We start from the raw sequence: 133341 nt of genomic DNA on the forward strand, positions 1-133341 counted from the left end.
TCCGTAGGTCTTCATGTCTATGTTTCTGTAGAACTGGTAGTAACATTCCTGCTTTAATTTCTGATTTTAATAATTTGAGTCTTTTTCTCTTAATCCAACTAGCTGGAGGTATGTCAATATTGTTGATCTTTTTGAAGAAACAACTTTTGGTTTCATTGATTTTTCTATATTGTTTTTATATTCTCTATTTCATTTTCTCTGATCTTTATCTTTCTCTTCCTTTTGCCAGCTCTGAGTTTACAGTTTGTTCTTTTTCCAGTTCCTTAAGTTGTAAAGTTAGGTTATTGGCTTTTCTTGTTTTTTAAAGTACATTTATTTATTTATAGCTATGAAGTTCCCCTTAGCATACCTTCACTGTGTCCTACAAGTCTTACTGTGTTGTTTTGTTCTCATTTCCTCTGCATGTTTTCTTATTTCCCCTGTGATTTGTTCTTTGATCCATTGGTCTGTCAAACATGTGCTGTTTAATTTGCACATTTTTCCAGTTTTCCTTGTTATTGATTTCTAACTTCACCAGTTGTCAGCGAAGATACTTTATAGGATATCATTCTTCTGAAATCTGTTGAGACTTAATATGACACTTAACATCAGACTGGAAAATGCCCTATGTATACCGGAGAAGCAAGTGTGTTCTGTATATGTCCTAGATCTAGTTGGTTTATTGCATTGTGAAGTCTTGTATTTCTTTTCTTGTGTCTGGTTGTTCTGTCCATCATTGTGAGCAGGGTATTGAAGTTTCTATCATTGCAAAACTGCCTATTTCTTTCTTCAAAATTGCCAGTTTTTTTGCTTCATATACTTTGATGGTCTGTCATTAGGTGTGGCAATATTCTATTTTCTTGCTTTCTTAATATGTGGTATCCTTTGTCTCTTGTAGTATTTTTTGAATTGAAGTCTGACGTTAATACAGCCACTCGCACTCTCTTGTGGTTATTATTTGCTTAGAATATCCTTTTCCACCCTGTCACTTTTAGCCTGCTTTTGTATTGGGACGCAAGTCAGTCTCTTGTCAATGACATATTGTTCTGTCATGTATTATTATCTATTCTGCCAATCTCTGTCTTTTGATTGGAGAGTTTCATCTATTTCCATTTAAAGTACTTACTGGTGGCTTCCTTCTGACACTGTGCTGTTTCCTGTATGCCTCTTTACCTTTTATTGTCCTTTATTGCCCGCATTACTGTTTTCTTTGGTGTTTAATTGACTTTTTATAGGGAAAATTTTTTTAACTCCATTCTCATTTATTTTCACAAATATATATGCTGCAGCTATTTTCTATATGGTGACCAAGGGATTACACTTAACCTCCTAAAGTTGTAACTTTCCACTTTGAATTTCTATCAGTTTAACTTCAATAACATATGAAACAGGTCCTTTGCCGCTCCTGCCCACGGCTTTCCGTTGTTGATGTCATAGATTGTATGTTAGTATGGTTTGACCCCAAACGCAAGCTAATAATTGCCTTTAAAATGCATTAGTCTCCTAAATTACGTAGAAAACAAGATTTGAAGTTAAAAACCAGAGTTATAGTGACAATAGCTTTTACATTTATGTGTTTTTCTTTAAATATATTAATCTCCTAAATCACGTAGAAGACGCACAGCCACCTTGGCCTGGAGTACAGTCACCATCCGCCATTGCTCCTCCAGGTGGCTCTGATGATGGCCACGTTCCCTTACTGTGAGCTTGGTCTCTCCAGCCTCGGGCTGCTGCTGAGGGCCCTTTACTCCATCTGCAGGACCCCCTGGGTGTCCTCGCAGGCCAGGTCCAGTGGTTACACCTCCCTTAGCTTTTATTTATTGGGGAATATCTCAATCTGATAGTAAGTAGCAAACTGAAAGTTTAATCACATCATTTTATTTTTTTTTTAGCGATTTTATTTATGCATATAAGAACTGGGGTGTAAGCCAGAGGTGTGTGGGGGGGGGGCGGTGAGAGGATTCACCAGACAGTGGGGAGCAGAGCAGGCGAAACTACTGAAATACACTGCTGCGAGGAACAGCGGGTGAGACAGGAGAGGTCTGCTGCGCCCTGTGGGTCAGCTCCCTGACCTGGATCGAACTCAGGCCCCAGAGGTGATAGTGCAGAGACTTTAACCCCTGCACCACCAGGGAGGCCCTAATCACATCATTTTAGACTCATCTCTCCTTTTTGTCAATATGCCGGAGCATTTTATTTATTTCATACATAGTAGTAACCCAAGCATGCACATTACCAGGCCGGTGTGCCCAACAATTCTGGCTGGTTGTGTGCCTGCCCGATGGGGTATCAGCTCACCAAGATTCACACAGTTGTAGAACATTCTACTTCCTGCCCTGTGCCAGGCGCTTGGGAAGCACTCCATAAATGTTGACTGGAGACCTGTGCTTACTATCCCCGTTCATGGGTGGCCGGCTAGGGGTAATTCCCTGTTGTTCCAGGCTGTTTCAAAAAGGCAGTGTCTCTTAATTATGTGCCTTTCAGTAAGAGCCCTACATTTCACACTTGTAGACTGTGTATATATATTTTTCCATATAGAAAATAGTTTGCTTGCCTTTTCTGATCACAAAGGTAGTAGCTGCTAATTGTGACAGATTCTGCAAAGAACCCCCCCTCCCCCCAGCTCTGTCTGTCCTCAAATTCTTTTCAGTATCTTGCCTGCATTTTGGGCTTGCCTGGCTTTCATTTCTTTCCCGATTGCTTCTTAGACTCCTTCTCTGAGCTAGGAGCTGATACGACTCTCCTCTTGTCCAAAGATCACATCTGTCTTGTCTGTAAGTAGGAAGGAACAATAGTGTTTGCCATTGGCTTTGCGAAGTCAACGGCCATCATTCCTGACGTCTCTCTCTCTGACTTGTGATTTTCTGACATCCCAGCTGTGTGCTCTTCCGTGCCCCACTTAAAACCTTCGTCTACGACATAGCTTTTCTGAGGAAAGGAAGCAGTGGACTTCTGAGGCCTCTCCTTGTCCCTTTGTTGTCTGGCAGAGACATTCACCAGCTGCCTCCTGCTGCTGGGGTGCCGGGTCCCCTTTTCCTGCTGCACTTAACTGCTTAGCAGCCTGGAGGTGAGAGGCCACAGCGAGAGAAAGGCCCCTGTTCATGAAGCCAAGGGCTGGCTGCTGCCTTGCTCTGCTTTGTCTCCCACCCACCCCTCTACCTGGCTGCAATGACAAGGGATGGGGCCAGAGACAGGAAATGACAAGGCACAGAGAGGAAGACCAGGCCCGTCTCCCTGCCTCGCAGGTGTGCATCCGGCAGCGCTGGCGGCGTCACTCTTCCTGACCCGTGCCAGTGGCAGAGTTTGTAGAACAAAAGTACATCTGTTTCTAGCTACCGTTCATCCTTCCTTTTTTTTTTTTTTTTTTTTGTGGGGCCCTCGCCGGGGATCGAACCGGCGCTGCAGAGGCTTCGAGCAGCCTCACAACCCAGCGCTCACCCGCTGCGCCACCAGGGGAGGCCCCCGTTCATCCTTCTTGTCATTACTTTATTTAGCTTTTAAGCTCCAAAGCCTCTCCCTCTTTCTTTGGAACAAAGTCAAGACTCTGATCCCTTCGCTTCAACAAGTCTGCGTTGAGGTGGTGGGTCCCCGGGGGGCTCTGTGTCGGCAATGGGGCCTGAATCTCCTTCACGAGCACAGGAGGTTGCGACCAGGAAGGTGGGGGGGGGTCTCTTTTTCCTGGTTTAACTGAACTGGGGGTGAGGGGAGGCAGTCCCTTGAGTGATGGCAGGGCAGCTTCCCCTGAGAGCCTTGTCGGGCGACAGTCCCGGGAGAGTTCCGGCATGCGAGGGGAAGGGAGACACAGTTCTTGGGTGGTTGTGTCTCTGCTGGCTGATTTCCCCTCGTTCAGAACTGCACTGATAAAGGAATACAGCAGTGACACAGTGACGTGAGCTGGAACAAGAGGGTGGTCACGTCCAACCCCTGCTGTGGTGTCTACGTGGGGTCTCTGCTCCCTGCAGTAATCCTTGAGGTCAGGGCGCACCCCCTGCAGCTCCAGGGGGTGAGCTGCTTGCTCAGCCATCCACCTTCAGAGCGGCAGTGCTCAGGTCCAGACTCACCCTGTGCCTCCGCCCCCGGGCCCCCACGCTGTCAGCAGAACAGGCCTACGGGGCACACCGGCAGTGGGTGTCTGTTTCCCAAGCGACTCCAGTTTGCGCCTGTCATTTCCGTGCTCCTTTTAGCTCTCCTGCCTCGGTTGTGTCGTCATGTTGCCCGGGGTCTAGAGCAAGGTTCTTTGCTCAGAAAATCTTGGTTCTTACCTGTTTTACGTAATTGTGCTTGGCCTCTTGTTTTTTTCCTTCTATTTCTTCTCTGCAACAATTCTGCTTTAAAGCTGTTGAGAAGATAAAGAAAACCCTGCCCCAGGACTAGGAAAAGTGAAGGCCAGGTGTTTCAGCAGGCCCGAGTATTGGGCAAGGCTGTCTCCACACGAGCTTGTCCCAGCGGAAGCGTGTTTCTTAAGGTGCGGAGGAGACGTGGAAACGCAGGGGACTCATGGGCCGAGTCAGGCATGTGTGTTTCTCTGAATTGCACAGATTCAGTTGGAGTCCAGGCCCAGTGCTGTTCCCTGAGGTCAGAGCTCTGACCCCAGAGAAGGACGGAGGAAGGGGAGGAGGGTGTGGTGCAGACAGGGGTGGTTCTGGGACACCATGCCTTAGAGTTGGCCTTTCTGAAGCAGCGCGCAGGTGCCCGGGAGACAGGCCTTCTGGTGACTGCCACTTTATGACTTGGCTCTAGGTCCGCGCCGCTTCTCCTGTCCCCACACCTGACCCAGCCTCATATTCCACGACCGGGGCTGGCAGTTTTGCCGATGAATAGCCTGGCACCTTCCTGCAGGTGTCTTCTGGTGAGCCACCTGGGTGCGCCTCGTGGGCATGCGGTGTCTGAGAACACGACCCCCATCTCTCCCCCACCTCCCTCCCTCTGTGCCCCAGCCAGAGGCAGGGCATATTCTGGGTCCATGTTAAAGCAAGCTCAGTTGCCTGCATCACTTACAGACACCTTCTCCCGATCTCTGCTCATCTGATTACTGCAAATGGAACTTCATTCTGATCCATTCAAGCATCTTGTGCCAGGCACTGTGGTAACCTACATTCTCAAGGTGGCCTCTGATGGTATCAAACCTGTATCTTCAAAGTGTGGGTCACTGTTGTGACCCAGATGGGCCTTTGACCTGAGGCCTGTTTCATAAACTCGGATACTCCTCTTGAGTAATAGTGACTTTTCCCCAAAGAGCTGAGGCCTAGATTTCAATTCTGACCTCATTCATTCACAGGGGGAGCCTGGAGCAGGCCCTCACTGCCTGGCGCCATTCTTCTCTCAGCAGGCGAGGTAGCACCCCCACCCCAGACCCCCCCACTCTGTTTGCTATTCCTAGCACAGATCCTCAGGATCGCCTTCACTGCCTCTGGCCTGGAGCCTGTTCCTCCTTCCCTAGTCACTATCCTGCCCCCACCCTAGCCCCCCTGCCCCCAGGCAATGGCTTCTCTTTCCTGCCCCAGCCCCAGGAGATCTCAGGAGAGTCTCTAACACAGTGGCAGTGAGAGAGAAAGAAGGGAGCAGGACCCAGTCTGGGCCTCAGAAGACCGGACGCCTGCCCCCTCTCTGACCGTGCCGTGAAGGCCTCCTCCTCCCCCCTCCCTCAGCGCCCACTGAAGGAGGGCCCGGCACAGGCTGGCTGAATCACTGTGGCCCCTTGATCTCTGCATGATCCGGAGGCAAGCTGGTCTGCAGCCTCAGGGGCTGTGTCAGCTGCTGTGAGCTGAGGGCGACTTGCCTTTGCTCCCCAAGGATTTGAGTGCTCACTTGTGTTTTAGGCTTCTCACTACAAGGTGGGGACACAGCAGGGAACCAGAATGATCTAGCTGGTCTCCTGTCATGGGGGAGCCGGCAGAAGGCCAGTTTCTGTTTAATTACCACTGTGATAAGTGCCGCAGAGGAGCCCAGTGGTGGGGAGGTGCCTCAGCAGGCGGGTACCCCTTCCCACCCACCCTTATCTGCCTCCTACAGGGGCAGCACACTGGGCGGGCCTGGCAGAACCCAGGAACCTCTTGTGCGCTGGAGCACAGTGGGGGAGCCACAGCTGGGCTGGGTTTTGGAGTTGTCTGCTGACCTGGTGAGCCCCTCCCTCCGGCACACTTCCCCCTGATGAGCCCCTGTGCGGCATCTGGGTGCTGGCCGAAATGCTCGAGGGAGCAGGGCTCAGCTGAAGCTGTATGAGATGCTTCTTGCCTGGCGGCAGATTATCAATCCTTAGATTTTCTGCCCTTGCTCTCCCCACCTTCCGCCCCTGTGTTGAGCCTTTGCTTTGGGTCAGACTCAGCCCTTTCCGCCAAGGTCCCGGCAGAGTTTTCTTGGTGTCTCTCCCGCCTCTCACCTGTTGACCTTCCCGAGAGACCTGCGGGGCTGAGGGGTGAAATCCAAAATCAGCCACCTGGGTACCCCTAGGGGTGCAGCGGGAGGAGTCCAGCGTGTGGGTTGCCTGAGAGCGACTGCCCAGACTGCCCAGGTGCCCGTGACCCGGAAGCCAGAAGCCTGGGGGCCTAGACCCCTATGGAAGGCAGCAGTTGTCTTCTTGAAGGTCACTTCGAACGCATGACTGTGGTGGTGCTCATACCCTGGGACCACCCTTCAGGAGCCTGGGCACCTGTGGTTGGCCCAGGACGCCACACCTCTGGTGACCCCAGAGGACTCTGCAGCTCCAGGACTCTGGGAGGCCCTCCCTCAAATCTTGGAGGTTCCCTTCAGTGCTTTTCCAGACCCAGACTGGGATCCACATCAGTCATGTTGGGGTGCTCCCTATCGCTCTATGGGCACAGGACAACCAGATGTCCTCCAGGCTGCCAGAATCCGTGTCTGGGCCGGCTCTGGATGTGCAGCCCCCACTGGTGGCTGTGTCGTTTCATTCACAGGACACGTGAGGCTGGGCCACCAAAATGGTGCTGACTCGCTAATCTGAGTGACTCAACTTTTTAATAGTTTTATACTCTCCTCACACAGCTAACACCCCTTCTGGTTGCCACACGCGTCCCAGGAGCCGTCCTGCCTGGGGCCTACCCATTGTGCCTTCCACTTCACTTAGAGCTCTTGGCCTGGACGGGAGCAGAGGATAAGGGCCTATTGTGTGTCCCAGGACCTGAATGGCACTTTGTTTTCTGCGCTGCACTCCCGGGCCGGGCCTCCTGGCCTACCGCTGCAGTTGTCACTGTGTCATCCCCAGGGAGACAGCGTTCCCAGCCTCACTCCCATCGCTTTCCTGGGAGGACAGGGCTGAGAGCCAGCTTGGGGTCTGTTGGTGGCTGCGTGCAGGGAGCTAATAACTCAGGGCCTGAGGGAAGGGGTCTTCCCTACCAAGAGCCCTCCGCTGTGGGAGGAGAGGGGTGAGCCCTTGTTCACAATGAACTAAGGAGCTAGTTGGCAAGAATGTGGCCCCGCTCTGAATTGGCAGGAAGGGAAAGCGTGGGAAAGCCCCCGCCCATGTGAGCAGAGGCCGGGAGGCCGGGCACGGGCAGAGGGTATGCTCCCGTTTGCTGCCTCATCCTCTTCTTTGCCTTCTTGCTCTCCTTCCCTGACCCCTCAACTTTGCCTCTCTACCGGGGAAGCAGGAAAACGGTCCCAAGAATCAAAGGTGCCTCTTCAGCGTTGAGGTCAAAGGAATAGGAAGGCAGTGTGAAGCAGAGAGAAAACAAACAGACGGCTTTTTTGTTGACCTGGAAGCCACAGGACACCATGGGGTCAGCCAAAATGGCCTGTAAGGCTGTCAGTTCTAGGGTGCTGCTGTCGCCCACCTGCCCCTTACGTTTTGTCCACTCATCCCAATACGTTTTGTCCCAGAGTGAAAGAGCCTGCTTGATTTTAAAGCTGCCGCTCCCATCTCGCCACCCAGCAGCGAGTGGCCTCCTAGACTAGTGCTACTTAAAGAGGGGGTCCCCAGGCTCCCGCAGGCCTTGAGGCTATTTTAGGTGGGCCCGAGTCCAAATGACTTTCATAAGAGGTCACTTGCCTTTTCCACTGTGTTTTTATCATTGGTGCGAAAATTGGTGGCAAACCCGTGGGAGCCTTTGCAGAATTGGGGCTGTGCTCACCTCCATGCCCATGCAGTCCTGGAGGGCCAGCCTCGTTTAACACTGGCCTGGTGAAGCGCCAGAGATGATCCATTTTACCAGCTCTATGCTTATGCGCATGCCTTAATAGTCTGGGTGATGGAAAGGGGAGGAAGCCTTCTTGGGTCACGTTAGCTGGTGGCAGATACAGTCCTGGATTATTTACCCGGGATCCCTAGGTGTTTGTTGCTTCAGAGGCCAACACCCCTGCACCTGTTGGAGTGGTAGGAGCATTAGTGCTGGCATGGGGAGGAGACAGGAGCAGGAGAGCAGGTAATGGGGGGCTGGGGGGAGGTTGCTGCTGACCAGTTGCATGAGTTCAAGTCTCCAGAGGAGTGGCGGATAACTGAGCTGGGTGAGGAGGTTCTTCAGGGACTTCTTATCCTAGGTTAGTTCCTCAGTTAAAGCACCCCAAATAATCTCATGCTAGCTTCAATCTCTCAGCACTGGTCCAACTCTAGCACACAGGTTCTGTGACCAGGTCAGATCCAGTACCAGAGGCGACCGTGGTTGGGATAGAGCCAGGCTCTGGGACGCTTGCTCCTGTGCTAGGGTGCAGGTACTTTTAGTGGCAGGTACCACTTAGTTGTTATCTGGGCTTTGACCCTTAGTGGGTGAGCAGAGCATAGCCGCCAGGTGCACTGAGGAGCCGCTTCTGTAAGAGATACAGGCGAGCCCATCTAGTCCCAGCAGCTCAGCTCCAGCCATTCACATCCAGGTGCCCAACCTCAGGCTGACACTCACCACCCTGCACAGACTCTAGGCCAGCAGTCATCAAGACTGTCCACTGCCCTCAAGCTCCCTCTTTAGCTCTGGGTGTCTCATTGCTATCCAGCAGGTTAGCATCTGCATTTGCTGGTGTCGATCTACTGAGGGCCTCTGCGCCCCACCTGCTGTCAGTCTCTGAGACCCTCCATCTTGACTCAGTGCACCCCGCTTTCCTGTGCCATCTCTGGTTCCAGAGTCTTCTGTAGATAGGCTTGAGCCCTTCAGCCCACAGCAGCAGAGAGGCTCTGGGTAGCAGTTGCCCCTCTCTCTACTGGGCTGCACTGCCCAGTTATGCCCAAAAGACAACTGCATTTTTTCCTGCCCCTTCTGCCGTGCCATCCCACTTGATGGCACAGTAGTCACCTGTTCTACATTTGGAAAGATTGCTTATATCTGATTTGGTTGTAAATATGTGGAGAAGGCGAGTCTGGTATCTTCACTCTCTCCCCACTCAGAGGGACTCCAGAAAGAGAACCTCTGCAGGCTGTAGTGGCTGGCCGAGAAAAGCTGCCAGGGTTGTTTGAGTTGCCAGCTGAACTAGCCATGTTTTTCAAGGAATGCTATTTTTATTTGAAAGAACAACTGCCAGACAGCTACGCTTATTCAGAGTTGGGTGTCTGACACACTTCTCAGAAATGAATGTAGTGAACCTGTTGTTTCGAAATAACAACAAAAAGCAGCAGTTTGTTGCTTTTGGGGCCAAAAGTAGGCAGCCCCAAGAGATGCTGACATGGCATGCCGACTATTTTGAATTTCGAGAAACTGAGACAAGTTCCAAGAATGATTTTTTTGCCTCATTATTTGTCTCCCTAAAAAACAGGAAATAAATCTTCTCTCTGGTGGTTCCTGAAGTAAGAGACAGTCTTATCCCAGAGTAGGGCTTGCAAGGTCTGTTTTCCATGCATATGAAGATAAGTCCTGCAAAATTCCTTTTTCTTTAAATCGTGGTTATTTGTTCTGTTTTGTTTTGTTTTTTTAAAGACTTTTTAAAAGTTATGCATACAAGAACTGGGGTGCAGGCCAGAGGTGTGGGGGATGAAAGGATTCACCAGAGAGAGTGGGGAACAGAACACGCAGATTGACCAAAGTACACTGCTGAGGGGAGCAGCGGGCAAGTCAGGAGTGGTCCGCTGCACCATGTGGGTTGCTCCTTGGCTGGCTGGGGATTGAACTCGCGCTGCAGAGGCTGCGGACAGCTTCATAGGTTGTGTCTTAACCTTTTGCACCACCAGGGAGGCCCCTTTGTTCTGTTTTTCTTGCCTAAGTTTATTACCCCCTTTCGAGAGACAATACACCCTCCCTGGAATGGCCACAGGGCAGTCGTGTGTACTTGTAAAGTTGTCTTTCCTCTTGCTAATTCCCTGGCATCAACTTAATGATTATCCAGCTGCATGGATCCAGAAGGGTAGAGGAAGATAATTTCCCTCCCAACATAGTAAAATTAGAGCTTTCAAGCAAAAATTAGAATTTTGTGTGCATCATCATGAGCTTGCAGCTTCTCAATACTTAAGGACTTTTCTGATTTGATTGTGATATTATACATGTGCTATTTTGGCATTTAGTTGTAAAGTATCAACATCTCAAAGATTAGCATTACTCAAGAATCGATATTTTCCAAATGACCAGTGTGTGGCTACTAAATCATGTGGGATAAAAGACCCACTAACAATTCAAGAAAAGCCAATGGATTTTTAATGTAACAGAGCGGGAAAACTTCACTGGGTTTTAAATTCCACTTTATAATGAACTACTGGCGGTTGAATTCTGGTGTTGTATCAAATAAGGGTATCTACAGTTGTCTGAAAAGGCTATTAAAATATTCCTCCTGTGCCTCCCTCGTGGTACAAAAGGTTAGGTCTCAGCACTATAAAGCTATCTGCAGCCACTGAGGCCTGAGTTCAATCCCCAGCCAGGGAGCTAACCCACATGGCGCAGCAGACCTCTCCTGTCTCCCCACTGCTCCCCTAGCAGTGGATTTCAGTAGATCCGATTGTTCTGCTCCCCACTCTGTCTCTGGTGGGTTTTCTCACCGCCCCCCACCCTCCCGCACCTCTGGCCTGTACCGCAATTCTTGTATGTATAAATAAGTAAGTCTTTAAAAAAATTCCTTTTTTCGCAACTAGAAGACAGGGAGATTCCCATTTTTCTCCATAAACAACATTACTTATAATTGTATGCAGAAATGCAGATAAGAGAAGCCAGTGTCTTCTCTTATTAAATCTCTATTAAAGAGATTTGCAAAAATGTAAGCAAATGATCATTCTCACTTTTAAAGTATAGTTATGCTTTCTTAAAAATATGTGTGCCATTGTGTAATGTGCTTATTTTTTAAAAAATGAATTAATACATATAAAAAAGGGCCCTACATCCCAGAGTAATCCAGAGCCGAATTTGTCACAGAAGCGCCTCCACCCCACTGGAGTCTCCCTGAGGTCAAGGAGCATACAGATTTCTGATTTTGTTTATAAGCAAAAGCAAAAAGCCATTATTTGTATAGGAGTTTAACTCTTTAGAAGACTTTGATATGTGTTACTTTTTTTTTTTAAATAGTGAACTATTTTTTTTAAAGGTTTTTTTTTTATTCAAACAATAGCTGGGGTACAGGCCAGAGGCGGGGAGGGTGAGAGGATTCACCAGAGACAGAGCGGGGAACAAAACAGGCAGACTGACGAAATGCACTGCTAAGGGGAGGAGCGGGCGAGGCAGGAGAGGTCTGCTGCCATGTGGGAATCTCCCTGGTTGGCCAGGAATCGAATCCGCGCTGCACAGGCTGTGGACAGCTTCACAGCACTGCACTCAACCCGCTGCGCCGCCATAAAGGCCCGACATGTGTTACTTTTTAAAATGTATTTTTATAGCAGCTCTACTAAGATATTCATAGACTATAAAATTCACCCCTTGAAAGTGTATAATGCAGTGGTTTTTTTATTTTTTAAGATTTGTTTATTTGTGCAAAGAAGAAATGGGGTGTAGGCCAGAGGTGCGGGGGGTGCGGTGAGAGGATTCACCAGAGACAGAGTGGGGAGCAGAACAGGCAGATCCACTGAAATACACTGCTGAGGGGAGCAGTGGGGAGACAGGAGAGGTCTGCGGCGCCCTGTGAGTCACCTTCCTGGCCGGGGATTGAACTTAGGCCGCAGAGGTGATAGCGCTGATACTTAACTCCTATGCCACCAGGGAGGCCGGGCAGTGGTTTTTAGTATATTCACTATGTTATACAAACATCACCACAATCTAATTCTAGAACATTCTCATCACTGCAGAGGAAATTCTGTGGTCACTGGCAGTCACTGCCTAATACTTCACCTCCCTAGCCATAGCAAACACAAATGTACATTCTGCCTCTATGGGCTTGCCTATTCTAGACATTTTGTATGAATGTGGTCATATGATATTAGTCCTTTTGTGTTCAGCTTTTTTCACTTAGCATGTTTTTAAGGTTCATCCACTTTGCAGCAAGTAACATTCTTCATTCTTTTAATGGCCGGATAATAATCTGGTGTAGAACTCACCACGTGTGTCCATTCATCTGTTGGACATTTGGGCTGTTTCCACTTCTGTTATGAAAAATGCTATGATCACTTACATACAGGGTTTTGTTTACATCAGGATTCCCCTCTCGGTGCACGCATTCAGGAATGGAGATTCTGGGTCACATGGCAGTGCTCTATTTAGTCGTTCGAGGAACTGCTAGACAGTTTTCCAGAGTGGCTGCTCTATTTTATGTGTGAGGGTTCATGTCACCACATCTGCACGAACACTTGTGACTCCTCAAAAATAGCAGTTAAAACTAATAAATGAATTTGTGTATCGTAAGACGTTCACAGAGAGAAAAGGCAGCCCACAAGACAGGAGAAAAGATTTCTTGGTCAAATATCTGATAAGGGAGTCAGACCCAGGCTATGCCGAGGACCCCCAAACTCAAGGCCAGAACTCCAAACCACACGCTTCAATGGGCAAAGGCCTTGAGTGCGCCTTCTCCAAGGACACAGGAATGGCCAGTAGGCACAGGGAAGACACGCAGTGTCTAGTCCTTAGGGACGTGCAAGTCCAAACTGCAGTGAGAAGCTGCGCCACGGCCTCTAGGGTGACGACCATTTAAAAAAAAACAAAACAAGCTTTGGCAAAGATGGAGAGAAGTCGGAACCCTGCACACAGCTGGGAATGTGAGGTGGTGCTGTCCACAGCACGGAGATTCCTAAAAGATTAAAAACAGAATTACCGCGTGACCCAGCAATTCTGCTGGTGGGTGTATGCCCAAAGAATTGAAAGCCGGGGAGCGGGTCAGATTGAACACCCCCATTCATATAGCATTAGCCACAGTATCTAAAACGTAACGGAAGCAACCCAGCCCATTGCCCCATGAAGGGGCAAAGTATGACACATACATACCATGAAATGTGGTTTTGCCCTAAAAATGAAGGAAATTCTGCTATATTCTGCCACATGGATGAACCTTGAAGACTTTATTTATTTATTTATTTATTTAAATAGAGGCATGTTTTATTTATTTATTTATTTGTTTGTTTGTTTATACAAGCACTGGGTACAGTCAGAAGCGCGGGAGGGTGAGAGAATTCACCAGAGCCAGAGCGGGGAGCAGAGCAGGCAGAAGGACCGAAGTACACTGCTGAGGGGAGCAGCGGGTGGCAGGAGAGGTCTGCGCGCCATGTGGGACCCTCCTCTGGTGGCCGGGGAGCAGCCGGGGATCGAACTGGCGCGGCAGAGGCCGCGGGCAGCTTCGCAACCCAGCGCTCAACCGCTGCGCCACCGGGGAAGCCCGAACCTTGAAGACTTTAAGCACAGTGAAGTAAGCTAGTCACAGACACTAGATGATCCCGCTTACGTGAGGTACTCAAGAGCTGTCCAAGTCACACAGAGAGGAGAGTGGGCTGGGGGACAGGAAGGGGAGAGGGGGTTGAGAGTCTCAGGTTTCCTAGGTGAAAAGTGCTGTGCAGGTCACTGCTTCCTGGCCTGCTCTGCTCAGGGCTGAAGGCCTGTCTTTCTGGATCCTCCTGGGTGCCGTGGGAGGATGCTGCTGGGTTGGTTAGTGGTCAGTGCCCCTCAGCGGGCTGGAAGAGAAGAGAAGGCTGCTCTCTGTCCACCCTGGCCTGAATGAGGGCAGGAAGAGGCTGGGACTCTGCGAGGAGCAAACAAGTTCCCTGCCACGTGGAATTTTTTTTTTTAAAGATTTATTTATTCGTGCATACAAGAACCAGGGTATAGGCCAGATGTGCGGGAGGGTGACAGAGAGGGGAACAGAACAGGCAGACTGACAAATACATTGCTAAGGGGAGCAGCGGGCGAGAGAGGAGAGGTCTGCCGCACCATGTGGGTATTTCCGTGGCTGGCCAGGATCAAACCCGTGCTGCAGAGGCTGCGGACAGCTTCATAGCACTGCACTCAACCACCTGCGCCCCCAGGGAATCCCTGCCACATGGAATTTTCATTGAACTCAGATGCTTGTGCCCTTGGGGAATCTCCTCACCTTTGGGCCCCTGCTTTGTGCCCGGGCCAGCACACCCATGTTTCACTTGCACCAGCAAGCTCAGCCCCCGACTTCCTGATGTCACCTAGCAGGGGTTGAACACTCTGAGCTGGCGGGACTTGAGAGTATGTTCGAGCATTTGAAAACCTCCCCCAGCTAATGTGCGCCCATGTGGGGAGTCAAGCCTCCTGGTCCATAGGGAGAAAGGACCACGCTGTCACCATTTCCAGGGACAGACAATCTGGGTACAGCAAAGCCTCAGCAGGAGGAAGAAGACATGAGACACCTCATTTTTTCCTCCTTCCATCCGATGATTTGCTCCTTGTCTTCCGTCAGAAGCGCTCTCTCCCGCTCCCCCAATGCCGGTCCTCCTTCCTTGTGAAACCCCAATCCACTGCCCTTTAACCTCCCACCAGAAACACAGGCGGTGGCTTTTGAATAGGAATTTATTTTTACTAGTTTCTTTTTTTTTTTTTTTAAGATTATTTATTTATTTATACAAGCACTGGGCACAGTCAGAAGCGCGGGAGGGTGAGAGAATTCACCAGAGCCAGAGCGGGGAGCAGAGCAGGCAGAAGGACCGAAGGACACTGCTGAGGGGAGCAGCGGGCGGCAGGAGAGGTCTGCGCGCCATGTGGGACCCTCCTCTGGTGGCTGGGGAGCAGCCAGGGATCGAACCAGCGCTGCAGAGGCTGCGGGCAGCTTCGCAACCCAGCGCTCAACCGCTGCGCCACCGGGGAGGCCCAGGCGGTGGCTTTTGACCACCCCCTCCCAGCTCACCCCTGACCTGCTTGTGTTTTTCCTTAGCCTGTTCAAGGTCTACCCCTGAGCCAGGGATTGGCTCCCAACAGCCTGTCTCCTCTGAACTGTAGGGAAGGGGCTGTTCTGGAAAGCCCGTGACAGGCTTAACCCAGAACCCCGGGGGATAAATAGGCAGCAGCCAGAGGGCCCAGATTTGGCTCTTGCGGCACCAGGAACAGCGAGGTCTGCAGCTCTGGGCCACTGCACAGTAAGGTCCTGCCCTCCAGACGCTTGGGCCCCTGTGCCAGGTGGGAGGGTGCCCTGCGGCCACGGTTTCTCTTCCCTCTGGAATTTGGGGACCTTCCAGTTCTCGGAAAGGACAGGGATTCTGGACACAGGCCCTTAGAGATGAGGGATCAGGGCCAGGTGGTGTGGGCGCAGGGCTGTGTCGCTGCCCACGGGCCATGGGGACAAGTCTGACGAGGGATGGGCCAGATGAAGGTGCAAGAAGTAGCAAGACCTGCCTGCTGGCAGAGATGGGCTGTGCCCAAGACCTCGGGTCGGGGCCTCGGGGCTCTGGGCCAGAATGCCTTTGCGCAGTGGTGACAGTGGGGGAGGTCACATTGGCCCCCCGAGTGGCCCTCCTTGTGGAAATGCCCGCGCTGCCAGGGTTGGGGGAAGGGCCTGCTCTGAGAGTGGCATCAGCCAAGGCCCAGAGCCCCCAGCGTTGGACTCCTTGGCCACCTTGACGAAATGCTCTGAAACGGCAGAACTGGACCCTGGCTTCACTTTAGGAATCTGGGAAGTCGAAGGGCCAAAAGCAGCTCACCTCAAGATGTGTTTGTGACTGCCTCCTAGACAGTGTCCACCTCAGGCGAAAAGCAGCTAGTTCTCACCACACAATGGTCTATCCAGAAAGGACAACCAAAGGGCAGTTTGGAAAGTGCCGTCTGGTGGCGAGTTATTCTGCTCCCGGTGCCCCACACTCCCTCCTGAAGCTTTTGAAGGGGGTCCTGCGGGCAGAGGGGCTTCTCCCTTGTATAGAGCGGATGCTAGGCTTGTTGGGGCCTGTCGTCTCCCCACTGTGCCTGTGTGGGTGCTCTCCTCCCCCGCAAGGAGGGCTTCTGCGTACACATGGCCCTGGAACAGCACAGTTTTCCCTTCATGGGCGGGTCCCCACATGCCGAGATTTTTCTGTCCCCCATTCCACATTCACAGATTCGGCCTGAAACAATATAGGTCGGCTGAACCCACGGAGGGGGGAGTCCACCTGTCCCGAGGGCTGGTGTAAACTATACCCAGGCTCTGACTAGGTGGGGCCGGTGCTCCTCATGCCACCACCGTTATTCAAGGGTCAGGTGTGTCCTCACAACAGCGATGAAGGGGGAGCGCACCCACCCCCTGCTGGGGAGACCTTGCTCTTGCCCACTGCGCCAGATTCGCTGTAAAGGGGCCCTGGGGGAGAGCGCTTCTCCCGTTCGGGGGGAGGAGAAACCGATAAGGTCTCCAAATGACTTCCGGTTCTTATCTTCAACTGCAAACAGCAGACTCCTTGGTTCATCCTCTGTGGGGTCCGCAGCAGACTCCTCTCCCGATCAGCATCCACCTGGCGCCACCTGACCCTGGCCCTAAGCTGGTCAGGCTGGAACACACTTGCAGGGAGAGGCCATGGCTCCCCGAGCAGGGGCAGACCCCCATGTGCCAGGCGGGGCTGCCTGCGGGGGCCTCTCTAGAAGATCCCTCCTTAGCCCAGCTCTAGTGCCTCTCCCAGGACCCTTGACCTGGGCTCCTCACGGCTGGGCCCCAACTCCCTGGCACCATTGGGGTTTCTAGTGCGCTGGTCTTGTCTCCTCACAAGACAGAAAGTGTCTTGAAGGCAGAGGCCGGTTGTGTGTCCTGGGCAGCAGGAGCTCAGCCAACCCCTGAGGCCCGTGGGGTGACGTCTGAGCGCAGTGCTTGAGTGTAGACCGTTTGGCTCAGGAAGCGGGGGGCCAGTTTGCAGTGTCACGTGCACTCAGTCCCCGGGTTGTCAGTCTCTGTGCTGGGGGATGAGCTTATTTTCTAACTGAACTAACAGATGGGCTGTTTTGCACTCATAACACTTCTCTTTCCAAATACGTGACTTTTTCCTCACACCAGCCAATTCTCCAGTTCTCTGCAGACGCCACTGGGTGTCCTCAGCTCTGTTCAGTTGACATTCCCCTGTGCAGCCCCAGCAGGCTGAGGGCTCAGTCCATGAGACCCGAGACACAAGTCTGGCCTCCTCTACTCTGCCAGCGGCAGCCCTGATCCCAGCTCAGCCGCAGCTGTGGTGACTTGCTAGAACTGCGCGCAGAGCCAGGAGAGCGCCCTCCCCGCCCTGGCTGGTGTGTGCCAAGGACACGGATGCGCCCCAGGTGAAGAGGTGCATGGGGCAAAGTCTGGAGGGCCTGAGTGCAGAAGCGTCTGTCCCTCAGAGTTGGGGTGCCCCTGCCCGGCCAGCACAGGGAGCATCCATCAACCTGGAAGCCTCTGAACCCCATTTTTAGAGTCTTTACGGCAGCCTCACTATGCAGCTACTAGTGATTAATTCCTTGCCATTTCCAGACCTCCACTTGGAAAAGTGAGTGCTCCGACCCTCTAATCACGGAGCTGTTTCCTTTGGTGGTGGCAGTGTCCCCATCCTGAAGCTGTCTAGGGCCTCACTAGCAAACATGCAAATAAGTCACAAAAGGTGCTCTTGTCTCCCCAACCATGTGCAAACTCCAGGGGTTTCAGAGCTCTATGCCAGGGGCTGGCAACAAAACCAACATTTTCTATTTCTTACATATCACAGTATCACACAGGTTCAGAGAAGTCGAGTGATTCCCCTAGATTGTCAGACCAGGTGGTGGCAAAGTGGGAATTTGAACCCGTTTTCTGACTCCTTAGCTTTCCATAGAGCACAGTGGAGTAGGCCCACAGCAGCAGGTGTGGGCAGACGGCCCTAGGATGCTTCGTTGAGCCTCCTGCCACCCAGGGAGACCTCTCCTGTCTGTCACCATCATCCCTGTGCCCTGCGCCCTGACTGCTCTCTCTGCACCCTCCCAAAGCTCCAGTTGCAGGGAAGTTGGCCTGATGAGTTGCCTCCTCCAGAGCCAGAACAGCCTGGTGAGGAAGGAGGCTGCAGGGAGTGGCAAGGAGCTCGGAAGCCACCAGGCTGCAGAAGGGGCCGAAAGGCCTGCTGCCCTTATCTCAAGATGGGGGAGAGTGCCTGCCTGCCTGCTCATCAGGGTGGGCCTGCTGCTCGTAGCGAGTGTCGGTGACATTGCCTTAGAGCACAGAGAGCTGGAAGAACACTGTTGTGAAATAGAATTACAGTGTGCAAGCTCGAGCTCAATAAAGCTGTCAAAACTGGAATAAAAAAGCATTGGGGGGATGACCTGGTCAGTACCTCATCCAGGGCCTGGCACTTAAGGACACTTAGAGCTGTTATTAATCATTGCTCTAGAATTACTACGAGCCATGACCTGTTCCCTCAGAAAGGGGGCAGGGGGCACTGAGAAGGCATCTTGGGGTAATGCCCTTGGGGTTGGACTGAAAAGACGGGCAGGCTCTGTTGCTGGGGCTTTCTTAATTCACTCACCAGCTCAGGTGCCCAACCTTTCCTCATAGCCTACAGCTCTCAGACTCCTCCCCTTCCAATTTTCAGCTTTCTTAACTTCTCACCACTGAGGAGAAACTGTTCTATTCAGCTGAGCACACCCCCTGCCGCTGGTTAGAGAAGGAAGTCTTGGCAAGTCAGAACCTGCTTGGTAGGTGAAGGGCCTGCATGGCAGTGGCCAGGGCTGCTGGAGGGCCACCTGCTCACTCTCCTCGGCATGCACTTCAGGGTAAAGGCCAATGGAGTCAGGGAGCCTCTGGGCGCTCCTGCAAAATAAGCCAGGAAGAAAGGTCTGCTCCATCTGACCGGGTGCTCAGTCAGGCCCCCAGCACCCGCAGTGTGACCTGAGGAGGCACAGCAAGCCTGCAGGGGAGGGCGGGTGTGAACTGGGAGCAAGAGCTGGGCAGGTCGGATCAGCCGAGAGATCAGCTCAGGGCAAGGCCTCTCCACACAGGGTTGGAGGCTCGGGAACGGCTAGGGTGAGCCGAAGGTCGGGGGCAGTAGCTGGAGACTTGGCAGGCAGTGGGGCCAGGATGTTAACTAGTCACCTATACAGGATGGCAGAACTTAAATCTGCCCACACGCAGCTCCAGGGAAGCAGGGCCGGGCCTGCTCAGGCTGGCCAGGGCCTGTGCCTTTGAGCTTCGAGGCCATGGCCCAGGGATCTATCCCAAGTTTCTCTCTCCTTGCTTGCAAAGCTGGGCCTAACGCCTAATGCTGCTGCACAAGGTCTCGGCGAGTGGCTGAGAGAAGCTGAGCGGCCCACACAGCCAGTGCCCGCGGGAGTGGGGCGGGCGGCAGCAGGGGTACCAAGCAATCGGTCTCTGGGAAGCCTCTGGCCCAGTTTTTGTCCTCAAATTCCAAAGCAGAAGGTAAAAGTTCAGGTTAAGGGCTGCCCAGTCAGTTTTCCTGGGAGCTGTAAGTAGGGAGAAAGCACAGCCGCAGGGTCAGGTCGCTGTTTGCTTGCCTCTTTCCAGAAACGAAAGCTCTTGGCCACTGAGTCCCTTCACCATCTTCGGGCCTCGTGGACTTTGCTGGTCAGTTGACCCAGAGGACCCAGTTTTCACAGGGAATGGGGTCCCCCACAGTGCCCTTCTTGCGAGACCTTGGGGGTGTGCCTACAGAACAGCAGTAAAGACGGGTCAGGAATGCTGATCCTGAGAAACTGAGCAGCCAAGGGGAGTCAGGCACCCAACAAGGGACATTGGGGCACCCAGGAGGGCTGTGACAAGGTGTGAGGGATTGTCCCTCCTGGCCACTGGGAGGGGTAGCAGCACACAGCCCCAGGTGAGCAGAAGATACACCCCTCCTCCTCTCTGCACCCCCGTCCTGCCTGTGCCTCCCAATGGCTGGAACCTATGGACTCGGAAACCAGCCAGCCAGGGAGACTGGGTGCCTCCGTCCACAGGACTCAGCTTCCCTGGACACAGAGCAGAGAAGGGGGTGCAGGGAGGTGAGCAGAGTAACAGGCAGGAAGTCGCCTGCAGGCTGAGTCCTGGGGAAGCAAGCACGGAGCCAGCAGGGACGGGCGCCCCGGCCTAGGCCCCGGCTCCTGGAAAGGGCAGCCTACAAATCTCAGTTGCCACTTTCAAATGCAGTCATCAAAGGCCATTAGGAAAGATAAGGAAAGGCGAGGCACACAGCTGGTACAGGAGGAAGCAACAGTCTGCAGCTGACATCACCTTGCTTAGGACAATCTGAGGAAGGCACCACAGAGCTGCGAGCGCGAGCAGGCGAGTCAGCGAGAGGGAGGACACAGGATCAAAGACAGAACAGGTGCGTTTCTGTCAAGTGGCGTGAGCCACCTGGGGACAGCCCAGGCCATCTGCAACTGCATCGAAAAGAATAAAAAACTTAGGAACGAATTTTAAAAAGTGTAAAACTTACATTCTGAAAATGATAAAAATTGTTGGGGGGAGAAAACCTAAATGAATGGATCACCCGTATCCCTTGACCAGAAGACTTACTGTGGCAAACGTGGCACTATTTCCCAGGGTGACCTACAGCCAGCACCACCCCTTGCACAGCCCCGCCCTTTATTTGCAGGAATTGAGGCAGTGGCTCTAAAGTTCACATGGAAGTGAAAGGAATGACCGAAAGAATCTTGAGAAAGAGCAAGGCTGAGCGCTTGCTCCTCCCGATCTCAGAACGTGCCACACAATTACGGTCATCAAGACTACGTGGTCCTGGCACCGAGACCTATAGGTCAGTGGAATCGGATGGAGAGCCCAGAAATAATTGCTTACGTGTATAGTCAATGGATTTTTGACACAGTGCAGGCACTTTAAGTTCAGAGATGAGTTAGATCTGCCCCCAAAGAGCCAAGGCCGGCCACTCCGCCAGCACTCCTAACTGGGGTCCAGCGAGAAGCCCACAGAAAGGGACAGCAGGTGCCATGGGCTCTGGGACTCAGCTGGGGGTCCCGGGAAGACTGCCTGAGGGAGGGGCCTGGAAGCGTGGGAGGACCCCGGCATCCTCCACAGGGTCTTGGCAACACTGTACAGTGAAAGCAGGTCCTCAGCTCACATTTTGCTCAAATTAGGCTGGATTCCCTTTTCTCATTACAGGGCGAGGGCGAGGGCTGCTGTATTGTATTTTCATCGTTGTTTTTTTTTTAAAGATGTATTTATGCACACAAGAACTGGGGGTACAGGCCAGAGGTGTAGGGATGAGAGGATTCACCAGAGACAGAGCGGGGAGCAGAACAGGCGGATCTACTGAAATCTACTGCTGAGGGGAGCAGCAGGCGAGCCAGGAGAGATCTGGTGTGCCTTGTGGGTTGCTCCCTGGCCGGGGATGGAACTTGTGCTGCAGAGGCTGGATGGCTTCTGGATAGCTTCACAGTGCTGTGCTTAACCCCTTGCGCCACCAGGGAGGCCCCGTATTTTCATTGTTTTTGAACAGTCAAGTATAGGATGCAAGTTCAAAAGAGGGGGAACAGTGAGAGAAAAGCCTTTCCCCCATGCTCTCCCCCCTATTACCAGCACCTTGAGTCTCATGCTAGAAATATTCCGCATGCACCCGCATGCGTGCCCGTGGAGGGCCCTCTCTGTGGGCAAGCTGTGACATCTTCCAGCTGGGGGCCCACAGGGACAGAGGCTCAGTAAGATGTGGATTCGAAGTGAGGCCCGGGCTGCAGTCCTGGGTCTCAGGGTCAGCCAGCAGCCTGGCCATGGGCCCCTCAGTAGCAATTTGGCTCCGCTTTCCTCTAAGGGCCCTAGAGGGATGGGCTTTGGGTCTCCCGGCTCTCAGCGGGGTGCTCGGCGGGGTGCTCTCCGCTCTGGAGACTCGTTCTTTCTCTTGCTCAGTCCCGTCGCCTTTCCGGCCTGTTGGCGTTCTCGTTCTGGTGACTCGCGTCCCCGCTGCTTCCTGGCAGGAGCCCTGGGAGGAGCAGGTGTCCTCTCCGTCTTACCTTCATGCCTAACCCACAGCTGAGTTGAGAGCTTCGGGCTGGAAATCACTTTTCCTTAGCTATTTCGAAGGATTGCGTTGTACTAGACTAGCTCCCCGACTAGGTGTTGAGACACCCAAATCCTTGCCGATTCTGAGTCTTTCTGTCCTTTTACTCCCTTCCCTGGAAGCTTCTCCATCTGCCGTCCACGACGTGCCGCGGGGTCTGGGCCCAGCCTGCGGGCCTCGGGGTTCTTCCCATTTTCCCAGGCGGAGCCATTTCCTCTAGTCCTGGGTTTCTTGGATGCTTTCATTTCCGCCCTTGGTCTGCTCATTCTCTCCCAGGTCTTTGGAGACTCCTGGTCTCCTAGATCTTTGGACCCGCCCTCCCGCTGGCTGCCTTTTTGGTTTATTTTCCATTTCTTCGTCTTTTGGTTTTGAGGTTTTCTTTACCTTATCTTCCAGGCCTTCTGTTGACTTTTGTTTGTTTATTTCTCCTATCACAGCTTTCATCTCCCAAGGCTCTTTTTTTTTTTCTTAAGATATATTTATTTATACAAGAGCTGGGGTACAGGCCAGAGGTGCAGGGGGGTGAGAGGACCCACCAGAGACAGAGTGGGGAGCAGAACAGGTGGATCCACGGAAACACACTGCTGAGGGGAGCAGCGGGTGAGTCAGGAGAGGTCTGCTGCACTATGTGGGTTGCTCCCTGGCCGGGGGATCGAACTCGTGCTGCAGAGGCTGCGGATTGCCTCATAGTGCTGTGCTCAACCCCTTGCGCCACCAGGGAGGCCCTCCCAGGGCTCTTTTTGCTGTGAATGTTCTTTAGAAACCCGTAAGCACTCCTGCGGCCACCATCTCCCCTCCTTCCTTGGGATGTTGGGACCGTGATGTTTTGAGTTTCTTCTCCTGCATAGGCTACTGCCTCCAAACTGCTCTTTTCTGCTGCTTTTCCTTGGGCTCTATCTTTAAATGACTCTTTCCTCCTCCCAATGACCTTTGATGCCTGCCGTGGGACTAAAATGCCTGAAGTCTAGTTCCTGAGTCCACTGTGCCTGGGCGTGCCTCTGTGGGCCGCCTCAAGGCCAACCCCCAAACGTCTCCGCTCCTGGGAGGAGGGAAAGGGCTGGGTGCCAGCGGTGGGCTCCAGCCGCGAAGGGCCCAGGAGACAGCATTTGTTTTGGTTTTGGCGCGTGGGTCAGTGGGGGGGGGGGGTTCGGTTACAGAGGGGACATCATATGTTCATCCAACAACTGTTCTTTTAAATCCTCATACTTCAACCTGCAGATGGTTGGTTAAGAAAGCCAGGGAGACAGAAGGTGTGGAGGGCAGGAACAAGAAAATCGGTCTCTTGAGAAATGAATAACTTTCACGTTGAATGAAATGATCTCAAGAATCTTTATTTTGATACCCTCACTGGTTAAGCAGCGCTGAAGCAAGGTGCTGAAGCTCCTCGGGCTGGGAGTGCCTGCTCCTCTCCTCTGCTCATTCCCATGTCTGGGCCCAGGCGAGCACTCCACGCCAGGCCTTAAAAAAGAAACGGAGGCCTGTTACTTGGCTTCTATAGACAAAGGGAAAACAGAGAAGGGGCGCTATGTCCCCACCACCCTATTGCCCGTCTTGGTCTGGGTGGGAGTCTCGGCCATGGGTGTTCTCTCAGCAGCACCTCAGGGAGGTGGGGCAGGGTTGTGGCCGCAGCCTGGTCACGCTTGTGGTGTACGCTGGGATGCTCTGTGGCCACCAGCACTGGTCACTGTGCATGGAAGTGAAAGGGGTCGGGGAGCCAGATGTGCTCCGTGTGTGCATGCGTCCGTCCATGCGTACGAGCGACTCACATTGGTCCTTCCTTGCTGATGGGGTGCTGGGCAGTAGAAGCCCTTTCTTAGTCTGACTCGTTATGATTTAGGTGACGCTCAGGCTCAACTTGTGCTTAGAAGCATCATCTCAACAAACAAAGCGCTTTGCGGCCCGGCCCAACCCGCCTGGGCCTCTGTGGGCCTCTGGGTCCTCATAGCACCCCCTCCCCTGCCACCCTGTCCATGAGAAAACAGTCCAGTCCCCACTGTCCTGCTCACATTTATCAAGAAGGCCAATTCTCTGCCAGGCACTGTTCTAAGCTCTTCACACACACACAACCCTTTGCTACAGTCAGTTGTCACCCCTGAGTTCACACACAAAGGGGTGTGTAGCGGCAGGAAGGCACAGAGCAGGAGCTCTATGACCTGAGCAGACGGGGTAAAGGAGGAGTCCTGGAGACCTCGGTGGCTTTTCAGGCTTTTATTGGGTTTACCAGGTACACAGCAGGCAGGGGTGCCAGAGGGCCGGGAGACTGGCAGGCCTCCCAGCCCCCAGCGAATCTGCACTCTTTCCGGGCTCTCTGGCGTTCTCTTCTGGTGTTTCTGCTCTTTCGCTCTGCTGGCGTCTCGTGATGCTGCCCTTATAAGCCCAGTCTCAACCCAGGTGTACCCACCTATGCAGGCTCACGCCCTACTCCAGGCGTTCCCCATCAGGCATGCATTTAATCTAATGGCGGGAGGGTGGAAAAGCCTGATACTTTTTACTTACCCTACAGGGTGGAAGCTCAGGGGGTAAGTAATTTGCCAGAGTCAGTGGACCTGGGAGCCCTGGGGTCTTAACCACTGTGGCCATGTAACAGCGTCCTGTCAACAACTGGGAATTGCTTCTTTCCTCGCCAGGCGCAGCCAGACCGCAGCACTGCAGGCTCGCTGGGGTTGCCAGCTAAAATTTAAATTTCCAAGGAGCAACAAATAATTTTGAAGTAGAATTATATCCCCAAATACTGCTTGGGATAGGTTTGTACTTTAAAACATGGCTGTTTCTCTTCAGCTGTTACAGAGTGACTTGCATTTTAATTAGCTACATCTGGTGGCCACAAAGCCTTATCTTGGTGGAGAGCTGGGACGGGGGTGAGGGAGGCGGCAGCCTCTCTGCTCCTGTTCCTCTGCCCGGGTTGTTGCGCGTTGCTGCAGGGCTCCTCTTTTTTTTTTTTTGTGGGACCCTCACCTGCGGCCTGTGCTGCAGAGGCTGCGGGCAGCCTCGCAGCCCAGCGCTCAACCGCTGCGCCCCCAGGGGAGGCCCAGAGCTCCTAACTCTTGATTCTTTATTTCAAAGTAAAACATAACGATGGTGTAAACTCCAGACATGTCTGGCTTTTGCTGTCTTCCACTAAAGAAAGAGTATTAAGACAGCATTTGAGACATGCCCAAATCCAGGCGGCAAAAAACCTCCACTTCCCATTCTCCAAGGACAAAGATCCACACGAAGAATTACGAAATCTTTTACACAATCAGCCTCACATTTAGCTGTTCTTAAAGAATCACCTGACCGAAGCCAACTCATGCAGAAAACTGTAAATTGCTTTAAAACTCCCTCAAAGGGAAATACCTCTGCTGCTCTACTTCTGTCTTTGCTGATCTGACTGCCCAGGCGTCTTCTCAAAGCCCGCCCTGGGAGCACCAGCGCTGGGGCTGACCCAGTTTCTTTCCTGAGCTGCGTCTCTTTGGTTGTGCTTCCGGGACTGTGAGGTCTGGGATTCTCCACCTGGAGAGCAGAGGGCTTTCAGCCCTGGGCCCAGTGGGTGCATCCAGGACGCTGTTACATGGCCACAGTGGTTAAGACCCCAGGGCGCCCAGGTGCACTGAGCTTCCTGTCCTGCCATGGCCCGATATGGGATACCCAAGAAACTCTAGGGGTTCTTGGGGGGGGGGTGCACTTCAGCTCTTCATCCAGTTCAAGGCCTTGTCTGTCACCTGAGTCCCCTCTGGTAATCAGCCCCAGGGCTTTGAGGAGATGCCGGACCAGGCAGATCAGCAAAGACAGAGGTGGAGAAGCAGAGGCATTTCCCTTTGAGAGGGTTTTAAAGGAATTTAGACAGCTTTCTGCATGAGGTGTCCCTCCCTCCCAGGCTTGCTCCTTATTCTCCTCACTTTCTCTCCTGCGGGAGATGTCTGTGGCAGGGAGGCGGGCCCCTACCTGGCTTCATAAACACGCTGAGGAGAAGACAACAGCAAAACAAGGAGCAAATGACATGAGCAGGGAGCTCATACAAGGGAAAAGCTAAAATGTGTCCACCATTGTGACAAAACATCCAACTATCAGGAAAGTGGAAATTAAAGTAAGAGCCCATCCTGTACTCACAAGAGTGTCAAAAACCAGGGCCTAGCCACATGAGAGTTGGCGAGGGCCTGGGAGGGGAATTCTGCGCGCTTCTGGTGGCCGCTGACTGCTCAGGAGCCTTGTGGGGGAGCTTGGCGGGTGGACCTTTAAAGTGTGCTGGCCTCTGTCTAGCAGCCCGGTGCTGGTCTGGGCCCTAGAGAAAGCCCGGCGTTACGTGTATTCACTTTTAACGCCTTCATTATGGCCATTTTCAAACACATAAAAATGGAGCAAATAGTACAATGGGCCCGCACGCCAGTCACAGACTGGCTCTCCTGGTTGCGGCTCTGGCACCTTGCGGTTCTTAGCAGCTGACATCTCCGAACAGCCTGGGTACGAAGAGCTGTGAGTTTTCTATACGTGTATATGTTCCTAGATGCAGCCGCTAAAGGTAATGAACTAAAATCTACTTGTACCGACGTGGATAGGTTCCAAACCCACTGTGTGAAAAAACGAGGTTAAAAAAACAACAGTAGATTATGAATGAAAATGTTAAAATGGAAATAAATGGTTCTGGGTGTGTGTCTCTCTAATCAGTGCAAAATTAACAAGGGGGGGACACAGCCCCCCAACTCTGGGGAGGGGAGGAGGGAAGGCTGGGATATGAAATTAGGAAGATCCACAAGGGAAATTCTAAGTGTGGCATTTGCTCTGCCTTTGGTTAAGTTGAATTGTGATTTACCAAGAGAAGTGGCGCTTCAGAAAGTCAGATCGTGCCTCACAGCTTAGGAGAGCCTGGGCCCACCCCGACCCCCACCCCCCACTCCCCACCCCCCACCCCCACGGCCCTGACCCTGACCCTGGCGCTTGCCCTCCCTTTCCAAATCCCTACCGACTGACCTTGCTGCGGGAGATTTATCTTGCTTTCACTCCCTCTGCTATGTCTCCGCTTTCCGGCCTCCCGCCCACCCAGCATGGTTACGTAACCATTTTGCTTAAGCACACTTGTTTGCACGTTCTTAAAATCGTGCAAATATTGACACTTGCGAACGAACATGGAGTGTGCACAGGTAGCGCTGTCTTGGGTGGCTTCTGTTTCCTGGAACTTCCGCTTCTTCATTCCTTCAGTCCCCAGATTGTCAGCTCTCCTCTCTTTCAGAGATGAGGATACTTTTGTGTCTGAGCTCCAGCCCCCGGCCCCACCCACCCCTGTTTTCTGCTCCCTGTTGTTGTCTGGGCCACCGTTCTCCGGGCTCTAGGGCCTCCCTCGCCCTCTCCCTGAGGATTCCCTTGCTCCTGGGCCTGGCTCCCCAGGGTCCTGGGTCCCCAGCCTCTCTCAGTCCTGCTTTACCTGCTCCCTGGGTTGGTGAGTGGTCACCCCCAGGAACCGCCTGGGCCAGAGTGCCGGGTGGCAAACTTTCCACAGCCGCGCATGTCTCAAGTGTCTTCATCTGCCCTCACTGGCGCGGGCCTGTGACCGAAGGGAATTCTCGGCTGGAGGGGAGGAGCAGCCTGGCTCGGTGTCAGCAGCGCCGAAGCTTGTCTGTGGCCATCTTCTACTCCTCTTCAGGGTGTGCTAGGCTGAGTGAAGGCCCCCAAGAGACCCAGGTCTTCCTCCCCGGGGCCTGTGACGCCCCATAAGGAAAAAGGGTCTTTGCAGACGGCATGAAGCTACTGCTCTGGATGAGGGAGATGACCCTGGATGCCGGGAGTGCCCTCGGGGGAGAGAGGCAGGGCACAGGACACCCCGGAGAGAGAGGGCCCAGCCATGGCAGAGGCTGAGCCCGGAGGGAGGCGGCCACAGCCGAGGCCTGGCCACTGGAACGACAGCGTTCCCCTGGGGCCTCCGGAGGGTGGGCTGGGTGGGCTGGTGATGGACTTCCGGCCAACACGAAGAGAGGACACGCTCTGTTGTTTTCAGCCAGCGAGCCTGTGCTCCTTGTCAGGGCAGCCCTGGAAGCTAAAGGGGTCCCGTGTGATGCTATTTCCAGGTGACACCTCAGGCGTCGTGCTGGGACCTCAGAGCCCCTCGGCTCAGGCTGCTCCCCCACCCCCGGGCCCCCTCGCCAGGGTGCTGCTCCCCGGACATAGTCTCTTGGCTTCTTCCCCTTTTCCCTTTGCCACACGTCAGCCTTCTCGTCATGCTTGGGTGCTGTCCCCGGCCGTCTTCTAATTCTTCTATTTATCATGTTTAAAATGTCTGCAACTCTATTTTTAATTTCCTAGAGCTCCTTCGCATTGCCTTTTTAAAATAGCTGCCACCTCTCCACGCAACAGCTTCTCTTATTTCTCTGAGGAGATTAATTATAGTTTTTTTCTAAGTATCTGCTCTCTATATTACTTCCCTCCTCAGAGTCCCTGCTTTTTTCATTCCCAACTTGTTTTGGCGAGTTCCTTGGCATTTCCTCAAATACCTGGCCCTTTGGGGCTGTCCGTTCCCAGTGGCCCCAGGCCCCTGGCAAGGCCCGGGGGGGGGGGGGGAGGGGGGAGCGGCGTGTGGCCCCGACACCCTTTGGGGGAGAAGAGGCTCCAGGCAGCCCTTCCTTCAGGCGCCCGTTCAATGCCCGCAGCCACGGGTGTCCGCGTCTCCCCGGCTGTGTGGGGGCAGGAGCCCCGTTCCCGCTCCTGCTCACACTCTTCCTAGCAGCGTCTGGGGCCCTGCTCACGGCTCTGCACAGGCCGCACAGGGGACCCCAGGGCAGGGGTGTTGAAAGGACTCAGCAAAGGACCCTGAAGGACCTGCAGGGCGCGAGCTGGGGCTGGGTGCCCTGGGAGTGTGGCAGGGGGCGGGTCGACTTTACCCGCCAGGATTGCGGGGGACCGCAGCAGGGTCCCCCCTCCCCGGCGCTCTCTGCCCCTCCCCACACCGGCCCCTGCCCCTGGCCAGCTGCTGCCTGAGTGGGATTTCAGGAGCGGGGAGCCTGGGCTCCAGCCCCGCGGAGGGAGGCACAGCCCTCCCTGCGGTAACCCGGGAAGCAGGTCGAAATCTGCCAGCCAGCGGCATCTGTTTATCCCGCCATCTGGGCCGCGCGGGGCCAGCGGCTTGTCTTGTCCGTAGTTTTCAAAGTTTTCATTTAAAAAAAAAAAAAAAGCGCCCCTGATCCCAGAACCTGCCTTTGTCCTTCTACCACCTAAATTTGCTGAAAGTCCTTGTCCAGTCCAAACTGCAGAGCTCCGGTAGAGACTGCCTCACCCTCACTTTCTCCTCCCCCACTGCACCCCAAATCAGTGGTGGTTTTCTTCCTTACGGAGCTCTGCTCCCCGAGACTGGTCATTCCTGGGACCTGCCTGGGCGGCCCCTGGGCACCCCAGTGCTCCCGCTGTGGGTGGCTGTCCTGCCCAGGCCTCTCCCCCCGGGCCAGGCCTCTCCCTCGCCCACAGACGCGCAGCCCAGCTGCCCCTCGGCCGCCCCGGCCGACAGCCCCCTCCGGCCCAGCTCGCCAGGGTCAGAAGTCGGCTCGCCGGTCTCCGCCTGCCCGTGCGCCCGTGTTCTTGCACTTGGCGTCCCCCTGGCCACCCTTTCCCTGCAAGGGCCAGCACCTCCCCTCCCTCCTGCTCCTGCCCTGCTCAGGTCCTCCTGTCTCCTGCCTGCGGTGGGACGTCTTCCTCCTGCTCCTCAGCTTCAAGATCCGCTTCCCCAGGAGCACCAGGTGCTCCCGAAGCTGTGCTCCCTCCTGCCTCCCCCACCCCCCGACCCTGAGGCTGCGGTCTGTGCCCCTGGCTGTGCCGCACTAGGTGTCCTGGGCACCGTCCCTCCCGGGCACACTCCGCTTCTGCCAGGCTGTTTGCGCCTTGGCCCCTGCTGTCCCCACACCTGAACCGCCCCTTCCCTCCCCCTTGGCCCCTACGGCCTGCCCTGGTGTCTTTCTGCAGCTCATCCTGCCACGTGCTGGGCACATGCTGTCCCCGTGCTGTCCCCCACTCAGCCCTCTCTGCCTGGGACAAGATAGATCACAGCCCTAAACGGCCCTGGGCCTGCCTCAGAGTGAGCAGGTGAGAGAAGGGGGCAATTTTACCATCCTGTGCTTCCCAGCCCTCACCTTTAGGGTCTCTGTAGTTTCTGGTGATTTGGGGGAAACCCGGGTATAGTCCGTTCCCAGGGTTACCATAGCAAAGACTCAGTCCTGGGGGGCTGACAACAGCAGATGTCCGCCTCAGTTCGGGAGCCAGACACGCAGAGCCCCATGTCGCAGACTTGTGCACGCGTCTCCTGGGCCACGTCCTCCGTGTGTGGGGCCGTCCCTAGCCCAGATTTCCTCTTTGCCGGGGTACCAGGCGTGGGCCGTTGCGGCCCCCTCGTGACCTCTTGTGCCCCGATCGCCTCTGCACACCGTTTCCAGTTGAGATCACATTCCGAGGTCAGGGTGGGGCATCTTGGGGGACCACAGTTCAGCCCCCACACTGGGCAGGGGCATTCGTCCTGAGCATAAGGTCCAGAAGTCCCTGAACCATCTGGGAGCCCTCTCCGAGCTAGCCAGCACCCACTTCCTGCCACCTGGGAACTGGGTCGGCCTGAGGAGCGAGTAGGGGGACAAGACAGACCGAGGCCCTCCTCCCCAAGGTCTTCACGGGGTCTGGTGACTGTCAACAGTCCTTGTAACATCAGTGCTCCATCTGGAGGACTCGGACACAGCCTCACAGAGTGACCCCCGGGCAGGACCGTGGGGTGACAGAGCTGTGCTCAACACATGGCTGCCCCCGCTGGGGCCTTCCCGAGTGAGCCCTCAAGGGCCATGCTGTGCCCCTGCCGCGGGTCCGGGGCCTCCTGCGAGGGCCGGCAGTGGCACACCTTCTGCACCAGGGGGCAGTGTTCTCCCTGCAAGTCTCACTCCCTGGAAGGAGGGGGCTGACCCCTCAACCTCGTGCTTCCCAGCCATTGCCCCGCAGCTGTCCCCTCGTTGCCTCTTTCCCGGAGCCTCCTTGGTCTCCAGTCACAAATACCCATGGCAGTGCCACTTGTCACCGCTCCATCCTGTCCCCTCTTTCTGCTGCCTTAAATCGAGGGTTGCCAGGGGCGATGTGGCGCCAGGCTGGCGGGAGCAGCGTAGAGCCCCAAGCTGTTCCCACTCTGCTTCCTGTCTGGGGGGCCCGCACTCCTTTTTCCTTACCGTGCCACCTTCACTGATCCTTGTGTCCCCCCCGCCATGACCCTACCCAGAAACACAGCCATAGCCTGTGGGAGCCTTGATGGCTGGGGCTGCGGCCCTGAAAGTCAGGGGGTCTCTCTGGTCACTTGGGCCCATGGGCTGCGGGTCTAGGGCCTGCGACAGGGTTAGGGCAGCGCAGTCCCGCTGGGGTGGAGCTCCGGAGCGAGCCCACCCCAGGCTGGTCTGCCAAGGCAGGGCCCTCTGCCAAGCGCTCTCTTTCTGGCTCTGACCTGCTTTTGCTGGCAGCTGCCGAGGCTGGCTGGGGGCAGCAGTGGAGCCTGGTGGGGGGGCTGGGACTGGGGGTGCTGTGGGCAGCAACGGTTCTGACCCTTCACCCTTCTCCTCAGCCCCTCTGGCTGCTCTCCCACACCTCCCAGATCCATGTGCCGAGGACTCAGGGCCTCAGGCTTCCCCACAGATGCACTGCCACCCCCCGGGTCGCCTTCCCTTCCCCTGTGCCTCTGCCCACCGCCCCCTCTGTGGGGGCTGTGGAGATGCTGTGTGGACGATGGGGTATTTAGGGTGGATGGGCACAACCCTCGAAGGAACGTTGGGGCCTGACCCTGCTCCCAGCAAGGTGCTCTGGCCGAGGGCATGTCTTCCTGAGACAGTGGCCCTCTTGTCTGGACCCAAACGCAGACATGGAGGTCTGAAGTAGTGGGGTTTCGACCGACAAGAGCTTAGCAGGAAAATGGAAACTGCCCTCGCCCAGCCGGGTGTGCCCTGCCGACACCCTGCGCGCGTAGCGGGTGGCCACTTGGGCCCGTGACATGGTTTTTAGCAGGAGTTTGTTTGGCTTGGGGTCTCCAAGTGCCTGTCACACTGGGCTTCTGCTGAAACCAGAACTTGTTCTCAGTTGGCGCGATGTGGCAGCCCTCGTGGGCCTGAGCTCCTGCTCTCGGGGAGGCACGGACTCCAGGGCACCTCTGGCCCTGCCGGGCGACCCTGGTAGTCACCTTCCCAGCACACCTGCTTCCTTCTCTGAAAATGGAGCCACAGGAGCTGTGAGGCCTCCCCAGAGAGCGGGAAACACGCCCTGGCACCAGCAGGCACTGGCCTGACACCAGACAGGCGGCGAGTGTCGGATGCCATCGAGCAGCCGGGTTGCGTCACCGGGACTGAGGCAGATGCTCGCCCCCTGCCTACCACAGGCCACTGTGGGCTCCTTCCAGGCTCAGTTGCCATCCCTCCCTTCCAAAAGGAGCACGCGAGCTCACGGAGCCTGTGACAGAGGGGGCGGAGAAACCGAAAGTGGAAGGGAAGCCAAACCGTATGTGGCGTTGCGCTGCGAGGCCTGAGTAGAGAGCCGTGCCCAGAGGCTTGGGCCTTCTTCCTGCTGGGAGGCCTTGCATGGCGGCCGAGTGCGAATCATCCCGCGTCTGCTGCACACTCCAGGCCAAGGAAAGGATCTGTCATCTGGCGTTTGCAAAAAATAGCAGGCGGGCCTGTCAGTCTCTGGAGAGGACCAGGGTGAGGGAGCGGGCGGCGGCTGCTTCTTCCTGTCACTTCCACCATCTTTGAAGTCAGAAAAGGAGGTTTTTGCTGGCAGGAGTCCCCAGCCAGGCAGTGGTGTCCCTAGGCGGTCACCAGAGGCTCACAGGCACTGGCCATGTCTGATGGGGCCTTTTCTGTTGGGCAGCCGCAGCCTGTAGGGCCCCTCCCCCCAGAACAGTCTCCCTGGCAGAGGGAGGGGCAGGAGCACTTCCAAGTTGGCTGCATCACAGAAATGACTGGTCAAGGAACCGGTGTGTCACAGAGGCCCTTTGAGTTTCTCAGGAAGATTCTTAGCAAAACTGTCAATGACCTTGAGGACTTCTGGGTTACTGTCTACCAACCCCAACCCCAAAGCAGGGCACAGCGTGAGGCTGTGGTGGGAACTATCTCCAGGACAGCACCACAGCCCGCCTGGGTGTGGGGGGAACAGGGAGCCCCTGGAGTGGAGCCCGAGGGCAGGCCAGTCCTCCAAAGGCTTTGGGGAGAGAGCCACAATGAGGAGAGAGGTTGGCAGTCATGTCACCCCAAAGCCAGGCTCGACCTCTGGCAGGGGGTCCTGTGCAAGGCCTGAGGCTACATCTCCACCCCAAGGGGCTGTGGGTTTGGTGCCCTGAGGCCTCCCACGCTCTCTGTTCCCACCTCAGGGGCAGCTTCTCCGAGGGGCTCCCTGTGCCTCCAGCTGCTCACTTCCTGCCCCTGCTGCCCCCAGTGACACGGTGCATGGGCCCCCCAGCTCGGGGGTGGGGTGAGACTAGGGGAACCCGCCCACTCGGCCCCCCCTTGCCCATCTCCGACCCTCCAGCGCCCCACACTGAGAGCGACTCCTCACACGCGCCCGCGGGGCCCCTGCGGCCCTCCTTCCGGGAAGGGCATCTCCCCGCTGCAGTTTCTCCCCCCTGCCGAGCTCCGGGGGGCACTCCGGCCGCACCCCTGGTGTCCCATCTGAAGAGGAGGGACTCGGCGGGAAAGGCTGGGGACTGGGCTGAGCAGGTTCGGAGAAGGGACGCTCTAGAATGAGCTGCCTCCTCTTGGGGTCCTCGGCCCCTAGTGGCGGTCGCTGGGGCATGGGGTCCCCACAGGACTGCAGCTGTGAGCCGAGCTGCAGGGCTGCGTCTGGGCTCTGAGGGGCAGGAGAGCCCCCAAAGCCCCCTGGCCCTGGGGATGCTCCTGTACCTTTCACCAAGCCAGTTCCCGAGCCGGCTGGCCCGGCCCTGCCGTGCCGTCCCGCTGGGGTAGTCAGGGGAGCTCTCTGGCTGGAATCACCTGCTTTCTGTGGGACCCAGCCACCCCTGACTCTCAGCCCCGCTTTGGGCCCCAGTCGGAGCAGGTAGGGAAGCCCTTCCACGTGCCCCTGCCCCTGATTTCAGCCTTGGCTGCCACGCAGGCCTCCAGCGGCCTGCGCCCGAGAACTTTGTATCCCGGGGCCGATGACCTCCGGGGGGCAGCTGGCTGCCCACAGCTCCCACGGCAGAGGCAGCGCTGGGCCCGGCCGGGGCAGGGTCAGTGCTCTGGCTGGTGTCTGGCTCGGGCCTTCTTGCCAGGGCTGTGGCTCTGCTGTGTGTGTGCAGGCCCAGCCCCTGGCCTGGGGGAGGAAGGGCGGCGGGTGCCGCCGGCAGGAGAGCTGGGCCAGGCGCGGGGTCCAGTCAGCGTGCTTGTGGAGGCTTCCATCCAGACGTCCCCTTGTTCTGGGAGGCGAGGCCTCGGGAAGATGGTCTGAGGCAGGACAGCAGCCAGCAGGGCCAGGCCAGTGGCTTCGGGGGCTGACTTGGTGAAAGGTACAGAAGCATCCCCAGGGCCAGGGGGCTTTGGGGGCTCCTGGATGATAGGGGCACAGGTCACATTGCCCCTCAGAGCCCAGACATGTGAAGCTCAGTCATGTGGGGACCCCCAACGACAGCCACCAGGGACCTGAGGACCCCAGGGTGATGCAGCATCAACAGGGAGGCCCCGGGCTGTGCTCAGGGGCATCAGCTCAGGACTACGGGGGCTGGGTGTTACCCAATTTCCCAGATGGGGAAATGGCAGCTCGGGTGCCAGACCTCACGGGGAGGAAGACGAGCGCGCGGGCAGCCCCAGGCCTGCTGACGCCCGCGCTGGGCTGTGGGCCGCCGTGGCGCTGCCCTCTGCCCCGCTTTCCCCACCTCGCCGGCTGGGGCCCTGACCTTTCCCCTTCTCAAAACATCAGCCTGGCGCTCCTGCACCCCCCGGGGCCTGGCCCGCTCGGGTCTCAAGTCCAAACCTGCTGTCACTTCCCTCTGGTGACGCGTGGCTCTGGGGCATCCGGAACCCTCCCTCCCTCCCACCCCAGAGCCTCAGGTGCTTGGCTCTTTCGGCGAGACCGCCAGCCCCGCACCCTGGAGCGCTGGTAAGACCAAGGCCTGATGTCTGTGAAAGGGTCTCTGGGGCAGGAAGGCCTGGGACACCCTGGGTATCTGGCTTTGAGCTAGGGTGGCGCTCGGTGTCCACCCTGGGGGCTCAGGAGGGAGCCTGCCGGGTGGGGAGGACCTCCCTGCAGGTAGGTGACACTTCCCTGGTGGTACGTGCATCTTGGTGCAGTGGGGCTGCCCACCTGTGGGACAAGAGGTGGCCCTACTCTGTGGGGCCAAGGCGGGGTGCCAGCCTTCGGGAGGCCAAGCCTGGCCCACTGGCAGCAGATATAGCCCCTCACCTGGTCCCCACCAGGAGATTCAGGGACTCCCGTTAGCCTTCGTTCTGCAAAGACCTTCCTCTGCTCTCGAGTTCACAAAGAATGCATTCCCAGTGGAGAAGATACAGAACACGCAGAGAAGCCTCCAGAGGAAGGAACAGAGCAGCGCAGCCGAGTCTAGCAGAGGGCCGGTGAGGGCCACCTGCCGATTTCGCTCTTTCCAGGGGGTTCCTTGCTCAGCGAAGCCACGAGGCCACATTATTTATTCCTGGGACGTCTGACCTCCACACTAGGGCATGAGCATGTCCCGAGTCACCAGCCTGGACAGACAGCCCTCCGGAGGCCACGTCCTGTGCCTCTGTGTGGACGCCCAGTGCTGCCTGAGCGGGCTCCGATGGTCCGCGTGGACAGCGGCTTGCATCCATCTTGGTTTCCATTTTAGAGCAGCCGGGTTGGCTTCTTAGAGTGGCAATAACTGGCCCAGGGGCATGTTGTAAAGGCTCTTGATAGGTGTTGCAAATGGTTTTCCCCGGAGCTGCCTGCTGCGGGGTCCTCCCTCGGTCTGCCTCCTGCAGGCCTCGCCGGCACCAGGTCCCACGGCCGCTCACAGGGCGGGCGGCGGCTCCCCATGCTCTTCTCCATGTGCTTCCGGGGCGGCGCTGCCGAGGGCTCTGGCACCTGCATCACCATCGGGACTGCCCAGAGTGGGGTGGGGGTGCGGTGGGGGGGTGTTGGTACCCCCACCTCCCCCTGCTGGCTGGAGAACCAACCTGCTCCCAGCCACTCCCCAGGAAAGATGCTCTCCTGGGGGCGGGGTCCCCCAAGCAGAGCCAGAGGATCTGCGCAGGGAGATAAGAGGAGCAGCTGAGGGTCACTGCACTCGGCGGAGCGTGAAAGCCAGTGCTCTCCAGCGGCGCTCCACCGTGGCCTGCGGGGGGCTAGCGGCCCCGGCGCGCTTCACTTGTTTTGAAATAATGTCAGGCTGACAGGAAAGTCAGAAAGCAGCACAGACACCCTCTCGCACCCCTTACCCAAATTCCCCAAATATTGATACTGATCGCATCCGCTCGTCAGTCTCACACCCCCACCCCAAACATCTGAGTGTTGCAGAGAGAGGACCCTAAACCCCTAAACTAAGAACGAGGCTGCACCCCCGGCACAGAGATCCGGCGGGGAGCAAGCGGAAGCGTGTGCCCTGGGGAGCGCCTCTCCCAGTGCTGCCCGCCCCGCCGTCCCAGCCACCCCCTCAGGTCCCTCTAGCCTCCGTTCACCTGGAAGTTCTTCCGTCCTGTCCTTGTCTTTCGTGACCTTTGACACACTGGAAGAATAGGGCCATTTATGCGGCCTACCCCGCGGGGGTGGCCCCTCGTCACTGGCAGGAATGCCCCAGAAGCGCCCTGTCCTTCTTGGCCCCGTACAGGGCCCGGTGGCGCCCAACTCCCTCAAGGAATGATAAGCTGCCCGCCCGCTGCCACGGCGCCTGCCAGGCCTGTCCACGGGCGGTGACTCAGTGGGGACAGTGCCCTCTGTGGCAGCGGAGGAGCCGCAGTCCATGCAGACACCTGCGTCACGACGGGAGCTGGCCTGGCAGTGTCCCTGTTCCTGCGCCTCTTCCTCGCGCCTCACCCCAGGCTCCTCCTCGCTCAGACTCTGCGTACAGGCGGCAACCTCTCTCCTCGCTCTCTCCTGGCTTCACACACCCTCCCTCTGCCAACAGCACCCAGTTTGGGCTCTGGTTCCCTGGGGGTCCTGTCCTGACGTCCTGCAGTGCTCCCTGTCTCCTCTGCAGCGGGAACGGCTCCTCCCCGCCTCATCTCCACATGGATCTCTCAGCAGGTCTTGCTGGACCCCACAGTGTCTCCCCAACACCCCATCCCACTGCCCCCATCACGGCAAGCAGCACTGTCTCATCACAGCCCCCTCAGTATACGTGGGTCCCCTGCCAGTCCCCACTGCCTCCCCGCTCAGGGTGGGTCATGCCCCCCATCCCATCCCATGATGCCCAGAGGGAGACCCCAAAGGGGCCACCAGAGTCCCACCCTGTCCACACCCACGGCCCCCCTCATGCCGCAGGGTCTCTGGCCCCCCGGTTGTTGATCCTGGGTCTTTCCAGTGAGGTCTTTGCATTGTGTTTTATTCATTGAACATCCTGTCATATGCCTTGCTTGAAACAAATGGCTGGTCAAGCGTTTTCAACTTTTCCAAGAACCACAGCGGCTGTTGGGGGGGGGGGGCGGACTGGAGGGGCCGCGGGACCAGGCCCGGAGCGCAGCTGTGGCCACAGACTCAGGTGTGCTGGGCTGGGCTGGGCTCTCATCACCCCAGACGTGAGGGGGTGGCCGCCGGAGCGTCTGCACAGGGAGTTGCCTGCAATTGATTTATTTTTAATTCTTTTTATGGAGGCAAAATACATGCAACGAATTTCTCGGTCCACCGCCTGTCAGCGACCCACTAGCGCGTCCACACTGTGCGCGCCGTCCCCCCCGCTGTCTCCGGAGCGCTTCCTCTCGCGGGGCTGAAACTCTGCCCCAGTAAACACAGGCTCCCCCTGCCCGACTGCCCTGTTCTGTGGCGGGGAGGCCTCTGGGGCCGGGCGGCGCAGCCGTGGGGATGTGGGGATGTGTGTCTGCGCGCGCCCCGCTGGCCTGCCCCATTCCCCCTGCAGCGGCTGAGTTTTGCTGCTCGCTTCCTTTGCAGCCCCAGTGCTCTCTGCACCTCGACTAGCCCTGAGCAGTGGCTTTGCCTGGGTCAGCTCCCTGCCCCCGCAAAATGCACCGGCACCCACCCTGCCCAGCCAGACTGGAGGCAGGGGCGGGCTGGCTCGGTGGGTGGGGTCCCGAACCGGGGCTGCCGGGCTGTGCGGGGCTGTCCGAGCCCTGTGTGTGAGACTGACCGCGGGCCACGGGGTGGGCCACCGCGGCTTCTGTCCCGGCTGGAACTTGCCCCCCAGGGAGTCTGGGCCTTGGCCAGGAGCGAGGAGGAAGGTGGTGCTGGATTTCGGAGGAGCTGCCGTGGGCCCGGGCTCTTCGTGGGCCTCTGGCCATGCTGTGCTGACCTGGCATTACTTTCCCCACAGATGCTGAAGTTCCGAACCATCCGCGGGGGCCTGAGGCTCCTGGGCGTGCGCCGCACCTCCACCGCCCCGGCTGCCTCCCCCAGTGTCCGGCGCCTGGAGTACAAGCCCATCAAGAAGGTCATGGTGGCCAACAGAGGTGGGTGCGCCTGCCCCGCCCCTGCCCCCTGCTCGAGGGAGCCAGGCGCTGACTTCTGCCCCCCCAGGTGAGATCGCCATCCGCGTGTTCCGGGCCTGCACGGAGCTGGGCATCCGCACCGTGGCCGTGTACTCGGAGCAGGACACCGGCCAGATGCACCGGCAGAAGGCAGACGAGGCCTACCTGATCGGCCGCGGCCTGGCCCCTGTGCAGGCCTACCTGCACATCCCAGACATCATCAAGGTGGCCAAGGTGAGTGGGCGGGCGGAGGCCTGAGGTGGGTCTCGCCTGCGTCTTCTCTGGGCACTGGTGTCAGTTGGCAGTGAGTGGCTGTGAGCGCAGAGTGGGGGCAGGGGGGAGAAGGCTGAGGAGGTGAGTGGGGGCAGCGCCAGGCTTTGGTCAGGACATGCGTGAGGGAATCTGAGGGGGCCCCACCCTTCCTCCCCCCAGGAAAACAATGTGGACGCTGTGCACCCCGGCTACGGGTTCCTGTCAGAGCGCGCAGACTTTGCCCAAGCCTGCCAGGACGCGGGGGTCCGCTTCATCGGGCCCAGCCCGGAGGTGGTCCGCAAGATGGGGGACAAGGTGGAGGCCCGGGCCATCGCCATCGCCGCAGGTGAGTCGTTGGGCCAAGCCTCGGGGTTGGGCCTGGGACTCCGCCTGTCACAGAGCCCCCCACGTGGCTCCTAACAGGCGTCCCGGTGGTGCCCGGCACGGACGCCCCCATCACTTCCCTGCACGAGGCCCAGGAGTTTTCCAACACCTACGGCTTCCCGGTCATCTTCAAGGCCGCCTATGGCGGCGGGGGGCGCGGCATGAGGGTGGTGCACAGCTACGAGGTGAGTGGCGGGGCCGGCCGGTGGGCCGGGTGTGGGGGTCGTGACTGGGCGCCCGCGCCGCAGGCCCAGCGTCCACGCGGCCCCCACCTGCCTCGCAGGAGCTGGAGGAGAACTACACCCGGGCCTACTCGGAGGCTCTGGCCGCCTTTGGGAACGGGGCGCTGTTCGTGGAGAAGTTCATTGAGAAGCCGCGTCACATCGAGGTGCAGATCTTGGGTGAGTGAGGGTCCCACCTCCTGGGCTGGCAGCTGGCCTTCGGGAAGGCCCCCGGCCGCTGCGATGTCAGGGCCCAGTCACTGTCCCCGCGGCTGGGCTGGCTGGCGGGTGCGGGAATGTCTGGGCTCCAGGAGGGCTGAGCGCGCTGCCCCCACCCCAGGGGACCAGTACGGAAACATCCTGCACCTGTACGAGAGAGACTGCTCCATCCAGCGGCGCCACCAGAAGGTGGTGGAGATTGCCCCCGCGGCCCACCTGGACCCCCAGCTTCGGACCCGGCTCACCAGCGACTCTGTCAAACTGGCCAAGCAGGTGAAGGGCAGGGCTCTAGGGAGACTTCTGGAAGCCAGGGGCAGGGGCACCTCCTCCTAGGGCAGGTGGGCACCCCACAGCCTGCTGGGAAGGGGTGTCCAGGTGCCAGGCCCTGGGGACCCTCCCTGTGAAGGGCCAGAGACCCAGCCTGGAGCCCAGAAAGGCTGGCAGGGTGGGGAGCAGGGGCGTTAGCCACGCCTAGCCCTCGCACGGCTGAGCCTCCGTGCCACCAGCCAGCCAGAGTGAGGAGTGAGGCCCCGGCTGTGGGTTGGGGGACTCCTCATGGTGTTCCCTTCTCACTCCTTCTCAGCCGTGCCCTCCCCCACAGCACTGGTCCCCCGGCCTCTCCCAGAGGTAGGTGGGGGCCACCACCGTGTGAGAGAGCGCCCCCGAGGGTCAGGCCTGTCACAGGGCCTTGCTCTCTGTTCTCCTGGGCCCTGCGGGCTCCGCCCCGACTCCGTGCAGGCGCAGCCCCACTTTTACCTCCCCTCCTGGAGCCCAGCCCAGGGCGTGGCCATGCCTCCGGCCTGCAGGGCCCTGAGGAGACACAGAGGTGGTGCCTGGCGGCCTCTGCAGGGGGCTTTGGTGCCTCGTCTGAGGAGCCTCCCTGGGGGGCGGGCAGGAGCCCAGGCAGAGCCCTGGGTGGCGGCCAGGCCATGATAGAGCAGAGGAGAGGGCGCTTTCTGAAGACTCGGGGTGAGGGCCCAGGAGGTGTGGATGGCAGGGCGTGAGGCAGTGGCCCAGGAAGGGCGCCCGGGAGATGTCCTGGCCTCCGGGGCAGGGCTGGGGTGGGCCCTGCCGCTCCCCTGGGCGGTGGGCTAAGCTGCTGACGGCACCTCCTGCAGGTGGGCTACGAGAACGCGGGCACAGTGGAGTTCCTGGTGGACAAGCACGGCAAGCACTACTTCATCGAGGTCAACTCGCGCCTGCAGGTGGAGCACACGGTCACCGAGGAGATCACCGAGTGAGTGGGCGGCCGGAGCCTGTCGTGTCCACCTGGGAGGGCGGTTAGTTGACAGCGGCCAGTCCTGAAGCTTTGCTGGCGGCTGTGAGAATCCGTAGGAAGGGGCACAGGAGCCTGCCCAGGCCCTGCCCTCAGTCTGGGGCGAGAGGGGCCACCCCACGGCTGCCGTCGGTGCCTCATGAGGAAGCACCCGTTGCCCGGCTTTTCAGATGAGGAAACTGAGGCTCCCAGCGGTTGAGAGAGTTGCCCCGGGGCGCACAGCGGGGGCTGGGAAGGGGCTCGCTCAGCTGTGTCTGCAGCTCTGCCCACTCCGTGTCGTCCTTTGTTTTCTTTTCCACCTTTGTTTACTCTACCGTAGCAGTAGCTTGACACGTTCAGGTGTTTGGTAGAGAGCTTCTGCCCTACTTTTTAAGTTAGTATTTCTTGAAGGCGTTCCCCACAGCCTCGTTCCTCTGAAGAACTTCTGACGTTCGCTGTCATGTCTGCACAGCCCCCGTCAGCACTCGGTGCCCTCGTCCTCTCTTCTGAGACACCCGTTGTGTCTGGCCTTGTGATTAGTGGGGTGTCGACATCTCTGCGCCTAAGCATCGGCCGCCTCTCTGACGGTGGGCGTCTTCGGCGGGATTAGCTGATCAAAGGATCTGCAGCGTCTTGCTAATTAGCTTTCTATTTTGCTTATACCAGCTTGTTCTCCCGCAGGCACTGAGTGTAGACTTTTATTTTTTCAAGGTTTTTTTTTAAAAGATTTATTTGTTTGTGCATACGAGAACTGGGGTGTAGGCCAGAGGTGCCGGGGGGTGAGGGGATCCACCAGAGAGTGGAGAGCAGAACAGGTGGATCCACTGAAATCCACTGCTGAGGGGAGCAGCGGGGAGCCAGGAGAGGTCTGCTGCGCCCTGTGGGTCAGCTCCCTGGCCAGGGATCGAACTCGTGCCGCAGTGGCTGCGGACAGCTTGATAGCCCAAGACTTTAACCCCTGCACCACCAGGGAGGCCCCTCAGTGTAGACTTTCCTAAAAAAATCTTCCCATTTTAAGGTAATAGCCTCACATGGCCTCAGTGTGCACACCTTGAGCCATGGCGGCCTTAAGTCCCCTGGCTGTGGCCAGTCCATCTCCCCCTGACTTCCTGGCAGTTCTTCCCCTACCCCTGGGCCCATCTGAGGTCAAGGGTGCCGTGGGGACGCGGCTGCCTTTGCCCGCCGGCGCATGGAGACCCCAGACCCAGCTGTCTGGAAGCCAGGGCTGGGTCTAGGTGGATGCCCGCGAGCCCTTCTCCAGATGCAAAATCCTCGTGGCCTCTGAGCTGCAGGGTGGGCATCCCACGGCTCCGGAGGGGTTGGTGTCAGCCAGCCACCCACAGGTGCAGGCTCCGCCAGGTCTGGGTCCGGGCGGGGGCGTGGTGAGCCCGCCCCTCCTGGCGGGCCGACCCCGGTCCTGTACACAAAGCTGGGGTGGTGGGGGCGGGGGGCGTGCAGCAGGGCCTGCGGCGGGAAAGACAGAGAACGCAGTGACCCCAGGCCGCCTCGCCACAAGCCCGGCGGAGGCACCCTGAAGACCTGGAGTGTGGGTGACGCGTGCCCTGGGGCAGCACGGCCGGCGCGAGGCTCTGCTGTGTGGCCCGTCGCTGGGAACCTTGAGCTCCGCCATCTCAGATGGCGTCTCCATGCCTGCCTGCAGCCCAGGGCCCAGGGGTACAGCGTGCTGACCACCACCCCTCCCGGGAGGCCCTCCTCCTGCAGTGGTCTCCGTTTCCATGAGTCCAGGGCGCCCCCCGACTTGAGGGCTCAGATCCAGGCTTTAGTAGGGCTGGGTTGGGGGAGGTAGGGGGGAGGGGGGAACAGAGCCGCCTCAGGGAGGCCGGAGGGCAGAGCAGGGGGCCATCTGGGACCAACCGGAGCGGGGAGAGGCAGACATGGCTTCCCCCTCATCACATCCTTATTCAGAGCCGGCAGGTTCTCCGCCCTGGTGGTGGGGGCAGGACCGCTGAGGCGTCAGGGCTGGGCAAGTGTGGCCAGCCTCCTCCTGCAGCCCCTGCTCACACTCCCCCACCCTGGCCCCCGCAGCGTGGACCTGGTCCATGCCCAGATCCACGTGGCCGAGGGCCGCAGCCTGCCGGACCTGGGCCTGCGGCAGGAAAACATCAGCATCAACGGCTGCGCCATCCAGTGCCGCGTCACCACCGAGGACCCCGCGCGCAGCTTCCAGCCAGACACCGGCCGCATCGAGGTAGGCGGGGCGTGCGCCGCAGCCCGGGCCCGTGTCCTCCAGCCCCTCCGGGGGCCTCGCTGGGCTGGGCTCAAGCCAGGAGCAGGCCCCGTCCACGGTGAGGGCAGCACACGGGCGCGGTGGCGCCTGGTGCCGGGGGTCGGCCAGTGGCCGCGCGGCAGGGGAGCACGCGCGAGGGAAGCCAAAGGGGGTCCCCAGAAAGGAAGCCCAGGCCCTTCCTCCCAGGGCAGCCCAAGCCTCGGTGCTCAATGGGCGGTGCTGGCCTGGGTGCCGCCTCGGGTCAGAGGGAGGGTGCTGGCAGGCGGGACCCAAGGGTGTCACAGAGGATTGAGCCAGCAGCCCAGTGATAGGGGCCAGCTGAGTGCAGGGGCCGTCCAGGACTGAGGGAGTTGGGGAGACCTGAAGGAGACCCAGAGGCCACTCAGGGCTGCCAGAGGCTGAGGGTGGCGTAGAGGAAGGTTGGGGGCAACCAGGGCAGGCCCCCCACAGGGTCCTGTGCCTCCCCAGGGTGTTTACCGTCTGCCTCTTCTCTCAGCCAGCGATACCCCAAAGCCATTGCTCGCCCCCTCACCCCCCCAGGCCTAGGGCCCAGTTCCCTGGCCCTCTGTCCCACGCCAGCTAAGAATACCTCGGCCCTGCTGGTCTGCCGCCCCCCATCTGTCTGCACCTCTAGGAAGCAGGGCGGGAGCTGAGCTCGGCTTCTGGGGGGGGGGGGACCGTGTGAGACACTCTCGGGGCTCCTGGGCGGTGGGGGAGGAGCTTGAAGGGCGAAGGGAGCTGGTCTGCGGAGCAGAGACTCTCTGGATCCTGTTTCTGGAACAATCCCAGTCTAGGTGGGGGAGCCCCAAGCCGAGAGCTGGCCTGCGGCTCCCCGCCCCCACCCCCCCACCCCACGCCCCCCCCCGCCCGTCTCCGCCCTGCGACCTGCCTGCCTCGGCCTCCTCTCCCGAGGCCCGGCGCCTCGGAGCCCGGCTCACCGCGCAGTATTTTCAGCCGGCAGTTCCTGCTCACGGCTGAGTGTTCACCCTTAAATATTTTATTAAGTTCCTTTTATCGAACGCGGGTCTGTGTCCCTTTGAAGCAGAACGTAGCCGGGGGGTCCAAGCCCCGGCTGCCCCTCCTGCTCCCCAACTCCTTGCCTGTGCCCCTGTCCTGGGCGCGGTGCTCCCTGCTGGGGCCTTCCCGTGTTAGTGCTGGTCACTCCCAGGACACCCCAGAGCTCAGCCCGTGGCTGTCTCCCCCGTCTGTCCCCAGGAGTCGCCCCTGCACTTGGGTCCACACTCGACGCTGCTCCTCCCTGAGCCTCTCCTGCCCACCTGCCCGCTCCTCCCTCCGCCTCCCTTCACCCCTCTGGAGGCTCCCGACCCTGCGGGGCACCGGGGCCTTCCCAGCCACGAATATGCCGGACGGCTCCCAGCTCGCCGGCCCCTGCCCCGCTGCTGCCCGGCCTCCCCGCCCGCGTGTGTCCCTGTCCGCCAGCCGCGGGTGGGCAGGACGGCCGCGGGCACACCGGCCTGCAGGGTGGGTGATGAGCAGATGAACGAGCCTGGGGCGGGAGAGCTGGCAGGGCAGACGTCGGGAGGTCGCTGTGAGCAGGTCCTGCCGGCCCTGGACCCCATCAGCCCCAAGCGTTGGACACAGAGCCCTGGGGCTGGTGGCATCTCCCCGGGCGCTGCCCCTGCGGCTCCTCTGGGGAGGCAGAGGCCGCGAAGGGACGGCACTTACAAGGCTGCGCCCCTGGGTCTCAGACACACACCGAGCGGAGCTTCGCCAGCCAGAGCGGGGCCGTGCCCTCGAGGGCGTCCGCGCCCGCCAGCCCGGGCCACCTGGCCTGACCCCTCGCCCCTCCCGCAGGTGTTCCGGAGCGGGGAGGGCATGGGCATCCGCCTGGACAACGCCTCTGCCTTCCAAGGAGCCGTCATCTCGCCCCACTACGACTCTCTGCTCGTCAAAGTCATCGCGCACGGCAAGGACCACCCCACGGCCGCCACCAAGATGAGCAGGGCCCTGGCCGAGTTCCGCGTGCGGGGCGTGAAGGTGAGCGCGTGGGCCGGTGCCCCTGGCCCTCCCCGCCCCGCTCACGGGGCCCTCCGGTGCTCCCCGCTCTGCTGGACCCGAGCACCTCGGACGCTGGGGGCAGGCGCCTGCCAATGGCCTCCTGTCGGGTCCGGCGGGGAGCCCCAGCCTCCTTCCTGCCCCCCTAGACCACGCGGCGTTGTGCTAAGTCCACGTCCACCCGGCCTCCTTCCGGGTTCCCCGATCCCACAGGTTGGGTGGGGGCCCCGGAGCCGGTTTTGGACGAGCTCTTAATTTCAGGAGTGTGGTCACCTCGGGGGAGGGCCCCTGCCAGGATGAGGTCACTTGGCACAAAGTCAGACGCTCCCTGGCCTGGACTTGCAACTAGGGGCAGCTGGGCCAGCTGGGGCAGCTGGGGAGGGCCAGGAGCAGGAGGTGCCGGGACAGAGGGAAGCAGAGGCCCTGCCTGACCAGGACCTGAAATGCCTGCTGGCCCGGGGGGCCTGGGCCCGCGTCCGGAGCTGGAGAGGAACGCACAGCCGCATGCTGTCGTGTCTCCGACCCGCACCGCCCCTGCCGTGGGCATCGCCGGGCAGACGCCGCCCGGCTGTCTCTGGGCCGCCGCAGCCCTGCCTGTGGTCCGGCTGGGGTGGGGCATGCGCCATACCCCCTCCTGGCGGCCTGTGGCCAGTCCCCACCTGTCGACCTGCTGCGTGGCCCAGCAGCCTGCGGTGCAGCAGCCTTTAGAAAAGCGTGCAGGCGGGGGGTGGGCACCGTTCCCCAGTGTGAGGCCCGGAGGGGGGTCTCTGTTCTTCCCCGGCACGCCTGCCCTCACCTACCCCACACAGTGCCCAGGCCAGCGTGTGCCCCAGTGGGCAGCCTGGCTACCCACACCGCCCGCCCATCCTGTCGTTCCGCGTTGTCCTGGTTGGTGACCCCGCGGGCCCCTGTGGTGGTGCCCAGTTCCTCTGCTCCCCCAGCACCCAGTTCCCACCTGTGTGTCCCACTGGTGCCCAAGGGCACAGGCCCCTGCACCTGTCTTGCACCCACACCCGCTGTCCTCTGGCCCTGCAGCTTAGTGAGACTAGGGCTATGGGGGCCGCGAGGAGGATGGGTCCCCCCCAAAACGTGCACCCAGACCAGCACTTGCTCAGCACCGCCCTTGCTGCCCTCTGCTCCTCGCCCCTTCCCACCCTGCACAACCCTGCCCTCCCTGCACCGCCCATCTGGTGCTCCTTCTTGCGCCGCTATGAAGACCTTGTTTCACTCACACGCCTCAGCCACACCCAGGGGTGTGGTCCGGGGTCGGGATGCTGTGCAAACCCACAAGTGTGTGTGTGCAACCTGCACATGTATGCACACGCACCTCCCCACACCACCTCTCAGCAGGATGTCCGTACACGGGCCCTCAGCAGGTGTTCTGTGGCACCACTGCCCAGGCACCCCGGGCGGGTCCAGGCGCCAGCACCCCACTCCATGGGGGCCCAGGCAACTGCATGCTGGGGCACCCCAGGTGCCCGGTGCAGGGTGGAGGCCCACCGTGCCTGCGAGTATGTCTGGGGCTCTGGCTCCTCCCCACCGCTGCCTGGGAGCAGCGACTCTTCAGAGCCTGGCGAGGCCACGCCTGGGCCGGAGGCCGGAGGGAACCCGGCCTGGGGCGGTGGAGCTGGGGTGTTGGCGGCCACCCCAGTGTCCAGCGAGGGGGCTTGACGCAGCCTTCCCAGACGAGCCTGAACAAAGCCATGGGTGTGCTGGTGGAGCAGCTGGGCCCAAGACCCTGTTCAGGCCTGCAGGCCTGCAGGAGGCTTCCAGAAGGTCTTCAAGGACAGCAGTGCAGGGGCACTCCCCACCCCCGTGCCTGGGAATGGCGTTTACCAACCCAGACCCCCGGCGGGTGGTGAGCAAGGGTGTTGCCAGCGGCAGCCCTGGCTCCCCTTGCCGAGCTGGGTCCTGCAGGTGCTGGCCTGGGTCCCTCTGCCAGGGGCTGCGCCACCGCCGCCCACGCCATGAGGACGCGGCATCCTGGCCATGGCCTGCCAGGCAGTGAGGACACAGGCAGTGCTCTCAGGCCGGGGTCACAGGTCAGGGGGCGCCGGGCTGCCAGACAGGTGAGGGGGCCAAGGGCTCCAGGCTGCTCCCCTGCCTCCACGTGGTGGGCAGCTTGGGCAGCTCCAGGCAGGACACCGCCCCAGGCCTCAGCCAGGTCCCACCCTCCCCTCGGGCCCAGCAGCAGGAGACCAGAGGCCAGCGTGGAGGCAGCCCCCCAGCTTTTATTATAAAGAAAAACAAGACTCCCGCTCGGTGGCTGCAGCCCCCCATCAGTAGCCGGAAGCACCTGTCGGAGGGCGACCCCGCACACCCCGAGGCCAGACTGGGGAAGGGCCCCTGTCCTGCCCGGCACGGAGGGGCCTGAGGTACCGGGGGTAAAGCCCGGAGAGGCTCCCAGGCAGTCCTGGCGCACGGGCCGAGGCCCCCCCACCCCACCCCGGGCCGGCTCGTCCCTTCACACCACACTCTCCTCCAGCCGCTCCGCGCTGCCCCCCACCCCCCGGCACGCTGCCCCGAGCAGCCCCCCGTGCACAGAGTGGCTCCGCCGGGCCCAGACCCCTCCGATGCGCCTGGCGTAACCGTAGCACCCGCCGGCGTCGCCCAGGTCCAAGGAGCAGCTGCGCTGGGGGCGCGGTGGGGGGCTCCGCGGCGGGTGGGTCTTGGGGGTGGGGCTGGGGCCGCCGTTGGTCTGAGACTGGACGTGGCTGAGCTTGAGGGGGAGGCGGCCGTTCCCAGCCCCCCGGCCCCGAACCAGCAAGGCCACGGTGAAGACCAGTAAGGCAGCCACCAGCACGCCCCCCACGGCCACCGTCAGGGTCCCGCCCAGCACGTGGGCCTGCAGGGCGTGGCACAGCGGCGTGGCCGGCAGCGTGGAGAAGTGGGCACAGCCCAGCAGCCGCGTGGCCGTGAGGTCGGAAGGCCCCGCGGCGGGCGACAAGGCCAGCAGGCAGAGGTCGTAGTCGGCCCCCGGGACCAGGTGCTTCAGCAGGAAGTGGTGGCTGGAGGCCGGGACGATCCTGCAGGCAAGGGTGGGCGGTCAGAACCGGACCGAAGCCCACCCGAGGGCGCAGACAGGTGCGCCGCTGCCGCCGGCCCCCCGCACACCTGCGGCCTCCTCCCCGCGCCCCGCCCCGGGCGGCACATGCAGAGGAGCCGGGGGAGCGCGGGAGGGCGCGCGGCGCCAGGGCGGGCGGGCAGCGGCGCGGCCTCACCTGTAGATGAGGGTCTCGTCCTCGCTGCTGTTGTACTGGATTTGGAACATCCACACCGGCTCCGCCGGCCGCCCCGGGCCCCAGCTCACCAGCCCTGAGGTGGCGGTGACCTCCGTCACCTGCACGGCCGGCTCCGACTCCAGCGTCCCCTCGCCCTCGGCGGCGGTGCGGGCCGAGGCTGCAATGTCCGAGGGCCCGGGGCGGCCGCCCTCGGCGCTGCCGTTCCCGCCGTGGGGCAGGGCCAGGACCCGCAGCTCCACTCGGGCGGTGGCCTCGCCGGCTGGGTTGGTGGCAATGCAGGTGTAGCCCCCCGCGTCCCCGGATCCCGTCACCCCAATCTCAAGGGTCCCGTTGGGGAAAGCCCGGGCACGGGAGGAGTTGCCCACTAGCCGGTCGTCGGGGCCGACCCAGTGCATGGTGGGCGCAGGGTCGCCCAGGGCCCGGCACCGCAGCGTGGCCCGCTGGCCCTCCAGCACCCAGAGGCGCTGCGTGTGGCGGGCGATGAGGGGCGGCTCGCAGGAGAACTCGCCCTCGGGCACGGCCCAGAAGTAGCGGCCGGCCAGGCCGGGCGGGGAGGCGCAGGTCTCCAGGTCGTCGGGCCGTGCCAGCCGCCGCAGCCACAGCAGCTCGCAGTTGCAGTGCAGGGGGTTCCCGCTGAAGCTCAGCACCAGGGGGGCGGGCGAGGCCTCTGCGTCGCGCCCCCGAGAGAAGAGCGGCTCGGGGGCCAGCGTGGCCAGGCGGTTGGAGGTGAGGTCGAGGCGGGAGAGCTGGCCGAGCTGGGCGAAGGCGCCCGGGGGCAGCGCGTCGATGAGGTTGTGGTCGAGGTTGAGGGTGTGCAGCACGGGCATGGCCCCGATGCCCGCCCAGGGCACCTGCCGCAGGTTGTTGTAGGACAGGTCCAGGTCCTCCAGGCTGTCCAGGAAGTCGTCGAAGGCGCCAGGCGCGATGCGACCCAGCTGGTTGCCGCTGAGGATGAGGTGCTGCAGGTTGACGGGGCCGCGCAGGCTGCCGGGGCCCAGCTCCGCCAGCCGGTTGCCGTCCAGGTGCAGGGAGCGCAGGCTCTCCAGGTCCCCGAAGGCGCGGGCGCCAATGCGGGTGATGGCGTTGCGGGACAGCGTCAGGTCCACCAGCCCCGTCATGTTGCGGAAGTCGGGCGGCCCCAGGGCCTGGATGAAGTTGTCCGCCAGCCGCAGCTCCACCGTGCGCCGGTCCACGTTGGGCGGCACGAACAGCAGGCCCCGGTGCGCGCAGAGCGTGCTGAGCGACTCGGACAGGTTCTGGCAGACGCAGGGCAGCGGGCAGGCGGCCGCTCCACTGGCCAGCAGCAGCAGCAGGAGCGGCGGGGCCATGGTGAGCGGCCTGGGGGGGCAGCACAGGGCAGGGGGGGCTGCTGCCCTGCACGCCGTGCCCGGGGCCCGCGCGGCCCCACTTCCCCGGCCCGGCAGGGGCGGGGTGGGGGGCAGGGCCGGAGGCCTCGACGGCCCGAGGGCAGGCGGGGCCCGCGGGGCCGGGCACCCCGAGTGGAGGTCACATTCCCGGCAGTTCGGGGGAGGCCAGGCTTGGGGGCCAAGGTGAGGCGGGAGGCAGGAAGCGGAGGTGGGCACGGGAGCTGGGAGGGTCCCGGAACTTCCTTTCTCCGCGGCCCTGGCACCGGAGCCCGCCCGCCGCCCCCTCCCCCGCGCCCCCCCGCGGGCCGGCGCCCCGGCCCCTCCCGCCAGCGCCGCCCCCCGCGCCGCCCCTCCCGGCCGACCCCCCCCCCGCCCCGGCCGCCCCGCGCGCCCCCCGCGGCCTCCTCACCTGGCGTCCGCAGCTCACGGGGCGCGGGCCGGCCTCCCCGCGGGCCCGGCCGGCCCCCGCCGAGTCCAGGCGGCTCCCCCGCGGGGGCGAGGCCGGGGGCTGACGGGCCGCCCGCCGCGTGCCCTCCGGCCCATGGCGCTCGGGCCCGCGGCCCCGGCTCGCTCGGCTCCGGCGCCCTTTCCGGCGGCGGCGCAGGAGGCGGCGGGCGGGCGGGCGGGGGCGCGCCGGGCGGGCGCGCGCGCCGCGGACACGCACGTGGGGCGCGGGCGGGGAGGGGCGCGGGGGCCCCGCGGGCCCGGGCCGGCTCCGAGGTCACGGGGACGCGCGGCCCCTGCCGCCCCCGGCGGCCCCGTCACGCCCGCGGCCCGGGCCGGCGCAGGCCCGAGGCGCAGCCCCCCGGCGCCGCCGCAGCGCCCCGCGCGCGCCCCCGGCCGCCCCGGCGCCCCGGCATCCCGCGCCGCCGCCCCTCCCGGGGACGGGCGTCTTTGTCCTGCGCCGCGGGCGCCCCCCGCCCCCCGCCGGCCCCGCGCCCCCGCCGCGCCGCGCGCGGACCCGCCCGGCCGCCGGGCCCCTCGCCGTCCGAGCCGCCTGCTGAAGGTCACGCCCGCTCCGCATCGCGAGTCACGTGCGGGGGCCCCGGCCCGCCCGGGCCCGTGGGAGCGGGGGCGACGCCCCCGGCCGGCGGCTGCGGGGTGGGGCCCGGGAGGGCTCGGCAGGCGCCGCCCCGCCCCCCGCGCGCCCCGCCCGCCCCCGCCCCGGCTCGGCCCGCGCCCCGGCAGCTGGCGGCGCACGCGGTGGAGGCTGCGCCTCGGCGGCCCTCGCGCGCCCGCGCCCGCCCCCCGGGACCGGCCCGGCGCGGCAGAGCGAGGGCTCCCCGCGGGCCGCCCCCGAGAGCCGGGCAGAGGGGGCCCCTGAGGGCCGCAACCGGGCGGGCGCCTCGCCCTTCCCCACGGTCCCCGGGCGCCTTCTGGTTCCCGGGTTCCCTGGACAGCCCCTCCGCCACCCCATTCTTCGGGGCTGGGCGGGGCGGGAACTGGGGAGCCGGAGGGGGGCGCTAGCCCGGCCGCAGGGCACCCTGCCTGCCACCGCCGCCCGGGCCGCCCTGGCCTAGAGGGGGTGACGGCACCGCCGCCCGGGGCGCGGCCCGGCCGCCGAGGCCCTCCTCCCGCCGCCCCGCTCGGGCCAGCCGCTGGCCTGCAAGGTGGAGGCGGCCGCTCCGGGCGCGGGTTGGCTCTGGCTCCTGCCCCCGCGAGGCCCGTCCCCGCGACGGGCTCTGCCGCCGGCGTCCATCCTCCGCCCCCGCGCGGCGGCCCGGGAGGTCAGGACCGCGGCTGCCCGCCCGCCCGCCGGACTTTTCCGCAAAGGGAGCGGCAGGCGCGGCCGCGCGGAGGGCCCTTCTCGCCCCGGGCCGCGAGGGTGCTGGCCGGTCCGCTGCCCCGCCTTGCCCGGCGGGACGTCCCCGTCTCTCTAGGAGGAGCCCGCCCTGGTCTCGGGCAGGCCGTGGCCCCTCGGGCCGCCGGGACCCCCGGCCTCTGGGCACAGGTAGACTCGGTCGGCAGCAACAGGGCCGGCCGGCGCCAGGCCGGGAGCCCCGAGCAGGCGCGCCGGATGCCGGCCCTGAAGTGACAGCTCACGGGGGAGGGGGGGACCAGGCGGCCCGGCGCGCTGGACTCAGCCCTGCGGCCTGTCAGAGCATTTCTCATGGGGCAGCCGCCCGGCCCCAGGGCGTCTGGCCCCGCCCCAGCCTCATGCTTCACCCCGCTGCCCAATGAGCGGAACTGAGGGCGCGAGAGCGGAAAGGAGTGGAAGGAGTGGACGGTGACCTCAGCCAGCACCCGCCCGCCCGCTCCCAGGCGCGAGGAACGCGAGGTCAAGGGCTGAGGAACCTGCCCGCAGAAACTGCTAGAAAGGGGAGTAGCTGGCCCTGCAGAAGCGTGGGGGGGTTCGCGCGGCCAGGGGGGCCGAGGCAGAGCCAGCCCATGGTCCAAAGGTGCCGACACACAATGGCCGCGCGTGAGGGGACCCGAGAAAAGGTCGGTGCGGGCGCGTGGGTTCACTCGCCGGGTCGCCAGTGAGGAGTCCCCAGAAGGGGGAGAGGGACGGCGGGCAGGAGGGGAGCTGCTGTGGGCTGGGTGAGCCGCCGAGGGACACACGGGGCGGAGGCCCGGGGGTGCGGGCAGTTCTGGGCGCTGACTGGAGCCGGAGGCCCAGGATGAGCCCAGCGGGGCGATGGGCTGGGAGGAGCGGCCGAGTGAGGCCCTGGATCCGCCCGCGGGGTCCTGCGGGGTCGAGGTGCGCTTGGCCGGGGCTGGGAGGTGCTGGTGGAGGCCCTGGGAGAGATGCGGGTGGGGGCTGGGGGCAGAGGGAGGCCGGGAAGGTGCCCTGGATCCAGCCTGGGGGGGCCGCGCGAGAACGCGGGGTGGCCCTGGGGTGTGCGCGTCGAGGGTAGGGGGCTGTGGAGAAGCAGGGCTGCGGGGTGAGGGTGGCTGCTCCACTCCTGCCCTGTGGGGAGGTGCTGGTTCTGGAAGCGCCAGGAAGGCAGGAGGGAGGAGCGGAGTCCCACCCGCGGTGGGGCGAGGGGCGGGCAAGAGTGTGCGATCCTGGGGGGCTGTGCCGGCCCCGGTGCTGCCTCAGCCTCTCCCGGCCCGAGCCGCGCGGTGATGCCCGCGCCTGCCCCTGTCTTGCAGACCAACATCCCCTTCCTGCAGAACGTGCTCAACAACCAGCAGTTCCTGGCCGGCACCGTGGACACCCAGTTCATCGACGAGAACCCAGAGCTGTTCCAGCTGCGGCCTGCGCAGAACCGGGCCCAGAAGCTGCTGCACTACCTCGGTCTGGCTCCACGTGGCACTGCCCCCCCCACGGGCCTTGCTCCTGGCCCCGCCCCTCAGGGTGCAGCGGGACACACACACACACACACACACACACACACACCCCGGTTTGGTCCATGTGGCCTTCGTGGGCCTCCTTGGGCTGTGGGAGCACAGGGGCCACCGGGAGGACCGGGTGTCCTGGAGGCAGCCCCCACCCCGAGCCCACCCACTCTCCCCGCTGCCCTCGCTCTGACCGCCCAGCCCGCCCTGACCCGCGCCCACTTTCTCCCCAGGACACGTTATGGTGAATGGCCCGACCACCCCGATTCCCGTCAAGGCCAGCCCCAGCCCCACAGACCCGATTGTCCCGGCGGTGCCCATAGGTAGGCGAGAGTCATCCTGCTAACTTGGGGGGACGCGCGGCCGCCACCCCCAGGTTGGGGGGTGCTCACGGTCCGTCGCCCTAGGCCCGCCCCCGGCTGGCTTCAGAGACATCCTCCTGCGCGAGGGCCCCGAGGGCTTCGCCAGAGCCGTGCGCCGCCACCCGGGGCTGCTGCTGATGGACACGACCTTCCGGGACGCTCACCAGTCGCTGCTGGCCACGCGCGTGCGAACCCACGACCTCAAGAAGATCGCCCCCTACGCGGCCCACAACTTCAGCAGACTCTTCAGCATGGAGAACTGGGGAGGTAGGACGCCCTGTGGGGCCCCCAGTGCAGCAGGCCCCCGGGGACCCGCCCGAGAAGCTGGAGGTGTGGACGCGAGGGCAACCAGGCGCCTGGAGCCCACGCTGGCCGGGAGGGGGCGGCCCCAGGGCCGGGACCGGGGTGGACTGTGGTGGGGGGGCGACGCCAGCCTGCTGGTTATAGCGCGGGATTGGGGGGGTCACAAGAGGGGTGCCGGGAGGGCACGAGCCTGAACTGCCCCGAGACCCGCCGCGGGAAAAGCCCGCGGGACGGCGGAGGCGGAGGGCGCGCGAGACGGGCAGAGCCCGGTGCTCGGGCCAGAGGCTCAGCCTGACCCCCCTCCCCTGTCCCCGCCAGGAGCCACCTTCGACGTGGCCATGCGCTTCCTGTACGAGTGCCCCTGGCGGCGGCTCCAGGAGCTCCGGGAGCTCATCCCCAACATCCCCTTCCAGATGCTGCTCCGCGGGGCCAACGCCGTGGGCTACACCAACTACCCCGACAACGTGGTCTTCAAGTGAGCCGCGTGGGGGGGGGGGCACCGCTCGGAGGGGGCCGGGCCCCACGCAGCAGCCCGCGCCCCCGCGGGCTCGAGACCCAGTCTCAGCAGCCGCGCTCAGCGAGCCGGGCCCGGGCAGCGGCGGCCCCGCGAGGGCAGGGGAGGGCAGGCGCCGGGCCGGGCCTGAGGTGTGGCGCTGGGGCCGCGACGGGGCCGGCCCCCGGGCTCTCTCCCGCCAGGTTCTGCGAGGTGGCCAAGGAGAACGGCATGGACGTCTTCCGGGTCTTCGACTCCCTCAACTACCTGCCCAACCTGCTGCTGGGCATGGAGGCCGTGGGCAGCGCGGGCGGCGTGGTGGAGGCCGCCATCTCCTACACGGGCGACGTGGCCGACCCCAGCCGCACCAAGTACTCCCTGCGGTACTACATGGAGCTGGCCGAGGAGCTGGTGCGCGCGGGCACCCACATCCTGTGCATCAAGGTGCGTGGGCCCGCCAGGCCCCGGAGCCCCCGCCCGGCTGCCCTCCCTGCCGCGCGCCCTCACCGGCGCCCTCCTGCTCCCCCAGGACATGGCGGGGCTGCTGAAGCCCGCGGCCTGCACCATGCTGGTCAGCGCCCTGCGGGACCGCTTCCCGGACCTGCCGCTGCACATCCACACCCATGACACCTCGGGGGCGGGCGTGGCCGCCATGCTGGCCTGCGCCCAGGCCGGGGCGGATGTCGTGGACGTGGCAGCGGACGCCATGTCTGGGATGACGTCGCAGCCCAGCATGGGGGCCCTGGTGGCCTGTACCCGAGGGACGCCCCTGGACACAGGTAGGCCCGCCGGCGGCCCACGGCGCTTCCCCCGCAGCCCGGGCGCGTCGGGCACAGCCGCGCACCCAGCGATCCCGCCCCGTTCCCCCCCCCCCCCCCCCCGGCCTGAGGGGCCCCACGCCCGCAGCGGGGGGGCCCCCGGGAGCTCGGCCCCTGTCCCAGCCTCTGGCCTCCCGCAGGGGTGCCTCTGGAGCGCGTGTTTGACTACAGCGAGTACTGGGAGGGGGCCCGGGGGCTGTACTCGGCCTTCGACTGCACGGCCACCATGAAGGCGGGCAACTCGGACGTGTACGAGAACGAGATCCCCGGGGGCCAGTACACCAACCTGCACTTCCAGGCTCACAGCATGGGGCTGGGCGCCAAGTTCAAGGAGGTCAAGAAAGCCTACGTGGAAGCCAACCAGATGCTGGGCGACCTCATCAAGGTGAGCCGGCCCGGGGCGCCCACGCCGCCCCCGGGGCCCCCACGCGGCGCGGGCGCCCCCACCCACGCGTCCTTCTCCTCAGGTGACGCCCTCCTCCAAGATCGTGGGCGACCTGGCCCAGTTCATGGTGCAGAACGGGCTGAGCCGGGCGGAGGCCGAGGCGCAGGCGGAGGAGCTGTCCTTCCCGCGCTCCGTGGTGGAGTTCCTGCAGGGCTACATCGGCACCCCGCACGGGGGCTTCCCGGAGCCCTTCCGCTCCAAGGTGGGCGCCGCCGGCCCGGAGGGAGGGAGGGAGGGAGGCAGGGAGGGTGGGCCGGGCGCGTCGGGCTGACCCTCGGCTTCCCCGCCAGGTGCTGAAGGACCTGCCGCGAGTGGAGGGCCGGCCGGGCGCGTCCCTGCCGCCCCTGGACCTGCAGGCGCTGGAGAAGGAGCTGACCCACAGGCACGGGGACGAGGTGACCCCGGAGGACGTGCTCTCGGCGGCCATGTACCCCGACGTCTTCACCCACTTCAAGGACTTCACCGCTACCTTCGGGCCCCTGGACAGCCTCAACACCCGCCTCTTCCTGCAGGGCCCCAAGATTGCGGAGGAGTTTGAGGTGAGTGGCGCGGGCACCTCTGCCCCCTGCACGGGCTCGGCCCGCAGAGCACCAGCGCTCACGCCTGCCTGGGGCCGCCGGGTGCTGGGAGGCTTGGGGCGCATAAAGCGCCTCCAGAGAGCGGGGAACTCGGCCTTCCCGAGCGAGCTGCAACCCAGGGTGGGAGACTCGCCGGGGCGGGGGCGGGGAGCTGCTCTGCTCCCGCCCCCACCCCAGCCCCCTCGGCCTCCCCGCAGGTGGAGCTGGAGCGGGGCAAGACGCTGCACATCAAGGCCTTGGCCATAAGTGACCTGAACCGCGCCGGCCAGAGGCAGGTCTTCTTCGAGCTCAACGGACAGCTGCGGTCGATTCTGGTCAAGGACACGCAGGCCATGAAGGTACAGCGCCCCCCGGCCCGGCGGGGGGAGGGCTGGGGGTCAGGGAGCCTGGTCTCATGCCCCTCGCTCCCCCCCAGGAGATGCACTTCCACCCCAAGGCCCTCAAGGACGTGAAGGGCCAGATCGGGGCGCCCATGCCCGGGAAGGTGATCGACATCAAGGTGGCCACGGGGGCCAAGGTGGCCAAGGGCCAGCCCCTGTGCGTGCTCAGCGCCATGAAGATGGAGACCGTGGTCACCTCGCCCATGGACGGCACCATCCGCAAGATTCACGTGACCAAGGACATGACGCTGGAGGGCGACGACCTCATCCTGGAGATCGAGTGATGTGGCCGCGGACCGGCCGCCTGGCCGTCCCCACCCCAGGCCTTCAACAGACACTGCGCTGCCAGGCGGGCCCAGGCCAGCCGGTGCCTGAGGCAGGAAGGCCTGGCCCCGGAGCAACTGCCCTCGCTGCTGGGGCGGGGGAGGCTCCCGGGGCGGCCCGCCCTCCCCCCAGCCCGCTGTCCCCCCTACGGAGCACGGCCGTCCCGCGTCTTCATCTCTTGCCAAATCAGGGGCCTCCCCTCGCCGGAGACGGCAGGTGGGGGTGCGGGCGGGGCCCGACCTCTGGACGGGGGAGCCCTAAGGCCCGGGGCCCGAGAACACGGCTCAATAAAGCTGCTTTCCCCGCCCTCAGCGGTGCGTCCCGTGACGCCCGCCCCAGCGCCACTCCGCGGAGGCCGCCGCCGGGACACGCGTGGGGGAAGGGCGGCCCCGCCTCGAGGGTAGCGAGTGACGGCGGCGGCCCTGGCTCGAAGCGCTGCTCAGTGCCCGCGGTACCCACACGGCACCAGCTGGTCTCGGGGAGGCGGCTACTCGAAGCACTGACTGTCCGTTAACACAAGACACCGACCTTCGCGACGCCGCGAGGGCCCCGCGGCTAGCGACGGGCAAAGTTCACCCCCAGGCTGCGACGGCCTCGCTTGCCAGTGACGCCGCTCTGCCTTCCTAACCCAGGGCCAGTCGCCCACCCAGTCAGGCGGGCCTGGGTGTGAACAGGAGCCACCCGGGAGGCAGGCCCGGCCTCAGGTGGGAAGCTCCGCAGTGAGGAAAGTGTGGCAAGTTCGGGGCCGGGATCGAGAGTCCCAGGGTGCAATCCTGCCCCTCCCCCGCAGCAGGGAGGCCCGGGTGGGACAGCAGCCCCCCCCCAGCACTGCACTGCTGCCCTCTCCAGCCCCCCGTGCAGGAAGGTGGGGCTGGGCATGAGCGCAAGGCGGGGGATGCACAGCTCCAGAAGGGGCGAGGCAGCGCCCAGGTTTCTTAGACACCGGCCCTCCCAACCCCCCCCTCCAGGGGCCAGGCAGCAAGTACCTCAACACCCTGGGGCGGGCCTGCGCCTCTTCTTTGGACTGGAAAGGCCCAACTGCCCCCTCCGAAAGGCCCACGCCCAGCCTCTGCCTCCTGCACGGCTGCGGCGCCCGCGGGGGAGGACGGTGCCCGCGAGGTGGGGGTGACGCGGGACGCCCTCAGCGGCAGAGAGTAGCCCGCAGCGCCGCGGGGAACGTCTGTGCGTCCATTTCCTTCAGACGTCAGCTTCGGGGTGGGGGGGCCGGGTGTACCTTGTCCGAGGGGCCGTGGGAATCACCAAGAAAAAAGAATCGCCGAGAGAAAACCGAGAACCATTCTGAAAACAAAAGGAAGAGCAGCTGGAACTCGCGCGGAGTCCAACACGTGCCGAGGCCCTGCAGGCCGGAGACAGCTCTGGGGGGGGCCGGGGCCGGGGAGCCTCGGCTCCAGGCGCCTCCTGACCCACGGCCCGTTGGGCGCCAGAAGAGCCGCTCCTGAGTGACTCTAAGCTGGTTCCACTTCCACTTTAGACATAGCTTCCCGTGATTTAGGGGGACTCGGGGGTGACCCCGCGAGACCCTCAGTGACCCTCCCACCCTCTCAAGGAACACAGGCTGGAGGCTCCCTCCCCGGGGTCAGGGCCCAGGGTGGGGCCCAAGACAGCCTGAGGGCGCCACCCTGTTTCCTACGCCAGGGCCAAGCAGGCCGACGCACCAGAGGTCAGGGTCCGGGCGGCCAGCACACCCCCAAGGCCCAGAGAGACCGATCCTCACAGGTCCAGGCCGTGTTACCCAAGTTAAATCTCTTTAATATCCCGGTACAAAGTCCTAATGCAAAAAGACAGTGACAAAACCCTGGGAGGCCGGGGGAGGGCCTTTCGTCAGTTCCGTCCCCGAGCAGCTTGTCAGAGCAGAGGCGGCACGGGGGCTGGAGAGGCAGCAGTCCCACGAGTGCACAGGCGTGCGCGGCTCCTGGGGCCTGCCCGTCCCCTCACCTCCAGCTGCGCCTCAACCCTCCTTCCAAGAGGGGCTGCGCCCTTCGGGTGTCTGCTCCTCTCTCTTGGTCCCTGCGAGTCCACTAGCTCTGGCTTCAATCCCCTAAAAAAATCCCTGAGAGCTCGGGGGCCCCGGCCAGCTCCTCCCCGGCAGTGGCCCTTGCCGGGGCGGGGGCGGGGGAGCCCATGAGAGTTCGTGGAAGCGCGCAGGCGCGCGGGTCAGGAGCAGAGAGGGGCCTCGGAGCCTCCTGCCCGCCCCAAGAGCACGCAGAGGGGGAGGCTGCCGTACAGCTTGGGGTCCGTGAGCGGCCGGAGCAGCAGCAGGAAGAGCCCCACGCCCAGGGCATAGCCGGCCAGCAGAGGCCGCCTCTGCGGGTGCTCCAGGGCCGCACAGACGGCGGGGAAGCCCATGTAATTGCAGAAGGAGTGACAGAGAACCGGCCCGATCAGGTGTCCTGGGAAGGGGAGACAGAGCAGCTCAAAGAGCAGTCCCACGACTGCCAGGGCCCTTCCGGGGCCAATAACCCTCAGCCCCGAGACCAGAGCCCAGCGCCCCGGCAGCCATGCTCGTCCACCCACGCGCCACAGCCTCTGCCTCCAGCCACTCAGGCGGCACCAGGCCGAGGGCCCGGCTCCGCCTTCCACAGGGATGGCGGGAAAAGAACCTGTCGCCCCTAGAACACACACAGTCTCCCCATTCTCCCGCCCTTGCCTGTGGGCCCGAGCCCCCAGGAACCCGTGAGAGACTGAGGACCAACCTGTGCGGATGAAGAGGAAAGCAGTGTAGGCACCGAAGACGGCTGTGTAGGAGAACTGGAACGCTGGGGACGGGGAGGCCGCGAGTGACCACACCTGCATGCCCTTCCTACCCCAGCGCTGCTCCCGTCAGCCAGGGACACCCCCTTCCCTGGGGGCGGCGCGAACTGCCCTGGCACCTATGGTTGTCCTCTGCACCCCAATTCCCATGGTTAGAGGCCCCCCTAATACTGCAAGCCTCTGTTCCCAATGCTTCCTCCAGAGTAGCTACGAAAGACACCCCCCCACGCCCCAACCCACGACTGCCCCAGGCAAGCGCTTCAGGACTCACCTGCAGACAAGAAGATACTCCCTACGCTGTTCTGGCGGAAACGAAGCTGCTCAAAAATGTGGTGGAAATGGGCTAGGAGGAAGGGGAGGCCCACGTTACCATCCTCCTGACTTGCCCTATGGGCCCTACCCTAGCCCCACCCCCTCTTTGGCTGTCATGCAGAAAACACCTCAACAGGATCAGATTGGAAAGACTCACCAACTCCAAAGAAGAGCGGGCAGGTGAACACGGCAGGGCCCAGGCCCGTGCACGGCGCTAACATGGGCAGCATGCAGGCCCGGAACACCAGCTCCTCTGTCAGGGGTGCGATCACTTGGTTCCGCAGCCAACGCATGTCTGTGAGGCAGCGAGCCCAGGAGCGAGGGGCTAGTGAGGGGATTCAGGACAAGCAATGAGTGACTAGCTACCTAGCGGGGGGACCCCCTTCCACAACCTTCTCTCGGCCAAACTCAGCTTGGGCATCCATGTTCCTGAGAACAAATAAGGGTGGAGTTCCGTTTATCAACCCTGCCTGAGACGTCTCAAAGGGACCGAAAGAAAAGGCGTTCGTAGCTGAGGCAGGGTATCTTAGTGGCAAACTGCAAAAATCAAGATCTCCCCAAGATCAGCTCTAGCATGGAGAAGTCAAAGATCCGAAGAAGCAAGCGACGATGCTCTACCAGTCTACACGGAGACTAGGGACTGCTAGGGTGCTCGGGGGCCCCCTGGGACACCAGGAACCAACTCTCAGGACCGACCTCCATGTGTTCCTATTTTACTGGTGAGGACACAGAACGTCTCACATCCAGGTCCCACCGTGACTCGCTCTCCCGGGTATCCCAGACTGCCTGCACCCACTTTCTACCTCAGCCCTGAAGACTCACCTAAAACCACCTTCAACCCATCCGTCAGGTCACAGGGGCAATCCATAGAGAGCTGCATCAGTGGGCCCAGGAAAAGGATCTGGGAGGGAGGGCAGGCAGAAAAGCAAGAATGATCACAGGAAAGACCACTCGAGTCCCATGCCTTTGCCCAAGCAAGGCCCCCTTAGACCTCAGACTTCCTGGTCTTGACCAGCCTTCCCTACCCACACACACCCCAGGGGGCCCTGGCCGCCTCACAATGCCTGCCTCCCATCAGCCAAAACCTGGTCACAACCAGGATACGGAAAAGGTGAGGGAAAGGCCATCACGCCAGGAACAAAGAGCAGCAGGCGAAGCGGCAGCACTCACCATGGTCAGCAGCAGGGGCAGCAGTGCTGCCGGGAAAAAGCCCTCCAGCCTGAAGCCCATCAGGGAAAGTAGGGATGTGCCTGGCTGAGCCACAGGAAAAGGGGCATCAGTCTAGCTCCCTACCCCCGAAGAGCCCCAAGACCTCTCCCGGTGCCCTCTGCCCCGCCTCCTCCGCACCTGGATGCCTGTGAGCTCCCTCCAGAGCAGCACGCAGAGGGGCGAGAGGCTGGACACCACCAGGACACTGGTGAAGCGCCGCTTGATGACGGCAGGGTGGTCCCTACGGAGGGGGCAGTTAGTTTGGGGCCCCCGCCGCGCCGGACAGCACGACCCCGCCCCCAGCCCCGCCTCGCGGAGCCGCGGTCCGGGCCGCGCGCCGTCCCCGCACCTGGGCAGCTCGCTCTTCCAGACGTAGAGGCTGCCCACGTAGGAGCAGGCGAGGCTGAGGCAGGAGAACACGGACACCCAGCAGCACAGCCCGGGGCCCGGGCCGCCCAGCGCCGTCGACTCGGGCTGCCGCTCCGGCCGCGACACCGACAGCAGGCGCAGCGCATCCCCGCCCAGCGCCGCCATCGCGCCCGGATCCCCGGCGCGCGTCAGTGACGCGACCCCGCCGCTCGGCCGGCGCCGACCGGAAGCCCGGTGACGTCACCCGGCGGCGCGGGCGACCGCCCCGCCCCGCCCCCAACACCCAAACAAACGAGGCGCGCGCTGAGCAGGTTTATTGAGCCGCGGTGGACTCGGCGGGGGCAACTCAGAGCGCGGGGCCGGGGCGCAGCCACTCGGACAGGTTGGAGACCTCCTGCAGCCACAGCGCGTCCTGCGAGCGGAGAGAGGGCCGGGTGAGGCCAGCCCCCGCTTCCCGCCGCGCCCTCCCCGCGCCGCCCGCGCCCGGTTACCTCCAGGCCGCGCCCGGGCCCCGCGCCGCTGCCGCCGGGGCTCCGGGGGCCCGCGGGGAACCCCGCGCCGCTCGGGACGGCCGGGGGCGGGCCCGAGGCCCCGGCGGCGGGGGACGCCGGAGTCTCCGCCACGCGCCGGCGGACGCGGTTCCTCTTGAGCCTCCTCTTTCCTACTGGCCGGCGGATCCCTAGAGAAAACAAGCCCCCTTATCCGACTCCCCAGACCTGTGCGAGGACCACCCCCCGCACCCCCAACGGTCACGCCAGGGCCTTAGTGAAAGCTACGGGCCGCGCCACCCACCCCGAGTGGATGATGGGCCCTGAGCCCGCCGCTCAGCCGGCAGAGACGACGACACGCTGCCAGCGAGCACCGCTGAGAACTTTGTCAAGAAGGAATTCCCCGGCGGCCCCCGCATGCTCTCCAAGGCAGGCAACGCTGTCGCCAACCGCGCTGATAACCCGCAGTTTGCCAAGGGGCTTGTGACCTTGCCGGGGGTCGCGCAGGCCTTGCAGAACAGGTGGTCACCCATGAGGAGAAACGGGTCATCTCATCCCGTGTTTGCGGAGGCCCAGCTAGGCCCGCTAATACTGGGCCCCACTTCGCCCTGCGCAAGGCACTTGCTGTTCGCGTTTGCCCGACGCAACGCCGTGGGTCTCCAGGCTGAGCGACCCAGCTAGCGGCGGGGGCCAGAAGACGATGCCCGACTTGCCCAATAGTTGCCCGCGTGGGCTGGAAGGTTTCTCCCAAGGGCCCTTACAATGAACAAAATCCAGAGGCGCGCCAAAGGCTTCTGAACCCTTTCAATAAGCTCCGGAGGGTGACTTGACTTTCAGCCTCCCCCACAGGGCGCCACAAGACCATCCACCTCTGCGCCTGCTTTGGGAAAATGCCCCCGCCTCATCGAGAGGTGAGTTCCGAAGAAGGGGATACTGGGGACATGATCAGCCTGTCCCCGGTGCCCGCTCCAGATGCGGCCCGGCAAATTTTAAGCCTAAACCGAAGACAAACGGTTTTTGTCCAACCGCGCATGCCACGTGGTGCACCAGTAAGGTAGAGGAAGGCCTTTTCCTTGACAGCAGCATGGAGTTGAGGTGCCTGATGGCGCTGGGGGGGCGGGGGGGAGGGTAACCAAGTGTGAGACCCCCATCAGGGATTTGTCTGGGATTTATAGTCAAATATCTCAGAACCCCCCCTCCAAAAAAAAATAGGCCCCAGGGCAGGGGGAAACCTAGAGGGAGGAGCTGGGGCCAGGCTCGTAGCCCACCCTCTCCCCCACTTCAGCGCCCTTTCATCTGGTCCAGATCAAAATTGGCATCTTCCAGCCTTGGTATCAGGCTGAGGCTGCAGAGTGGTTTCAGATCTTCCTAACCCCCATCCCTGGCCAGACTGCCCAGAAGGGGCATCTGAAATCATACCAAGCCAGCCCTCGCAACGGCACCACTGGTCACTTTCTGCAGAGTCCTTGGGAGTCAGCACTAGCCTGCTCTTTCGTCCATGCCTGAGTTGCTCACAGGCATGGTCCATGCCCCCAGGCAGCCTTGCTATATGAGCTAAGTTTGGCACTAAAAATAAGACAGGTTACCAGAAGGGGAGGCAGGGGAAGGATGAGAACAAGGGGGGAAGCGGGCTAGGGTAAAGGACTGTGGGTGCTTTGTGGTGGGTGGGTGTGGTGACATCCGATACATCTGAGGTGTAAACCTATACCCCTAGTCAGCTGTAAATTAATGTTAATGAAAAAAAAATATTTCCTTAAAAATAAAGCAAGTTTGGATGATAGATTCTTGTTGAGCAGGTCCTGGGAGGGTAAGTCAGGGAGCTAGTCCTGGATGAAGCTCATAGATGCTCAGAGAGAAACATGTGCAAAGCCCAGGGGTAGAACAGAGACCCCGTAAACCATGTCTGGAGGCTAAGAAAGGTTTCCCTGAGTCGTCCGAGCTGGGTTATGAATGATGAAGAGAAATATGCCGGGCCAACAAGGGGACATGGAAGGAATTCCAGGCTGAAAGAGTCGTGCAAATACCGAAAGGCATGACAGGTGTCCAATGTAAAAGGAAAGCGAAGGGGGTCCTACTGGAAACGAAGCTAAAGGGGTTAGGTTTTCATCTGTAAAACTGGAAGGCAGATAATTGCTCATTTTGTATTAGAAAGATCATTTGTCAAAGGTGTAGCTGAGAGTCAGTCAAGTTAGAGGCAGGAAGGCCTCAAGAGCCAGAAGTCAGGTTGCAGGATACAGGCACCACCAGGAGTCAAGAGGCCTCAGTGACAGGCCTTTGTGGTCGATCCTTTGCAGGACACAAGAGTGAGTGGCATCTGCAATTTCAGGTGTGAAATCTGCATAGTGCAGTTACCGAGAGCGACTGAAATGCGAAGAGCTGACTAAGTGTGCGCAGAGGGCACTGCATTAGGAGCAGGAAATGGAGGTCCTGGTAGGACTTCTACATGGAGCTGCCTAGAGAGTGAATCCGTCTCCCATCTTGTGCTCAGGAGAGCCCTGGGCTAGTAACACCAACGGGGGTGTCTTCGACCCAGTGGCAGGGGCCAGGGCCTGGGACAGAAGACTGCAGCTCAGGGGGGCGTGTAGTGTGAGCACTGTTTAGGGGTAGCCAGAGAAGTGGAAGAGAACAAGTCAGAGGAGAGTCACAGCTTTAACGGTGCTAATTCTGCAAATAACTAGTTCAGGCACAATCAGTTTGGCATCGAAGAGGCCCTCCCCAAGGAGAGCCCTCACAGTTTAGAGGCCACAGGGGAAGCAAGTGCCTGGGTCAGGGAGAGAATGAGGGAAGGGGGGTGGGTAGCAGAACTCACTTTTTTGAGAATCTTGGCTGGAATGGGATGGAGAAAAATAGTTGAAAGAAGTTTGAGATCATGGGAGATTTCATTTGGAAGAAAATGGAAGTCGACTGGCTGAAGGAAAAGAATTGAAGAGAGGTTACAGGTGCAGAAGTGACAACTGCTGGAAATAGGTCCTGAGAAAGTGGAGGCGTAACGCCACCCCTGAGCCTGGCAGGGAGAGGTGTCCATGCTGGTGTGCTCTGGCAGTGGGAGAAGTGCAAGCTGGGTGAATTTACTAAAAAGAGACTGATAAGTGTGAAGTAGAAGGCTAAGTTAGAGGGAGACAGTGTATAAATCTCTGAAAGAATGACACAGCCACTGAGGAGAAGGCCAGGAAGACAGGAGCAAGCATCGCCAACTGAAGGCTCCTCAGCGAATGGGCCACAGGAGTCTGTAGTGGCATTACGTTGGGTGGTTTCCTTCAGCAGAGCTGCCCACGTTGGGCTGACTCATGGCCACAAGAGCTGTATGCAGTTGCATCTCTGTAAGGCAGAGCAGCACAAGCAGTTTTCCAGAGTGGTCTGCCAGATCATACATTCACACCTAGATTTTAAGGCCTGTTGCCAGGTGGGGAAAGCGTAGCAGTGGAGGCGGCAGGCTGAAATGCAGATCTGCGAAGCTCTTCACCCAGCGTCTGAGCCTGGGTTGGCTCTTTTGTGACAGGGGCCAGTGCTGCCCACCGCAGAGCGTCTTCCTCGCTGTGGAAGAGGCTGGCATCTCCCTGGATCACAGAAGGTGCTGAGTTCAATGTGAATTCCTTTAAGGAAAGTACTACTTCTTTTATCTCCACTGAACAGATGCTGAGTGGCGTGTGTGATGTGGTGTGCTTCCATTCTTTCAGATCTTCAAATGTGCATTTATAGATTCTTCGCCTTCTACAAGCCTTCACTGCAGGGTTCTTTACTCTAGCAGCGGCCCCCCCCCCAATGTCGGAAGCACAGTTCAGCTGAAGAGTGATTCAGGAGTGATTCACATCCAGAGCGGCGCGTGGACAACACGCAGCATGCTTAGCTGTGACCCTGGAAAGAGGAATCTTACCTACAAAGCATGGGGGCGCTAAAGGCAGCCCCCAATTCCCTCAATCCCAGCTGCTCTTTGTCTAAAGGAGACAAAGGAGCTGACCCTTGTGGAAATAGACTGGAGCTGGGCTGCCTGGGGTGGAATTCTAGCTCTGCTGTGTGACCTGACATTTCTGGGTCTCAATTTCCACAGCTATAAACTGAAAATAATAAGAGTGCCTGTATCCCAGGATCACTTTGGGAATTAAGAGCAGTCATCTTTTGAAGACTCAGAAGTGCTTACACCTGACTATACAGGTTCGGGCCCTAGTAGCTATGGTTATTTCCAACCCTAAAGGCGGTTTAAATGTTGGAGGGAAGAGCGCGTGTGTGGGGAGAAAGAATTCAATACAATCACCATCACCTCACATACACTGACACTGCCCCGTAACTTATATCAAGGTTGAGTTAGTGTCTGTGCCCAGGAGCAGCCTCCAGAACTCCGTACAAAAGTTGGGCAGAGCCACTATATCAACACTAGTCATTAAGAAAAATGTGAAGGGCCTCCCTGGTATCGCAGTGGTTGAGCGCTGTGAAGTTGCCCGCAGCCTCTGCAGCGCCGGTTCAATCCCTGGATGCAGGCGAGGGTCCCACATGGCGCGCAGACCTCTCCTGCCACCCGCTGCTCCCCTCAGCAGTGTAATTCGTCAGTCTGCTTGTTCTGCTCCCTGCTCTGGCTCTGGTGAATTCTCTCACCCTCCCGTGCTTCTGACTGTACCCTGCACTTGTGTAAATAAATAAATAAATCTTTTAAAAAAAAAAAATAAAGAAAAATGTGAAGGAACCACCTGGGTTCAGGGCCCTGAGTCTGCTCTGGCCAGCCCCCGAAGGCCATCACATGCTGCTATCTGTAACCGCACAGATTGAGAAGGCTCTAGTTCCCGCAGCACCGCTTTGGGGAAGAACTGCCTCCTGGCTGCCCCCAGAAGACTCAGAAAAACCCAGAAGACCCCTGATGTGGTTAAAGGTGCAGCCTGAAGGTTTAGAGTTGGTTTTAGTCGCAGCTTTGGTCCAGGACTCACCTGAAGTGCCGAGATCCGGGCAGCTGTTGTCACGTGCGTCCTCCGCGCTCTGTGCTGCATTCTCTGGGGGCAGATGCTTAAAAAATTGCAAGTCCTAAGTGAGATGAGTGTGCCTTGTGGCTGGATGTCATAGGGCTGTCCTCCCTCACCCAAACTCCCCCTTCATTTCTCCTGGCTCAAATGATTTATCCAGTCCCCAAGCTTCAAAGTTCCTTCCGCTGGGCCTTTAGATGCTTGCTCCAGGGCCCCAGGCATGTCCTTCCTTAGCCCCACCACCCCCACAGTGCCCCACTGCTTAGACTCTGAGGTATATACTACACACTCCTGTCCATCCTTTTAATGTATATGTCCATTTCTACCTCTTAAATTCCTGAAAGGTGAAGTCCATCATGTCTGTCTGTAACTGTAGCTGGCATAGTAGTGCCTTATACGGGTAAGTGCTCAACAAGTGACTTGACAGACCTGGAAGGCCACAGGGCACACTTTGTCATCCTCAGTGGTCTTTCAGAACCCGGCTGCACTTGCTGATTCAGTGTGAACAGAGAAACACAGCTACTAAGATCAGAACCCAATCCTCTTAGCTCCTTGGTTCTCAAGAATACAAGTGTATAAAAATAGATGTTGTCTACCAAATGAAAAACTTGTGCTTCAAAGGTCACTCTAAAGTCAACACAAGAAGGGGAGAAAATCTATCTGATCTAAAATAAAAAACTCTTATAATTCAACAGTAAATGACTGAATAAAAAACTCAATTTGACAGAAGATTTGAATGGACATTTCTCCAAAGACAATAAGCAAATGACCAGGAAGTACATGACAGCATCATTATTCATCAAGGAAATGCAAATCCAAACCACTTCATCGTGCAACCTCACACCTACTAGGATGGCAGTATTACTAATAATAATGATGGATAATAATCACTGTAGGTGAGGAAGCAGACAGGTTGGAACAATTGTACACTGCTATCAGAAAAGTAAAGTGATAAAGCAACTTTGGAAAATAGTTTGGACATTTCTTAAAAAGTTCAAACATAGAGTTACCATATGACCCAGCAATTCCACTCCTAACTAACTATATATCCAAGAAAATTACAACATGTCCCCACAAAAAAATGTTCATAACAGCACTATATAATAGCAAAAAGTAGAAATAAAACAAATGTCTATCAACTGATGAATGATAAGAAAAAGTGGTCCATTTATACAATAGAATACTACTTGGCCATAAAAAGGAATTAAGAACTGTTAGATGTTACGACATGGATGAACTTTGCAAACATTAATGCTAAGTGAAAGGAGCCAGACAAAAGACCACTTATTGTATGGAAAAATCCACTTACATGAAAAAATCCAGTATGGGCGAATTTATACTGAGGGAAAGTTTATTAGTGGTTCCTGGGGGGTGGGGAAATTGGGACTGACAGCAGGTAGGTACTGCTTTTTGTCTCCACTCTACAGGCGGGGATGTTCTGGCAGTGGTGATGGTTGTAAAAACACAGTGAATACACTTAAAACCACTGAATTGTATACTTTAAAATGGTAGACTTCATGGTATGTTAATTATATCTCAATTAAAAATAGATGTTCTATCATTGTTTATTAAAGTAAGTTTCAATTTCTAAGTAATTACATACCAAGGAACACAGAAATGGTAAAAATGGTCTTAAGGGTGTGAAAGAGAAACGGCATGAGGGAATTCCTGAGCATTGTTTTCTTCTTTGAGAGAAGCTTGTTCTATTCACTCTAACCTGGAATGGACAGACCTTCCGCTTACCTTGAAATTGGTTTCCCAAGGATATACCCACATTCAGATACAAGACTCAGCCCTAGGCAAGCATTCGCTCATGACCAGGTTCCCCAGACGAGACAGCCTATTCTGCGGTTTAACACTGTAGGACATTAACTCTGGTCTCACTCATCACCACCCCCAAACAGGAAATAGCGACTTTCCTTAGGAAGCAGACTCCTTTTTCCACTCCTGCTTATCCTGCACTTACATTCTCAGTCCCTACACACATCTGTGACACTACGTGCTTTAGTACTACCCTGTCTGCTCCTTCATAGCCCACTGTCCTCTGTTCCCACAGGCAGGCTTAAAATTTTCTTCCTGACACCTTTTCTGAAATACACATCCTCTCATTTCTTCCTTTTCTCCATAAACTCTACAATAGCAATATATGGTTTTATTCTTTGTTACCCAACAGGATAGCTATTCTTGACTGGTAAAAGATGGTAAAAGAGGTAAAAGACCTTGACCTGTCATCCTTGATCTTGTTGTTTTTACCTGACGCCACTAGATGCCACTCTTGTGCCATTTATACATTACTCGTCGCTAAATGTCCATGATGAGCACGGAAACAGTTATGATATTAGAGTGGAGACTCATGGGTTCTGCTCAGAGCTCTGGTCACTCATCCTGTGATCCCGGCCTATTTGGTACAATGCCATTTACTGAATGATTCTGGGCAAATTACAGAAAGTCACAAACCAGTTTTTTTCATCTATAAAACGGGAAAACTACCTCACGAGATCTTTGTAGAGACTAAAGTGGAAATACTGACACAGATTAAGGATTTCATGTTTCTTCCAAGACCTGTGACTGCCGGATAAGACCTTAAGTTCACCAGTCATCTGCCAGGTAAACTGGGCCACGAACATCCCCCAGGCTACAGCAACAGAATGGAGCAAAAGAGGTCAGATGATTCCTGTTTGAGATCTCACTGGGATAACAGAGGCCCAAGCAAAAGAACTTCAGAGGCTGAAACAGATCCTGCCCATAAGTTCCAGGTCCTATGATATAGGCACATGTCTTACCCTCAGCCTACTCCTAGAAATGCGAAGGTGCCAATGGCTGCAGTGAACTGAATAGGGCCCCCCTCAAAGATATGTCCAAATCTCAACTCTCCAGAGTCTGTGAATGTGATGTTATTTGGAAGAAGGGTCTTTTCAGGTGTAACTGAGTATCTCAAGATCACCATGGATGCACAGTGGGCCTTAATCCAATGATAGTGTCCTTATAAAAGAGGGAGATTTGAGAGACAAAGGGAAAAGACCACATGAAGATGAGGCTGAGATTGGAGCATCCGCAAGTCAAGGAGTATCTGTAGCCAACAGAAGCTGGAAGGGTACAGAGGATTTGCTCTTGAAGCCTTTGGAGGGAACAAGGCATGCCAACACTTTGATTTTGAATTTCTGGAGTCTAGAACTGTGTGGTCATAATTTTCTGTTGCTTTTAAGTCACCAAGTTTGTGGTCATTTGTTACAGCATCCACAAAACACTGATGTTACCAAATGCATGCCCAGAAAATGGGGCTAAGCGCCATTTTCCCCACCCCCACTGACATGCAGTCACCATGGACTACAACTAGCAGCTGTCCATCAATGGGAATCCTTGGATGGGGTTTGGAGACGGAGGAAGAGGACAGGGATTGTCATGGAACTGCAGGCCTCCCCCAGGTGAATATGGCTTTTAATTTTTTTCATTTTCAGTGAACTGCTCAGCTGACACTGGTGAGAAGGACAGTGCTGCCTTGTGGGCCAGTGGCTTCTGTGGGCCAAGAAGCGCTGCAAGCGGCAGAGAAGGTGCCTGGAGTCAATGAGGGCTCATCCATCACCCCTGAGGCATCTGTCCCCTCCCAGTTCTCTCAGCACTCTCTCTGTAAATACTTTCTACTTCTGCGTTTTTTGGGTCTGTTCTTTTGTTCTGGAGCATGTAGGTGGGACTCATGAACCGAGCACTGCAGCATTGCCCACTTACACTGACAAAATGGGCATTAACTTTTATTTGCTCAGGTTGTGCGCATCAACTCTCCAAGGTAGAGATAGCAAGAACGCAGTGAACGCAGAAAGGAACAGCAGCTGCATGCCTAGGAAAGTGCTTTCCAGAAGATACACGGCTGTGAAAAAAGGTGTGGTGAAGGGCGCTTTCACAGCGCTTCATTGCCCCCACCATGCTGTCTAGCCACAAAGCAGAGGGGATGGGCATATCCATGAGAGTGTTCTTGGGTGCCTGGGCACTTCCCCATCCAATTAATTAAGCAACAAGCGAGAGGGGGGAGAAGCAGAGGAGGGGTAAGCGGCCGTTACTCACTCAGAAACTGTGTATATGGAAGATTTCCACCAAAATACTTATCACTTTACACTTACCTGCCTCGCTTCATATGAGCAGTGGTGAAGAAACTGGTGCCGGGTGACCTCATGAAATGCTTCGTGCAGTTTGGTCCCAAAGTCCTGTGTGTCGGCTGCCTAAAACAGGCCAGAGACAGAACATGTGGGTTCCCAGTACCAGCAACTAGAGGGAAACTGGGCTGACTTTAGGATGGCCAAGAGAGTGTTCTCACTACCTTGTGCAGTCCATGTGACCACAGAAAGTTCATATGGGAGGAGAATGAGACAGATCTGAAGGCAAACCACTCACATCCCTCACATTGTCTGAGGCATAGCCTTCGTTCCTATGCACATGGAGGAGAAAGGTCTGGGACACTTGGAACAAGACAGGTAGCTGTGGCTCCTATGCGTCTTCCTATTTTTGTTGCCTAAGCGAGATCATTCAAAGTATTTGCTCTACCTACAGGAGATAATTATCCCAGAAATCCATTTGTGCAGATGTCATGTAAACCATTCTTCCCTAAAACAAGCTTCAAGAGAGTAGAGGTTCCACTGAACAACTAAGGCCAATATGACAAATTTTCCTCAGACAAGTCTTTCAGGGGAGAGAAGAACAAAATAATATGGTTTACACCTATAAGAAATGCATTATCAGTCTTATGCTTTTAAATGTAGAATTATAGGATATTAAAGGGGACCAGAGTAATCACCTAATACAACACACTAGTTGTATTAGGTAAGAAAACTGAAATTCAAAAAGAAGTGACCCACCCAGGACCTCACAGAATAAAAGTTAGGGCTGACTTTAGGATCACCAATAGAGAGTTCTCACCACCCTGTGCAGTCCATGTGACCCAGAAAGTTGAAGTGATGAAAAATGCACTAGACTATAAAGGTGTTACACTCTTTGACCCTAGAACTTCACTTATAGAAATTTATCCTAGGCAATAATTCAAAAGAAGCAAGACATCATATAAAGGTATTAACTGGAGTACCATTTATATTGCCAGACGTAATGTAAAATAAGTGTCTAACATTAGGAGAATGCTGTTAAGTTGGATTAAACCAATACAGAAAAATATTGGGTAACCAATACATATTCTAAGATTATGAAAAGAAGGGAAAGTCAATTACATGCGAAAATAAAATAGTAAATATATGAGCTAATATGCCAGAAATGCCAGTTTATAATGATAAACTTTGTTAGTTATTTTAAATTATGTGTGTATTTTCAAGAAAAAGTTAGAAAAGAGAAAACACCACACGGAATAAATGTGTTATCCACTGATAATGCCCATCGGTTAGTACACATTCCTAAAAGGGAGGAAATCACTCACACTGAGAACTTACTGCGTGCTGTGCACTTTCATATTGGGCCTTCACCTTCGTGAGACCCCTGGGAGAACTGTTAATTTTTTTAATTTAATTTATATATGACGCTCAAGTCCACATACTCAATTAGTAAATGAGCCAAGGTTTCAACTCAGGCCTCTGAGTCCCAAACTTGTTGCATGATTCCGTAAGGCCAAATGCATGTCATGCCTGTGGTTTAGTTATTTCCAACGTATTGTCACTATCAGGTAATAGAACATTCTTCAGCAAGGAACTGGAAATCACTGATCTAATGCTAGCTCTTCTTGCAACTAGTTATGTGACCTAGAAGTAGTAGATATCTTTAAAAAACTTATTTTCTCATTTCATACCATGAAATGGTATACAGACCACTATCCATTCAACAATCATTTCTTAAAACACTTGCTATAGGCCTGGTACTACGTAGAATGGCAGCAGAAACAGACAAAATGATGTTTCTACAGCACTACCCATATTACTAAGATACACAGTACCAATAGAATGTCATTAAAGCCCTGGACCTTTTAAGCAGCTCCAGTTTCCTACTAACCTGAAGGGCCTGGAGACAGGTCTTTCGGAAACTGCTGCTGGTGCTGCCGGTCACAATACTCATGATGGAATTCACAGCCACCGAGAGTGAGGCCTGCAGTTTCTGACAAATCTAGGGAACATAACAAGTAAGGAGGACCCAAAGTTTATAATAATCCCAAACTGCTGGCTCAGATAATCCCAGAGGTGCCCAGAGATTTCAGGGAGAGCAGGATTTCAACATTTATTCCCCCTCCGCCACCAATACTTACTGAGATTACGACATAAAAAGGACACTTGGGTTGAAATAAAATAAATGTTCTCTCCTTTCATAGAGATGACTTAGGGACACAGACACATTCAGAAAAGACAATAAGTCAACAGTCAACAAAATAGATAAACTTATTGTTTTAAAACAACAAGCTTTAAATGTTGATCTCAGTACAGGTGGTTTTATTTCCCTGAAAAGGGAAAGAAGTAAGGAATGTGTTACCAAAAATACACAGGATGGAGGAATTCAGAAATGGAGATGAGAAAGTGACATTGTAAAGGGGGAATAATGTAAGAGTCAATGAAGCAGGAGCTCCAGAAGTGTGAGAATGGAAAATGTACAGCAAAGAAAGAGGCGCATTATCAGTCATCTTTCTCCGACTTTCATTTTGTCCCCACTTACTCGACTTCACCCCAGGAGGTCAGACCACACAAGCTCCTTACAGTGACCTGCCTGAGTTGCTAGACTAGATGCTGTGTCTAAGACAGCCCAGGGCACCAAAGAGATGACGAGGCCTTAGGGAGGAAGGCTCTGCCTGCCTCACGCTCTAGCCATGTTTTTCTTAAAGAGAGCGGGAAATGGGAATTGCGAACTTACTACCTGGGCAGCCTGCTGGTGCTGCTCCAAGGCCTGGTCCACGGCGCCCTGCAGAGAAGCCTGCACCGCACTGTGGCTCTCCACGAGGACAGCACTGAGATGAGCTGTGAGCCAACTGTGAACCCCTACAGGAGGGAGAATGTGGTTACCTTGAGTGGGTGTGTTCCCTTGCTTTAAGTCGGCCTAGGAATGGGGGTGGGGTCTCTTGAAAAAGAGGCCACTTCTGTATCTCAACAAATAATTTTTTTTTGGACAACCCCTCCCCGCATGCAGCAACTTGTAAACACACCCAATTCCCACTTACAAATGAAAGAAAGTTCAGGAAAATAATAGTGAAGAATGACATTATCTTCGGGGAAACAAACGAGGGATCACGTTTAATTCCTCTCAAAAGCAAAACTATATACCACGTATTATACACAATGACACTGGTGACTCCCAAAGGAGGGAGAAAAGGGGAGGGGCGCCTCCTGCAGTGTCTAACCCCATCCCATCCCGCTGCACACTGCAGGGGCAGCTACTATGGTATCAATCCTCTCAGATATGCTGTGGCAGAGAAAGAGTTAAAACTCACAAAGATGACACTAGGAGTTTCTGGTATAAAGTCTTTTAAAAAGGGTACTATGTCTGATAAAGTCACTACAGGCATCACTGCTCAGCACTATTAGAAAAGCTCATGTGTGTGCGCGATGGGAAAACATGTCCCATCCAACAACAGACTGGCACTGATGACCTTGAGGCCCTGACACAGCTTACACAGGGAGACAAAACAATTCACTTCAGGAGTGAAGCAACCTAAGACCTGAAGTTGCTGGCTTTTCTCAGGGCTGCATTAAAAATGCAAGCAAGGGCCTCCCCTGGTGGCGCAGGCAGTTGAGCGCAGCGCTGTGAAGCTGCAGCGCTGGTTCCATCCCAGCCAGCTGGCGAGGGTCCCCATGGTAAGCAGACCTCTCCTGTCTTGCCTGCTGCTCCCCTCAGCAGTGTATTTCATCATTCTGCCTGTTCTGCTCCCCAGTCTGTCTCTGGTGAATCCTCTCACCCTCCGTGCATCTGGCCTGTATCCCAGTTCTTTTATAAATAAATGAATAAATCTTTTTTAAAAAATGCAAGCAAGAAGGAGCATTTTGTATTACTAGGTACCATGGTGTTTTCCTGGAAGGGAAGGGAGTATGTGATCAGCCCAAAAAGGATCTGGAACTGGAATCAGGAGAAAAAAGATTCTAGGGTCAGTACTATCACCAACCATTGGGGATCATCACTTCACTTTCCTCCCTTCAGTACAGAAAATGGCTTTATACTACCTGCCCTCAAGGGTATGTGGTGCAAATAAACTGGGATAATATATATAGAGGTCCTGAAATACACACTGCCAACGCTCAAAGGGAAATGCAGCTATTGCTCTGATATCATTTGGATCACTGTTGTCTATAGTTGGGGTCTAATAATAGCCTCAAGAAATCAGGCCCTTTTGAAAGCAGAGATTTAATTAAAAAACTAAAAGTTAATTCCTAAAACTGCTAATACCACCAGATGCTTTTAACATTGTGGTAAAATAATGAGTTAATCATAGAAAAGTTACCATGACAAGGTAGAAGGCCAATTAAGTGGTTTTTTTTTTTAAAGACACATGGAAATAGACTGTAGTTCTGCACAATCTGTTTCCTAAAAGGAGCTCAAGAGAAAGCTTGCAAGGATGTGCGAGAAAGGAAAGATAAAATTACAACTATATCCATACATATATAGCTACCTACCCTCACCTGCGCCCTCTTTAAGACTAGTCCTAAACTACCAGATGTGTAAAGACCTTTGAAAGGACATTTACTATGCTTACTAACGCAGTGGCGGGTTTCTACTCATCCAGTTTGGAGTGTAACTACTGAGCAGTGCAAACCTCCAGAGTGGTATAATCACAGTACTGTAAGAATGACAGGTAACACTGGTTTCTCAGGAATCTGTGTTCTTAAGGGATGTCATTAGGATTCAGAAAATGGGATCAGACTTTATGTCACCCTAGGGAGGACTGAATATGGCTCTCCCTCTAGCAGACCTCAAAAGAAAAAAGGCAGAAGAAAGCAGACTATAAGGGCCTTGAGGCTTTTAGGGGCCTTTGATATTATCTAGTAAACATGAATCTAACAATCTCATGTTATATGAAAAGGGAGGCTCAGATAATTTGTCACTTGCTTCCCAAAAATCATTGAGGAAATTGGTAACAGAACTAAAGTTAAGCCCAGTTCTCTCTATATCCTGAAGTCCTTTCCATAATATTACACTGTTCCTCTTAGCAGTCTCTGTCCATCTGAGCATAAGACAGGTAACAACCCTAGGGATCCTCAGTTTTGACCTCCTTGCTGGAGGCATCAACAGTCTTCATCTCCCCCACGTTCCCATTCCCAGGGCCTTGATCAGTGGAACAGCGGGCACCACAGGAACGTTCTTTCAAACAGCAGTGCAAGCCAGGGCCAAGGAAGCAGTGCTTCCATTCTTAAGAGCAAAATATCAGAGAGGCACGGAAAGCTAGTAGCAAGAAGACTCCCATAACTGAAAATGCTTTGTTCAAGGAATAGTTGACACCCGTGAACATGAGCTCTTCTGATCTGGGGTCGTAAGCTGTTGCATTTCTCTTCTGACCCAGAGGAAGCAAGGCCACCTCCAGCAGCACTGGAATGTTTGCAGAATCCAGTCCCGAGAAAAAGCACTTGGTCCACAGAGAAAGAACACAGAAACAGATCAGCAGCACCAAAAGGGAGGTTTATGAAAATTTCCCCAGATTTTTATAAAGTCTACTTCTTCCTACTTTCTTCAAAGTTTAGGAGGGCTTTGAGACACATTTAAATTTACCTCCCAGGATAACCGGATAAAATGCATAAGCCAACTCAACTTTAGACTCAGTGGCACTCAAACTTTATTATATTTAAGAATCATCTAAAAATTCTGTTAATAGTGCATATTCTTGAGCTACACTCTATTTTTTTACATTCTATTACAAATAATGAGTTAATCCTTGGCCCAGGAAGCTGCACATTTTCTATATTCCAAGAGGTTCTCGTGTATTTAATTCATGCCTACAAAGCAGTGAAGTCACTGCTCTATTCTAACAGAGCACTTTCCTGGTAACACCTGTTAGATGGATGCCAAAGAGCCCTCCTTGTACACCAGAGGGAAGACAAGTTCTCTTGTCACAGAGGTCTACATGACCTAAGGCTGCCGGCTTTACACATACAACCAGCAATACCACCACACTCCCACAACTCACACTGGATTTGAGATGCCACATCAAGGCCAAGCAAGGCTGATTACATTTCTTGATTCTGCCTAGAAAGGCAGGACAGCAATGAGCATCATTCCAGCCTGGCTCACAATCACCTGAGAAGCTTTTAAACAAACCACAGCTGAACCCGACCTCAGCCCAGAGCTACCCAAATCTCTGGGAGTGAAGTTTGGACATTTTAAAATGCTTCCTAGGTGATATACTGTGTACCTAAGGCTGAGAACCAGGCATCTAAGGCTCCCTACAGTGTAGGGAGCACTTTGGGAGTGTCTGCTGCTTTCTGGCTAACCAGATCTGATGTTGCCATTTAAGTTATATGTCAAGATCAGGTCTTTTCCATACAGCATATAATTTAGCTTACTTGAGAGTAAGGTTTTTCACTGACATTATTCTATGGCAATATATCTAATCCAGATATATACATCATATCACATTTTCTTTTTCCTCTTAACATTTAAGACTACCCAAGCTGGCAGCCCCATCCCCTATACCTACCCCAGAGTTCTGTGTGCTGGACTTGAAATTCACTGTGGAAATCCACAAAGAGAAAAAGCAGCAGAGTTTGTCCTTGAGGGTCCATATTTTGAGACTGATCCTCCTCACTGTGTTCCACCTGATAACTCACATCTGGAAGAACAAAATCTAGAGCACAAGATATTACAGCGCATTCTAAGACAAGTCCTCAAAATAAGCGAATAATAAAGAACCTGTACCTCAAACAAAGACGGGTCTGAAATAAATCTAACTTTGAAGACTCACTTCTCTTCCTAAACCTGTTTCGCTATACACATGATGGAGGCAAATAACAGGGACTCAAAGGCAGAACAACAGAATACCAGGGAGTGCAAAATGCAAACCAAACAGCATTCCTTACAATTTACTGAGAAGCACTATACAATAACTTATTCATTGCTCATACAACTTTCTAAGGTGGGTATCACTAGTTAGAGCAAGAGGTCAGAGTCCAACCTGAGTAATGGAAATGACACATGGCAGGTGACATGTAAATTTGTACTATCTTAACACTTAGGCTTCACAACAACACTGTGAAGTAGGGCCTACTCGTATGCCTTTTTACAAATTAGAACACAGGCACAAATAGGCTAAGAACATTGCCCACTGTATGACAGTAAGTAATGGAACTGCTTTAGATCTTACTAGACTAACTCTAAAGCATGTGCTTTTAACCACAATACTATAGGATTTCTCTATTTCCAAGTAATCCAATGCCCTACAGTTACTTTCTAGAACCTGACCTTTGTATTACAACAGTCCTAAATTCTACCGAGATCCCTGTACAGAACCTCCTTGTGGATCATGGTTCTGCCCTTTAGAGTAATTAGGGAGAAAAATAAACATTTTCTATGCATTATTCATTTCCAAAGTTAACTGAGAAAGTTCAGGCATCAATTGGCAGAGAAACCAAAAAAGAAGAAAACTAACAAAGCATGAAAATAAAAAGTGAAAGAGAAAAGGAAATATGCAAAACACTAGAGATTAAAAATCCCAGATGTCATGATACCAGTCTGTTAAAACCATACATTTTCGTCACAAAACTACTTACCTCCAGAGACCCCATCCAAGGTGACCCTCCTATCATTCCACCTACTCAAAAAAAAAAAAAAAAGCCTTTCTGGGCCTCCCTGGTGGCGCAAGGGGTTAAGCACCGCACCATGAAGCAATCCGCAGCCTCTGCAGCACGAGTTCGATCCCCGGCCGGCCAGGGAGCAACCTACATGGCACAGCAGACCTCTCCTGACTCACCCGCTGTTCCCCACTCTCTCTCTGATGAATCCTCTCACCCCCCACAATCTCTGGTCTGTACCCCAGCTCTTGTATGCATAAGAAAATCTTGGAAAAAAAAAAAAAAAGCCTTTCCTCTGGCGTACTTCCTAGATGAAGAGTCTATCATCTCCCCTGAGACACAAACCCATCACAGGAGGCTTCAACCTTCTCATCCCAGTCCCAGTCCTCCCTGCTGGTCATCCTCCTCAGGATCCAAATGACCAGATAGTCTAAATTTCAGAGGATTCAAGCTACACCCATCAAGCTCAAGACAGTAAGCCTAGAGATCAGGTCATGGTTTCATATTCCTATTTCACAGTTTTCTTTGTTGGTCCAGTCATTAGGCATCCAATTTTCAGCACAACTCACCTGAAGTTAATGTGCTTAGGCTCCACACCAATGCCACAGCTAGCATCCTAGTTTTGCTACTCTACGGTTTATATGCCTTACATTTATGCAGTATTTTCGGTTTTTTTCCAAATAATTTTATGTATATTTTCATGTTTCATTAAGAAACATTTCTACAATATTTCCCACAAGATGTCATCGATCCCTTACTAACTTTTCTAAAGCCCCGGAGTTCACAGATTAATGAACAACAGAAACTCTCTGAACCAGTCCCCAGAAGATGAAGGTGCACTGACTACTACAGAAACAGGGACAGAGGAAGCAGGGCAGGAAGTGAGCGGAGAAGCAGCATCAATGTGTAATGCCAAAACGGGCTCTGGGGCCTCCCTATTGGTTCTAGGGGTTAAGTCTCTCACTATTACCGAGGGGGCCTGAGTTTGAACCCCATCCAGGGAGCTGACCCACATGTAACTCAGGAGACCTCTTCTGTCTCACCTTCTCCTCCCCTTGGCAGTGTATTTCAGTAGATCCACCTGTTTTGCTCCCTACTCTGTCTCTAGTGAATCCTCTCACCGCACCCCACCACACCTTTGGCCTACACCCCAGTTCTTGTATGCTAAAAAAAAAAAGGGCTCTGGTGGGGCTTTGCCCTGCTGACATCCATTTGCCTCACTCCATGCAGACTCTCACACATGGTCATGCCCTCATCCTCACCCCCTACCCTAAGCCAACAGATCACTGTTTTTACATACACCTGCTATTTTTATTTCCAAGCATTTCTCTAATATTATCCAAGTTTCTTTTTATTCCAGTGCAAAAAGAGGGAGATATACCTCTATCCAAATTGAGATCCAAATTGGGCACCATACATAAGTGGTGTTTCTTCCAATTGATGAAATAAGAAGTATCTTTGAAGACAGCAGTAGCTGGCTGCTCCTGAGTTGGCAATACTAGAGGCAGACCTGAAGGCCCATATAAAAATATGTATAGTTGCTAAAGAAAATCGCCAAATTTTGGTTTCTTATGACTACATTTTCACTTACATAAAACAAACATAACACTGACCTGGTTCACACTCCCAGAAATAAACTAGTGTGCTAGGCGGTGACGTCTTAAGCCTTGTCCACACCAAAGATAGGTGTCAGGCACCAGAGATATATCCACTACAATACCCAGAAATTTATTCTGGGTTTAATAAGTGTGAGCTACAGTATAGTATTAGGACAATTCATTTATTTATTCATTCAATCATAGGTTTGAATGGCACTGCATGCTAGACACTGCACTCAGTGCTGGGGACACAAAGATGATACGTAGATTTAATACCTAACTTCAGGTTACATTTAACACACACAGAAGCAGTCAAGTGTAATTCAATGCTGGAAATATATACAAAGGAATATTTCCCAGCAAGTATTTGAGTGTATTCAGACTGAGGAGGAAATTTCTCACCTTGTCTAACCTTATTTTCCAAGCAAGACCAGGAAGTGCAGGCCCCATAGTGGTTCCTTCTCTTGTCCTCTCATCCCTACTCTCATCCTCCCTCTAACACCTACTGATCTGCTAAATTTTCCCACTAAGATGTAATCTCCAGGAAGACAGAAATTTTGTATTATTCCCTCTGGAGAACAAGATAAAGAGGAAGAGAAACTTTCATATTGATCCAGAGATTAAGAAAAAGTATGTTTTAAAATACAAAATGTCTATGCAGTCTTCATCACCATCCTGTTCCTTCCTTGTCCCTAAAAGATACTCTCAGTTGGTATTTATCATACCATGGTCTTGATCCTCTTCTGTTCTTGTTCTGCATACTCTCCATAACTTCACTATTTCTATAGCTTCAATCATATACTAAATTGATACCTTATTATGTTGATTCCTTCCAGTGATAAGTCTCTCCCTCCTTTCCATGCTCATCACACTTTCAAGTTAGGCACTTGCTATCTCCCTCCCTCACTGCACTTATTTACTGAGTGATAACTAACTTCTCTTTCCCACGCATCCCATAGTGCTGCTAAAGACTCCCAAACCATTCAGTAGTTCCCCACAATACAGAGAATAAAGTTCACACTCCTTAGTGAGGCTCTAAAGAGCCACCATTTTCAACTCCAAACTACAACCACAGCCTCATCTCTCCCTCTTGCATCATTCATTCCATGCTTCAGTCATACAAATTATATGACAAGTGTGAGTCACATGTCACATTTCGTAGTTTTCAGTTTCCTGGAGAAATTCTCAATGACTTTCATGTTAGATTTTTCTTTTTATACAATTATTACCTGTTTCTAAATACAGAATTTATATGTCAAGCGTTTCTTTAAGAATTGGGATATAAAATCCATTTTAAAAGACAATTAGATGGACTCTGTCATCAAAAGGATATGGAAACTGAAGAAATTCTATTCTGCTGGCTGGAAAAGAGCTCCAGGCAGGGACACAGCGCAGCAGCTGGAGTCAGCGTCAGCTCTCCCAGCAAGCCCAGGCCAGGCACACCATCAGGGATAAAAAGCGGTACTGGATATCCTAGCACAGGGTGGATTCTGCCACACAGTAACTCAGTTGTACCGAATTTTGCCCTACTGTCAAAAAACAGGTAAGATAAATTTAGCCTTTTTACCTCTTAAGAAATTATTTAAAAGGACATTCAGATTTCCTTTTATAACTGCAGCATAACCACATACACTACCATATCAGCTTTGCTGGAGTAAGGAACTGTGTCCCACTCAAGGAATCACAAGCCATAGAAAGAACAGCAAATTGGGCACTTCGGGAATGGTGTCATGACTTCTGCTTTTGCTGCCACTAATGGCAGTTTTATATTTTAAAAGGGTATTTCTTCTACTAAAATTACGGTTCTGAGCGAAGTTCCCAAGATCATTTAAAGATCAGCACGCTGGGATGAGGGAGCAGGGAAGGGTCCCTGAATCACAAATAACTTAAAACTGGCCTCGTGAAACTTAAATGTCTGCTTTCACACATGCCATTGCTTACCCTGAAGAGGTCTTAGGTTACTGTTTGATATAAATAAGGAGAAATAAAATATTGTACAAAAATGAACAATGTAAGAATAAACAGTGAGTAAAACTTAGGATGCCTTTCTCTCCTAGAAAGAATCTAATGAAATTTGGTATTTGCTCATTTTCCAACTGCTCTTTTCCAAATATCAAATAAATATTAATGAACCGTCTCCTCTCTCTAAAGCAATCATGCCACCCAGGAAAATAAGTCCACAGATAACGGTTTAAAGGCCTAAACACTTTCAGTAAATCTATGGTAACAGTCTACATGTAAGTATTTTGTAATACTAGATTATAAAGAAAGATACGTGGTGGGGATTTTGTTTCCTGCACATATTAAAGAATAAAAACTATTCTAATCTGAGGTGAGGTGAAATTTTCAGCCAGAGTCAGGAGAGTGAAAATCCACGAGCAGTCTCTTCAAGTCTTAAATTCCTGTGACTATCAATGTTGATTCAGGATCATGTAAGTAGAGCCAGAAACTATTTATTTGAAAGAAATAAATTAGTTGAACTGTAATCAGGTTATTTTCTTGCTATAATCCATGCTGCACTTTGGAAGGCAAGGGAGACCATTCTGGGTATTTCATATTCCATACTACCTCCTCCATGGATTTTCCCTTTGGTAGTCTGAAGAAGCTGGAGGTGTGGAAACGATTTGTAAACCTATGCAAGATGCTGATGCACAAAAAATAATTAACAAGAATTCCTTTGTTCACAGTATCTCTCTAGCCAAGAGTTCCAGCAACCTTTTAAATTCTTTAGCTCTCTGTCCTCATGTCTAAATGAGACTGGAATTAGCAGGGTTTATTATTTTTTTTTTCCTTTACAGTAGAAAACAAGCCCTGGAGAGGAGAAGGAACAGGTCCTCCAGTCAATTAAAATATATTCAAGGAGTCAATAATAAAAATAATTTTCAATATAAACAGCTTGAAAGTTTTGCTTTCACTTTTCTTGCACAGAATCTGACATGTGGCACTAAAAAATGGCCAGTGAGATCATTTTCAATTTCTACCCACATCCACATTCACACTCAAAATAAGAGTACAACATGGGAAGGGAGAGCAATGCTTTTCCCTCACCTCACATAATGCTGAGAGTTTACAACAAGAGCAATTCCATTCCACAGGCTCAAAGTGGGTTCATTCTGTACCCTACAAAGCAAAGCAAAGTTAAGCAATATCTCAGAAGTTATAAAACCAATGTCTGATTGATACAAATTTTGGCCTGTGACTACTGACACCCCCCAGAGATTACTGGAATTCAGTAACCAATTAACCAAGGGGAAAACCGCAATTGTTAAGTTCAGTCACAGTAGTGAAAGGGAAAAACATGAAATGTTTAAATAAATCTACTTACCCATGAAAAGCTAATACAAAATAAGAAAATTAGTTTCAAGTTTCAGTCAAGAAATCAAACTGTGATCCGACTGCAAAGAGGACAAGAGTGACAGAGAAAACAGTGGAGGTATGGATTTGAAGACTCACCCAAACATCTCTATGGAGGAGATTCCATTCATTTTTACACTGAAATTAAATTTAATCTGCAAAATAAATGGGGTGTGAGATTATGAACCAAGATAGAGTTTAAAACTTCCATAATCAGTTCCTAAAGGAGAAAAAAATTCTCTATTACCTTTTTTTCACTTGTATCTCCCCCAAACATAACACTTGCCTGTGTTTAAATTCTGAATCTCAAGGATATTCAGTCTTACACAATTCCAAGTATTCACAAATTATCAGGAAAATCTACATCTCTGTCCTCTGCTACTCTCCCAATGTATCTCTTCTCCCCCTTCTTAAAGGAACCATCCATTTTTCTTTCTGTTCTTTCCACTGTTCTCATACTTGCTTTTTTACCCATGTCCCCGATCTGACCTCTATGTCCCCCCTCCAATTTACTTCACTGTTCTAATTATTCCTACCTCCAATCTATATGTTTCTTTCTATGTGACAAAATGGGTAATATGAAACTCCAGATTGCATGAGTTCAAATTTTGCCTCTGCAGTTATTTAACTGTACCATAGTTTCCTCAGTCATAAAATTGGGGTGTGGATGATGATGATGATAAAAATCTCCTTCACAAAAAATCTCCTTCACAAAAGTGAGGGTTGAGTGAGTGAGTACACAGAGACCACTTAAAATAGTGACATGCACGCAATAAGCACTGATCCCTGCTAAAGACAGAAAAAGTGGGAAGTAAGCAAAAGGAAAGGGAGTTATTAAAAAATTAAAAATTATTTGAATCAGGACCTCAAAAATGGGGGTACAGTACACTTAACTGTTCATCTTAATAAACATCTAAATACAGATAATAAAAGTTTAACTCTCCAAAGTTGAAAATATTTAAAAGTTTCCTTATTTACTCTTAGAGTCACTTTAGAAAAGAAGGGGATAATCAACAAGGTTTATATCTAAGTTTAACAGAAAAGTTAAGCACAGACTCCACGGTGATACAGTAAACCAGTAAGGAAGGAAAAACAGAACCCAGACACACTCTGTATATCCAAGGATTAGCAGCTATGTTATGTGACTGACATCAAGCTTAGGAACACAGAAATAAAATCAACTCAATATTAAAAATTCATTAAAAGGAAGAGAAGCAAGCAGATCCTTCTATCCTAGAGTAGAGGTTTCTTGTAAGCATAGAACCTAAATAAGAGAATCATTACTTTAGAAAAGAACAGCTTACCTTAGGTTGTACTATGCTGATTTTGTGTAAAAAATTCTTTATAACCAGACTATCTGTCATCAAAGTTCTGGGCTTTTCATCAACCTGTAACAACACAACAGAAACACCAACCATATACACACAAACCCAAGAGCACAAATGAATTAAATTGTGGTATCTCTTTGTATAAAAGCACTATGCCTTAGAAAGCTTCTCAGCCATTTAAGCCAGAAACATCTTTGGAATTGAGAATGGGTCACAAAAAGGAATCTAAATAGCCATGACTTCTTGTATTAAAGTACCTATTTCATGGAACTTCAGGAGAAACGTGGACAAAGATCAGAAAAAACCTACAAACTCAAAACTACCTTTCAGAACAATTTTAAAAGTAATTGAGACTGGAGCTAAAAAGAATAAATATTTTAACTATACCATCCTAATATGTGTGGGGATTATGTTTTAAGAATCTGAGTGGAGTCAAAGGAGCAGCCAGTGAAATGAACTTGTTATTGAATGTCAATCCATTCAGGCAAACATTTACTTTTAAGGAAAAGCTACAAAGCAAAAAGCTCAAAAGTTGAAGACCTATGCTCTATACTAGCTCTGTAACAATTATATAAGTAAACACGAAAAACTTTACTTAATTGCTCTAGACCTTATTTCCTAACTGCAAAACAGGGATAAAACTTACCCTTTGTACCTTCCAGAACTGTTTTAAGGATCAAATAATAATGTGAAAGTATGTATTATGGGCATATATGTATTATGCATAGTAACAAGGACAGATCACAATTGCTGAATGCGGCAGCACTCCCACTGCCCACCGGCGACTATGCAGGTGCCTCTCTCCTCTGCAGGGCAGCAGCCTCCCCACCTGCCCATGGCCTGTACCCTGCCGGGACTTCTCTTCACTGACCTCCCTCAGTGGAGGCAGCTCTCCTCCAGGCCGCCCGCCTGCGACCATGCAGGCCTCTCTCAGCAAACCTGTCCCTTTCCCTTTCCTTAATAAACCTGTTCTTTAAATATATATATTTTAAAAAATTGCTGAATGCTTAATAGGTGACAAGCATTTTGCAAATACTGTATCTATATCATTTCATTACAATCCTGGAAGTAGGAATCTACTCTCTGTAGGCTAAAAGGGAGCGAGGGGGCTCTGAGACATTAAGCAACTTGCCTGAAGTCATTCAGCTGTTTAGGGGTAGAGCCACAATTTGACCCTAAGTCTATCTAATATCAATTGTCCATGTTCTTTCCAATGTATTCTGATATCCTCCAAAAATATGAGATTTACATTTAATGAGAAATTTTTCTATTCCTGGAATAGTATTAAAGTATCTGACTTGTACGTACTCATTTACCCTTCACAAAAACACTATTAGTTACATATAACTCACACCTATGGAGGGAAAAAATGAGTCTAAAAGAAATTAACCAATCTGGCTCCAAAGCTTTTATATTTACCACTCTTCTATACTCACTCACTCACTGTGTTTAATATAGTGTTCCTAAAATCAAATTTGAAGGAGTTTCCTAGAAAAGGGAGAAGTCCAGGAGAATGAGAAGAGAATCACAAAAAATGGTCCCAGTTCCCAATACCTCGTAATACAATTAAAGAGGAAACATGCAAACATCTAATTAAGAAGAATCATTATAATACTTTTTTATAAGTACACTATAAAAGAGATCAACAACTATTGAGTGGGGATACTTAGAAAAAAATGATTTGAAAAAATATAAAAATAGATGGGGATGGTTAGAAAATTCTGGAAACAAGTCTATGATGATTCATACTTGCAAACAGCAGTAATTAAATAGTAACTGCACATACATATCATTGTCACATCATTTAAAATTCTTTATTATCAAATGTTTAGGTTGTAGAAAAGCAATGGTCTCTTTAAAGCAATTTCTGTACTTAACAAACATTTCTAAAACAACCTCTTGGCTCAGTTTCAAACTTCTGTAACCTTGGTGATTATAGGGTGTATCATAGAAAAGGCTAATTATATCTAGCAGTAAGGCAACCAAGTTAGTTAAAGTTCCTTCAGCAGCTACCAGAGAGGGGTTACAACTAATAATGAAAACCTACTGCACGTCCAGCAATTTATGTGCAAGTCAGAAAAGCCCCCATTTTATAGGTGTGGAGAATGAGACTAAATAAGCTATCTGATTTGCCCAAGGTCAAACACAACTAGTTAAGTGGCAGATTTGGGATTCAAACATAGACCTGACTGATTCCTATGTCCACATTCCACTATATAATGCTGCCTCTCTAAGAGTGTTCATTTTCTGAGCACTTAGTTATCTAAACCAGATATAATCTTTTTTTTTTTTTTTTTTTTTTTTTAGTTTTTCTCTTGGGCAGTACAGGTGCCCAGCATTTTTTTTACATCATTGTTCATTTTTAATATCATTATTTTTATGGAATCTGACAGGCAATGTTTATGCATGACTACTGAAAAAAATGTATTTATTCACTCACTCATGAATACTCAATGTAGCTTATTATGTACCTGAGCCAACAGAGAAGAAATTTTGAATTCTAAATTTAGAGACTTCACAATTCAGTAGAAAAGAAAGATAAGTCATTGATATGACAATGTGAAAAATTTTGTGATTCAGATATATGAGATGCCAAAGAAACATACAGGAAGGATTGACATTTAATCCAGACTATGAATGTAAGATGACCTAACATCAGCCCAGTGGAGGCAGCTAACACAAAGCAAACTGCTCCTTTTAAGATGTACTATTATTAAGAGACAGGGACACTGGCAAAGAAAGTCTTTTATAGTTAGAAACCCAGTAACCAAGGCCTCACAAGCCTATAAAAACAGTGAATTTACTTCTTGTTAGGAAAAAATAGAGGTTGCCAACCCAGTACAGCAGAAACCACTATCAAATAATCACAGGTTTCAGCCTTCACCTTTAAATACAAGTCTAATTATATGATAGATTATGGGAGCTGCTTTATATTTTCAAATATGAAGGCATGCAGTCATGGGCCCTGTATGACAGACAGTATCTGTCTATCTGTCTCTTCCCCCTCCCCCTCTGTCCATCTTTCTTTTTTTTTATTTTTGAAGATTTATTTATTTATGCATACAAGAGCTGGGGTACAGGCCAGAGATGCGGAGGGTGAGAAGATTCACCAGAGACAGAGTGGGGAGCAGAACAGGCAGACTGACTGAAATACACTGCTGAGGGGAGCAGTGGGCGAGACAGGAGAGGTCTGCCTCACCATGTGGGTTGCTCCCTGGCCAGCCGGGGATCGAACTTGTGCTGCAGAGGCTGCAGATAGCTCCATAGGTTGCGTCTTAACCCCTTGTGCCACCAGGGAGGCCCTCTTTCCATCTTTCTTTTAGAAAGATGATTGATAGATGATAGAAATATACAGATGCTTACATGCATATTTTTACCCATTTCACCATTTAATACTATGGCAAAAATATGAAAATGAATCAAGTTACCAAGATCTTATAAAGCCAAATTGTTTTTAGATGGACATGTTATCCAGCCTAATGAACCCCAAGATTCAGGACTGCTCTGAGTATAAACACAAAACCCAGCCTCTCTCCTAAATGAAGCCTTCCTCAGTCTTCCCTGGGATTAGCCCTCCTCACATGCCCACAGCAGTGTTTCACTAGTACAGCTTTTCCATGGATGTCACCATGCCTAGTCATTATCATGAACCTTGCTACTTGGCCCTACTCCCCAACTAAGGCATGTATGATGAAATTCCTCATCATTTTCCCATTTCTATTCTTATTCTCCTCCTTCAAATATATTTTAAATAACTACACAGAATTAGCGACAACTGAGCTTTCAGGAAATTCTTGTTCTTCTGAGATACCACTTTTATGTCTCCTTATCCATCACCAGTACTAACTGGGCATTAAGTTCACAGTTTTTCTCTGCACTCTAAGCCCTGCTGTCATTTTGGCTGACTGCCACATCCAGGTAGATAACCAGTCTAAACAACAACTTAGTCTCACAATTTCTTGACCTCTACTCATTTTCAGTCATCTATCTCAATGGTCATAGTTTGAAACTGTGCCATTTTAGAAACCTTGCACTGAAACAGTCCATTCTCATGAGAAAAGGTATACCCCAAGATGTCAGCTGTGGTTACCTAGATAAGTCAAATTATGTGTGCTCTAAATGCTCACTTCCCTTTTCCTGAAACATTGCTTTTGCAATAAGGGGGGAAAAAAAGACAAGACATTTCATCACTCTGATGACAACTTCCTATTCTTTAAAGTCTCGGAATTCTTGATATGTACAAAAATCTGTTTTTCAATCTCATCAAACCTCTAGACTGATTCCTTCTCATTAAGCTCTGCACCCTTCCTCTGCGCTCCCACAGCATTCAGCGTCCCCCTCTACAGGACACAGGACACTCTCTCGTGATTATCTGTCTATGGGGCATCTTTCCTTTAGATTCCAAGTTTTTTGCAATTAAGTAACATGTCTGGGTGGTACCTTCAATATCTGACTTCAACAACACAGGTTTCTGAAAGAATAAACATTGAAACAACTCTGATCAATGTGAGCACAACTTTGATTTAAACTCCAATTCTGCCACAGAACTTTCATATGACCTTGGGGAAATCATCCAGATTATTTGCATATCAGTTTTCTTATCCATAAAATGGAGTGATGATCCTTGTCCTACCCACTTCACAGAGTTGTCAGGAGGCTTAAAATATATATGTGTGTGTGTGTGTGTGTGTGTGTGTGTGTGTGTGTGTATATATATATATAAATATTAGGTATAAGAATGAACCGGTTTGTTCAGACTGGCTAAAACACAAGATCTCATTTTCTAGAATTGCTTTCCTTGGTTCGCTGGAATCAGGGCTTTTTTTTTTTTTTTTTTGCTACTTGACATTAATAGTTTCAGAGCTGACTAACCATTAATTGCTCCAGATTGTTCTCCCTTCATTCCCCTAGAGAAGATAAGGCACAAACAGGGATACTGTTGTCCCGATACCACACCCATTCCTTAAAGAAGGAGCATATAACTCTTTGGACATGGAGAAAGGCCTCACAAGTGCTTCTCAGGAGAATGCTTCAAACACTTTAATTTTTTATGTCTCTACCAACTTAAAAGAAGGAAAGCGGGGAATCAGACAATTGTTTTCCTTTTCAAGAGATCCAAATTCAAATAATGGCTTTTTCAGGGGCGCTCAAATTTATCTGCACATTAGCAATCAGCTGAGAATTTTAATGTATTCCAAAGCCCAGGATACACGTATTATGAACTGAATTGTGTCCCCAAAATTCATATGTTCAAGTCCAAGCCCCTAACGTGACTATACTTGGAAACAGGGCCTAACGGACATAGATAAGGATAAATGAGGTGATAAGGTGGAGCCCTACTCTGATAGGTTTGGTTCTTATAAGAACAGGAATGGGAAATCAGAGCTCTCTGAACAGAGGCATGGAGGAAAGGTCACTAGAGGAAAGAGCGACAAGGCACCATGATCCTCGACTTCTACCCTCCAGAAGTATGAAAAAATTAATTTCTGTTGGCTAAGATACCCAATCTGTGGTGTTTTTAACAGCAGCTCAAACAGACCTAACCAACACCCTATACCAATGAAATCAACAGTTCTTGGAGTGGGATATAAACATCAGTACTTCTGTAGCTGCCAGGTGACTTAAAATCTGCACAGGCAAATTTGGAAATCAATGCCTTATTTCACCTTAGAACTGTGATGGACTGAGGCTTTTCTTTCTTGTTAACCAGATATGTAGAAAAATAAGAATCAAAACATCCGTAATTTATAGAACCACCAAAAAAAAAAAAAAAAAAAAAACCTGCCTCACAAATCATCTGGACGTTTGATACCCTCGATGTGTCCTGAAAATAGCTGGCTTCTTCTGAAGTCCAATTCAGCTTTGCAGAGAATCCATGCAGCATAGACTGAATTTCTGTGTAAGAAATGGTGACAAAGCAGAACAAGCAGTTTGGATAAGCATCAGTGTATCTGGAATTGTTTATTAAACTAATAAGCCAAGAAGGCTTTTCCATGATGAAAAGATTACCTGCAAAATTTAAAGTATGACTGGAAATGGCTATGCATCAGCAAACTGCTTGAACATTTATAATTATTTTATGGGCTAAGACATTTAATCTCATGTTTTCAGTTTCTCACATTGGCTAAATCAATTTGTATTTTCAGTTAATTTCTACAGTGTTATATTCAATGCCAGAAATCTTAAAAGTTGGTAGCTTTAGCTAATATTCTTGCATTTTTAAAAATAAATCAGTCCATTATTTAATAAACACAAATCCAGCAAGTGAACTAATTTAGAACTGAAAGCTGAAAAATTCAAGAATGACCCTCTCAGGCATTTGCCCAATATAGTATGTTCTTTAATGAGGTAGTCTTTAACAATAACAAAAAAAAGCAGACTCTTGCCAATTTAATTTGTAAATTAGCAACTTGGGGTATTTATATGTGTTGACTCAGAACTATCTTTTCACCAAGCATGAGTGAGCTCTGGATCATCAACAACAGAGAGCAGCTCTGAGCATGCACCACTCTTCTCCTTTATGCACCTGGCATTCACAGTGGAGGGGAGAATCACAGCCCCCATTTTGTAAAGTGCCATCCCTTCTTCCCCAGCTATGTTAATATTATGATGAAGAACTGAATGTGAATAAAGATATCTTCATTCTACCTTGTAAATGAGGTTGATTATGATATTATAGCACTCAATTTGAAAGACCTAATAACAATAAAACATACTTTAAGATGCAGGAGACAGCACAACTTTTTCCTGAGGCATTAATACTATCTAATAGAGCTTTAGCCATCTCAAAAAATATGGACATCACCAAGATCAAGTTGTAGCTATTAATCTTTTTTTTATATAATATTTTATTTCCCTCTTTTATTTTATTTATTTACTTATTTATTTGTTTGTTTTATTTATACAAGCACTGGGTACAGTCAGAAGCGCGGGAGGGTGAGAGAATTCACCAGAGCCAGAGCGGGGAGCAGAGCAGGCAGAAGGACCGAAGTACACTGCTGAGGGGAGCAGCGGGCGGCAGGAGAGGTCTGCGCACCATGTGGGACCCTCCTCCAGTGGCCGGGGAGCAGCCGGGGATTGAACCAGCGCTGCAGAGGCTGTGGGCAGCTTCGCAACCCAGCGCTCAACTGCTGCGCCACTGGGAGGCCCTGTAGCTATTAATCTTAATGGGCAGTATTTTTCTTGCATTAGTTTTTCAAATATACTTCAGTCACAAAGCTCAGGGTAAGATGGCAGCAAGGTTATGCAGGTGATGCTACACTGAAGTTTAATGTACTTGGCACTGAACCAGGATGCCCTTGCGTCAATCTTCCGTTTTACCACTTACTGATTTTCTCACCTAAGGCAACCTGCTTTTCTCTGTGATTCAATTATTTTTTCTGTGAAATAAGAAAATACTGTTTCTGAATACTACCTCAAGAAGTATTACTAGAGTACAAAATGGAGAAAACAGGTATACACGTGACAAAACAGCTTGTAAATAACTTTGAATTCTTCAGAAATCTTAATAATTTAAATTGGATAGCTATTTTGGGGGAAGTCAGTTTCAATTCACTCCAAACACACAGACTCAGATGGACTGACGACTACCCTTAAATGTGTACAGATGGAACAACAGAACTAAATGTATTCTATTTCAAGATAAATTGAGCATATGTTAAAATCTCATCTTCCCATTTAAATTCATAAAGTAACAAAACAAATATATTAAAATCTTAACATGAAGTAATAGCAAGTCATGGTGAAAAAAAATTACAGAGAAATCTTTATAAACCATAAATGGAGAGAGATTCTTTTCTCACCTTCATAAAGGAAAAAGAAAAAAGATCCACAATGGTATTAAGGGCCAAAGATGCACCATTGAGGGGTAGGGGGGGAGAAGACAGGACTGGTAACAAAATGTGGGGCTAATATTAAAACACCCCACAGGCTTAAGAGCAAGAACCCTACAGGCCACAGACAGGAGGTCTAAGAAAGGGACCAAAACATGAACAAAGGCCAGAGATCACTTGGTTGGTTACAGCCAAGTGATGCTAGTAGCAGCAGCAGCAAAGAGGCGGGATGAGGACTAGAGGGCCATCATGTCTCTAAGTGGGGATAAGACTTAAAACTTTATAATCAAAGATGCAAGACCCTTGTGTCTTACTACCCAAGCAAAGTTTGATCAAAGATATACACCCTTTAGATAAGGACTCAGCACCCCAGGGAGCTCCTTCTGCAAGGCTGTTGGATGCAACCTATGTTCAGGATAAACAGACCCAACAAAGTAGAAATCACCAAACAACAAAGAAATATGAGACACACATCAACCAACAAAATCTACACTTAAGGAAAAAGTTAATTGAATGGTCTGAGATTTTAAAATAAAGTACTTTATATTTTATACCCTCAAAGATAAAAGAAGTCATGAAACAATTCACTGCTACCAGTTAAACAGAAAGTAATGGCAAAAAAAAAAAAAAACCCTTAGAAATCCTGAAAATTAATTTCTTCACTAGTTTTACTATCAAATAATATATAATATATTCTTTTGTGTTCAGTTTTTTTTTTAAGATTTATTTTTTATTATTATTATTTTTTTATTTATTTATACAAGCATTGGGTACAGTCAGAAGCGTGGGAGGGTGAGAGAATTCACCAGAGCCAGAGCCAGAGCGGGGAGCAGAACAGGTAGAAGGACCGAAGCACACTGCTGAGGGGAGCAGCGGGCGGCAGGAGAGGTCTGCCCGCCATGCGGGACCCTCCTCCAGTGGCCGGGGAGCAGCCGGGGATCGAACCGGCGCTGCAGAGGCTGCGGGCAGCTTCGCAACCCAGCGCTCAACCGCTGCGCCACCGGGGAGGCCCTGTGTTCAGTTTTTTTAACTTAGCATAATGTCTATAACATTAATTCATGTTATTGTATCTATCAGTAAGTCATTCCTTTTTATTATTAAATGACATTCCATTGTATGAATATATCCAATTTATTTGTCCACTCTTCTGTTAGACATTTAGATTTTCCCATTTTTGGCTATTTTGAAAAAAGCTGCTATGAACATTCTTTTTAAAATCTTGTTTGAGACATATGTTGTGGGGCAATACCTAGAAATAGAGTTGTTGGGCATGGCGTAGGTGCTGCTTCACAGTAAGAAATTTTGAAACGGTTTCCAAAGTGGTTGCACCACTTTATACTCCAACAGTATTATATCAGAGTTCTGGTTGTTCCACATCCCTGCTAACATTTGGTGTTGTCTTTTTAATTTTAGCCATTCTGGTAGGTTGTGAATTTAATTTGCATGCCCTGATGCTGATGATGTTACCTACTTTTTATGTGCTTTACAGACATTAAGATAGCTTCTTTTTGTCAAGCTAGAACACACAGAGAGTTCTCATATACCCTGACCTCCATACATGCACAGCCTGCCCCACTACATCCACAGTGGTGCATTTGTTACAATCAATGAACCAAATGAATCAACAGACACATCATTACCACCCACAGTCCCTAGTTTACCTTCTGATTCACTCTTGGTATTAAACATTCTGTGGGTTTTGATAAATGTATAATGACAGGTGCCCCCGCTGTAGTAACTGTACAGAATAGCATCACTGTTTTGCAAATCCTCTGTTCAACTCTCACTCTTCCCTAGTACCTGGCAACCACTAATCATTTTATTATCTCTATAGTTTTGCTTTTTCCATGATGTCATACACTTGGAATTATGCAGTATGTAGCTTTTCAGATGGACTGATAATTGACATAAATTATTTTGAGTGAAATATTTTAAGCCAAAAAAATCCTTTTTTAAAAAGGGGGGGAATATTGTTGGCATATTTGTGGTTCCTTTAAGTGCCCCTGTCTATTCCCAAAGGGTTCTTTATTTTTTGTTTTCTCATTTGAGTTTTAGCACCCACTTAAATTATGATGCTTCCAACCTTGTATGGTTTGCCAGCTTGTCCAGAAATAAGACCACTGCTGAACTAGATACAAATGAGTATTTCAGTACCAATAAAAAAATTAAAACACAGATAGTAAACACTTACAAAAAGATACAAACACAAATTAAAAACTATATATCATTTCATTAACTAGTAGTTGGCTAAAATAATTTAATTGAAATTCTCAATGCTAGGAAAATACAGTGAAATTAGGATCTTCCATTACATGTCATATACATTCTATTACATGACATGCTACTATTACATAACACAACTTTTTTAAATGCAATTTCAAGAGCCATAAAAATATACATAGACTTTGATCAAATTAATTCCACTTCAGGAAATTAGCCCTAAATTTTTAATTAAGTAAAAAGCTATATGCATTAAGATATCCACCCCCAATGACATTAATTAGCACTTATTGAGAACTATATACTCAGAATAATTACTGTGATACATGTATTAGGTATATTACTTCATTTTGGTATATTATTTCATTAGGTATATTACTTCATTTCCTCCAAACAGCTTTATGAGGCAGGAACTTTTAAAAGATCAAATAACTTCCAAAAAATAAATAGTATGAGTGCCTAACCATTATAATATGCTGCTATTCATAATAATGGAGGAAAAAAGAAAATACAAACCTACATTTCGCCTAAAAATAGAAATGGTTAACAAACTGATGATACAGCTTATGGACAATCTATCCATTAAATTAGATTAGAAGACTCTGTCATAACATGAAAAATGCTTATTGTTAAGTGCAAAAATATAGTAGGACAAAGTCATGTATATATTGTGGTTACAACTATATTAAAAGTACATCGGGAGAATCTGAAAACAACACAGTAAAATGCCAACATTTATTGTGCAGGAAGTTTTTCCCCTTTTTTTTTCCCTTCCTTTTTCCTTTCCACTTTTCTTACATGGGCTATATATTACATCCATAAGAAAAAGTTTCATTTAAAAATAATTTCTCTAATGGTGGTAAAAGTTGAGATCTGACTGCTTGCTTTTTTTTCCTCTAAGATATTCAGCAAACCGGTAATTATTTGGTCTTGCTTGGCCTGACTCCTGTGCTTTAATATAGTCTTATAGTAATGCCTACAAGTAATGCACCAGTAAGTAAAGCAGTAATACCAAATGTGTTTTAAAGAATAAAGCTCATTAAGCCAAAAGATGAAAAGTTCTTGGGTTGACTTTGTGGCATAATGTCATTAGTTAAATTGACTAATTATATCCACATTATGAAACAACCCCAGACATGCTTGAGAGAAGGAAATAGAAAGCAAGACATTTCAGTGAAGGATTGCAATGTTGTGTCAAATCTTCATTCACTTGGGCAAAAAGCAGAGACTGGCCGCCATGGCTGCAATTTGAAGGACTCATCCAGTCAAGCAAGTCAGTCAGCATAGGTGTGGTCAGTCAAGTCTAACAAATGAATATGTACCTGAGCCTCACACTCCCACTGCTTGCCTAACAAAAAAGAATACACGCTGAAGAAGGAGAAAAACTTGATCATTTTTCCTAACCTACACCTGCCTTTTCACACAGCCCCAACAAGTGGAACAAATGTGACACAGGTTACAGATTTTTCCACTTGTAATTTGAGAGCAGAGAAGCTGTCAAAGAGGTGTATTAATATCTGGTCATTCATTGAGCAAAAATGAAGAACTGGCAATCTGAAAAACTAACATAACAGGCAAACCATGAGCAAAACAGTGCCCATAGAGTAGACCCAAATACTGTGGGATAACAGTTAAGACATAGGGTCTGGAACCAGTCTGCTAGGTCCATATATCTCACTGAATTATTTACTAGATTTATGACTTTGAACAAGATACTTAACGTTACTGTTTAAAATGAAATGTTTGCTATCAATGTTATCACCTCCATCAAGACAAAGGCACAAAAATACCATTAAGAAACGCCAAAGAGATGAGAACAAATGTTTTTGAATCTTAAAAGGACACGATAAATAATTTCTACCAATTAATTGGAAAACTAAGATGAAATGCCTAACACATAACAGAGAACAGGTTTTCAAAAAACATGTATTAGATGTATGAATGAAAGGGAGTAAGGGACAAGTGTGTGTGTGTGTGTGTGTGTGTGTGTGTTTTAAGAAATCTATTTCTCCAAAATTGAATAGAAAACTTAAAATAAACATCATTAAAGTTATCAAAAATATTTCCTTCTTTGGGCCTCCCTGGTGGCGCAGCGGTTGAGCGCTGGGTTGCGAAGCTGCCCGCGGCCTCTGCCGCGCCAGTTCGATCCTCGGCTGCTCCCCAACCACCAGAGGAGGGTCCCACATGGCGCGCAGACCTCTCCTGCCGCCCGCTGCTCCCCTCAGCAGTGTACTTCGGTCCTTCTGCCTGCTCTGCTCCCCGCCCTGGCTCTGGTGAATTCTCTCACCCTCCCGCGCTTCTGACTGTACCCAGTGCTTGTATACATAAATAAATAAATCTTAAAAAAAAAAAATTTCCTTCTTTATTTACCCCACCCCCAAATACCAGATTCAGGGCCTCCCAGGTGGCGCCTCTAAAATCTGTACCATGGGCCTCCCTGGTGGTGCAGCGGTTGAGCGCTGGGTTGCGAAGCTGCCCACAGCCTCTGCAACGCTGGTTTGATCCCTGGCTGCTCCCCAGCTTCGGAGGGGAGGGTCCCACATGGCATGCAGACCTCTCCTGCCGCCCGCTGCTCCCCTCAGGAGTGTACCTCGGTCCTTCTGCCTGCTCTGCTCCCCGCTCTGGCTCTAGTGGGTTCTCTCACCCTCCTGTGCTTCTGACTCTACCCAGTGCTTGTATAAATAAATAAACAAATCTTTAAAACAAACAAACAAATACCAGATTCAAATATTTTTTACCAAATCTTCAAAGAACAGATACAAAAAGTTCCAGAACACAGGAGAGATAGAGAAGAAAGGATAATAGTTCCCCAGTGAAACTACCAAAATTACCCACCCCCTCAGGGGTAAATGCCCAGCCAAACAGGGATGGCCCAAAGTGGGGCTACTAAGACCTGAAAATTTGCCAAGTCTAAGGTACATTCTGACAGGGAACCACAGGAAGGGGGCAGAGGGATCAGGCAAGTCTGGGTCCAAAGGAGTAGAATCAGAGATCAAGTCAAGTTCAAGGCTGCCAATGTCAACCTCCCCATCCACATCTCTTCCAAGTATCTAGAGGAGAAATTTTTTTAAATCATGCCATAATCCCCAAAGATGCAGAAAAGGTCATTTAGAAAGTATGATATTCATTCATAACAAATACTACTGGCAAATTAGAAGTAAAATTCCTTAACGGGGGCAAGCACCAAAACACTGCAGTAAATATTGTATTTTAAGTAATTCCTTTAAAGGAAGGCAAGAAATAAATACTTAATATTATCCCTGCTCTTTTAACCAATATTAGTATCGTTCTAGCAGATGCAGTATGACAAGGAAAATAGTCTTATATGAGTTAAAAGGCAAAACTGTCATAATTCAGAGATGCTTTGCCACAAGAGCAGATCCAAGAGATACAAACTACCATAATTTAAAAGTTCAGGGCCTCCCCGGTGGCGCAGCGGTTGAGCGCTGGGTTGCGAAGCTGCCCGCGGCCTCTGCAGCGCCGGTTCAATCCCCGGCTGCTCCCGGCCACCGGAGGAGGGTCCCACATGGCGCGCAGACCTCTCCTGCCGCCAGCTGCTCCCCTCAGCAGTGTCCTTCGGTCCTTCTGCCTGCTCTGCTCCCCGCTCTGGCTCTGGTGAATTCTCTCACCCTCCCGCGCTTCTGACTGTACCCAGTGCATGTATAAACAAAACAAACAAACAAACAAACAAATAAATTTTAAAAAAAAATGCCTCAAAAAAAAAAGTAAAAAAAAAAGTTCAACTAAGTAATAATGAAAATGGTGAATACCACTCACAAGAGCAACAAAAACTATCAGACACACATAAATAAATATAACAAAAGACATGTAAGATTATGACAAAAACAATCACAAAGTGTTAACATAAAGCAGCTCTAAACATCAGCAAGATGGTAGAAAAGGAAGTCCTTGATCCCACATGGAAACACCAATTTAACAATACCAAATTTCCTTTCCTCTGGAAACCAATGAAGAGGTTGCAGCACTCCAGGCAAGGGCAAAAAAGAGCCACTTTAGAGCGGGATCTAGGCTAATGGAGCACCTTCCATACAGGGAATACCCGTTTTCAACTTGGTCTCTATGTAGTAAAGCTTGATGCAAATACATCACAATGTTAATATCTGATCATTTATGTAATGAGAATAGTTACTATGTTTGCTCTTTTACATATTTAAGGAAATGATTCATATTTTTAAAAATCTCAGATTTTTTTTTAAACTTTTGGGTATGAACTCCTTTTCATTTTATTTATTTTTATTTTTTATTTATTTATACAAGCACTGGGTACAGTCAGAAGCGCGGGAGGGTGAGAGAATTCACCAGAGCCAGAGCGGGGAGCAGAGCAGGCAGAAGAACCGAAGTACACTGCTGAGGGGAGCAGCGGGCGGCAGGAGAGGTCTGCGCGCCATGTGGGACCCTCCTTCAGAGGCCGGGGAGCAGCCAGCCGGGGATGGAACCGGCACTACAGAGGCTGCGGGCAGCTTCACAACCCAGCGCCCAACCGCTGCGCCACAGGGGTGGCCCAAAATCTCAGATGTTTTTAAACCCCTACACTGGGCACCCAGTGCATGGTCAACACTGAGATAAGCACTGGGGACAATGGATAATTAAAACAAAAACCTTATCTCAAGAAATTCATGGTTTTAGTGAGGAAGACAGATTGTTAACAGATCAAGTAGTGGCTATAATTTTGAACTTTGGAGGCTGGCAACTTTGAAGAAAGTAGATTTGAGGGGCCAGAATAGAAATAAGACTATTACAGGTATGAATAACGAGATTCTGAATCAAGACCATTTTGGGGATGGACAAAATGGGGGCAGATTCAAAAAATATCTAGGAAGTAAAATTAGTAAAATTTGAGACTGATTGAATATTTAATGCAAGAAAAAGTAAAGAAAAATTCCGATCACTAAGCTGGGTAACCACTTGTTTGGTGAAATCAGCAGCAAACCTGGAGTCAGGATTCAGGACATGAGGTGGTAAAAGCATAAGCATCTTCTGTGTTCCAGGCACTATGGGATTATTTCTCGCATTATTTAAAACATATTTTTTCATTGTAATCACCTTAACAGTCTAAGTATTATTCCCACTTTATATATGAGAAAACTGAGGCACAGGAGGTTATGTAAGTTGCTGATAATCATAACAAAGCTGGTAAGTGGCTAACTAGAATGACTAAATCTTACAGTCCTATGCTCTGCCTCTAAATTTGTCTCTTAAGCTATACATTCGTTCAATAAATTTTTGTTTAATTCTTTTTTTAAATTTATTTATGCATACAAGAACTGGAGTGCAGGCCAGAGGTGTGGGAGGTGAGAGGATTCACCAGAGACAGAGTGGAGAACAGAACAGGCAGATCTACTGAAATACACTGCTGAGGGGAGCAGCAGGGAGACAAGAGAGGTATGCTGCACCATATGGGTAGCTCCCTGGCTAGGGATCAAATTCATACTACAGAGGCTGCGGACAGCTTCGTAGGTTGAGTCTTAACCCCTTGCGCCACTAGGGAGGCCCTTTTGACTACCTATTATGTACAAAATATGATGAACGGTACAAAAATTCTGAACAGGACACTAAATTAAGCTACTTAGAAAATGCTCACTATCTAGAAACTTTTATGTTACAAAGCTATGTAAATATAGCTTGATTCTAATTTTAAGAAAGGAAACTATGTTAGATATGGTCTGATGTATTAATTTGGCCAATATATTTTTTAAAGATTTATTTTTATTTATTTATGCATACAAGAACTGGAGTACAGGCCAGAGATGCAGGTGGTGAGAGGATTCACCACAGACAGAGTGGGGAGAAGAACAGGTGAATCTATTGAAATACACTGCTGAGGGAAGCAGTGGGCCAGACAGGAGATGTCTGCTGTGCCATGTGGGTCAGCTCCCTGGCCTGATCGAACTCAGGCCACAGTTGTGATAACTTGATAGCACTGAGACTTAACCCCTGCACCACCAGGAAGGCCCTGTGGCCTATAATTATTACTATAAAAAGCCTAGAAGGAAAAAAACATCGAAATGTTAGAAATAATTATCTCTGAAAGGTAGGCGATGAGTGAGTTGTTTTTAATGTTTTATTGCCTTCCCCAAATGTTGTACAACATGCATTCATTTTGTAATTATGAAAGACTTAAAATGCAAAAATATAATAGTAGTTAGTATTGACCTTTCAGGAGGGGTTTCAACAGAATGGTGAAAGTAAAGGGTCACTTATAAGGGTCTAAGGAATTGAGTGACCCAGAACCGGTAAGAGCAGTAAATAGAAATTGCTTCCTTAAGAAACTTAAATAGGAAAGGAGAGAAACAGCAGGACTGAGGGTTGTTTTTGTTCCTTGTCTTGGAAGAATGGAAAAGACTGGATAATGTTGGGTGGTAATAATAGGGTGAAGAAGACAGTACCAGAGAGATAACTACTTAAAAAGTAAAAACTGAGATGACAGAGCTTTAACAGGAAGGGACTAAGGCCCAGAAAAACAGTGTACTTATCATTTTTAAAGGATGCGAAATAATTACGGAACTACCTAAAGATATCATTCATGTTCATTTACAAAGGATATACTTTTTCAAATTGCTTTCACATTATAAAATTAATTTAAAACTAGGGCCTCCCCGGTGGCGCAGCGGTTGAGTGCTGGGTTGCGAAGCTGCCCGCGGCCTCTGTGGCGCCGGTTCAATCCCCGGCTGCTCCCCGGCCACCGGAGGAGGGTCCCACATGGCGCGCAGACCTCTCCTGCCGCCCGCTGCTCCCCTCAGCAGTGTCCTTCGGTCCTTCTGCCTGCTCTGCTCCCCGCTCTGGCTCTGGTGAATTCTCTCACCCTCCCGTGCTTCTGACTGTACCCAGTGCATGTATAAACAAAACAAACAAACAAACCAGCAAACAAATAAAGCATGCCTCTATTAAAAAAAAATAAAATAAATATAAAACTATCTGCAAAAGAGGCTAATGTTTTTCATTTTATGTATCAGAAAACTAAGGGTCAGCAATACAAAGCAGAAATTTAACATTTAAACTTGAAAAATTTTATACAATTTAAAAAATTTATTTATTTATATATGTCACATCATTGTTCATTTTTAAACAATATTTCCCTTTTTCCCCCACCTCAGGTGTAGTCACCAGAGAATTTCCTCCACCAATTCATCCCCGCACCATCACCTCAGTCCCCCGTGCTCCACCCTCCCTCCCTGGGGTCCCTCTCCCTCCTCCTTCCCTGAAGGATGTATCTGGTTTATAAATGTCTTTTTGTAACTTTTATACAATGTTCCCCTACATTTCACATCCCGGGAAACTAAAGTACAAAAAGATGAAGGTAACCAAAATCCCACTAAATTGCTAACATCAGACTCAGGAATACAACCCAGATTCCTCAGTGTTTATTCCACAACTTAATGCTGTCCATACACCTTTAGTATAGACATTTAGAGAAGTTTCAGACCTTTTTGTAAGAAAATTTTTTATAAACACCCGTGATTACTCAATCAAAAGTACTTCATCATAATGTCATTTCATAATAAAAGTCAAATGAATACAAATTAGGTTTCACATAAACTTCTTAAAACATATACCACAGACGATGAAGTAGTTATCATGAGACCAATTTGTCTAAGGCTATGGAGCAAATAAAAGTCAGATCTTTTCATTACAATTTCAAATTTCAAAATTAAGTTATAAAAAGATTTGAAGAAATACCACATAGACCACCTCAACCTTCTAGGGAAATAGAAAGCAAAGACATTTGTTTAGATGGGTTCAGGTAGTTTGGAACATTACAGAAATTATAAAAAAAAAAAAGATATTTAAAAGATAAAAGAATTTCTGAACCCTAATAAAATTAGAAATTCTGCTTAAATTTGCAGTGTACCCAATGTTCAGTTTTATAATTTGCATGAATAATATTTGGCATCTTAGAAATAAGAATAGAAAAGGCAAGCAAGGGGGATTACCCAAACTTAGACACTAGTAAGAAAGGAAAGATAAGTCAAGCCAGCAGGGTATTTTACTGTTAAGTGTTCAACCATGAGAAGGGAGGCCATGGGGTATCAGTTTAGAGAAGAGGCAAGGAAGAGGAAGAGGAGAGGTCAAGGAAGTTCAATTTCATACAGTCACTTTTTAGAAATCTGAGATAGGGCCTCCCTGGTGGCGCAGGGGGTTAAGCGCAGTGCTGTGAAGCTGTCTGCAGCCTCTGCCCTGCCAGTTTGATCCCCACTGGCCAGGGAGCAACCCACATGGTGCAGCAGACCTCTGTCTCCCCTCTGCTCCCCTCAGCAGAGGATTTCAGTCTTCCTGTTCTGCTCCCCACTCTGTCTCTGGTGAATCGTCTCACCCCCCACCTCTGGCCCATACCCCGGTTCTTGTATAAATAAATCTTAAAAAAAAAAAAAAAACAGATAATTCACATACCTTAAAATTCATTGTTTTAAGTGTACATTTCAGTGACTTTTAGTATATTCACAAGATTATGCAACCATCACCACTATCTAATTCCAGAACATTTTTATCACCTCAAAAAGAAAACTCATGCGCATAAATAGTAACTCCCCACTCCTTCCTCCTCCCACTACTCTACTTTGGATGTGCGTGTATGGATTCGCCTGGTTTGGACATTTCATATAAAACAAACCATATGATATATAGCCATCCCTGGTTTCTTTCACTTAGCAGGTTCTAAGGGTTCGTTCATGTAACATTTATCAGGACTTCATTCCTTTTCTAATAATCTGTTGTATCAACAGAGCGCATCCTGTCCATCAGCTGATGGACACTTGTGTTTTATTTCCCACTTTTTAGTTATTATGAATAATGCTGCTCTAAATACTCACATACAACTTTTGTCTGGACATGGCTAAGTGATAAAACTATAGTTTCGAGTAACTTCCAAACTGGTTCCAAAGTGGTTATACCATTTTATAGTGTACCAACCGGCAATGTAAGAGTTCCAGTTTTATTATATTCTTGCTATGTTGTTGTGCTTTTTTTTTGTTAGAGCAATACAAATGGGTATGAAGAGTATCTCACTCTGGATTTGATTTGTAATTCCCTAATGACTAGTGATGTTTAGTATCTTTTCATGGGCTGACTGGTCATTTGTATAATTTCTTTAGATAAATGTTATCCTAGTCTGCTCTTAGGTTTCTATAACAAAGCACCATAGACTGGGAAACTTACACAATAGAATTTTATTTCTCATAGTTCTGGAACCCAGGAAGACCATGATCAAGGTCCCAGCAGTTCAGTTCTTGAGAGCTCTCCTCCTGGCTTGCAGATGGCTTCCCTCTCCCTGTGTCCTTACATGGTGTTTCCTCAGTGGTTGCACTCAGATAGAGAACAATCTACTCTGCCTCTTCTTAGAAAGCCACTAGTCCCACCATTTCATAGGGTTTCAGCATATGAATGGACGACACAAATATTCAATTCATAACAAATGTCTATTCAGATCCTTCAGCACTGTTTAATTACATCATCTTTTTATTCACTGAGTTGTAAAAGTTCTTTATATTTATTATATATATAGGCTTTCACCAGAGAGATGATTCACAAGTATTTTCTCCATTATGTGAGTTGTCTTTTCACTTTTTTCCCTTTCTTCCCAGCTTGAGATATAATTGGCATATAGCAATATGTAAGTTTAAAGTGTACAACCTACTGATCTGATACTTGTATCCTTCAAAATGAATAACACCCTGGCATTAGCTAGCACCTCCATCACATTATATTAATTACCGTTTTTTCCTTGGCTAGAGAGCATTTAGTAATCTCTTTAGAATTAGGCTGAATATCAGGCCTCCCTGGTGGCACAGCGGGTTGAACGCAGCACTGTGGAGCTGTTTGCAGCCTCTACAGCATGGGTTCGATTCCCAGCCAGCCAGGAAGATACCCACATGGCATGGCAGACCTCTCTTGTCTTGCCTGCTGCTCCCCTCAGCAATGTTTTTGGTCTTCTGCCTGTTCTGCTCCCCACTCTGTCTCTGGTGAATTCTCTCACCCTACCGTGCCTCTGGCCTGTACCCCAGTTTTCTTTTTTTTTAAGATTTATTTATTTATACAAGCACTGGGTACAGTCAGAAGCACGGGAGGGTGACAGAATTCACCAGAGCCAGAGCAGGGAGCAGAACAGGCAGAAAGACCGAAGTACACTGCTGAGGGGAGCAGCTGGCGGCAGGAGAGGTCTGCGCACCATGTGGGACCCTCACCTGGGGGCTGGGGATCGAACCAGCGCTGCAGAGGCTGCGGGCAGCTTCGCAACCCAGTGCTCAACCGCTGCACCACTGGGGAGGCCCTGTACCCCAGTTCTTGTATAAGTAAATAAATCTTTAAAAAAAATTAGGCTGGCTATCTAGTACCTTTTCTGGAATAGACCAAAGAAAGTAAGTCCAATTTAGTGTTTAAGACTTTAGTCAGTCCCAGGGCCAGCAGCTCGTGGAAGGACACTGTCATGCCAGGACACCCAGTTTTTCTCAGTCCAATCATACTTGGATCCACCAGCTGTCCAAGACAACCTGATCTGTTTGTTTGGGGTCTGCTTGTTGATCACATAGATTCCTAGAGCTCCACCCAGTTTAAGTGTTAAAACATCACTCCCAAAGGAGACATCACAGTCTTCAAACGTGTTAAGTCTTGTCAGCAAGGTCTTTGAAAAACTCTGGTAAGAAGTCCAGTGTCATACCTGCCAATCTTCCACAGACGGTCTTATCTAGAGAGCCAGTGTTGCCCAAAGTTCCCACTGTTCTCAAATTTATCATACACTGTTTTTTGATATTCAGAGATTGGCTAAGGTTTAATCCGGCACTGCAGGGCATGCAGGCCATAGGCACTCCCAACATGCAAGCACAGTGGTATATAGACACAAGAGGCTACTACTCAGCTATTAAAAAAAAAAAAAAAAAGATGAATTCCTGCCACTGCCACTTATGATGGAACTGGAAAGGATAATGCTAAGCGAGATAAGCCAGAAGGAGAAAAACAAATACCAGATGGTCTCACTTATATGTGGAAAATAGAGACAAATATAACAAAGGGTCAAAAACAAACCCGTAATAAACTTTTAACCTTTGGCTGCAAAACGGAGGCAATCATAGGGGAAGCATGGTGGGGCAAAAGTGTGGGAGGGGAGGGGCCCAGTTAAGCGCAGTGGAGGATGGCTAGGGCACTAGACGTAGGCAGGGTGTGAAAGTATGTATTTGCAGAGGTTTGAACCTATAACCCCAGAAGCAGATACAAGGCTGCAAACCTACTTTACATCAATAAACATCACCTGAGAGGGAAAAAAAAACCTGGGAGTCCTTCACTGGCATGGGGGCGCTGGCGCAGATCTAGGTGGAACTCTGGGGCCACCATGGGTTTGTCTTTTCAGTTCACTGACAGTGTTCTTTGAAGCACAGGAGTTTTTAATATTTATAAAGTAAAATTTTATCTATTTGTCATTTGGTTTCCTGTGCTTTAAATGTCATATCTATGAAAACATTGCCTAATTCAAGCTCACAAAGATTTTCACCTATGTTTTCTTAAGGATTTTGTATTTTTTACCTAGAAAGATCTAGGTCTTTGACCTATTTTAAGCTAACTTTTATATGTGGTGTTACAGAATCACCTTTTAAAGTGTGCTGAATGGCTAACCATAAAGTCTACTCAGTAAACAGTTATTCAAACTGTCCCCTCGCCAATACCAGCCAAGCTCACGGCTACAGGCAGCTCACATTCCCTCCCAAGGAGATGAGGGATATGGTGACCTAGAGTCAGAGCACCCATCCAATTACTCAACAAGGGATAATAACAGTTTAAGGATTTGAAGCCAAAGCAGACACAAAGCAGGCTGTTTTCCATGGACTCCTGACTAAAAGTCATTCTGCTAGAGTAGGGGCCATCTCCCAGGACCGCTGATAAAGTCTATCCTTTTCTTCCTCCCTTACCTCTCCAATTTCAAAAGGAAGAGAAACATGTCACAGTTCATATCCTTTCCATTTCTTTCCTTTGCATATCAAGTCTTGAAAATTTTCTCAGAAATGAAGTATGATTAGAAAAATTTAACAGGGAAAAGTAAAATATTAATGAACTGAAGAGACAGAAATTTATTTTAACTTCTCTTGATCTTCAATTAATCTCTTTATAAAATTTTGACATGATATGCAAATTCAGCAGCAAAAGACTTGTTTAGAACACATCAAGAGCTTGAGGATTAAGTGTGATCTTACAGGATAATCAATGACCTATGTCTACAAACTCTTCCCTTCTAAATTTAACATATGAGGATGAGGTTAAGCCTTGGGATGCTCATCTGTGAAACAGAAATGGTGCTAATACTTACATCTGACCACTTTCTTGAGAGGGAATGAGATCATGTCTACAAAATGAGTTCCTGGCCGGGGGGTGGGGGGGATGGGGGAGTGGGGGGTTGGTTAGTGTTAGATAAGTACTGAGCTTTAGAACTGTTGATCTTATGATACGTGAAACTATAATAGATTTTCACATGAGGATCTCAGATTTAAAAAAAAAAACACATGAAATTGGACAACAAAGAGCAGTATGAGTTTCTCACTCAGTGTTGAGCAAGCCTGTACCTGTCAATACTTCTAACAAATAAAGCATCAGTCCTCACTTCCTTTCCCAACAAATTAACAGAGGACAAAACTAAATTAAAATTTAAAAAGTCTCCTTGTTGCCAAAGGGGTGAAATACAGGGAAAAGGCAAAAACTGAACTATCATAACCATGGACATCATCCTTTGCAGTACATAAGATTATTCTAATTAAAAGGGCCTAAAATCTAATCTGAGGTTTTTTATTCTGCTAAACAATAAAGATTTAAGTGAGGAATATAAAGTTATGTTTAATTTAACATATACTTAAATAAATAATTCTATACTAAGAATTCTATAACATAGTAATTCTATACCAATTATTAAACCAGTAATTCTATACCAAGAAAGAATTAACAAAAAGTTTTAATTAGATTAGCTAATGGAGGAAATGGGAAAGGAGAAGCCCCAACCCCTCAAAAAGCCAAAATTTTAGGTCCGGGGAATGATGAGAGTGTTAGTATCACTGAAATGGATGCAGACATCACATAGCACAATCAATTTCACTTTAAACATCTTCCATGCTATTTCAAACGGAGTATTCTTTAATCAAAGCTATTTCTCCGGAGTTTAGCAAACCGGTCAGTGATAGAGAGGGAAAATAAGTCTATAAACAATAGGTAAAGTCTTAAAAATAGAACAGCTATCTGAAATAAATATAGAACACTGACACAAAATAATGAATGAAAAAAAGGCAGACCGGGAACTGAACTTTAGGGAATATCCTTTGGGTCACCAAAGCAGCACCTTGAACATACCAACTCCATTAAGGAACTTATCATACTGTGTTTTATTTGCAGTACCAGCTCTTGTGGCAAGGCAGAATCTCAATAAAGATTTACTGAACAAAATTATTAGGGACGAGAGTAAAAAGAAAACATAAACCCCTAGAGAGGTAGGAAAACAGAAATCATCTTGTTCATTGATTATTAATCCAGCATAGAAAAAAAAAACCAAGAAATATGAACCTATTTTGCATAGAAACTGATCTACAGTGTTTGAGAATCAGAGAAAAGCTGCCTTGATAGAAACATGATAGAAAAGATTGAAGAGTAAAGAAAACAAGCTGGCTTTACAATAAAGTACAGTTCCCCCCTAAAGTGAGGCCAGCTCTTATTTCAGGCACAGAGAGAATCAGCTGAGCAATGAAGAGGACAACATGGTTAACCAACTGGATCCGGAGGAATACTATTCACTTAATATAGATTCATAATTCTTAGCATCTGGAACTCTGGATTGTTACTGAAACAGACATCAGAGACTCCCTGATGAAGCTAATTAAACAGTATAAAGATTTGTGAATGGAACAATTTAAATCAGTTTGCTAAAAATGTTACAAGAATGCTAAATAAAAATCGTAATAAAAGCATAATTAATGCCGTATAAGCCCAGAGTTAAGGGATTCAAGGCTTAGGGTGAGACAATTTCCTTTGTGAGCTTCACTGGGTCATTTTTGTTACTAATTAGTAGAATAAATAGCATTATTGAGTGGAGGTTAGTATTACGAGCTCTAATGCCTAGAGGGAAGACAGGCTAAAGCTGGCTACCAAAGGTGATTGGCTATGAGCAAATGACTCAATTTTTATTGTGTACTTAATGTATAGTACCCCTCTGAACAACATGTTAGCCACCTCCACTTTATGGTAAGGGTACAAAAATTAAAAAACTTATAAAATTTCTTTGCACTTTTAAATAAATTAAAACTAAGTCACCACACACAAACTGTCTCAAGTTTGTATCAACAAAATAAATAGGTGGTTATTCCATAAACTAAATTCAATACCTCTCTCTACTATTACCAACGATAATAAAAATATCCCAATAGATTTTAACCTTTTTCAAAGCACTTTCACAAATATTAATCGCAAAACTATCATTATGAATGATCGTACCACCACTCTACAGGCATGTTAAGTACAGGTTCCTGTTGCAGGATATACTCCTACATCCTCCCTAGTGCTAATAATTCCCTTTTATTTACATGGCTTTTCACTTCGTTCAAAGCACTTTCACAACATATTAACTGGAGCAGTGGCATCCAGAATGATCTTTCCATTCATCGCATCATTCCAATGGCATAACGCATAAAAGAAGAGAAATAAAGATGACAATAAACAGATGAGATGACTTTGAGGCAGTGAATTCATGAATCTTAAACTTGGATCCAAATATCCCTGCAGTCTTAGAATAGTAGTAAACTCCCCAGGACAAGTCGATTCTCCTTTTCTTCGAGGCACAGGCTTTGGGTGGCAGCAAAATTAAGTGATCAAGATATATTCTGCATGAGCATAAAGAGAGGGACCAAATCGCTCTTATTCCCTGCTGCCAGCCCTCCAAGACAAGCACAAGGCTCAATGCACAGTGAATGCTCAATAAATAGCTCACCTCTGTAATTATGACCACAGGAAGAACAGTCTACCCAAGCTCTCAAAGACTGTCTGGTAATGAACTAAGAACAAAAATTTCAATTTATTTTTGTTTTCCAATCACTACTTTTAAGTATGTGCACACCAAGCAGAATCTATATAAAAAGAGACTCACAAAAGCTCTACTAAGAATCCATGAAACAGACAATGGAAGATAGATCCAGAGGACCAAGACCTCAAAGACAAAAGGAAATATACCTGATGGCCCTGAACTCTGCAAGCAGCACTTGTAAGTCCCTGTGCTTAAACTAAAAATTACATTAAAAAAGAACTCTTAGGACCTCCCCTGGTGGCACAGAGGTTAAGAGCTGGGCTGCGAAGCTGCCCGCAGCCTCTGCAGCAGCGGTTCGATCCCCAGCCACCAGCAAGGGTCCCACATAGCGCGACAGACCTCTCCTGCCATGCCCACTGCTCCCCTCAGCAGTGTGTTTTGTCACTCTGCCTGTCCTGTTCCCCGCTCTGGCTCTGGTGAATTCTCTCACCCTCCCATGCTTCTGACTGTACTCAGTGCTTGGATAAATAAATAAATAAATCTAAAAAAAAAAAAAAAAAGAACTCTTAGCAGGTTGACTTGTTTCCTGTATGTTGGTGTCTTTTGAGTCACTCATTTTATACGTAAGTTGCATAAACAGTTTTTTCCTTTTCTTTGATTAAGTCCAAGATAAAAGAAGGTACTAGGGTTTATGAGCTAATTGAGTTACCAGAAACCTGGATATAAATTAAAATTTTTAACTGGTTGCATTTTTAAAAGCACATAAGGAATCTTGCTATTTTTAAAAAGTCTTATGGTAATGTGTTACATAAACTGTTCATTTATGATATTATACCTTTCTAATGTAGCCTTTTGGTTGCTTCCATATTTAACACACAGCATATTTTCTTAAAGCAATGACAAATATGAGTTTAAAAAAAAAGATTCATTTAATATTCTAGATTTAGTTGGGGGAAATTTCTTTTAAAAAATTATTGATGGTGGTAGGTATTTTTTTTTTAAATACCAACAGGACTACATCAAACTAAAAAGCTTCTATTGCTTCTGTCAGTGAAAGAAACTATCATTAAAACAAGAAGATAGCCTAATGAATGGGAGAAAATATTTGTACAGCTGACAAGGGACTAATATCTAAGATCTACAAAGAACTCATACAAATCAACAACAAAAAAAACAATTAACCCAATCAAAAAATGGGAAGAGGTGAAAAACAGACACTTCTCCAAGACACACAGATGATCAACAGGACCATGAAAAAAATGTTCATTTATCATCATAGAAATGCAAACCAAAACCACAATGAAATACCTACCATCTAACACCTGTGAGAACGTCCCATATAAAAAAAACCCAGATACAAAAATGTTGGCAAGGGTGTGGAGAAAAAGGAAACCCATACATTGTTCATAGAAATGTATACTGCCTAGCCCCGAGGGAAAACAGAATGGAGGTCCTTCAAAATATTAAAAACAGATAAGCCATGTGACCCAGCAATTCCAGTCCTAGGTATCTACCTGAAGAACACAAAAGCACTAATTCAAAGGGATATGTGCACTCCTTTGTTCACTGCAGTACTATTTATAAAAGCCAAAGTGGAAAAAAAAAAAAAGTCAAAGTATAGAAACCTACATGTCCATCAACAGAGTTGGAGTAAGAAGATGTGGTGTATACATACACAACAGAATACTACCTGCTACAAAAAAGCCATTTGTGACAAGGTGGATGAAACTGGAGTGAAATAACTCAAAAGCAAAAAAGACAAATTCTGACTTGTGGAAAAAACAAAGGAACTGACAAAACTAAACCAAAATAAACCCTAGAAATTGATGGCAGAACTGAGGTAGCTAGAAGGAGGAAGGACTGAGGGTATGGGAACAAAGAGGGTTGAAGGGGCACAGTGGCCTAGAGTGAAGGATGGGTGGGGGAGTGTGCTAACATACATTCGAGGTATGAACCTATTTTTCTAAATCATAAACAGTACAGTAAATTAATGTTACCTCAATAAAGAACATAAAAAGAAAAAAGTTTACTTTTCCATAAAAGGAAATGTTAAAAAAAAAAGGTCAACCCCTCCCAATATGTATATATTATAGTATCCCAAAAACTAAACAAAAACTAAAACTTTAATAAAATTTGTAAATTAACTACTCATTAGGTAAGATAGGTCCACTGGAACCATACAATCATCGAAGATAAAAATTAAAGCACAAAATGCTCAGATCACCCTGGCCTCCTTAAATACATGTCTTCTGACTTGAGATAACAGGTCTCCCCATTCTCCAAAAGTAGGACATTCCTCTGTGGTAAGTTAATTTCTCCATACAGGGTATATGCAAAGATTTTTCTAGATAAATGAACTTTCCAGGCCCCAAAATAACCTACCAAATAGGAACATTCCATGTATGGACAGTAAGGGAAACCTGTATTTTTAAATCAAAGAAACTAAGGTCACCAAATGCTCCTATCCATACCAACTTTGGTACATACCATGGAAGCTAATATCACAATTACCAAAATCATTTACAGTAAAAGCATTCTACACACATTCTTTGATGTAGATGGGAAGAAACACCTTATTAAAAATTTTATTTACCTTTGGGAAAATTTTGAAGTTGTATAAAGGGTATTCAGAGAGGCTTCTGTGACCTAGGTATCTTGCCCATTCCGGTATCTACAGAATTTTATAGGTTATCTTTCAATAGGACTGCCAGATAAAATATCGCATGAAACATGTTTATACAAAAAATTATTCACTGTTAATCTGAAATTCAAATTTAATTGGGTGTCCTTTTTTTTCCTTCTCTAAATCTGGCAATCCTATTTTCAATGTAAGTCTGTTTCAGAAAACCAAATTCATTGACAGGAAGAGATTTAGTCTTATGGCAGTTGGGTAATTCTTTACCTTTCAGGAACTTCTTGAGGATCAAACCATCATAAATGCTTCCTGTAGAAGCAACTGTAAGAAACAGAATATGAGGAAATATTATAAATAAAACAATAAAATAAGCTTTATTTAAAGACTCAAATGAGAGCCTGAAAACACTGAACACAGATACAGAACAGAAAAAGGGAGACTAATACTAATGAATTCAGTGACAATGGAGATATCAGAAGCATGTTATGAAGCTACAATGGTGATTAGGGAACAAATACCTTCTTGGAGACAGAGCCAAATTATAAGTCTTTTTACCTATGTATGACACCAGGGCTGCTTCTTTCATGTTGCTATTCCTGACAGAAAAGGATTACAGGAAGACTGAAAACTATAAGTAGGAACCAGAATATATCATGCCAGTAACCCACATTTCAATAGAAGATTAAAAATTTGGCCTTCTTTTAACCAATTAAGTCTTTAGTAGAAAGTACTTTATTAGGCTATCAGGTAAAAATTCACTGTACCAAGAATCATAATGTGAACATTAAAATATTTAGAATCTTATATCTTCAAGGGAAGAAGATGAGGACAGAAGCAGGCACCTACGAGTAGAAAAAGACCAGAACTATCTGGAGGGTTTTTGTCAACATGAACATGCCCTCCCTCAGAGGGATCTGGCCTCGCAGTTAACAGCCTAAGAACCACTGCCATCAGAATCAATGCAAATGGGGCCTCCCCAGTGGCGCAGTGGTTGAGCGCTGGGTTGCAAAGCTGCCCACAGCCTCTGCAGTGGGCGAGGGTCCCACATGGTGCGCAGACCTCTCCTGCCGCCCACTGCTCCCCTCAGCAGTGTGTTTCATCATTCTGCCTGTTCTACTCTCTGCTCTGGCTCTGGTGAAGTCTCTCACTCACCCTCCCGCGCCTCTGACTGTATAAATAAATAAATATATATATAAATAGTGCTTGTATAAATAAATAAATGCTTGTATAAATAAATAAATCTTTAAAAAAAAGAATCAATGGAAATGTGTCTAACCCTTTTCTTCAGGTAGGGAAAAAGGCTAAGAGTCATTTAAGTAGAGTGAGAAGTAATATCATTCTCTAACCATGGGCTGTCCAATGCAGTAGCCACTAGCTACGTATGACTATTTAAGTTTAGCAAAATTAAGTAAAAAATTCAATTCCTCAGTCACACCAGCCACATTTCAAGTGTGATACAGCTCAGTGTAGCTAATGGCTACTTTACTGAACAGCACAGATAACAAACATTTCCATTATCACAAAAAGTTCTACTGGATAGCAATGTTCTAAATCTCCAGATTTTGAAAGATTCTGGACAAAGGATACATATTTCAAAAGGCCTAAGCCCAAACAAATAGCACAGAATATTTACTAAGAGCTATCTTTTATTTTTCTCTTGGTGACCCTCAACATATATACATTGGTCATAAAGGAGAGAGCTGGTCATTAGGACAGGATGTGTGGTGGTGGGTAGGCCTAGACTAGCAATTAGTGAAGAGTTAGAACATTAACAAGAAACAAAAAGTATTCCTAGTAATGTGTCCATTAGTTTTTCAATTGAATTTATCACATTTGCCTTTAATATCCTTCCTTAGTTTTAACAAGTGTTATATCAACAATGTTGAAAATGGGTCACTTCTGGAGACCAGTTATTCTGCCTGCTCCAAACCCCACCAAGAACCCGATTATCAGCTATACTTTTAATATTTCTATACTCAAGGAACAAAGTGCTACCCTTCATATACCAAGACACCAGCAGAGATTTAATTATAGAACTCCTATTGTAAAGCAACAGCATCCCCCCAAAGGCCCTCTACAAAACAGAAGATTAAAAAGAAAGTACTATGAAGGCAGATATGTTTCAGAAAAGCTCCATATTATAGCTATTTTTCAAGTCCAGGTTGGCATATAAGTTCTAAGATATGAAGTAACAAAATTTATTTGGTTTCAACCAGCATTTCCCAAATTAGATGACTACATAACTCCTTTTTCATAACTCATATAAACATCCTATAGCACATATTTTAGGAAACACTGCAATAAATATCTGTAAAGCTTTCAACAACTGCTGATGGAAAAAATCACAGTCATCTCTCAGCTTCTCATAGATGGATCATTTCAATACTAAAACCTGCTGCTTTGTTGTGAGTTGAATTTTGTTCCCCTAAAAGATATTTTTACCTTCAGTATTTGTGAAGTATGTGTGTCTGGAAATAGGGTCTTCACAGATGTTATCACGTTAAGATGAAGTCATACTAGGTGACAGTGGCATTAAATCCAATTGGTATTCTTTTTTTTTAATGGAAAATTTCAGATTTTATTAATACTCAATATTTATTTTATATAACTCACAAAACACAACATACAAATGCACAAACAGGTATACATTAGAACATTATAAAGGCAATGCTTTTAGAAAAGACTAATTTGTATGTAAACACATTTGTATTTTTGGAATAAAAAAAAATGAAGTATTTTCTTCTTTCTCATGAACTTGTCCATGCTGCACTTCAATGCCAGATCTAGCATTGTCTTATAAACAGGCCACAGCATAACATTGGCATTACTGCTGTCTGAAAATACTGTAACCAACAAGAAATCTTAGATTAGAATGGCTATGTGCCTCAAGGTGAATTCTGGTTTAGATTCATAGAATCCAGTTGGTATACTTTTTTTTTAATTTATTTATTTATACATACAAGAACTGGGGTACAGGCCAGAAGTGTGGAGGGTGAGAGGATTCACCAGAGACAAAGTGGGGAACAGAAAAGGCAGACTTAGTGAAATACACTGCTGAGGGGAGCAGCGGGCGAGTCAGGAGAGGTCTGATGCACCATGTGGGTCCCCTCCCTGGCTGGGGATCAAACTCATGCTGCAATGGCTGCTGACAGCTTCATAGATTGTGTCTTAACCCCTTGCACCACCAGGAAGGCCCCCAATTGGTATTCTTAAGAGAAGGCCACACGAAGACACAAATACACAAAGGTGAAAATACCAAGTGAAGAAAGAGTCAGAGACTGGAGTGATAACATTCACAAGCCAACATCAAGGGTTTTGCTGTCAACTACCAGAAGTTAGGAGAAAGGCATGGAATAGATATCTCTCTAAGAGCCTCCAGAAAGAACCAACCCTACTGAGACCTTGATTTTAGACTTCTGGCCTTCCTAACTATGAGAATAAATCATTTTGTTGAAAGTCACCCAATTTGTGGTTCTTTGTTATGACAGCCTAGGTAACTACTACATTGTTTTATATCATCATAGACTGTGGACCAAATACATCAATTCACACTTTCAGTTAAGATGGCAAATTGAACATATTCTATTTTTACTACCTCCTAAAGGTTCAACAGATTTTTTTTTTTTAAGACTTATCTATTTATTTATTTATTTATTTATACAAGCACTGGGTACAGTCAGAAGTGCGGGAGGGTGAGAGAATTCAGCAGAGCCAGAGAGGGGAGCAGAGCAGGCAGAAGGACCGAAGGACACTGCTGAGGGGAGCAGCGGGCCGCAGGAGAGGTCTGCGCGCCATGTGGGACCTTCCTCCGATGGCCGGGGAGCAGCCGGGGATCGAACCGGCGCTGCAGAGGCCGCGGGTAGCTTCGCAGCCCAGTGCTCAAGCGCTGCGCCACCTGGGAGGCCAACAGATTTTTTGTAAAGGAATAAACTCACAAAGACAGAATAAAAGACAAAGATAATTATAATTCTAGAAACTGAAAAGCAGGACTAGTGGGGACAACTTAGGAGAACTGATAAATTGAACTATAAGCCAAAAATGGGGAGAAGCCAACAAACAACCTGATGTATATAGTAAAATCCCTAAAGACCCAGGAAAGCCCTATCAGGAACCTTGGGAAGGAGGGATTACTTGGGAGCTAAAATAAGACTAGGTTGGAAAAATGAAATTTAATTAGTAGTCAGATACTAAGAAGTTAGATTCCTTCCTCCATTCAGCATTCTGGGGACTGGCCCTGCCTAACCTTGGTGATGGGTGAGAAGAGGTTATTCTTTGAAATGTAGACGCATGGGTCTCTGGGCTGAGAACCAAAGTTGGACTAAAAACAATAGACTGAGTGAACGTAAACACTGAACACCACAATACTCAACGCCCCTTAAGCCCTTAATCCCAGAATAGTGGCAATTTGGCTTTTTATCGCCCTGATGAAAGATTATAAAGATATGCACAGAAAAATCTAGAATGTACACTGAACATTAGTAATTATCTCAAAGGATGAGATTACAAGAATGTCTCACTCTCCAAAGTATGTTTCTGCGATGTGGGAATGTTTTATGATATGCGTTACCATTTTTTTCCCTGCCAAAAACATTTTGAAAATAATTACATAAAGATCTGAGACAATAAAGAGAAATGCCCCCTATACTAGATGGGTTGAAGAGGTTCATTAGGCTCAAAATACTATGAAATTGGGTTTCTTGCCATTGGGTTTCTTGCAGCTCAAGTCCTTTGCTTTGACTCAACCCTGCTACTCTGGCTTACAGATTACAAACTAATCCATCCATATACAGACCAACATCACCCTAGCCATGTGGTGAACCATTTCTCTCATGAATAGTGGACACACTCTCTCTGTGTCCAGCAGAGTAGAGTTCATGCAGAGTAACAGCAAATGAGCCTAACGTATCTTGGTAAATATCTTAAGGATGTTTACTACCAAGGACACAAAGAAGAGACAGGTCATTTCTTTTCAAGTAAGAAAATGTCTTGAGGGTCTCCCCTGGTGGCGCAGGCAGTTGAGCACTGCGCTGTGAAGCTATCCGCAGCCTCTGCAGCACAGGTTTGATCCCGGCCGGCCGGCCAGCCGGCCGGTGAGGGTCCCACATGGCACGGCAGACCTCTACTGTCGCGCCCACTGCTCCCCTCAGCAGTGTATTTCGTCAGTCTTTCTGTTCTGTTCCCTGCTCTGTGTCTGGTGAATCCTCTCACTCTCCCGCGAATATGGCCTGTACCCCGGTTCTTGTAAAATAAATAAATCTTTTTAAAAAAATAAAGAAAAGAAAAGAAAAAGTCTTGAAGGGCCTGGCGTGGTACCCCTTCTCAACTGGGACCCAGAGAGACTCCTTTAATTTGAATGGGACAACTTCATTCCAAGGTATCCTTCAATAAACCCACACACACACACACCCAAAAAGACAAAGTTATCACTTCAACAAGTTCTCCTCAAGAACAATGAAAGAATGGAAGACACACAGAATTATCAAAGTATGCACCATCAATCATTTACTGTTTCTTTTTACTTTACTTTTTGGCTCTTAACCAACTACTAAGGCTGAACATGAAAGAACAAGGTAAAATTCAATGTAATATAATTTTGCTTTGAAAGAGGAAGTTAAAACAAGAGCAAGAGATTGTTCTGAGCAATCGTAAAATACAGAATCCTGTGATAAGAATCATTCTACTCACCTTTTCTGCATGACACATTAATAAATCTATCACTAGGTACTTAGTACATACTCATTGAAGTTTTTTTTTTTTTTTTGACTATGGAACAACCCTGGAGTGATCACATGACAAAAGATTATGACAAGGTGAAATTTTTAAATAAACTAATAAATTATGACAACACAAAGATAGAAAATCAGTACTTTTTCTCCACTTACTAGTTGTTACACAATGAAGAGTGTTTGTCCGGTGCTTAGAATTTAATGCTTCTATGGAAATCACTAGCTGTCCTTCTACCAAGGCTCCCTTAGGTACTCCTGCTGTTTCACACTTCCAGTGAATTATTAAGTATTTCAAAATCTGAAAAGAGCACAGTTCAAAGAGAACACAATTTTCTTTAGAAATCATTGTAAAAATAAACCTGAATGATAAATTAGTAATTCCAATTTCTAAAAATACAGTATTCTTGCTTGTAAGATGTCAGATTTACATTTGTTCAAAGGAGCATTGAGTTTAAACAAAATGAATAGCTAGGGGAGTGACATACAAACCCAGACAATGAAACGCAGCACAACGCCAAACAAGACAGGAAATGGAGACAATAAACTGCTTTATTGAAAGGATAAATTCATCTGGAAATAATAATTTGAAAAAAAATTAAGTGGGAATTTGTTTTGTCTTTTTTTTTCCCTCCCCAAAGAAAAGCGACCATGAAGATTATAATGACGACATCTGGTTATGAATCATATTTACCTTTAATTAAATCAACACTTCTGATTTAATTAAATCAGAAGTTAAATTAAATTAACTAGGGTCAGCATACTAGTGAAAAGCATTTGAGTTTCTGGAGACAGAGAGATGCCTGGGTTTGTATCCCTGGTGGGACAAATACTACCATGTGATCTTGGGCAAGCTACTGATTTACAAAAATGAGGACAAATCTACCACATACGGCAGCTGCTGAACATAAATATGTGCAAAATGCTTACGACGGTGCCAGTCATATAATAAGTGCTTACTATGTCAGCTGCTAGTTCATAGTATGTTCATCTGCATCAAATATTTGAAATTGAACAGGTCTCATGGATAAAACATTTTAAAGTAAAATACAGTGTATTTAATTCCATTATTTGTGACAGTAGAGCCTGACTCTACACCAAGGAATGACCCCCCCCCCTTTTTTTTTTTTTTTGTGGGACCCCGGCCGGCGGCCTGGGAACGAACCGCGCTGCAGAGGCTGCGGGCAGCCTCACAGCCCAGCGCTCAGCCGCTGCGCCACCAGGGGAGGCCCGAAATGACCCCCTTTTTTAAGGGCAAGTAGCTCTCAGTAAAATTTGTGAACTAAGACACCCTAATTTGTATGAGATGACAAGGATGATTTCCAGGCACTTCTCCACTTTCCGTCATGCATCCTCTGCCTCGCCGTGCTCCCTCTAACGCTAAGATTTTCACGCAGCTTCTTTATCCACAACGAGAGCAGTTGGGAAGAGAAGGCCGGCCTGTGAGTCAGCAGCTCTGGATTCTATCCTCGGGCCTGTGATCTGCTAAGCCTAATTCTCCAGCTTTCTTCAAGGATAGCTAAGGCGGGAGGCTGGGGGCACACCACGGTGCTCCTGCCCTCCCCGCGCGGGGTCCCCAGCAGCTGCGGCTCCCTTCAGGTGAGGGCCGCGAACGCGCCGCGGTGGATGAACAGACGGGGTGCGCCCTCCGTCCCCCCTTCCGGAGCGGAAAGGACCCACGCCGAGGCGTGGTCAGAGCCGATGGGGTCCCCCAGCCCCTCCAGAACCCCGCCCGGGGAGGAGCTCTCGCCCCCACTCCCACCCCGCCTCGAGGCCCCGCCCTTCGCTCTGCGCGAGCGCCCTGGCCGGGGGCGCGGCGGCCCCCTGGCTTCTCCCGCGAGGGAACCCGGCGGGGGCGCCAGGTCGGCCTTTCCCCGACAGAGTAAATAATACTCCCTGAGCACCCAAGGGCTGCGGGCCCTGAGGCTCATCTCTTCTTCACAAGCCCCAGGGGGCTGGCCTAGTGCCCCGGAGCTTATCGTTCCCGAACCTTCCATCTCCGCCTCAGGCAACGCAAGGGCTTTGGCCCCCCGGCTTCGAGGTCTCCTCACGAAGCCCGCCTCCTCACAGGGCCCGTCCCTGCTTTCTCTCCCTCCCCGGCGTCACCTCGCACACTGCGGCTGCCGTGCCCTCCATTCCTCGCGGGGAGCAGCAGGGACGCCCCGTCACCCCGGCGGGCCGGAGCTTCGACCGCCCCTCGCGCCCACGCCCGGCAGCTCGAGGCCGTCGCTTCCCGCCCGGCCGCACGCCCCGCCCATCGGCCGGCGGCGCCTGCGCACTAGGCGCCGCCCCGCCCACCAGCCCGCCGCGCCTGCGCACTCGCGCGTCCTCGCCCCCAGCCCAGGCCCCGAGCCGCGGAGCCGCGGAGCCGCGGAGGAGGTGGGCGGCCCCGGGGCGGGGGAGGGTCCGCCGCCGGCGACCGGGCTGGAGGCGAGCAGGAGTGAAGCCAGGCCGCGACTCCTCCTTCCTCCCCGTAGGAGACGTTCCCACGGTCCCACCTGGATGCAGCCCCGGCCGTCCCTAGCGCCCGAGCCGCCGCCCGCTGTCCCTCGGTGCAGAGGGACGATGGTGCCCGCCGGGCTGCGCAGCCTCACCCCAGGGGGGCTGCCCCGCCTGCCCTGGCTAACCTCTGACCCCCAGACTTGGCAGATAAAAATACAGGACGGACGGTTACGGTTAAATTTGAATGTCAAGTGAAAAAAGGAAAATTTTAAAGACTGCGCGTACACTCACTCACATGACCTTCCAGGCTGGTGTCCTGTAGTCTCAGTGGCCTCGTGCCCCGGGATGGCCTCTCCCTAATTGCAGGGTGCTCAGCCAGGCCCTGGCACACCCGGAAGGGGACGCCCACCTGGAAATTGGCCTCTGCCCACGTTTGACTCCAGACTACTACAAAGGCCAGGGCGGGAGCCGGCTCCAGCCGACAGGACCAGCTGTGGGCCTTGCCTCGAGCTGGAAGAAAGCATGTCCTGCAGATTCCAGCTGCTGCACGCAGGGCTGGCTCAGCCAGCGGTGGTGAGAACAACCCAAGGTCAAAAGGATGACCTGGCAGCTTGTTCCTCAGGCAGATGAAAGAAAACTGAAAGAGATGCCTGCCTGGCAAAGAGTTGGCCAAGGAGAAAGGTGGGACAGGGTGTCGGCTACATTCCTGCAGGAAAGATTCTTCCACCACAGCTGTAAGAAGTCAGGATGGGGCAGACGGCGCCAGGTTGCTGGCAGAGCGCCTGCCCGGTACACAGCCTCCTGCTGCTCCTAGGAATGTGTCTCCTGAGAGCCGAATGAGCCTTCTGGCGTCTGTCCAGAGGTGCTGTTGGCCATCTCATTGCTCACCGGGAAACGCCAGAGAAAGGTAGCTTTACTTTCTGGAATAGTCATCCTAATACTATTTTGGACTTGGTAAGAGAGCTGTCATAGGGGAGTGACTGGCGCCTTCCTTTCCCTGGCCCTTTCTTCTGTCCCATGTGACCCCTTTAGGAAGGGGAGTTGCCAAGGGGAAGGGCGCGACCATTTACTAAGTGACGGCCTGTTGTCCAGTACCAGGCTCTTGTCATACATGTTTTCACTCCCACGAGTATGTTGTGAGATCATTGTTCTCTTCACTCTCTGATGAGTGAGAAACCAGGGTGCTGAGGATGACGTGAACATAGTTCCCATGGAGAGTGCTGACTCAGCAGAATGCCCCGCCTCGAGGATGGCATTGGGACTGAAGGGTGGAGGAACAGTTGCCAAAGACAAGTACTTCAGATGAGTTGGTCATCGTGGCGCCCAGCCCTTGCCCTTGGGGTGAACCTTGGGGATGCACAGACAGTGGAACACCCATCCCCATCCTAGAGGCAGGGGAAACCTAACCTAGGCAGTTGGGGACACGACCGAATGTTGGCAGAAGGGAAGGTGGGGGCCTCGGACAGGAGAGTCTCCCAACAGGACTTGCGTAGCGAGGCAGGGGTCAGGCAGGCGTGGTCCTCAGACTGTGCCACGTTGATTCTGCTTTTACCCATCCACCCACCTCAGGATCTACGCTAGTGCTTTATATCAGTTTGGACATCCTGTTTGTTCTGAAAAGAAATTCCCTGTTTGTTCAGAAGAGACCCCACCTGAAATGCCCCAGATCGGTTGTGACCCAAACCCAAGGCTTAACATGAAACCAGAACCGCCTGGGGATGTTGCCCGGTGAACAGGACGTCTGAGGAACTTGGAGCTGGCTTTTCCTCTTGAATGTGTCCTGTCTGTGTGCAGCACCCCTAGACACTCCCTAGGCCTACCCTGTGCTCAGGCTTCCCTGGAGCATTCCAAGGCCTGGGGGAGAGTGACCCTAGGAATTTAGGTGCAAAATAATCCTGAGATCCCCGGTATCAGGCTGATGCAAAAGCCTGTGAGGAGATTCCTTCCCCCAAAAACTAAAAGAGGCTGTTTCCCATCTAGACAGTAGGAAAGGGTTAACTGTTCTCTCGGGTCCTGAGCAATGTGTCCCCCACCGGTTCCCATAACCGGGTTTTCTGAAATGGAGCAGGTCCCGGGGTGCCTCTCCACTAATCACATCCTTGGAAATGGGGCCATGAAGCCCAGATTAGCTCATCCCTTCACCTTCTTGAGGCCTTCTCCACCTGGAGCACAGAATCTGGGGCAGCTTCACTATTCACCTCCGTCTGCTTTCCTGTCGGGGGTCAGACAGGGATATGGTCACAGGGAATGCGAGGTTATGGGGGCACTAGAGGCCGTAGTGATGCTGACTTTTGTGTCGATCCTTGAACTACAGCATTTGTTCTTCCTCATTCTAAGACTTAGGGGCAAAGAAACAATATCCCCCGCCCTCCCCCTGGACAAGGCTGACGTTTGTAGAACTAGGGTATTTTCTTCTTCATCCTCTCCTGTGTCCTTCCTCGCCTTAGGATGACTGTCAAGGGCACGGGATAGCTCCTGTTCTTCCCATTGACAGTCTCCCTTTGTGCAGAGTCGCTCATTTCTCCTCCACTAACAGCAGGTTCTGGGGCCAGCCCAGGAGATTTCATTCCTTTCCTATTAGTGTCCAGTTTCTCCTCTTCCTAGATAACCAATAAAATTGATCTCACAAAGTGGTTCTGCTCTCTCTAACTGGCTCCTCCTCTTTGGGCTGGCCTGGATTTGGCTGGCTGATGTCCACTAGAAGGGGAGTTTTGTTTCGTTTTTTTTTAAAAGATTTATTTATTTATACAAGCACTGGTAGAGTCAGAAGCGCGGGAGGGTGAGAGGATTCACCAGAGCCAGAGCGGGGAGCAGAGCAGGCAGAAGGACCGAAGTACATGGCTGAGGGGAGCAGCGGGCAGCAGGTCTGCGCGCCATGTGGGACCCTCCTCCGGTGGCCGGGAATCGAACCGGCGCCGCAGAGGCTGCGGGCAGCTTCACAAGCCAGCGCTCAACCACTGCGCCACAAGGGAGGCCCTAGAAGGGGAGTTTTCTTTGTGACATAGAAGCCTTGGAAATGGAAACAGTGGTGTAGTCTGGCCACATATGGGCAAGTAAACCTATTGACTCAAAGTCCAGATGGTCAACTTTATTTGAAAGACAAGGAGGCTAACTGGGACAAAGATTCTGCTGGGAGCCTCCTTAAACTGGATACTGATGCCATGTGTTCAGTCTGCGTTCAGTCATTACCCGATGACAGACACAGGGAGGCTTTACAGGAAATGTGTGTAAAGCCTTTTAAGCGAGTAATATGGAAACTGAGTAGAGCTGGCTTTTCACTGATCTCTGAAGTTGATTTGATTTTCATCCATTCTAGTTTTAAGGCCACTCTACCTTCCGTTTCCCCAATTTTCATTCTCACCAGGGGAAGAGACTCTGGGACCTAAAGTCTAAAAGGGTCAGGATGTCTGAATTTTTTTTTCCCATTTTATCACTTACTTTAGGTGTTATGTTCTAGTTTTCCACAACTAAAATAAGAAAAATTCTCCCAGGAATATAGTTAAAATAACATCTGTGAAACAATTTGAGGGTTTTAAAACCTTTAAATTAGAAGAAATCTTAGAAATCATTTAATCCAGTATATCCCAACCAGAGAAGCAGATTTTTTTCCAGTTCATTCCCTTTCCTTCCAACCCTCCTCCAAAATAGCCTCTGTCTACCTCCTTCCTCACCCTCTTCCTGGTATCCGAGGTAGAGAATGGATGTAGCTGGCACAGAATATTTAGTGTTCATGGGGTTGGGGGACGCTGCCTTAACTCATCTCCCTATTTCATGCACCCTGACCCATTGCTATATAGCTTTTGCTTGAATATATCATACTGAGAAATTTGCCACCTTTGAGACAACCCATCCCAGTTTGGGACAGTAGCGATTTGGTAGAGCTTTTCATGATATTGAAATGAAATCTCCCCCACTATATCTTCCACCCATTCGTCCCAGTTCTGCCCTTTGAAGCCACAGAGAATTTACCTAATCCTTTTATAAAGGGGAGTGGAGAATACCCAGGATTGTTATTGTTCACACGTCACAGTAGTTCAGACCGGGCCTGAATGATTGCATTACAGATGTCCTGTGCTTTGCGCACTAGCTGTGTTCCTAAAACATTATATAACTGTGTGTGAATGAAACCATTTTAGACATACTGGGAAGCTGACCATTTAAAAGAAACCCTGTTATCAGTTCTTTCATAAACTCAGGAATCCTTTTGTAAACCAAATAACCACCCACGTTAACCTTTTACACAAATCCAGATTTTCATACATTATGTTTCCCTCAAGGCGAGAGTTGCCGATATGCAAAACCTGTAAAATAATGATGATGACAATAGCTAACATTTACTGAGCCCCACCTGATACGCCTTATTTGATTTCTCACTGCACCTTCCTTCTTTATTTTTTTTGAAAGATTTACTTATTTATGCATACAAAAAATGGGGTGTAGGCCGGAGGTGTGTAGAGGTGAGAGGACTCACCAGAGACAGAGTGGGAAGCAGAACAGGCAGATTAGCTGAAATACACTGCTGAGAGAGAGGAGCAGCAGGTGAAACAGGAGAGGTCTGCAGCGCCATGTGGGTCAGCTCCCTGGCCAGGGATCAAACTTGTGCTGTGGCTGCAGCTAATTTCATAGTGCTGAGACTTAACCCCTGCACCACCAGGGATGCCTGCAGCTTCCTTCTTTAAAACCATCCCCTTTGCTGATGAGGAAACCAAGGCTTAAAGAAGCTAAAGATCCAAGGTCACACAATTAAAACGCAGTTGGCCAGAAGTCCAATGAGATCATAAGACTCCAGAGTCTTGTGTCTCAACCACCAGAACATGTCAGATGCCATTCACTATTGAAATGACGAGCTGTGTCCACAACACAGGTGAAGTAGTCTACCAGACCGAAGCTGGTAGGTTCAAAGCTGTGCACAAAATTGACTCTCTTTGCATCTGGCTCTGTAGGTTTCCCAGCACCTTTTCCAGTACAATTTGATCAAGGGAGCCCCAAGACGCCCATTCAGCTATTAGGATCAGGCAGATGCTGCCACAATGTATTGGGATGTCAGTAAATGCATGACTTTTTTTCTATGTTTTTCCAGCAAAAATGTGTCATGACTTTTCTAACAACCCGGTATTTCAGGCATCGGGATGTGATCAGACAGTTTTTCAAAGGGTTTGTGTACCCCAAGGTTTGTAGAATAAGCTTCTTAGAGGAAAGAAGGGGTTCGTTACTGCCAGGTAAAATTCAAAGTATTGAGAATCATGGTTGATCCCAGCCTTCTAGCTGGGTTAGAATCACTCCAATGGGTTTTTAGACCCAGTTTTTCATGGCGCTTGGGTTTGTAAGTTAAAAATAGTCTGGGAAGGATGGTCCATAAATAAGTTTACAAAACAGTTTTGTATCTAAACTAGACACAGATAAATGGCTGTCATACTTTCATGTCCTCAAATCAGTTCCAATTTCTCCAATTTTAGTCACCAACAGCATATCCTCACAATACTGATGGGCTCGGACCACATCCTCAGTGCTCCCAGAACCCCAAACTTTGTACACTGTCCTCTCCTGTCCTCCATGCCTCCCCCACCCCCCCCCATCTTGACTTGAGACTTTATCCTGGCTCATCTGAACACTTTGACTTTCAAATGTTTGATGATCATTTGCCATTCACCTCTACAGCTGGTGTTCCACTGGCCTCCCAGTCCACAGTAACCTCAGGAAATCGTGTTGGTTTCTAGAAGACACCGAGCAACCAGCACACCTACCCGACCTGTCCTTGTACCCAGCAGGCTTATTTACAATCTCCAGTCATAGTCTCAAGTGAGGAAATGCGGCCTTTAAAGAAAAAAGTCCTCAGCCTAGCATGTCCACCCCTGACTAATGTGCCTCGCCAATTCAAAACAACTTAGTCATTGCAGGTTTTAGATACTATCTGAGGATGCTCCTCCCAGTCTCCTTCTCACGAGGCTTTAGTTTGGGGGCAATGTATCTTAGTGACATCGGGGGGGGGGGGCGGTCTCAAGCTCAAGCCTTCTTCTGCCTCCCTGGCCTGATGCAGCACAGCTTCCTGCCCTTGGCTTGGCCTTGGGGCTTTTTGTGCACCTGCTGTGGGGTTCCCTGGCAAACTAAGCAGTGATTGCTGTGTGGCGGACACAGTGGTTCCCACCCCCGCCCTCCCTGGTGCTACGCAAACTCCATTTGCTCCCAGCCTTGGGCTGTGGGTTTTTTCAGCCCCAGCAGCCCCCGAAGGTCCCTTGACTTCTAGTGCTCAGCTCACTTTCACACTCCTCACAGGGGGTGGGTCCTCAGGAAATTCTCAGATTTCCTGTAATTGTCGAGGAGAAGCGAAGGAGACAACCCAGTGGTCTGTGCTAGAGGATCACAGGTGCATAGGGGGTAGCATGGGGGATAGCGTACATCTTCAGAAGTACGAACCTATACCCCCAAATCATATACAGTGTTGTAAACAAATGTAATCTCAATTTTTAAAAAATGATACAATTCAGAAAAAAAGAAAAGAAAAAAAGAAGCCAAGGAGACCAGGGTTTGGGGGACAAGAGGGTGGGATTGGTAAAGAAATGGAATTTCTCTCACACCTGCTTTGTCGACACAGGCGGCAATGTCATTTCTGCTCTGTGGCGGTTCCCTCTTGTTAGCACAGGGCTCTTTGAGAGACTGTATCTTCTAAGAGTCCCAGGAATAAAATGAAGTATAAGCCACTCTGTCTACTCCTTTTTTGGGGGTGGGAGAACAGGCCCCACTGTTGCATCTAAATTCCTCACTGTCCTCTCCCAATCCTTTTCAACTCTGCTCCAAGCTCAGAGCGCTCTCTTCCCTGTGGAGGGGAAACTCAGTGTTCTTCCAACTCTGCAGCAGGTGTAAGCGCTGAGCCATAGGTTTACCAGACACTGTCTCTTGATATTTAAAAGGAAACTTTTGCAAAAAGAAAGAAAAATCTCCTCTCAAGAGCCTGGCTTTTACAATTTAAAAACTGAAGCTTTTGGGGCCTCCCTGCTGGTGCAAGGGGTTAAGTCTCAGACTATGAAGCTGTCTGCAGCCACTGCAGCATGAGTTCAATTCCAGCCAGGAGCTGACCCACATGGCGCAGCAGACCTCTCCTGTTTCCCGCTGCTCCCCTCAGCAGTGTGTTTCAGTAGATCTGCCTGTTTTGCTCCCCGCTCTTTCTGTTGAATCCTCTCACCCTCCTCACCTCTGGCCTGCACCCCAGTTCTTGTATGCATAAATAAATAAATCTTTAAAAAAAAGCTGGAGCTTTCAAAAACATCTCTGACAAGTTGGTGGTTGGCAGAAGAGAAGGAGGTTAGGGAGTGGGTGAAGAGCTCAAGAGGTAGAAAATTACAAAAAAAGAAGTCATGGCGGTATCGTGTTAAACACGGCAACTATAGTCAATAGTGTTGTATTACTCATCTGCAAGTTGAGCAAACTTAAAAGTTCTCATCAGCAGGAAAAATATGTGTAACTTTTGTGGCGTGACCAATGCTAACTGGACTGACTGGGTGATTGCACACACACATCAAATGATGATGTTGAACACCTGAAGCCAATATAATGTTATATGTCAATTTCACCTTGATTTTAAAAACCTCTGTAATAGAATGTAAAAGATCTAGTTAAGAATTTAAAGAATTTGGGCCTCCCTGGTGGCGCAAGGGGTTAAGCACAGCATTATGAAGAAATCCGCAGCCTCTGCAGCACAAGTTTGATCCCTGGCCAGCCAGGGAACTGACCCACATGGCACAACAGAAATCTCCTGTCTCGCCCACTGCTCCCCTTAGCAGTGTATTTCAGTTAGTTTGCCTGTTCTGCTCCCTGCTCTGTCTCTGGTGAATCCTCTCACCCCTCAAACCTCCGGCCTGTACCCCAGCTCTTGTATGCATAAATAAATAAACCTTTAAAAAAGAATTTAAAGAATTTGACTCTGTTCTTTCTCTATCGCCCCTATGCAAAGGACAGTCTATCTCGAAAGTTATTGCAATTGCTTAAATGTCAGGGGATAGACTGGGGCAAAAGTAATGGAAAACATGTTGATGTGAAAACATGTAGTGTCATCAGTTTACAACTAGGATCCTCCTCTCTCCTGAGGTCCTTTCTGTCCTCCATTCATTTATTGCACAGATCCCTGAGTGTCTGCTCTGCTGGGGATTCAGCCGTGCGGCGGGTGTCCTCTGTTCCCCTTCAAAGCTCACACCTAAGCGAGAACACAGCCAGTGGGCAGTGACCACCCAGCATGGTGCACTCTTCTTGGACCTGTCCCAGGCCTGGAGCCCAAGGAAAGCTTCCCGGAGGAAGCGACACCTGAATTGAGACCTACAGGAGAAGTAGACTCAGGTGAATGGAAAAGAGTTTCTAGCCAGAGGGAAGAGCATGTTTGAAGCCCTACAAACACTGGAAAAACTCCACGGGTTCCTTCTGTCCAGAACATAAGTGTCAAGTGAGGCAGCGTGAGAAGTGGGCGTGCAGAGGTCAGTGGGCCTGCGGCTTTGCGAAGAACTTTGGATTTTATACCCCAAAGGCAAAGGGGAGCCACTGAAGGGTTTTCGGCAGGTGACGGGTCGTTGTAGTGAAAAGACCACTGGAGCGGTAGATACAGTGGCCAGGGGAGAACACAGAAGGAGTAAAGGGCCAAAACGCAATGCCACCACCGATGATATCAACAAAATGAAACAACAAGCAGAAAAGAAACCCACTAAATTAACAAAGGGGAGACCATAGGGAGTTGCAGGCAAACCAGGAGACCGGCAGCTCTCAACCAAAGGAAGAAGAAAATTTCAAGGAGCAGGACAGAGAGACAACTGCTGCCAGAGGAACAGCAACATAGCAATCAGAGGTTGCCATTGGATTTAGAAATGAGATTAGTGAAGAAGATTATTATAAGTAATATTATTGTCCTAGTGAAAGCAGCTTTAATGAGTAGAAGTTGTGTGGGATTAAATCGACCGCATCAGTGCTCATCTATCCCCTTCACTTCCCATCTCGCTCCATGCTGTTATCTTCCCGATGTGTATCTTAAGTCCAGGCCTCCTCTTTAAGCGCCGCACCCAGAAACAGCCGACTGCTCAGTGTCTCCACTTGATTGGTTCAAAGGAATCTCAACCGCCAGGTTCCAAAACCAATACTCTCCCTGCCCAAACCCGGTCTGCTTCCCAATGCCTCATGTCCACAAATGGAGCCTCCATTCTTCCAGGTGCGTAGCACCCCCAGGACAAACCCTATTCCTCACCAACAACCCTGCGTGTCAACCATTGCCACAGCTTGCCATGTCTTTTGGCCTATGTGTTCCTCCATCGCCACTGCCAACATCCAAGTTCAAGCCGCCATCTTGTCCCTCACCCAGATCGCAGTGGTAGCCTCCTAACCAGTGCCTCCCACCAATCTGTGTACTCCTTCCTGTTCGCTCACAGCAGCTGGAGTCCTATTTTTAAAATGCACAGCTGATCATTCCACTCCCTTGCTTCAAATCCTTCAGTAACTGCCTTCAGGATTCTAAAGGCAGGCACCAACACTCTTACGATGACCCAGGAAGCCCAGCGCAATCTAGCTCTTGCTTATCCTCTCAGCCAAAATTCACCACACATCCCCTCCTGCCCTGTGTTCCCTCGCTCTTTTCTGTCAGCTTCTCACATGCCTCACGCAGCATCAGGCCGTGCAAGCCGTGTCCCTGTAGCGAAGAACATGTCTCAAGTGTCAAGCTGGGCTAAAACTCCAGCTCCACCCCTGTCTGGTTGAAAAACCCTGAAAAAGCACTTAAATTCTCATTGCCTTCCTTTCCTCATCTGTAAAATGGGGTTACTATTTACCTTGTGGAGTTGTATAAGAATTAAATGAAACTACAGGTATAGAATGCTAGAAATTTAGCCCCCAATTAATGTTAGTAACTGCTGTTATTCCCTATCCTACCTGGTTAATGCTCAAATATCAATCTAGCGCAAATGGCCTGAAGTGGTTCCCCACCCCAACTCGCTAAGCAGGCTATGACGTTGTTAAATGATCACACAGCATCCTGAGCATTTCATCCACAACGTTCGTTGTGCTTTGTGATTATCTCCATGAGAGTTTCTTTTATTAATTTCTGCAGCCCCACTAGACTGTCAGCTCCAAGAGGCTAGAAAGTGTCCATTTTTCTCACTGCCAGATCCCTAGATCACAGGTTAGTGCCTGGCACAGAAACCAGGTGGTTTCTGAATGAATGATTGAGTGAGTGGGAGGCAAGAAGGTGGAGCCAATGAATTTAGATGATTCCAGAAGATTGTGATCACAAACAGTAATGGCAATCCATGGAAGGGACCAGGGTTTCTCACTAATTTTTTGAGCTGGCATATCCTTAAGCATGTCTCAGTGCTGGTGGGAAGCAGCCAGGAGAGAGGGAGCTCGCCAGAAGGAGTGAGAGTCATGAGGCTGTGGGAGGGGGTGGGTCTTCGGGCAGGAGCCAAAAGAATTCTCAGGCAGAAGGAGAGACACCTCTTCCGCGGTTTGGGAATGAGAGCTGAGAATTCATGTATGTTTGTAGATCTGGAACCAGCAAGTCCTACCAAGACCTTTCCGTGAATCTTGGTCACGTAAGCAGGAAATCTGGATGCTCCGAGAAGCTCAGCATGCTTGGTGGACATCATTTCATTCACTTTGCCACCCAAGAGAAAGGGAATCATACGTTTTCTTCATCATTGACTGTACTGACGCACTAAAGAGCAAAATAACAAGTTTCCAAAGCAACTCAGTAACAGAGCGGAGACAAGCTGATCTCAGTGTTCCCTTACTGAGCATGCTTCCTCCCCCAATTGGGAAACAGGATGGTAAAGGAAAAAATATATATATGGTAAAATAATAATGGTTGCGTGCTGGACACGAGTCTAGTATTCTATCTGCCATAACTTGTTTGATCATTGCATTATGATATCATGTTACAGGTGAGGAAAGTGAATCCCAGGGAGGTTAAATAACTTGCCCAAGATCAACAGCTAGTAGGTGGAAAGACTAGGTTTTGAACCCCAAGAGTCTGACTCCAAAATGGATGCATTGAACCACTCTGGTTTCCCCCCTCCCCAGGAAAAACAGGTTAGGAATCAGAAGACCTGGTGTTTCTATCACGAACTAACTCTCTGAACTTGGGCATTCAGTTAGGTATCTGGACATCAGTTTGCGCATCAATACAATGATAAGAAGAATGTTTACCTTACGAGGCTTTTAAAGGATTATAGAATGTATGGTGGGGCCTCCCTGGTGGCGCAAGAGGTTAAGCACCACACTGTGAAGCAATCCGCAGCCTCTGCAGCACAAGTTTTGATCCCCGGCCAGCCAGGGAACAACACACATGGCGCAGCAGACCTCTCCTGTCTCCCCTCTGCTCCCTACAGCAGTGTATTTCAGTCGATCTGCCTGTTCTGTCCCCCAATATGTCTCTGGTGAATCCTCTCACACCCCCGCATCTCTGTCCTGTAACCCCAGTTCTTGTATGCATAAATAAATAAATCTTTAAAAAAAAAAAGAATGTATTGCGCTCATCATGATCATGATCGTGATGGTCATGATCGCAGGCTGCGGAGGAGACCCCGAGTCCCCACAGTAGCACAGGAGCAGCAGGTGGGAAGTCCTGGCTCCTCTGCGGCATCAGCTGATTCTGCCCCATCAGCTTTAACATCCCTGACCAAGGCTCCCTGTGGCTGGGAGCAGTTGCGGCCTATGTCCTCCTCTTTGATTCCCCAGCCAGAAGGAGTGACTGTTTATTTTAAAAATACATAATAAATAGCCTGAATGACAGCTCCTGGGAGGGACAGCCCAGCAGGCCAATTTCCAGGCTGCTGGTGGAATCACTGTTCCAGTTTAGAGATAGAATCAGACCATCAGGGCTAGAAGAGAACTTCAAGGTCATCTTCCAGTGCGGTTCCCTGACCCCCTCCCAACCCATTTTACAGACTAGGAAAACTGAGGTCAGATAGGTGGGATGATACTCGTTACGAGTGGCAGCACTGGGTTCTTTTTTAACCTTGAAAATGCCTTCAAGTGGGTTTAAATAAATGATATCAACTCACCAAAATCATATCTGAGAAGTACTTGAATACCTGTGTCAGTGTGCATACCTGTTCAGAACGAGGTGAAATTCCAAAATCCCACTGCCACCTACAACTAAAACTGCAAGGCAATAATCCGTGGGAAACCCATTCTTCCGCGGCTCTTACTTGGCCCCGTGAGACGTTCCCCCGGTGAAAGGGGAACGTGCCCAGCTCCTCAGGGGCACGGTAACCTGATGGGGAAGCTCAAACTGCGCTTCCCCAGCCCCAGTCTATGCTTCCCAGCCGGCGGGAGCTGAGTTTCCTGGCCTGGGAGAAGAGTGTCCCCCTCTGAGGCGCCGAGTAGGTGTGGAGGTCACCGGAGAGGATAAGCCTTTGGCACCTGCCTGGCGCGCTGTCACTTTGCTGTTATCTGTCCTTTCCTCTCCAAGCAGAGCGCCCTTCCGCTTGGCTGGGAACTTAGACCTTAGACCACTCAGACACGAGGGAACCCCGCAGAAGCCCAGCTGC

At 51.4% G+C, this 133341-nt stretch overlaps 4 protein-coding genes across 4 annotated transcripts; 1 reads left to right on the plus strand and 3 right to left on the minus strand.

Moving 5' to 3' along the window:
- Positions 1-38485: 38485 nt before the first annotated feature.
- On the plus strand, positions 38486-57216 carry PC (pyruvate carboxylase). The gene is made up of 20 exons (XM_084248584.1): positions 38486-38709; positions 38777-38961; positions 39160-39325; positions 39403-39548; positions 39647-39764; positions 39925-40076; positions 40922-41040; positions 43105-43267; positions 45122-45304; positions 53028-53172; positions 53447-53536; positions 53621-53842; positions 54197-54353; positions 54575-54815; positions 54901-55150; positions 55330-55574; positions 55657-55836; positions 55925-56173; positions 56410-56550; positions 56628-57216. Exons 1-20 carry the CDS (start codon positions 38574-38576, stop codon positions 56874-56876), a joined length of 3537 nt encoding a protein of 1178 aa, XP_084104710.1. The 5' UTR covers positions 38486-38573; the 3' UTR covers positions 56877-57216.
- On the minus strand, positions 47787-49892 carry LRFN4 (leucine rich repeat and fibronectin type III domain containing 4; the record flags this gene model as incomplete). Its single annotated transcript, XM_084238863.1, has 2 exons — positions 47787-48348; positions 48544-49892. 2 exons carry the CDS (start codon positions 49890-49892, stop codon positions 47787-47789), a joined length of 1911 nt encoding a protein of 636 aa, XP_084094989.1.
- Positions 57217-59091: 1875 nt separating the features above from the next.
- On the minus strand, positions 59092-61743 carry RCE1 (Ras converting CAAX endopeptidase 1; the record flags this gene model as incomplete). Its single annotated transcript, XM_084230798.1, has 8 exons — positions 59092-59327; positions 59631-59693; positions 59960-60031; positions 60158-60325; positions 60823-60901; positions 61171-61254; positions 61348-61450; positions 61559-61743. The coding sequence occupies 8 exons, from the start codon at positions 61741-61743 to the stop codon at positions 59092-59094; spliced, it is 990 nt and encodes a 329-aa protein (XP_084086924.1).
- Positions 61744-66754: 5011 nt separating this feature from the next.
- On the minus strand, positions 66755-120520 carry TOP6BL (TOP6B like initiator of meiotic double strand breaks; the record flags this gene model as incomplete). Its single annotated transcript, XM_084252148.1, has 15 exons — positions 66755-66876; positions 66983-67058; positions 71131-71229; positions 72995-73105; positions 73844-73965; positions 77607-77753; positions 80078-80234; positions 81634-81823; positions 83343-83414; positions 83748-83803; positions 84953-85036; positions 90762-90871; positions 112929-112982; positions 118544-118685; positions 120491-120520. The coding sequence occupies 15 exons, from the start codon at positions 120518-120520 to the stop codon at positions 66755-66757; spliced, it is 1572 nt and encodes a 523-aa protein (XP_084108274.1).
- Between the last annotated feature and the right edge of the window lie 12821 nt (positions 120521-133341).

This window comes from Talpa europaea, assembly GCF_964194135.1.
Source record: "Talpa europaea genome assembly, chromosome: 1".
NCBI lineage: Eukaryota > Metazoa > Chordata > Mammalia > Eulipotyphla > Talpidae > Talpa > Talpa europaea.

Coding starts and splice junctions, on each gene's coding strand:
- PC (XM_084248584.1), top strand. CDS start 38,574: ATGCTGAAGTTCCGAACCATCCGCGGGGGCCTGAGGCTCCTGGGCGTG. Junction 45,305..53,027: donor TCCGCGTGCGGGGCGTGAAG/GTGAGCGCGTGG, acceptor CCTGTCTTGCAG/ACCAACATCCCCTTCCTGCA. Junction 55,575..55,656: donor TGCTGGGCGACCTCATCAAG/GTGAGCCGGCCC, acceptor CCTTCTCCTCAG/GTGACGCCCTCCTCCAAGAT.